Source organism: Anopheles stephensi, chromosome 2 (assembly GCF_013141755.1).
Source record: "Anopheles stephensi strain Indian chromosome 2, UCI_ANSTEP_V1.0, whole genome shotgun sequence".
Lineage (NCBI taxonomy): Eukaryota > Metazoa > Arthropoda > Insecta > Diptera > Culicidae > Anopheles > Anopheles stephensi.
Genome location: NC_050202.1, coordinates 5,880,301 through 6,024,479, shown reverse-complemented (window position 1 = coordinate 6,024,479; position 144,179 = coordinate 5,880,301). Strand labels below are relative to the sequence as shown.

The 144,179-nt window shown below is 44.5% G+C and overlaps 4 protein-coding genes across 4 annotated transcripts; 3 read left to right on the top strand and 1 right to left on the bottom strand.

Moving 5' to 3' along the window:
• The first annotated feature begins 51,029 nt into the window (after positions 1-51,029).
• On the top strand, positions 51,030-114,761 carry LOC118508242 (phospholipase A1 member A-like). The gene is made up of 4 exons (XM_036047856.1): positions 51,030-51,081; positions 113,044-113,360; positions 113,427-114,034; positions 114,120-114,761. The coding sequence occupies exons 2-4, from the start codon at positions 113,143-113,145 to the stop codon at positions 114,335-114,337; spliced, it is 1,044 nt and encodes a 347-aa protein (XP_035903749.1). The 5' UTR covers positions 51,030-51,081; positions 113,044-113,142; the 3' UTR covers positions 114,338-114,761.
• Positions 94,128-95,264, top strand: LOC118508243 (histidine-rich glycoprotein-like). The gene is made up of 2 exons (XM_036047857.1): positions 94,128-94,247; positions 94,326-95,264. The coding sequence occupies exons 1-2, from the start codon at positions 94,242-94,244 to the stop codon at positions 95,175-95,177; spliced, it is 858 nt and encodes a 285-aa protein (XP_035903750.1). The 5' UTR covers positions 94,128-94,241; the 3' UTR covers positions 95,178-95,264.
• A 4,812-nt stretch (positions 114,762-119,573) lies between the features above and the next one.
• LOC118508240 (perlucin-like) lies at positions 119,574-120,136 on the bottom strand. Its single transcript, XM_036047854.1, has one exon. The coding sequence runs from the start codon at positions 120,087-120,089 to the stop codon at positions 119,634-119,636; it is 456 nt and encodes a 151-aa protein (XP_035903747.1). The 5' UTR covers positions 120,090-120,136; the 3' UTR covers positions 119,574-119,633.
• A 94-nt stretch (positions 120,137-120,230) lies between these two features.
• Positions 120,231-120,999, top strand: LOC118508241 (perlucin-like protein). Its single transcript, XM_036047855.1, has 2 exons — positions 120,231-120,375; positions 120,445-120,999. Exons 1-2 carry the CDS (start codon positions 120,315-120,317, stop codon positions 120,825-120,827), a joined length of 444 nt encoding a protein of 147 aa, XP_035903748.1. The 5' UTR covers positions 120,231-120,314; the 3' UTR covers positions 120,828-120,999.
• Positions 121,000-144,179: the final 23,180 nt, after the last annotated feature.

The following is a 144,179-nucleotide window of genomic DNA, read 5'->3' as shown; positions in this document are numbered from 1 at the left end:
CTGTTTGCAATCAGCACAGATTCCTGTCTCGTTTGACTTTAGTTCAGCACCACAAAAAAAGCACTCAACGCGATTTAGCGAATTAATGTTTATGGCATTGTTTGTCATTACTTTCGCACTAGTGTGCAGAATAAATTGTTCCATAAAAACATTTAATCAATTAAATAAATTTGCTTTTTTGCCACCATGAACAATGGGAACGGTTGGCGGGGACATGGCGAGACGCATTCTTTCACTCATCACAGCCCCGGAACTCGTCACGTACCATGGAGGAAGTTATTTATTCTATTAGATGGAAAATATTAGCTTCCCCCAGGCTTCCCGTTTCACCCGGGCTAATTCCATTGCAGCAAACGACGACCCCGCATAGAAGAAGGGAAATGATCGTTTACGGATTCGGCAGAGCAGCACCATAAAATTAAGTCCAGACCGAATGGGATGGCGAAGACTGCGTCCCATTAAGTGAACGCGTTTTTCTCCCCCCCATCCTGTACAGGGCTGGCTTTTGTCGCCCTGGCAAATTCGGTTTTTCTAAAACGCTAAGAAAATACCCTCAGCTAGGTTGAGGGAGAGGACAACAAAAAAAGAAAACTAGGGTGCAAGTGGATAAAATGTTTTGATAAAAACGCAAACGTGTTTCAGGGATATAGAGGAAATGCTTTCTTACGGTCGCCCGCACACTTTCTCTTTCCCGTCTGGTCTGTTTCCGAGTGGTTTCGTCCTGTTTTCCCTTGTTCCTAGTTTTCCATTCGACTTTGCACACTGGGCATTTAATGTGGTCAAATTTTAGTGTCTCTAAAAAGTGCTACAGATCATCTCTGTATTATTTTCGTGAGTTAGGGTTTAGTGATGTAGCAGATTTTTTTTTTAAGTTTTATTAAGTTTTGTTGGAAATATGCATCGGAATAATGAAATTTTTCCGAGTTAGAGTTGCTACGGAAGGTAAATTTCGATTTAAACATCGATTTTTTTTATTCACAGCAATATTTAATTTAATGAGAAGTTGTAAATAATTACAAATTTGTCAAAAAAGGAGTACAAATATAAAAAAATGAAAATAATTTGGGTTTTTGGTTTATGTCAAAATAATACATTCGAGAAATGTAACTCAGCAAAAAAAAACATCAATGAATATTTTGAAAGGGTTTTCAGGATTCCTATTACACATTTTATCGAAAACAATTTTTAAAAACTCAACCAAAGTACAAACCAGTCAAGGTACAGAAAATATTAAAAATCAAATATTTACAAACTCTTACTATTTTTCTTTCATTGGGTAAAGTATTATTTTCTCTGATATTTTGAACTAGAATATTTAATTAATTATTTGCTCATTAATCGGTTTCGGTTATAATAAAAAAATTCAAAGAAGTCCAGCAATCCACTGACAAAATATTTTTTTTCCTAAAGCTGTCTCGAAGTAGGCAAGCGCCCACTGTGCATCGGAAAAGGAAGGCAGAACGATGTCGGTCCTTTCCCCCTCTTAAGAACTTCTTCTTCTTCTTCTATTTCACCGTTCACCGTCCACTGAAGATGGACAATTTTGATAAATTTTATAACATCATTTTCCATTTTGCTGAGAAAACGGAAAAACTTTGCAACAAAAGAGGCTCTTGCATGCGTACAGCGGGGAAAGGTGGGCGTGCCGTGGAAGGAAAAACATTTTCCGGAATGCAAACACTGCCTCCGACACCCTGGCCGCTCAGGGTTCGGTACGGGCCGCCCGTAAAATTGGTTAAAATATATACGTATCGAATGCTTTTCTTTTTGCCCGTGTGCTGAAGAAAGTGTCGTGCTTTGAGACGGAATTTTGAAGCATAATAAAACATGGAACGAATTTGTCTTGATATTTATACGCTTTTCGTGAAGCTTTTTGACATGTGTAACGTTCCGGTTGAATGGGAATTAAATTTGAATTAATTTGTATTTTATTATTAGAAAATGTTTGAGGAAATAAGTTTTCTGTGGATACTTAAATTCCTGACACGGAATTTGAGCATCATCTCCCAGGAAGAATAGGAGCTTTAATAAGGGACCCACCCAGCGAATCTCCGGACGCCCATACATTGCGGACGCCCACGGAGAAGCGTAATAACGAAAATTATCACGTATAGGCAAAATTTGAATTTGATTCTGGCAAAGTTGCGCCCTGCCCCGTGTCGAAAGTTTTTCCCGCCTGCCAAAGCCGAAACATCGTACACTTTGACACTTTCCGCCTAAAGTCTTTGCGAGAGCCACTTTTCATTGCCTTTCCTTCAGTTCGGTGCTTTCAACGCACACGGAAGCCATCACTTGATGACCGTGGCCATCATTAAAAACCACGTTCCACGAGAGACCGAGAGACGCGAGTCTCATTTTCAACGAATTTTTAATGTGCCCAGGCGCTATAAACAAGCCATCGGGGGTGGGTTTTGCAGCGGAGATGGCGAACACAGTGGAGGAGGATCGAAATCGAGTCAAGAAGTTTGCAGGCGAACGGAACAATCTGCACGTCGTCAGCATACTGATGCGGGATGGCTTTTGCGTGTAGTTCCTGAGGAACTCTCTCTCTCTCTCTAGCCCAACATCTTGCCAGCTGGAAAGGTGGATTTGCGTGCCCCAGCAAGTGGGGGGGCGAAACAGTAATTAATGTTAAATCAGTTTCGAATAAACAGCGCCTAAGGTTCTGTGCCATCCAATCGACTCCCTGAACAGGTCCAGTTCCGGTGAGGGATAGTATCTCCATCGAGCAACACGGCCCCGGAAAACAATAAGCCATCGGGGATATGTAAATCGGACATCTAAATCGATGAAATGCCGATAAAACTGACCCGTCATCGTCTTGTCAACAGCAATAAAATCGTATCCCGGAGATTCGAGCCCCGCAGAGTACCGATCCCGGGTCTGACAGTCGATTATCGAAATAATCCAGCGCGCCTACGCAAACGAGACCGCCCCGACGGACGATCAAGGTGGTGGTGACAATCGTTGAGCGCGAGACACTGCGCAAGAACTCGATGATGGCTTGATCCATCAAACCGACGGGCGGATGAGCGTCGTGTGACAAAGCTGACAGGAACGACTTTCGATCGAGCGATATTCCCGCCCGAAGGCGTAGATCTGATCCGGCGATCTGAGAGGTGTGTTGGGAATTTGAGATAAATCTGATCGCCCGGAATGTCTTCCCCTCCGTCTCTCCGACCCTACCTCGACGGTCGAAAGCCGTTTTCTGGGACTTTGTTTTAAAAGAACAGCGACGACGACCTTTTCTCCCGGCTGATGCTCTTTATTTGACCGCCAATAAATCAATCAATCGGTCCCCGAGGTCTCGGGGATAATGGAGTAACCCACACAGTTGTTGACTAGGGCTAGGTGGTGTCTAGTTTATGGCCAGCCAGTGTGAACCGGGGACTGGACTGGGCCCGTTTGCCACTCTCTACCTATTGACATTAATGGTTTATAATGATTTCGTATCGATTTCGTATCGGTTGGTCCGCCGTGCAGGTTGGCTGGCTGGCTGGTTGGCTGGGTTGCATTCTTGAAACTCGATCGCGCGATCCTTGGCGCGCGAGTTGGGGTGTGACCAATCTCGGGGAGCTAAAGTTGCGTGTCAATTTACGGTCCATCAGCGTCGGATGTGATTGTGTGTGGGATGGGTGCGTGTGTGAAATGATGATCGTGTGTACGCTTCTCGAATTGATGAAAGCTCGTTACGGTACATTGTTTCTTGGGAATGAATCATCCGGATGGTTATATTACTAAGAAGAAATATTTTATATTCCATTCAATGATTATTCAATTGAAAATATAATACAGCGAGGATTGACTAGGTAGACGCATCACGGAGAAAATCATTCCCTGAAATACCTTCCTTTTATCGACTTGTTCCTATAAATTCTTGGAGATGTATGAAATAGAATCGTTCCCTCTAGAGGCATGGTCGCTCAAAGAGACTTGTCTTCAAGGGCCTTGGTCCAGCTAGTTATGTCACCTAAGATCCTGTTCATCCACGAGTTCCCCAGACCCCGATGTCCTACTCTGGGTCATCAAACGATTGTCTATCGTTAAGCGGAAGGTATGGCTAAAAGGTTCAAGCCTACTTAAGAGCCATAACTCCCTCTTAGAACCTTGTCGTGCAAGAGGTCCCGAGACCCCGATTTCCGTAGTACGATATTGGCGAAAGGTTCCATGTATGTTCCATATCTTCCCCAATCCCTTCGAACACAAAATATCTCTTTTCTGCAGAATTCCCATGAGACACAACAATAGTCCGCAGAGGTGAGAGAATAATGAACGGACCTAACTTTTATAGCCATCCGAAGTGTTTACCAACAAATAAATTTAATCAAATCGCGCTGAATTGTTGGCTTTATTAACCAATTCCCACACGCACACACACTGGCTCGAATCCAAATCGAACTGACAGTCAATAAAAACCAAAAAAAAACACTAAAACCCGTCAAATGCACACACAAACGCACTCCTTTTATCAGCAAAATCACTTAATTTGTTTTCTCTAACCGAAGCGTGGACAGATCGCTCGTTGTCTCGCCCGTTTGGAGCAACGGTCCCACCGTGGGTTGGCGGAGTCTCACCGCTCCGATGAGGCCCATCGGTGGGGAATCGAAAACGAGATCACACAAAATTAAAATTTATTCAAATCGAAAGCAATAAAATCAAACCTAAGCAGAGAACAATAAATTATCTCCCCGCTCTCACCAGCAAATCCTGGAGTCCGGCGCTCGGAACGCCGATCGCAAGAATGCAGGCGCTGACCAGCAGTGTGCCACCACCGTTCATTGGGTGCTGTGAAATCGAGCATAAATTGTTTATTTATCGGCCAGTGCTTCAGTTTCCACCACCAGTGCAACACAGATATGGACATTGGGCATGGGCATAAAAATCGCCATAAAAATTAGCTCCACGGCAAAGCTCACGTGTTGTGCTCGAAGGGATGGATGATGTGGTCCATCACGTTGATCCACACCGTGTCGACCGGGGAGAACGTTATATCCCCTACGGGACAGGTTATTAGACAGCCTTTCGTGACCCGTAAGCCCCCTAGCCCCTAGGTTTGCCAACGTTTTCTGGCCGCACCTCGGGTTCTTTCTGATCTGCCCTCCCTCCCTCCCCGCCCAGTTTCCGGCTCGTTAGCAGTGGAGTTCTTCTTTTGTGAAATGAAGCTAGCGAAACCGTTTTGCTTTGATGGAGGCACTCGGAGTCCACGGCCAAGCGTCACTGCTCTCGCAGTAGCTCTCGGTGACAGGGGCCATCCTGTGGCTTCCTTTTCTGCGGTTGTGTCATCATCGGCAGATGGGTTACACAGCAGCAGCAGCAGCAGCAGCAGCATAAACGCCATACCACATAAAAGTGATGCCCTTTGTTCCATGTTCCTCTGTGCTGCTGCTGGAGGCGTTTGCTGTTGCGCCAACAGCAGCGGATCAGCTACAAATAGAACGGGCGGATGGGCACGAGAAGAAGAAAAAATGCGACTCACAATCCCCGGTAGAGAGAGAAAATATGTTTCGTCTGCTAATTAGTTTAATCTCCCTGTCTGATCTGTGGTCGGGTGAGCGTCGGTGTGCGTGTGCATGTTTGAACTTTTCGAATTTCCACCAGTCGTTGTCGTTGGGTTTTTGTTCTAGGGGTTTGGAGCATTGTTTGGAGCACATGGGGTAATGCAGTGGCACACGCCTTGGTAGGAGAAAAAAGTAACAAAAGCATCGAAGGGATTGTGTGACGTAGTCGGCAGCTTGGGCTGTAATGGCATACCAGTTCATGCGAAGGGATGCATGCGTAGGGTTTCGTGATGACACAATATTACACAGCAATCAGACACTCAGAATGTTTGGCTTGCGTCGACGAATATGAAATAATGATATTTGATAATGTATGGTGAGGAGGTCTCATGCTCAAGTTGATCTGCTTTGTGATCTCCGTGAACATCCTATCAAGTTTATCCAACACTATTGTCTGGAAATGACATTCAGTACGCAGCTGCTAGAGATAGAACTAGAGCTCTTCAGCCTCATAGTTAGAGCAGGTATTATCACTATTCCTTGAGTTGACCAAGATTGACTATCTGCATCAATATCTGAAGGGCTTCAGAACCACTAGACATTGTTGCCAAGTATCAGGACATTAAATTCTGAAGCATGATAGCTCAAAATATCTGTCCGGGTTTATTATCTTTAGATTTCAAACAAAAAGTAGAAACTGCGCATCACTTCAAATTCGAAACACGAATAGACATGGAAGATCTATCATTAAAGGATCTCTTTAAAGTCTCGTTCTAGGTTTGCTTCATCTATCATCCTTCATTAGGTATAATTGATCGTCTGTTTGAAGGACCAATCACCAATTTAAAAAATGCGACCCAGAATCCTAAGCCCTAGAAAAAGTCGTGGCAATAGTTGTAATCGTCCCATTCACGTGTACATCGTCGCCCTAAATAGGTCGCGTGCCGGTGCATCCCTCATCGTTTTGTGGACATGAAAGAATTTTACTTTAAACACCCCCGAGGGATTAAACTCCACCTCCAGCACCTCCAGTTCCTAGTCTTGGGCGAAACGTTCGACCCAGAACACTGAAACCCACAGTTCATTAACCGCAGTTGGAAAGCCCCCGAAAACGCTTCGCTAACGAGACGCAAACTAATAATTTATCGAAACCCAAAATACAGCACTGTGTCTGTGGCCGGAACGCGTTGCGCGTCTGCCATCGATTATGACCACCAGCGTCACACTCCGTCCGCCTATCCCTCAACCGATGGCGGGTCGAGAATAAACAGCCCGAAATTCTTCCACCAAACCACCGAGAGCGAAAGGGACATCGGTTTTTGGCGTTTGTCCGATGGTAATTTTATGCAAATTATCGGCAAACAAAACATCAGCTCAAATATTTATTCGATAAATTCCTATCGTCGGTTATCTTAAACGGTGTCTTTAGTCTTTCGCGTCGGATCAGATCGGGTCGGATCGGTGTTAGCCGGCGCACAAACCGCAACAGCAACCAACCCCCGGGCAAAAGGATGCCTTCGCACGTTCTTCGCGCTGGAACATCTCACACCTTTCGGTCATACCGGTCGTTTGCCGGATTTGCTGGCAGTTTGCCGCGCACGGTGGGAAGAAGATGGATGGCGCACATTCTACCGGGTACATAATTTAGCCGAAAGGCGGAAATATCTATTGCCATTCGGCGGGAGATTTATGAACCCCTTCTGCCGGTAGGATTTGCGTGTACATATTCGGTGGTCAGCATGACCAGGTTTCTAATTAATGTTTCAAAAATGGTTCTTGCGAGAGAGTACAACAGAGCTCAAGATCAGTGCTCCAAACGAAACTCTCCGAAGGTGTTAAAAACTGTCAAAAAAGCTTCATGAAAAGCATCAAGAATCCGGGCGAGTAGAGATTGATCTAAAACCAGTTCCGGGCCGTGTTTATTCGAGGTTTATTAAGCTGTCTCGCCGACAGATCTCCACCACCAGAGCACACCATCCATCCGCCAGGGCAGCATTCCGGTCTAGCGTTGGGACGATGGGATAATCCAACATTTGTCAAAATGTTTATAGCTCGCTTCGCAAATTTGCCCAACAAACGCTCAAACGCGAGAAGGAGAAGTTTGTGGCGTATCCTCCACACCCGTTGTAAAAGCACCGACAATCCCCTCCCGAGAGAGCCGAAGGAGCTTATAGTTGCTAAGTACATTTAGCATAAAGCGAGCGAACCCTATCTGCTGCACGCTTTGCTGCGGGAGTAATTGCTTTGCCCTTTTTATTAGCACACACACACGTGGCTAGCACACATACACAAGAGATATTATTGGTGGCGCTTGTCCTCCTCTTCCTTCTCCATCAAGCCGGCAAACAGTAATGGAACATTAGCTTCCAGGATGTCAAGATAAGTGAAGCAATTTCCCAATGCCCCCCTCCCCATCTTCCCGAGCTACATCCCGATCCACCTACGGCTACGGTTCCGTGCGCATAAGAGCGGAAAACTTTTTGCCCTGATCCGTGGAATAAACACACGGTGGAATCTTCACGGTGGAAAGCTGTTGTGATAAGCTCAGACCAAAGCAAAACAATGTAGCAACAGCACACAAACACCGAGAAAGACAATCAACTTACTATAATTGATCCAATTTAATGCTAGGAGTTGCTTAAAACTGCGGTTAAACACGGTTTCATAATATGAACCGATGATGATTGGCCTCAATCGTTCCAGGAGTTTGTGGAGCTGTTGGGAACGATGTTCATTTGAGTTCATTTACGTATGAAGTGTCATTTCATTTTTTCAATCAGAATGCAACGTTAACTCTTTGGCTTCAAATGTCTCTGATCCTCCTGTTAGTCGTCCTGAAAGATCTAGAGAGCTTCTAATATTTTATTACCTTTCTCAAATTGAGTAGCATTTTGAAGGAAAAAACGAACCTCAATCGACAATGAACACCAATGAACACCGCTGACCAGTACTCCAAATGATCCAGAAGCATTGGAATCCATTCGGAATACGTTCCAAAACTGCATTAAACGTACATCAGTCCATCAAGTTTGTTTTATCCCCCATTTTCCATGAAAAACTAACGCTGGTGCTTTATAACTTTCTCTCCCACTTTAAAGCCTTTCTTTACACTCCGTTACAAAGCGAGCTGCTGTTTTACCTACAAAGCATTCCTCTAATCAACACAAGAAGTTGCAAAGTTTGCATACACACGGTCTGGTGTGGTGTGTGCTGTAAAATCGTGAAGCCGGGAGTGAATTTAGATTAAATCTGAAGTTCATTTACGAGCAATATGTTTGCGCACCGGGATACCTTCCCCGGGAGCGTGTATGCAAAATATCCTCCGGAACACGAGGTAGCTCCAGGTAGCAAGAGGTAACTTTTTGCCGCACCTGAGTGTGAGCGGGAGAGAGAGAGAGTGTGTGTGTTGCTTGCTGACGATGTGTAGTTGACGATGCAGACGTTTGCTAGTTTCCTTGCCCGGGCTCACTGCCAACACTTTCCCGTAGGTTCTACCGTTGGGAAAACGTTGCTACAAAGTCAACTCTTGTACCGCGTACCGACTGGTAAACGAGTTAGGTGGTGCCAACCGACGCTGAAGACATAGCGCCCACCTAATAAGTGCAGTAATTATGGTCCCGTGCACACCGACCGAGTCAGGCGTGCACATGTGTGTCTGGTGCTGTTTTTCGTGGGTTGCAGCAAGAACCTACGAACGTTTTTGGGTGGTACTGTGGAAACCTCCTCCCATATAGTGATATGGTACGTTATGGTTGTGGAGTACGGGTTTTTTTTTCCTCTCCTTGTGCCTCGGAGTTGAGGAAAATTTAACGCTGGCTTTATGAAAACTGCTTGGGTGGAAAATTGATACGCGCTGCTGCTCCAGCAGATTCCCTAGCGGACTGGCGGACGACGTTGCAAGCATATGCGTTGGTTTAGGATGGTGGCGTACAGCTACTGTTTTTGAGGAGCAATTATTAATGGTTATCATTGCGGTAATTACGATACAAGCAAGCGGTACTAACCTCGGGAACCATGTTTGATGCAGTGCAGCCTGTCAGAAAGAGGTACACAAAGCGATCATTATGTCAGGTACGGCAGCAAGAGATTTGAAGAAAGGAGCAAGTTTTGGGTTTCTTATTAATTCTTAAAGGTTATGAAGTTTTAAATCGGCTCTTTAATAACAATCAAGGAGCAAAGATTTGCTGAGTAAAATTGAGCTTCACTGCTCTTTAAATGCATCTCTCCATTTTGTTCGTGAAAAATAAAAACACACTCACACACACTCCTCGCCATAATGACTAAATCATGTCCGCGTCACTGTTTATTGACAGGTTTTAGGGCTCCGGTTGCCAAGTCACTCCGAAGCGAATCTCGAACTCGAACGGATTGAAAACCATTCTGCTGGGACAGGGTGGTAATAGGAGAATAAAAAACTAGTCTTCAGCTCGAAAAGGCCTAACTGTCCACGAAATGTTTGCCCGAAAACCTCTGGTTGCGGGAGTCAGCGGCATCAGGTCAGTGCACAGCGGGAAACTGATGGAGAGAAAATTGCAAAATGAAATTGGGAAAAAATATTTTTTTGGTTGTTGCAAAGGATTGTGGTGTGCTTTCTAAATTTTGTCCACCAGAAATGTATGTAACTGTTAAAACTTTTGACCGGGACCATAAGTCAAAATTATTTGTCATATTACTCAGAGAGCTAGAAAAGATTCGGACAGGTTTTTTGAAAGGCTTTTTTTTAGTAATTATTTGCATTAATCAATGTTTACATAACAACTCGGAAATCTATATTTCCAAGTTGTTCTACTAAAATTAAAAATTCATTTTTTAATTTTTAAATTTATAGACAGAAAATGTTCTTCATATTTTTATAATTAAAAATATACACCATTTATAAAGTTATTCATTTTAACTTCCCGTCCAATCTCACTTGGATTGTAGGTCTGCCTTAAATAATTATCACTTTATTCCCAGCGTTTGTTCGAAATTTTCTCACTGTGCAACGGTGCAACAAAACCATCGGTGACATATACAAATATTTACGGTCATACGGACAACGGGAAAAGTGTGGGTTGGTAGTGCGGAGAAAGGGGTACGAGCGCTCGTAAAACGCTCTAGTTTTACAACTAGGAAAATATGTAATAAAAGCATAAAACTTTTAATGACATCCAGTTGAACGACCACCACCACCACCACGTGCAGCCAACCTGCCAACCAACTCGACAAAGGTAAGCTACGGAGATGGAGCACACACGGCTAGAATTGCAGGACAGTTACAAAACAAAAAAAAATCCCAACCAAAAACTACTCCAAGCATAGTAACGTTTTGAGGCCCACCGACCGACCGAAAAAGGGTAGCGCTTTTTTTTATTAGTTTTATTATTTTTAGCATTTTACCCAGGCTGTGTGTGGCTATTTACCGAAACGGGCCGCAGCCGAAAAACTGATTCCGAAAAGTAATAGTTTTACATCCCGAGCGAGTTATTTTATTCAGTTGCGCAGTCATAGTAGTTTGGTCAGCATGAAAACAAGACTCGGTAAGGAGAAAAAAAAACTTAACTCCGGTAGCGGCATCTCAAAAAACCAGAAGAAAAAACGCATAAAAGCTCAGCTCGTCGTAGCTGGGTCGGTTTACGAGCTGTTTAATTTGATATGAGATGGATTTAATATTTGTTCAACCCGTCCCCGAATGAGCTATTACATCAGATTTACCGGACCGCGTGCTGCTGCTGCTGCTGGTGGTGGTGGTGGTGGTGATGGCTATTCCTTGAAACTGGACGGCAAATTACCATTGGCTGTTTGGTTTGGTGAGTGGAAAATATGGTCAGTCTAACGAGCGGTTACACTCTTTGATGCTTGGAGACATTCATAAAGTTCGCCCTGCGCTCACATCCGCACAGCACTCATTTGATGTTGGGGTTCGAGTTCTTAGAAACAGGTACATTTTATAGTTGTCAATGCGTGTTGCTCCGGTGGTTTAATGGATTGAAAAGCTGTGCTCTATGGCACGGAAACGTATTACGAAATAGTTGAAATCATGACGAGTGCACACTGATAACCGTTTCCACAGGGTTGTGTGCTTCCAAGGAAAATGGTCGAAAACAAGGTGGACAAGGCGATTAGTTTAGCTCAATTTAGAAAGTTTTGTGAAACTTGGTTACATTTACGTGGAAAGTAGAGAGTGAAAAAAATAATGTTGAGAAGAGTTCCTAGTAAATGTGCAACTCATTATCCTAGTCGTTTGGATGATAAATCGAGCGCAATTTAGCTAATTGACATAAGTGGCAGATTGTGAGGAGCGTTTAAAATGTTGGATTTAGTTCTTGTTAAAACTTGCTGAAGCATCGTTGCTTGCATATGCCTCTGTCCAGTTCATTACCCATCTTGTTTCAAGAGATTACAACCTTGGGACGCCTCAAAGATTCCTGCCTTCTTAGTACGATTCCATCGTTTCTAAACTCTGCTCAAATTAAAACTGTTCGTGTAACAAGTCAACAATCAACCGAGACTTATCATGCTCCAACTACAACTCCTACCGATACTTGAAGATTAACGCCCCGGTCTCGTGAAGGACGTTTTGTCCGTCGGCCGATTTATTTTTATCGCCACAAACGGCAGAACATGTGCTGCCGTGATAAGTCCTGCCCTAAGATGGTTGTTGCATGATTACTTTCCAAATCTCCCCGAAACATGACTGCGTTCTTTTTCCATCTTCCCACTTCCAAAAGTCTCCTCAAATTTCAAACATGTTTCCTCACTTATCTTCACAAGTCCGCTTTTTCTTCGTTCCTCACCATTGTAGGTACGTGTCCACGCGATGTCACACGACCGGAGAAAGTCCAGTCAAACAGTCGGCGAGGTCGGTCTGTGTTTTCAGCCCCCGCAATGGTATTAGTGTCACTTACAGACGCTTCCAGCGATTGACAGCGAACGTACCGAGCGCAACTCGAAGCCGGAGACTCTGGACGGATGCGATCCAGGTGGGTGATTAATTATAGATATGAAATTATTGGAAGGACCGATGTATCTCGGAACGGGAATTGTCACCACATGGGATAGTGTGACACACACACACATCCGCCACAGTTTGGCGTATTAATTACTGAAAGATTGATTGATCTCTAACGCCGGCGAAACACTGACGTGTCGCCGCGGCTGTAAACTGTTTTGTCAGTTGCGCCTCGAAGGCGTTCGCGGATGAGCTTAGCACGCTATCATCGGATGAGCATCTTATCCCGATATAAGACGCTTCTCATCAGCTTCAACTAAAATCCGCTTGTAGTACCACTCTGTCCCCCCTCCGAATCGAAACTGACACAGAACAAAACCCACGAATAATCCTCCAATACACAATCGTGACTCGAAAAAGTCCCATCCGACGCATATGTTGCTGGCGCTGTGCTGCACAAGACATTATGGTTGGCCGATGTCTTCAGAACGAGCTTAACGTTCGCTCGCGCCGTGTCCGTGTGCACATCACCTGTGTGCATATCACACTCGGGCTGGCTTAGCGTTAGCAGCCAATTTTTCCAATTCTATTTCGCCGCGTAAAACGCGTGTGAGCGATGGCCACCGTGGGTATCATTTTTCAAGCTCAAGCTTTGGCGGCGAATGGGATTCTTACGTATTTTTATTTTTCAGGTTTTAGGTGTCCGCACTGCTGCCGTCGTCGTCGTCTGTTGTCGGATAATTTAAATTGATGCTAATGGTGTGCTTAAAGGGGTTAAGCAGCTAAACGTACGGCCGCCATGGGCACCAAGGTGTGACATTTGCCCATGAGACTTTGTTTATCGGCACTTGCAGGAAAACCACATCTTGGATGCTGTTCCGACCGATGTTCGGTTGGAAAGCAGTGGTAGGAAAATTAATTTTAAACAAGGAGATATATGAGTTCTGGCCATTGCGGGGTGATGTACGAACCCGTGTGACCTACATTTAGCACGAGCTTTTAAGGCCTATGAGTGTTGAAGTGAACAATAAAGTTTGAAGAACACCGTTAACGACTTCCTGTAGTCACCTGCAATGTGGAAAGTCCTCGCAAAGTTTTTGAATAATTTTCCTGAAATTGGATATGTTGTATGCAGGAAGCTTTTACCTAATGAGTTCCAATTTTTCTTTAATATCTGTGAACCTCTGTGAATCTCAAAAACTTCGTCTAAAAGCTAGGAACTGGTGACTAAACAAAGACGTGACGTTATGTCAAAACAGACCCATTCTTCAGCATCCATCCATCTCAGAAATCCATCCCCCAAATAATCGCTCATTCATCTTGCTCCGCTCGCGTGTGACGCGTTTCGATTTCAAAATATCGTTCGCGACACATCCGCTGGCAGCAATTTTTAATCGATTAGCGTCAGTCGATTCTGGGACAGATTAGCACCAGAACGAAGCACCAAAACCCCAGGCCGCTACCCTCCAAAAACCGGTCATTATTAATAAATTTATTACTTTCGCGTGTAAAGTTCGGAGCAAAGACAGACAAAGATTTCGGTCGGCCCAGATTTGGAGAGCAAAGACAGAGCCAGAGCCCGTCCCAAACGGTCCGGAAAAGCCGGGAACCTCTGCCACACATTCTCCCTAATTTGATTTCCTAGGAATAGGCCTTCGCTGTAGTTCGGCCCTGCCCAGCCATCCTAGGCACCGGATGCTAGTAACAAGAAAATCATTAGCTGCGTGGAGAACGAGAAATTACACTCTCGGCAGCACCGAAAATTGGGCAGAGGAGGCCTTCTCCCGTGCACGTCTAGAACGAGCTGTGGCGCACACACGCACACCGAACCGATCCGGAGAACGGAACGGAGAACTTAATTATGATTGTGTGTACAATTACAAAATTTAATAAACCCCGCCGTCCCCGTGGGCCCCCATATTCCTGTCGAGGTTCCCCGAGGTGGTGGAACCAAAGGAACGAAACTCGGCACACTTGGTCGGCAATTCGGGAGGCTTAAGGTTTTGCGTTGGGTTGGATAGCACACCCAAGGAATGCTTGTTAGTTTTGTCAAGCGAATGCCATCAGCCGTAAACGAGCATAAACTCCTCGCTCGTCAGTATTAACGACACACTTTTCGGGAGGAAGACGATGAGCTACACGTTAATCGCTCACTTCCTGGAGGGTACCGATTCTTGGGCTTTCCGAGGACAAGCAGCCGGTAGAAGTAGTTGCAGTAGTAGGTAGACGAGTAGAGTCACGGAGTGACGCGCCCACGTACGTCACAATAGTAGCGGCCTCGATCGGCCGCTGATACCTTCGACAGGGGGTAAAAAGGGATTCTTCTCTCCGGGCGCAAGTTTATTTGAGCTGTAATCTTCTGTCATCTTCACGGCGAATGTTTTGCCTCGGCAGATCCCACATCCCGGTGTATCATCATCCTTTCCTCGGGAGGAACTGCGGGAGGACCGTCGTAGTCGCAATTTGGCGCAGTGTTTCGCTTCGTTTGGTTGCTGCCGCTGTCGTTTTACTCCGATATAATCCCCGGGCCGGTGTCACGTGCAGAACACGCGCTAATGTTGCATCTACCTTCCCCATCTCCCGAGGTTTTGTGTTCGATCAAGGTGACGGGCCAGCAACAGTACCAGCAGTTTGATAGTTGCTGCAGATGCTGTCCGCTATGGCTAGCTACAAATTAAAGAGTTTTCAACCAAACGACGGGTTCCGCCGCCATTCGTTACTGTTGACAATTTAACGGTGGATTAGGACCGGGTCTCTTGTCCGGACAGTGCACTACAGACTAGGGAGAGAGAGTGGTTGAAAAAAGACACACATTTCGTGCGTCGGATTAGAGTAGCAAGGAGCAGCGAGTGTTTCGGAATCGGGAAATGTAACCCCCGCGTGTCGCAGCTTAAGATGGATGGTCCGCCGGCGCATCAGTTTACTGGAAGTAGAGGGAGGGTTTTTTTCGTTTGTTGGAAATTGACTAGCATGCTCAAATTTAAATAACTAGCACGGGATTTGGCTGGTTTATGGACGGCGTTCGTTAAGTGCGTCGTTAGCCGATGTTTGTTTGAAGTTGGATGCGCATTTTGTCGTCTAACACACTGTCAAACGCACGGCAGATACTATGGGTGACGATGTGGGAATTTGCATTTTGAACAGGCAGTGAAGGATGAAGCGTGATTTTGGCGGTGACGCCATCGCCGCAGTTTTGATTGGGCTTCTTTTTTGGGAAGGTGCAAATTTGTGGAATTGACACTTTGGAGTTAACACGTGCAGAATACGGCGAAATGCTATAATATGACAAATTTAAATTGATTTTAAGAAGTTTATTCCTGTGTATGCTTGAAATCCGTTCGTTCGGCGAACAGTTCGTTAGGCTTATCATATGGAATTACAGGTAATGGTACAATAATAAGACGTAGATTGTTAGGATGAGTCATCCGTTACTTGGAGGAGGAAACTTTGAGGACTATCTTCTGCAAATCAATCAATCAATACATAGGCATAATTGATTTGAGGTTCTAAACCTCGGATGGAAGATTTTTCTTTCTTCTTGGCACTACAACCTACAGGAGGTCTTCGCCTGCCATTTCTGGCTTTCTGAAACTTGATTTTACCCGTAGCAAAGTAGTCAGCCCTTTGAGATTTGATCTACGGCCCTGCCGTGTGAAGACTGGCGTCGTTATTGCTTCTGTCCCCGGACCGCCGACCCATGTCCAAAACTGACGAACACCTTTTAGCTGTGGCTCCGGATTACTTATTTATCCGGTGGAGGTACTGGACTCACTTAAATTTATTCTTATGACATTAACTTGCTTAGTAAGTAAGCTGTAAGTTAATTTCTATAGAATAAATTTAAGAGAGTCCAGAACTTCGGTTTTTCGCTATGAAATATTCCAGTAACTTGCCACCAGCAATTTTAGCTTGGTCCACGTAAACCATTTTCCAGATAATGCTTATTAATACGCTCGGTTGGCCGGGGGGAAATTTTCAATTTTAATGCGCACTGAAACAGCTTACTATTTTTCCTTTCAAGTACAAAAGAACACCTCCAGCAAAGCTCTTAAAACATCGAAAAGTACATCATCCGCCGTCGCCGCCGGAACAACAAGCAAACTTTCAATCCGTGATCCTGGCACCGAAAAAAAAACACCAGTTTCACCGGAGTGATGGGCTCCCCATTCATACTAGCCGGCTGTAAAAATAAGTAAGAATATTTACGTTTCATTTTACGCATGATAAACGACAGAACGAACGAACGGAAGTCGTCCGTTTTTGGACAGCTGGCAGCTGGAGCTAACGGCTAACGGCGACCGTCTGACAACGAACGAAAGATGCTGTGGGCGCTCGCGCTTCAACTAAGCCCGGGACAGAGAGTGAGCGAGAGAATGTTCGCAAAAATCTGCACGTGGAGCTGTGGACGTGCCAGGTCAGAAACGGAAATGTTTAATCTTGGCTTCAAAAACACGGCACGCGGCGTTGTATATGTTTGGACGGGAAGTGGTGGGCAAAAATGGCTAAGATAAGATGGCGATTGTTTCGATGGGCGTTATGACGACGATCTGCTGGAAGGACTCACCCCGCAGGTCTTTGTAGCAAGTGAAGTCAACCTTTGAAATTTAATGCTAGCTGAAATTGTTCTTTAATTTGACGGCAAAACTCATTGAACATGACAGACGTCTAAAGCCGACCGGGCTCAGGAGGAGGAAGGGAGGGACTGAAGTGAGGTGAAGATGGAGATGGCGAAGACTCGTCGTCGGTTGGTTGTTGTTTGATAAATCAAACAAGAGACCTTTGTTTGGCACGAAATGATTCGCTCTCTCTCCCTCTCGGTAATCGTAAACATCCGCCAAGGGGTGTCATTGTTGTGTGACGGAAGGACTTAAGCTTTATTTGTGTTACAAGAAAATGCAACAAATTGTAAAGAAAAGAACCTCTTCGAAACAATTAGGCTTTCCTTTGTTTGAAAGGGGTTAAACTTATACCTAACCTCATTAGGAACGGCAATGTGAGTCGTCAGGACTTCAGGGCTTCTCGGACGAAAATTTGTAGCAATGTCTTGTCAAGTCCTGGACTCATTTGAACTGAGCACCGGGCTTTGTTTTGACACACAAGCGAAACCTCGTTTTCCCGCATCATAAATTTGATGGAAAACCCTTCTTCCAATGCTCTCCGGAACACGGATCGGAGCAAGCAAAGGGGTGGAAACTCTCTTTCCACCACACAGCGTGTGGTTTCATTTCCTGTATCGATTTGTCGTTTTGTGTACGCAACCCTACCGAGAAGGAAACGATTCTGGAATGCTTTTTTCCCTCCCCTCTGTATGGAAAATTCTTCCCGAAGGGTGGTAGTTCGAGTGAGGTTCCCTTCTGTGAGTCCATTTTTTTGCTGCTTTTTTCCCTCGAAGACAACAACGAGCGTTAAACAGGCACTTTACACATTTCGGTCGGTCGATGAGGGAGAAAGCAGAGGAAAATCAAATTCAAAAATTTACACGCCCAAAAAAAGGGGTGCGTTTGTCCTTCACGGTTTTCTCGACGTCGACGGGGCAAGGGGAAAAAAACGGGTTGCCTTTTTTCGGCTGGGGTTTTGTAAGCTGGTAAAGAACATAACCAACGTACGTGCGTGATAGACATCTGCCTTTTCGCAGCCCTGGGCACTCGTCGAAATCGATCGCACGCAGCGTGCAGTAACACTCGTTGCAAAAGGGACACCTAGTTGCAGCATATGTAAGCGAATTACGCACATCGGGCAGGTCTCGGTCCCTTTTGGCGCCCAGCGTTCCTGACTGATTTAATTTCGCCATAAAAGATCTCTAATGAGATCAAAAATGTTCCGCGCTCGGTGATGATACCGAAGAGGAAATATGTGCTTGCCAACGTCCCCCTGAACTGTTTTTTTTTGCCCTTCGTTTAGGGATGCAATCGTAGATGAAAGAATCGTTCGATTGCGTTTCGCGTTCGTAGAACCGGTGCTGATTGCTTACACCGTACTATGTTTTGTAACAAATTTGTGTTGTGTGCATTTCGAGGTTTTGTTTTTGGGGGTGCTACAAAACAACTATCGATTGCTGGCTCGCCGGTGTAATTACGAGCTGCGCATGGGTTGTTCGATTTGGCTGATAAAAAGTAATTTATTTTGTTGTAACAAAAAACATCAAAGCGATTTTGCTTTTTTATGCCCACCGAGCGGAGAAGAACGACCCGCCCGGAAAAGAGTCAACATGTAAACAAATCGGGAAAGGTTTTCGTTTATGATTGTTTTTGCTAAATTTTATGCAAAATCTGATGGGAGTTGGAGCTTGCTTTTGTTTTATTTTCGGGGAAGTACCATAAGTGCACAATTTACTTTTAATCAAACTGTTTTGATTCCATTTATGATGTCCATTTTGTTTGTTGATGAAGTTTGCTGAATTAAATGCATTTTTCTTGGAAAATCTATCGCCGAGAGGAAAACTTGCTCTGGACGAAAAAAAGAGAAAATATCCGATAGTGGCATTGCTAAATATAAATTATTATTTTAATTTATTTTGATGCAAATAATATAAAATTATTTTAATTTATTTTTGATACTCTTTTTTCCAAAAACATTGACCGGATATTTATCCAAAATTTTTTCTCGTAAAAATGCATTCGAGGACTTCATGTTTATGGTACAGAAAGTACCTCGATATCCAGAATTCTCTCATCCTAAGGTTCGCTTACGTTCGTTCGCGTTCGGTTGGGGCGGTCCGGTGGCCGAGGCGATAACGGCGACGGTCTTCACACGGCAGGACCGGGGCTCAAATCCTATCCAGACCGCCTCCCCGTACGTAGGGCTGACTTCTTTACTACGGGTTAAATTAAGTCAGAGAAAGTCATAAATGGCAGGCCGAGACCGCTCGAGGTTTTAGTGTCAAGGAAGAAGAAGAAGAAGGTTCGCTGATGATCCTGCAAAGCTTGACCTCATTTAGCCAGCAGTAATAGCAACAACTACTTTATCCTTGGAATAGCGACAATGGAGATACATTTATCTAAAAGAGAGCTTCTAGGGCATCGCTGGCAAAAGGACGTTAATCACCAAAGTCCATCGATGGACTCAGAATTGTTGGAACTTGCTGTCAAAATGGGCATCATCAGGTAAAGTTCAGTTGGAGTAGAGTTCTACTCAAGGTAGCTCAAATTTTGGAGAATCTTTCCAAACTTTTTTTTTATCTTCCCCAAATATTCTTTGAATAACACAGACAAGTCTAAGTACCCATACAGTACCTGTCTTAGTGCCCTAAGTCGCCTCCATTCCCGGCCGGAAGCGTTCCAAACTCATCCAAACTATGCAAACAAACAAGCTACAGTTTCGCCAAAAGTCTTTCAGACCTCTTGAACATCATTTCCCCTCTTCAGACACTAACTACTTCCGCGTAAGACATCAAGAAAACACACACACACACAAACTCCCGGAACCTCATTCAGGACCAGGACTCTCCTCCAAAACCCATCAAACCGACGACAACCCCGTACATTGGGCCTATTATTAGGAGGCAAACAAGAGACGACATTTGTTTTATCATCTGCGGGCTCCTATGCGCGTGCATTATTTATGGATTTCCACGTTTAATATCAACCGCACCGTTAGCGGTCTTGCAAAGAAAACAGCGCCCTGCCCTGCGTCTCTATCGAGTGTTACGAGGCGTCACGGGGTAGAGTTGCGGTGTTTCGACGTAAAAAGAGTTATGTATGATTCCTTTTTTTTTCGCTTCCCCTCTTGGTTTACCCTGGGCGCAATAATCGTCCCGAGTTACGGTGGGCTTGGCCTGCTGCATGCCCTATCTGCCGAAAGTTTCGGGGACCTTATGTTTTGATTTATGACGGGTTCATGCTTTGATCATGGGCGCCCAGGGTACGGTGGAAGCGTGCGCTCACCGCCCAAGGCGAGTGCTGCTGCTGTTGCTTTAATAAAACGCTCGTACTCCACTTTTTACTGCTGCTGGCTGGCTGGGACCAAGTACAAAATCAAGCTTCGCCAACACGGCACGGCACGCGAAATACCCAGTTGCGTCTTTTCTGTGCAGCGAGAGGAATGTGAGATTTGACAGTGGTAGTGCATATGCGACAGGGCGTACGCTTCGGTCTCTACCAGTTGCAGCAGGAGTAGTAAAATTATCTCTCCAACAATGGGTCTGCAGGGTGGTGTGTTGGGTAAGGCTACCACCCGCTCGTATAGCTCCCGGCGGCAGTTCTGGGAGTGTGGCCAACAGTTGAACGGCGAACCTGGGCAGCAAACCGCAAAAGCCACATAATGAACCTATCCGTTTTTCGCCTACCTTCAGTAGCACCCGACAGCTACAACAGCCACACACATATGTTTGTAGTGGAACCGGTGAACCGAGGTGGTAGCTGCCGAGGTTCAAGTGTGGAAGCAATAGAATTGTTCCAAATCCAATCACCCGGTAGCAACACATCTTCCGGGAGGCGTGACCCCGGCAGATGCGTATGCTTTATGCGAGAAAGATAATTCTTCTGACAGTTGGTAGTGCCCGAGCCTGGAAGGAACGTTTTTTGAACGGGTTTTCACGGGTGGACCTGATGATTTACTTGATTTAGTTTACGATTTATCGTGGCTTTTTAGTTTTCCCAAGAGGATAAGTCTTGATCGGGGTTTGAGTTTGCGTGAGGAAATCAGGTTCAATTTGGTTTGTTTCATGTAACAATATTTTTCCTATAATTTGCATGAATTATAGCAAGTGAATTATAGCAATCTACTAAGCGAGCGTATAAAGCATCTACTCACAATGACAGGAAACTAATATTAAAAGTTTAGTTTTATTTCCTAGAAGTGAATATTTCTCAATTTATTTTAATAGTATGAAAGCCATAAAACAATTCTTGAGCTTTGTACAGCACAAAAAAAATCTTACATCCTCATGTTTTCTCACGCTGCAACCTCTGCCCTGGGCAAATTAATCTTTAATCGGTTCCGTTAACCTCCCAGAACACCGTCACTGAAGTGGATATATTTGTGAATAATTTATCCCTAAGTGAGACACAAGGGACAAAAGTCCTCCAAGAGTGGCCGGAAAGAATAGAAGTCCTTGTTGGCTGACTTCCTGGCACTAAACTATCGCAAAAGTGCTCGTCCGCTAGCTTCAACACTATGTCCCACTATTTCTCAATGCATCTCCCAGCTCTGTGTATGTGTTTATCATTAAGATTAACAAGATAGGAGCGTACCAGTGGACGGGCAGCCCAAGATAACTATTTGCCACACTATTGTCCCTCGGTTCGGTAAGCCCAGCCAGGCCAGCCAGCAGTTGTTTCCATCTGTGCCTGGGCGACAGCGTTTTTGACATTTATTCGCTCGCTCTCGCTTCCTGGTGCAAATGTTTACACAGCCCTCATGCTCGGAGATAACAAAGAGCACCACACACACAGAAAAAAGGGTACAAGAATGACGGGCTATAAAGAAACTAGCAGCATCTTGAAAACTGCGCGCCTGCCGCCTGGCCGAGTGAGCGATTCCACGGAAGTCCTTCAACCCGGCGGCACCGGGCTAAATGTTAGCACAGGCCCAGGGTGTAACGAACCACTTTGCCGCGACACACAAGCAGACGCACGGGTCGAAGGAGTTGTGGAAGCCCTTTGGGAGGGGCTGCTGGTTCGAGGAGCGGGTAATACGGTACACTTCATCAAAGGAATAGGTTTATTATAAAACACCGAGAAATCATGACTGGCAAAAGTTGGCCGGCGTGCGACGATGAAGATCTTGGGAAGTTGGTGAGTACCGAGCGGAAGGATGATGTTTGTTCACCATCAACCGACAAAGATGACAACGGATGTTAGTGGAACACTGTGCAGCGTCTGGTCTGTGTGTGTGTGTGCGCCTTCCGACTGGCGAAGAACAGCCAGTCTTGGTCCGAATCCTCCGTTCTATGGGACATTTAGTCGTAAGATGGTTGGCAAGAAAGTAAACGTCAAGGTTCTTTTTCCCTCCCCACTATCTCTCCATGCTATTCTCGCGGGCTCTCTGGATAACCCGGATGACAACTAACTGCTTGTAGCTGGCGAACCATGACCACCACTTGCCCAGCTGCGGCGTGTCCCATTAACCAAAAGCCACTATCAAAATATTTTTATCTTCTTGTTAGATTTAATTTGGCACCAGAATATAATGTGCGCGTGTTGCCCAACAACGATCGAGTTCTTTTCGGAGCTGAAGCTGGAAGGAAAATCCTGTGACCTTTCCGCCACCGGGAGTCGGACGATGAGTCAGGCGTTGCGGCAAAAGACAAACGCAAAACCCCAACCGAAGGCAAAAAACCGAGAGAAAAAAAGGCAACCGATGAGGCGACCGTGTTGAGCCAGATAGCGGTGATGATGGTCTTTAAATTAGCATTTGATGTTTGCGTTTATCATCTTAATCACCGCCGGCGCAACGGTTCATTTGCCTCTTTGGACGGTGTATCCTTAATGTTCCGACGATGATGGCCCAGGAATGGCTCATCCCGCGATGAGTAATTTGGTGAAAAGCAGTACATTTGTTAAACAGTTGAATTGAGTGCATTATTTTCTCGAGCACTTTATCGGACGAGATAATATGCTTGCAAAACAAAGCAATAAGCACGCTTATCAGACCGACGGTTGGCAATAGTGTTGGCGATGTTATGCAGCCATAACTTTTGACCCTATCGGTATCATGTAATCGGGATGGGGTCTCAGTTAGTATCGCACAAACATCGTAACGAGTTTCCCAGCGTCTGCTATCTGATCACGGTGTTGTGAAGATGGGAAAAAAATTATACAATCGATTCCGGCGAATCGAAAAAGGATTCGAGACCAACAAACAACAGAGTTCATTACTGGGGGTTGGGTGTCCTGCGTACAGTAGGATGACGTTTGCACAGTGAGTGGTCAATTTTTGATGTCTTGGGTCTTGCTTGAGCAAACATACAAGTAAAATGTCTTAGATATGTTCATTACAATTTTATAGCAAATTTGAGTTGAAATTTATTGTATCATAGTTAAATTAAATTATTTTAAAACATTTCTTACAAATTTTGCTATAATTCTATATCGGTTCGTCTTCAATAGTGCGAGACGGAAAGATTAATCATCGTAATTCATTGTGACCTAATTGTCAAAGCTTTTTGAACTCCAAAGACTCAGTTTTGTCCATCCACTTGTCCTGGTTCACTATTATAGCAACCATTTCGTCGAGCCCACGCCATCGCTTCATCCCTCAGCACCCGAAGCCCTAAGAAGGGCAAGTGCAATATTGTGACAATAAATTTGTTCACTCTCGTTCGTTCCCCGCCATCCCATCGGAAAATGCTAATGAAAGTCTGCGGGAGGTCTATCGGGCCCGAGGCCCCGGAGTGTTGGACCTCTTGCACCCGCCCACCCACCAACTCCGGCGGCCGTTCAACGTAATGAGACATCCTGCCAAGTAGTCAACCGGGTAGTAATGCGCACCTTCCGAACAGCAAGAGCAAGACCGAGCCGCGTAAGCGTCAGTAGCGAGCGGGCGCGCGAGACACTCTCCACTCGGTATCATTTGGTTTCATTTTATTTTATGGCATTGTTGGCTCCGGCCCTCTGCCTACCACCCTGAAACCCCGGAAGAGTCGAAAGAAAACCGAAGCAAAAATGGTACCAAAGCGAAAGCTTATTAGCCTCACCCGATCGACACCCCTGCGGCGTACAAAAGGCAGGCTGGCTGGCTGGCTGGCAGGGCGGGAGTTGATGCTAAATGAAAATAAATAAAATGCGAAGGAAGATTGTTTCTTGTAAATGAAATTACTTAATACACTCCTCGTACACAGAGAAGAATGCGAGCCAGCCGCCAGTGTTAAACGGTTTGTCCTCTGGCCGTGCCACCATCAGGCATCAGATTACGGCCAGCAAAATGAGCTCCAACGTTATTATCAGATAATGGAAATCATTCCGATTCCGGTTAGAATCAGTGCGCCGGTAGTAACCATGGTAATGGTGCTACGGTATGCTCTGCGGTGTTTTCTTGGCCTGGCCAGTTTAGCTTCTCAGCTGGAAAGCGTAAAAAAAAAATTCGGCGGAACTTGGAAGTCTCGCGCGACAACGCGATTGACTAGGCCGTACAGGACCACACGGACGCGGACGCGTGGTGTGCGTGAGAGTGATTTTAGGATGATTAGGCTGGTGTCTTCTTTAATCATGACATTAGGCTGCTCCTGATCGCTACCTTTGGGCGGTTAGCAGATTATGTTTCCCGAGCCAAACCGAACAGCAATCTGTGCGTGTTCGTAATGGGACATTCTGGCTGGGCGGCAGCAAGTTATTAACAATTTGCTATTAAGAAACAAAATTGTGGACATCTGCAAAAGTCTTTGTTGCCTTGTGCTTTCTAATACAACTCGCTTTGTATCAAGAAGAGAAATTGTGATATTTATATCCTCCGCGTACGTGCTTTTACAAGTGAACAAGGTTCAACTCAAACTCATACTGCCACTGGCAACAACCATAACAAAAATCAACTGTTTTATAGTGCACCTGTGGCCGCCTCTTCTTGTATCTTTTTATTTCACTTTTTTTTTTACTGTTTGCAACACTGTTTGCTGCCACTGTGCCCGGTAGCCGGTCGAACGAACCAACACTCGAACGTGACAATAGAGCGAGCGATTCAAGACAACAAACAAATCCCGCTGTCCTTCGGGTTCCGTGAGCAAACAAATTTATTCCTGAACATAAAACCAACAAACAACGAAACGCCATGATTTACACACAACCCGGGAGGAAGTCCGAGCCGTGCGGGATCGTGTCAAGGCCAGTGCAAGTGGGACGTGAACGTGTCCAGGAAGTACCGTACGCGATGTTGTACCACCCAAGAGAGGTCCTGTGCTTGATCCTTGGGCTTCTTGGGCACAGGATAAAGAGATCGGATGCACTTTCGGGTTGTCTGTCTGCGTTCATCCCAAAGTCACACATGCATGAATTTGTAAATAAATATTTCCTCCTGCTCGAGTGCAGCACGTACAGGCTGACCTTCTTCCTTTTTTTTTTGCCCCCGAGTTCTGCTCAAGGATGAACATGAAAAATAGGCTTATTAATTCTTTAATCCTTAAACATTGAGCCGGCAAACGAGCGGGTGGATGTGCTGCCGGCTAAGGTTTCCAGCCGGTTTTGCCCGCCTGCCCCTTTTTGGGGTGCTATTTTCGGTGCTACCTCGGTTCCGCTTGATAAACAGCCAGGACACGGCGGAAGAAGATCAAATTCTCAAAGTGGGTGTCCTTAGAGCTGTTTGCTGTGGGAAAGCCGAAAGCCTTTTGCCTGTTGTGTGGTGGGAAACTGATGCTACAAACATCGATTCTTATTGCAGAGAAAATGTTGTGTTTAAAATAGAGGTTGGATATTAAAATAAGGATGGTATAAGAGCTTAAGAGCCCAATGTTTGGTAGATCTGCAGTTTTTGATGTGCTGTTCGATAACTTTAGATAATTTATGGAAGTGATCTCATCCGATTTGCTTATAGTTTTTACTTGCATGGCACTTGATATCCTAGATTGATCGTTGACGTTTCCATTTTCCTTACTTTGATGACTGGGTTCATCTGAAGATCATATCAATCGTTAATCTAACAGAGACATCCATTGAGTCTAACGCTACTTTTGAGCTCTGTCTAAACATTGGCCTTGTTGGCATGGTCTAAATCTAAGCTTGCCGAATATTTTAATTGGCGTCACAAAACTATTGATCCTAAACTTACTCGACTATTTAACTTGAGCGGTCAAAAATATTGAGATATTGATCAATATCCTAGAGATTCCAACAACTATCCTTCCGACATCTTGAAGTTCATGATGGCAATTACTCTTCCACTTATATCCCTATATCCGAGGTTTGAATCAATTTTGAATGATAACACCATTCGGATTTCTTTTTGTTGTCTGTTTAGGAATTTATTGTTGGAATCATGAAAACTTTCTCTAAATATGTGTGTCATACTACGAAACAAAATACTTTAATCTTCCTTTGCCCAAACTACCGGAAACCATTCCGTCAACAATCCGGGCTCCAACAACATTTTTCCAAGTCTTCGGCCACCATCCCAACCGCCGATCGTGTGGTAACGCCGTGTGTGGCGTTACGGGAGCGCATTGCTGGCGTTCGTAAGCATTTGCTGCTAATTTAAATGTAAATGTTTATCCAGCGGGGCTGAATTGCTACTACATCTGTCTTGGTGGCCGGTCGAGTTCCCCCGCAGAACAAACGAAACACTCAATCTCGCGTCCCTTTTGCCGGTTGTGAGCCTTCGCTGTTTGACGTTCAAGTGGATCCCAACGCACACACACACGCATGCCACACACCGGTAAGCTCACTTGAGAATCTCACCAGTTACGCCACGAACACCCCTTCACTCGGCACCACTGGTGGCCCGGGGTCGGCGGCGAGACCCAGCAGTTCTTGAGCAGCCTCCCTACATCCTGTCCGCAGAGGCACCTCAGCAGCTTCACCTCACTCACACCAGCTGGAAGCGAAAGATCAAACCTTGCAGGGGACAAAAAGGGGAGAAAGAAAAGTTGTCGAATTCATCATTAAGTTATTTTAATAGCCGTGAAATTATTTCAAGACGCTACCAGGACGCTGCAGGACGTCCCTGCGAATGAGCCAAGGATCATCGACTGGTGTCTGGGCGGGGTAGCAACAGCACAGAAGCGACGATTGGAATGTTTCGCGTTTGTGCGGTGGGCCTCCTGCGGACAAGCGGCGAATGTCGCGAGCGCGCGCGCCCGGTCCCGATATCGCATCGCAAACCAACCACCTACCGGCCATTAACCGGGTAGGGCGTCGTGGCTACCCGTGTTTCTGTTCGCGCTCGTACGATGCAACATCATGTTTCGCTCGGTCACTTGCTCGTTTTTCAACGTGTTCTTTTTCACCCTGGAGGCACACACACACACACACACACGGGCGGGTACGCACAGAGGAAACGCGTATCGTGATGCTGTGTTACGCGAGTGGCAATAAGTGAAATACCTAAACATGTTTAATTATCTCAGGCTCGATGCTGTGTCTCGCTCGCCCGTCGAGTGGTAGTTCGGGCGTAGTTTTGGATTGCCAATCGCAAACTGTAGATCGAGATCGCGCAGCTCATCGCGTAACACGGTAACAGGCGGCCAAAGGTTCCGGTTCCTCGGTGCAGAGGAAGAACAAGCAATAACTGTACGGTTTTTAAATCGTCGGAGGGAAAAGGCATGAAATCACGTCTAAAATATGATTGTTTGTCTTGTAATGATAAACCCAAAAACTAAGTTTAAATAGTGAGCTTAATTGTAAAAGAAGGGGACAAATTATGTTCCTTCCGGCCATGCGAATAGGTGGATAGGGCGGCCATCATCCGTTATCACCGACAAGGCGTGGCATATGGTGGGTGAATCACGCGTCGACCTCAAACGCGCTCGGCTGTCTGCTGGGCAAGATCGCTTTCGCAACAACCATCCAACCGACCGAAACCTCGCCAGGCCTCGCAGAGAGTAGATTAAGCCCGATTCACCGTGACCCGGCCCGCCGACAAGGCACGCGGTGCGGTTTGAGGTTTTGTCTCGCGGTCGTTAAAATCTAAAATCGCCCGGGCGTGGGGGTACCGTGTCCTGCCTGTCTTCAAGATGTCACCTTTCGCCGTGAGCCCTTGGTCGGTGATATCGGTGCAGTTTAATCGCGGATCTTCCAGCCAAACCGTTCCACGGCTTATTGTTTATCCGCGCCCCTTAATTGAGCGTTGAGGCTGTGTCGGCTGATGGCCAGGAGAAGCGCATCGTCGCCAGCCGACCGAAAACCCCAATCAAGGGACGGGCAATAGCTTCACGTCGGTGGAAATGAAATCCTGCAGGAAAATTAATCCAAAGGGTTGCTCCCTGGGCTTCGATCGATGGATGGTATGTGTGTGTGTGGGAGACTTGTCGAAATATGTGGAATTCAATTAGTTAAATAAGTCCCAGTGTCACCATTAAGCAGCATTTTGTTACCGTCAGCATCGCTGACGCTTCGGCTCGGCCATCCCATAAATTAAACATCCGCGCCAAGCAGCAAGAACGTGAGCCGATAAAAGCGGGGGAGCCCGGATCAGAAGAAAAAGAAAACGTTCGCCAACATACACACCGAGACACAGCCCGGGACGAGAACGAGGGCAGTTGTTGACGCGAAACAACGATGACGTTAATTTATTTGCTTTGACTCGCTTGTTCCATCAACCCCGACAGTTGTGTCCGGAGATGTCCGAGATGTGTGTGTGTGGCAAAAGTAAGACGCTAAGGTGGAGCAGCGCCTTGAGCGAGACAGGGTCAAATCAAGTACGAAGAATCAGGATAATGGGCTGATTGATACTTGGGGATGGGATTGGAAAGCGAGCGAGAGAGAAAAAACGAAAACAACATTTGCATCACGTTCGGTTAACTTCCTTTTTGTGTGAAATGCGATGGACGAATCCTCGGGTAACACATGAGAAGATTCCTATAAATGGGTGACGCTACGCTCATAAATATGTTTGGTGCTTCGTACGATTTATGAGCCTCATCCACCACCATTGCGAATGTTTGTTATGGTAATAAAAGAATACACTTGGTTGTGTTCATTATTTTTAAACAGATATGCGAACATTTTTATGCTGCTTTTATCTGATTCTTTCCGTGCTTCGCTTTGCAGCTTTTTATTTTAAGATAAAAAGGGCTTTTTGCATTCTCAACTTTAGTTTTTATTCTTTTATTATTTTTTATTAATCTATTTTTTGCTTTAACAAGTTTTAAAATTCTATTTATACTTAAATCGTCTTTTAGTAATTATATTAATTGTTTTTTATCTTTTGTTTGCTCTTTTGTGTTTTTTATTTTATTTTTTCAAATGTATTTTTTTTAATTTTCATCACTCAGATATGTTTAAATCAATGTTTATTAAACTTACAACGTAGCTTTTATTTATTTTCTTAAGCCCTTTTTTCTTTTTTTTTAGTTCAGTAACCCGATGAAAAAGACAATTATTAGTCTGAACAAGTCCACAACTCGATAAGGCTGTCAATTATACCTTCGAAATCCCTGTGTTTTGGAATTAATTACCATTTTTTTAAAGTTCTTCTCCTTAGCGGACTTATCCCTGTGTTATCCCTGTTTATCCCTAAGTGTTAAACTATTTTTTATATTTTTTAATTATTATACTAACGTAAACGTTGTTTGAATTAATTTTCATTCGAATTCTTGACTTTAACTTACACAGAACAGCTCCACGCCATACGTTAAGAGCAGATCGTGTGCTTAATGGACTGCATCCGAAAGTGAAATCTGCAGCACCATGCTCGGAATTGTCGTGTGCACTAGCCAAACCATAGTGAATGTTTATCTTTACCACAGCTGACAGCGAAGGAAAAAAACCTCCTCCCCAGGTTCATCGTCAGGGAGGATATATCTTTCACGCACAATCTACTGCATAAATCACCCGAGCTAGCAATGCACGGCTGTGTTGGTAGTGTTCCATTCGGTTGCAGTAGATCGCAGACTTCTTGAGCCTGCTAGCCACTCATCACCATGTCACACGACATCATGGCAGAATGAAGATCAGCACGAAATAACAAATGCATACGTTGACGTGTCTCTTACAGTCTGAGCGTTTGGAAAATATAATCGTGGTAAATTATATTAGGAAAATGTTTTCCTACGTAGAAAATGGCGTCCGACGCTGGCAGAAATTCATTACGCAGCCGAGAATATGTATTCCAGCGAATAATGAGTTGCTCTTGCGTTGTGCTGGGAAGCTGCTCCGGATCACGTACGTTCGACCGCTAGACATAGGCTTCGACTTTGCTATGCACCACCGGAAAGCAATGATCCAATCTGTTTGTCTATAAATCAATCAAAATATTTGTTAGAAAAACATCTCCATAAACTCGTGAGAATTGATGCGGGTGAATCTGCAGTGATCCAGGAATCGAACCGGCTGGAAACGGTAGCCCTGGGAATGGGAAGCGAACGCATCAGACGCATGTTGTTTTTGTTAGCTCCGTTCAAATGCCGTTCGCCAAAGAAAAACAATACCGTGTCCGGAACGTTCTGGTGTCCGGATGGGCGATCCTGCTCGACGATTGCACTCACTTCGGGCCCGCCCGTGTAGCTGGGAATTAATAAATTGGTAATATTAATAATTGCGGCAGCCAATTTATGCACATACATTAGCATCTCGACATTGGGCCCGTGGGCTGGCACCGTAAGGCGGCCACTCGAACCGGTGGCCACTCTCGTCCAAAGCGCGTCCCGATAGCGTACCGTTTTCGTCTATTTCCCAGACGCGTTGTGGCGTGGAGTGGACTGTTGAACGACCATAAGCTGCGTAATGTATGCACACGTTCGCTGCTCGCGCGCGTTCCGGAAGGTTAGAGATCATTTACTCGACGATTAAGAGATGCGAGAGTGAGCGAGACCCTCCGCGTGCTGCGAAGCCGGAACATTTGGCTACGAGCCGCACTAAATTGGCGGCAATATTTATTCAGCCCGCCAGATTCAATTGACCTCCAAGCTGTGTGGCTGCCAGTTACGGATGGTGCTGCTGCTGCTACGTGCTTAGCTCACGGCGAAAGGATTTCTAGCGTTCACAGCCGAGGGATATAGCAAGGGAAAGAGGGAAAAAAAATCTTTTACGGGATGACAGCAAAATGTATCACATTATAATAGACCGGGAGGGGTGTTGGGATGGGTTGTGTGAGTGTATGCAAATTAATGGGTACGCTTGCGTCAGGAACATCTGCCCATCCGGGGTATGCCAATTGAAACGGCACACTATGCAACTATCCTGGCCAAAGGATAACAATCGTCGTCCACGGCAGTCGAGTCCTGTGCCGAGTGGTGGGATAGCTTTTTTAACAGTCGGTAGGCACGTACCCATATTTATCTAGCCCAGATGCTCAATTTTTCCAATCAATTGCGGCTGCATGATTTTTCAACCACAGCTGTACAGTAACAGGAGCAGTAACGCTTTTTTACGAACTGTCATTTCGTTTGTAATTAAATATCTTTCTAATTAAAAAAAAGGATACTATCTAAATTTCATGCGTCGAATATGTATCTATGTCTGTTCCACACTAAATCAGGATAGGCGACTATACTATCGCCCTGGTTAAGGTCAGACCGATCCTCCATTAGGACCACCGACGTCAACTCAGTAAAGATATCCTCCAATAAAGATGATCTCATTTCTATGAGTAAAACATTTTTGTCAAAGTGCTTGATCTTCGTTGGTTGAACATAGATTTAGTGGTTTTGCAAAGAACTTCTCGAGAGAAATTCCAAGTTCTTCAAAATAATCCTTAAAATTTGAAGTGATTTGAAGTTATTGGAGCATTTTGAAGAGGTTCTGATTAGCTATAATAGTAGGGAAAACAATCTAATACACTACCAATCACTAATAGCTAGACCTTTCTGCGGTTATTCTGAGCAATTCTAAGCTTTCCAGTGCACCGGAGTGTACTTCCATCGGGTGTGGATCAATTATCCTCTCAACGTTGGTTGATTCATTCCGAGGTAGACCAGACTATGCTTAGAATTCTAGACTAATTCCGAGTAAGAATTGGTGAAGTCACTCCAGATTTCCCAGAACTACTCTGTTAGCTCAGGACTTGACTTATAACTAACGTAGCCAACTTTGTTGATAAACTGCACTCTCTCTAGCTCTCGTTAAATATAATAAATGAATCGCTAACAACCTTACCATGTCTCATCTAGCCAACTCGAGCCCCAAATTCCGCGCATGAGTGAGGCCCCAAAAATTTCCTGTTTTTTCCTTCCCCATTCAACTTCATTTCAATATGAGTCTTTATCAATTAATCACACCCCGTCATGGGCACCGTAAATGAGTTCCCGCGACTTGCATCCCCATGCTTACGCATCTCCCCCCAAAAACTCACTCCAATTAGCAAAGCCTTCGAGCTGGAAGAAGAAAAAAAAACAGAATCAACCAAAAAAATCACGACACATTTCAGCGGGCGGCTATTCTGCCCATATTCAAACCACCACCCGTTCGCCCGTCGACCGCCCCGGGAGACCAGCTTTGATGTTCACGAACAATTTCCTGAATTTTATTGCATTCAATTAATTTCTGTCATTACGACCCCGGCATTAGCTAAATGGGTCTGCTCTCGCGCGCACCATGGCAGACTTCCGAGAAGAGGTTTCGGCACTCTAATGCGCCGCTCCGAAGATGTCCTCCTCCGTCGCTCTATCACGCATACACGGGGCGACACATTTCGGAGTCCGCTAAGCCGCTGAGCTGACCGGAGCCACATTATAGCACAATATCTCTGCAACCGGGTTGTGTGGTTTGTTCAGCGAGGTGGGGAAAGTCCAGGTCCAGGCCGTTTGTCATTACCACCGGCGATGGTCAGAATCAGAGCAGATCGTGAATCATCCGCGCATCCACACACCGTGGCGATCGCGACAACGATTCTTCCCCCGACGGAATGCTCGATCACGATCACGGTGCTCGGGTGCTCTAAAAAAGCGATTAATAAAAATTAATTTCGGTTTTCATCTGTGCGTGTGTGTGTGTGTAACCTCAGCCCGATGAACTGGCCAGCGATGGGCCGTTGGCGATGGGATTTCAACTTGTTTTTTAATTTTATAATTTTAATGCCCAGCTAAAAGGCTACAGCCTCGCCGAGAGTAATAAAATTGAATATGCGAGCTGAATCCGTTCGTTATTATTAATATTGTTTTTCCCGCTCGAGCCAGATCTTAGGGGAGCGCCCGGCAGGCCATGACCACGACGAGTCAGTGTCGATCGTTATCGGGTGGATAAAAATGTCGGCAAATTATCGCAACACTAAGTTATGCACTCGTGAATAATTTTGATCCTCTTAGGGATGTGTTCAGGATTTCGTACAAAAATTGCTATAATTTTGCTATAAAATTCGATTTTTATAATTTTAATCTTATAAAATGATTTATCCCTTCGCAGAACAGGCAGAACGAAGCAACGCACCTCTCTAGGTGAATTTATTGAGCACAATTATTTTATTGCATCCAGTGCAGCCCATTATCGACAACGTTTAGCCGTGCACACCACTCCAGGCAGGACAGGGAAACAAATCGAATCGAACGGCACTCTTCTTGAAGGGGGTCGACGTCGTGTACGTCTCGTCGAAAACAGTAAGGAATCGTGCACGAAGGGCGGACGGTTCGGCTGCACGATTTTCAAACCCCCGTTTGACGGATTCGTAACGACAGTTTTATATCCGATAAAAATAACAAAATCGAAAACCCCGCTCCAGCCAAGGATATTTAAGGCGAGTGCTGGGCGACGAGCGAAGATCAGCCCCGAAATGCAATGATTAATTTTCTGCGGCCTGCACAATCAAAACAGCCTGCAGCCTAACGGTGCCGAACTGCAGCAACACTGATGCACCACGCGGGCACTTTATATGTCAGTGCCGGGCCGGATTTTATTGCGGGCCCCCTTTCGCTCGCTGCGTTGCGTTTTGTTTTCAGAAACAATTTACGGCGAAATGCCTTGCGGAAGAGTAATTCCAATCAATTTTATTTCCGAGGTCCTGCGTTTGATCGCGGGTTCGGCTCGGGCGGCTAACGGAGGGCGTGGCCCGCCCTCTGTGGTGACTTTGATTGGGAAAGCATGAAAATCGCCCAGCATAACTCAAATGCTGCTCCAAAACCAACGGCACCACTGCATTCGGTTGAAATTTAATCTTTTTGGCCCGAAGTAACGAAGTCTGGGGTTATTTTTTTGTAGTGTTTTACAACTACCCTCTCTCCGTGCGACTGATTGATTTTTCTTCTCCAGATTGAATTATTGATGAAGCAAACACGAGTGGAACTGGGGAGAGTTTTTGTTTATTTCAGAGAATTAAAGCAGAGGTAATAAAATACAAAGAAATTCACTAAAACTGCAAGCAACAGAGGGAATTTAATCCAGGACAAAATGCTATAAAATGCTTTTGGAATAATAATTCAGCTTGCTATAAATTAATCAACCATAAGTAATCAAGGTGAAATTTTAGTAGATGTGTTGTTTATACTAGCTATTTTTATTGCCATTAAACAATAAAAAGACGATAACAATTATTCTATGGTATGCTATATTTTTTTCTGTAGTGTACTGTAATTTAAACATATCCTTTTAGAGCAACTTTGTATAATTGAAATAGAATCTCATGACGCTATAAATTACAACAGTTATAGCAACATATGCGATTAAATCCACTAAGCATAAGTAAAGTTCAATTTACGCCAGGAATGATTGAAACTCAATAAAGGACCGAACCACCATTATGCTTCTACTTGGCTTATCTTCGATCCACAGCACCACAATGTCCTTGCCGGTAGCAATCAACCCGAATCATGTCGCCTTATGTTCCATTTTCCGCCATTCATTTCCACCAAATTACCACCACCACCACCACAACAGTCTCTAATCTCAAAGTTACTGATTATTTATCAACTCGCCAAAAACCTCCGACAGCCTCCATAGACATTAGCAAACGGCCGGTCTAATAAAGCAGCATTCGTACGAATCTGCTGGTAGGTAGCCCATGTACACTATCCTAGCCAAACCGGAAAAGATGACCATTATTCGATAAGACCGGGGCCGGGGAACGAGAATTGAGTGGATTTGAATAAAATGGGTCGCAGCCGAAGCCTGAGGTGGGCCGGTGGGATTGGCTTGAAGTGTGTCCCTCAAGGATCGGGATCCCGCTTCGTCGACCATAAATTATACGCCCTATCTGCACTGTATCACGGGTACAGTACTGGAAGCAGTGGCAGCAGTAGCATCAGTATCCCGAAAAATCCGGCAAACAACTGTTGACGGTCATTTAAAAGATTATCACTAATCTCAAGTGCCCTGTAGCACCGTGACCAGTTTTTCGCCCTCTTCCGGTGTACGAGCAGCGACCTTTAGCATCTCGGAATTTGCTGCCAAAGGGACAAACAAAAATTAGTCAAGCAGATTTATGCCATCGCGGAGAGATTCGAGTTCCGAGAGAGAGGGCCGGTCCCCGGCTTCGGTAATTGATGACCGTAAACAACAAATCCTGGACGATTCCACGTGTTTGCCACTTTCTCGCCAGAGGAACTCCGGGAACGCTGGGAAGTTGATAAGGGAGCGAGCATTGTACGGTGGTAGGATTAGTTGCGCTAAAACCCTATGTTGCGAGCGTAGGTCCCCTGACTGATGTGGTGCAGTTCATAAACGTTAATGCTGATCGCCGTTGAATCTCTCCAGCTCGACAACAAAGTGAAAATGATGTTAAAATGGAATGAAAGCATTGTTTTTAAAAGTGGCACAATGCTCCAAGCACCATGCACACACTGGCGAGGAATCGTGAGCACGTTGGATCCAGCGATGGCTTCATTTCTTTTCCGCGTGTGCCGAAAGAGAAGCCACCGTCTTTGCCCATTTCCCGGCTTCGCACGTCCCTCGAATGAGTCAATTAGTGTAAATGGTCAGATCAATAAAAAGTAACTACACTCGCCACACATACGCGCGCGCTCGCTCATGGAAATGGAGCCCGGGCGGGTGTACCATTTTCTCAATATCAAGAACTCATGAAAATGATATTTCCCGTTAAGCGCAGCAAATGGGAGCTCTAAGCAGCAAACTTAAACCGAGCCGGGGAAAAACTTTTTCCCGATTGTTTTTTTTGTACCTTCAACGAGCGAGCGGGAAAAATCATAACACGTACCCGGTCGCTGGTTTGGCGCTAAGAATCGTCCGCCCGATGCGAAAGGCGAGCGAGGGAAGGCGATCCCAGAAGTGATCGTTTTTAATGTGTCTGGCAGGTTTTTAAGTGCCTTTGCCAGGTGACGTGCTGGCGAACGTACTTTGTGGAACAGTACGATTTTCCCGAGGGGTGGGCAAGCGTTGAGAAGGAAACTTATTTTACACCACTCGTTCGGCGTATTCAATGCATTGGAAAATGGGATAGTGCAAGGCGCAGGACGCACGTCCACAACTTAGGACAAATCGTTCCATCTTTCGCCCGATGGTCACCACTTCGCAGGACAGTGGTGGGAAGTGGCAGCCGAGAGCGAATATTAAAAAAGTATATCCTTTATTGATTTCCTCATTCCCGAAACACACTCACACACTCGCACACCAGGCGCTAATGTACCATGGCTAATTCAATTATGCAAATCCTTCCAAGGATGTACCGTAGCCGGCCAACGCTCGGAAGCCAATCCGAACGTCCGATAATACACGTTCGCTTTTCCCAGTAGCGGCAGCAATTTTCAGCGTCCGTGAGCGCGCGACCCCATGGGATAGTAATTTTTCATTTTCCACGCGTTTTCCGCAGTTGGTTTGGGAAATGGGCGAAGGAGGATTCCTCTTTTTTTTGCCATGACTGTTTTATTGCAAAAGTTTTATTGCTTCTTATGAATCGTTCCGCGTTGGCGTCCGTCCGTTTGCCGAGCCCCACTTATTCGGTAAGCAATTTTCCGTTCCGGGTTGAAGTGGGTTTGGATGGTTCTGTAGCACGGTGCAGACGGTTGGTCTGTAATTTACGGTAAGATTGTATTGATTTGTAAATCGAGCAGATATTATGAGATGATGCATATTTTAAGCTTTCTGAAGTTGTTTTTCTGTACTATAAGCATACGATCGATTACGATTTTTGTTTCAATCCGCGAGAGAGAGAGAGAGTTCGTAGTCTTCGAGTACGAGCGTTGCTATTCAGTCGAAATAACTCCTTTGTAGTTATAAGAGTCGGTAGTTGTTAAGGGTGGATCGATAGGAGACAATGGCGCTGGTCTTCCCATCCAGACCGTTCATCCTTAATGAGGACCAACTGTCCAACTGCGTGGTATCATTAAGTCTAGTAAGCCACAATAGGCAGGCACGACCTAAGAGGTTGTAAGGCCAAAGAAGAAGAAGAAGAACTCTTCGATAGTGATTTCAAGAAATGTCAGATTCAGCAGGTTCGAATAAGTCCTCGATGTCTTGATGGTGAAGGTCTAAGGATAGAGCTTAGCGATGTTTTTAAATCGTTCCATGAGGACATCTTCCCTTCAAGAAGCCTAGACATGTCCACATCCACTTAAAACATTAGTCCGTTCCTTAAATATAAAGTTCTCTCAATATCAATCAATAGTGGCCGCTGTAATGTCCTTTGGTTGACTTCAAAATCCCATATGGTAAGGTCCACCGCCGCCGCACACTAACTAATCCGCCTCCTCACCGATGAACTAATAACTGTCGACTGTCCGTGTCCGTGTGTGTGTGCACGCTCGGATGTAATTGACAAGGAAAAGCTCTTTTCACTTTACTCTTATTAGCCAGATCCTTCAGGATGGGTTGATAGAAATCATCATCCTCTCAAACATATCGTCGACTCCGCGCTCGGTTGGGAAAGATCTGCACGATCTTACACTACGAAATTGGGCCCCTCCCAAACATCTGTTCCGGTGTGCGAGCGCAAAAGCGGAAAGTTATTTAAAACGAGCCAAAGAAGTGGTGACCCATTTCTTGCCAAACGATCTTCCAATTAAATGAATTAATTTAATCCTTTTCAATCCGGCCGCTCCCCGTTTGCGATTCCTCGCCATGGCCGGCTGCTGTTTCCCGTAAGCCAAACGATAAGGTTTTCCCCGGTAAGCTTATCGTACTGTCGCATGTCCATAGCATTGCGCGCAGTTCCGGAATGTAATGAAAGGAAAGAAAGCTGACGCTGGCTGACGGTGGCCTGCACCGTCGTAAGACTTTGTTCCATTTCGTGGCTTATCGTCAATAATTGAGATGGGAAGTAGAGCAATGCGGATGAGAGCGGTATGTACGTAGTGACAGCACTGTCCTCCCGCTCAGCGCTTACAAGACGTTAGGAAGCGTTGCGGTGCTAAGCAAATGATGGCCGCGTGCTGCTCGTTGCGAGAAAACTGAAGCAAACTATTTTGTACTTAAAAAGCAGGGCTGAGAGGCTGCAGGAAACCGGGGAAAAGGAGCAAGGCAACATGGTATCGGATTTGTGGTGGTGGTTAGTTTTCCAAGTGTACCGTTTACTTTCTCGAGACCATTGAGAAGATAATTTTACTGTAGCTACACGATATCCTTTCGTTACCGAGCCGGCGTCGGAAAATACGGAAAAGTCCATCCCGTCGATATGGATACCGCTCTTACGCTTCGGTGAAGTTTTTGCGTGCGTGAAAGGGTGAAGGTGGTGTTGGTTGGTGGCCTAGTTTGCGGACCGAGTCCTCACCGGCTCCTGGGACCGTCCACCGCCGATGAGCGGGTTTGATGGAAATTTAATATCACTTTCAGTTTAATGAAATTGTGTTAATGGGTTTCTCTGTTCGTAACGATCGACGGAGACGTCTCTATAACTATAACTTAAATTTCTTCCCCAAGTGCCGGCACACACACACACACAGGGATACTTTGCGACTGAAGCTTGCTTCGGGTCCTGTGACAAAGTTTTGCCCGAGACATTGGTTTGAAGAAAGCGCTGATTATGATAGCCCCGGAGAAAGATATTTGCACTTGAAGGCGAACAGACGACCGCACTTTCCAACCCGCCCCAAGTGTCCCAGGACGTACAGAAGTATGTCCGGGGGTTTTGCACGTTCGCCAAACGACAACCATCAAACGGCTGCTCGTTCATTTGTGGAGCCGTCGAGCGATTACCGATGGGTTCTGTCCGTTGGTTAGGCGCCGCCAGCGTTACGGATTGTAAGCGATGTAACCGTAAAAAAGATTAAACTGACAGCAGAAGGACACAAGCGGACTGATTTGAGGATGATTATGAGTGGTCTTAATTGCGTTATCACAATTATAGGCTCCACTGGGGAGATGCTTTTGATGAGCGAACCGACAGTAAATTGTTTTAAACGTATCGACACTTGAGCGAGAGAGTGCGAGTGTTACTAAGTAGCAAGATATTGATAGTAAATTTTGATTTTAAAGAGGGGCTGGAAGTTGTGTTTTGCTACATGGCTTAGGAGGTTATGTCGAGTTAGGGGCTTAGTTGTTATGGTTCCATAAACGACAAGTTCCGAGTGAAGCAAACCCTCGCTTACTTTTCTTAGTGATGTCCATATTTTTCAGGGAAAATCATTTGAAATTCCACAACCGTCCCGGTGCGGGCATGACGTCGACGTAGTAACATGGAAGCGAATGTATGCAATCTGCCTGCATGCAGAATGATGTCTTCCAAGGAAAAGGTTGCAATATTTTCGCTTACATTCCATTCCATGTGAGCACACGTACGAGGCACGCCAACTGCTTCGCGAAATGTCATTTTTGCTCGAAGTCGACAGACATACACAAAGTGGCCCACAATGTTCTCCTGTATAGCTTGAAGGCATGGTAAACGCTTTGTTAGGGCGTTTTTTTTTCTCAACTCGAGGATATGTTCCTTTTTTTCCTTGACGTTAAGAGTTGCCAGATGAGGAGTAAAGGCATGCGAGATATATAAAGTAGTTCTCAACAAACGCTTCTTCATTGGCTACAAATGACTTCGAAGAAAAAGTTCTGAAAGTTGTAGTTCACAATTGATTTTCAAAGAATTTTGGTTGCGTGAAGCTGGTCTAAAAAGTGAGATTCAACGACTGTACTTATCAAGGTATATACAGAGCGATCTCCTCTTTCTTGAGACTGTTTGGTCAGTGAGCTAAGGGACTCATGGATTAGCTAGACCCAATAATTCTTTTTATTCTAAAAGCTCTTGCTTCGTGTGTGTGTGTGTTGAAGAGCATGGCTGTTAGCAAGCATCTTGGAGGAATGTATGTCCGGGCAGTATTTAATATTTTATTCGCTTCCTTAAAGGCATCTTATCTACCCTGTTCACTGAGACAGCTCAGAAGTAATACACAAGTATGAAGTGATGTTCACTCAGAGTCTTTTCGCTGGCTACTATCAGGACGTAAATCTATAAAATCTTGTAATAATTGGTGTCCTTCAAGCTTCTTACCTTCAACTTCTTATGTTTAATTCAATATCCCAACTTGTCACTAGGCTCATGTTGTCAGGCCTAGTTTTGGTCAAAATTATTTCTTCCTCAGACAGTAAAGAGAATTTAATGCCCATAATCACAATTTCGCTTCTTATCACTCAAAACAATTCTCACGAGATTTTGATCATTAAGTAAAATTATGAATAAATGCACAAACTTATCCCCCAACCGCTAATGAATATCTCATCTTCCAACAATCACTTGTTACCACCTTCCAGCTCTGACAGCTACATGTCGCGAATTAGATTTTTCCTGATTTTTCGTCGAGCTGTTGTCACCGTTGTCTCCACCGAAAAGCCGTTGCGAGCGTGCATCCAAGAACCGCTGTCACCTTGCGCCTGTGTAGAATGGAGGGAATATAGAGCATAGAAACTGGCCCTCCCCAAAACAAAATTAGCCGTTTGAATATTTTCACCATTCATCATACTTGTTTTTTCTTTTCACTCTCGCCAGTGTTTCTTTTTATTTGCTTTTTCGGTGCTTTCCTGCAAAGTCATGGTCCCGGTGGTGTGAATTTGGGAAAGCCGAAGAGGATCCATTTGCATGGTGTGTGAGTGTCTGCATGGCGTAGCAGGAAACGGCAACTGAAGGTTGGCTTTTAATTAAAATGTCACTCCAAGAGACAGGAAATGAAACGGTTTTTCGGGCAAATAGAAACTGGCCAGTTCCGAATTTGACGGGTGAGGCAGAGATCGAGGAATTGTTGGTGGGTCTAAAACTCCCGTCGCCGCACACATCCCAACCAAAGAAGCAAATTAATTCAAAACCAAAGAAATAATTTTTTATTCTTCAACGTGCCACAACTCTGTGGAATGAGCATTTCGCCTTGGAAGTGGTTGCCCCGGAGAGTTACATGCCTTACCTTGGAACGGGGAGTGCTCCCATGCTCGTGGCGGGAAAACAAATCTGACCAGATCAGTTTAGGTACTTTCAATATTTCCTCGCCGTTTTTCTATTCGCCTTTGTTGGCCGTGTTCGCTTTCCCTCTTCGCCGTTCGACAGGCCGGCCGGTCGCTGTGGGGCTTGAAAAATGAAAAACGATGCCTCTAAATTGATTGCATTGTTGCTCGCCTTTATGTGCCGGGAATCGGTTTCAATGCAAAAGGAAGCAAGCCAAAAAAAAACAGAGCAACAAATAAGAGCAGAAGACAAACATGGAGTAAAATTAACATCAGATGAGCAGAGCTAACACACGAGTGGGTTAGCGAAGCGCGCGGTCATAAATAAGAAAGTAGCCCCGGCGCTTTAATTATTTGCTCACGCTGCGCCCGTGCAGGCCCTGAAGGCGCGCTGCCATAGCGAAAGAGTGCGGCGAGAGAGTGAGTTCATTTTCAAGTTCTTCGATTCTTGACGGATGGGTGCTGTTACGGTCGTCGGTTTTTTGTTTTGTTTTGTTTGTTTGTTGCTTCCCCAACGCCATGTTTTGTCTTGTGAGACGAGGAATCCGGAAAACGGGCAACTGCAACCAACAGTGGGCGAGGATTAACACCACGACCAGAGGTCCACCCCATTGATGTCATTCCGATGGGTTCAAAAATCGCTCTTGCTTTCCTCTCGGTCTGCGCACCTGGAGGTCAGCAGGAGGTTGGCCGTTTGATTGTTTCCATTTCGTTTCGATTCATATTTCATTTGCGCCTTTAACGGACCCGGACGACTTTGGACAGGAACTGCGCCCAGCGAGCTGCCTCCAGCCGGAGGTAACTTTGTTGCGACTCGGTTGATGGCTTTATTTTTACTGCTTCGCCTTTTTATGTCTTGTGTAAGGTTAGATGTTTGGGGAATGTCTCCATTTTTATGGGGCCATGTTTAGATGTAGTGAAGAAAGCTTTAATACAGTTGAGTGGGAAGGATTCTTTAATAGATTTAAAATGTTGTAATTTTTTTTAAATTGCTTAGTATAGCAAATATTGATTTTATGGCAACTTAATTGTAAGACTTTATAGCAACCCTATGACAACCACTAGCTACTTAAAAATGAACACTAGGATGAACACACAAAAAGATCAGACAGAAGCAACCAACAAGGCAACTGATCAAGCTTCAGCTAAAGAGCAAGTATCCTTAGTTCTCATCTCTCGTCCGGTCACAGGAATCCTCCAGCACAGGATCTTAATCGCCGTAAATTGCATCCTCAACACTCATGCATTTGACATGCCGCACTAAAAGCTCCGTCCAAGCGAATGTCCATGCAGTTTTAATAACTAACAAATGATGCACCATCACTCGTCTCGACTGCGGGGGACTCTTGGACGACAATGTATAGCCAACGCCGCACCCGAACCGAAACTCCGAAAGGCGGAACCGAACTGGTGACCGCATGCGACCGGCTGTGGGTGAAGCAGCGTCTGGCATCATAAATCTATCACACATTTCAAGAAACACCACATATTGATCGATGACTCCCGCTGGCCATTAATTTCCGGCTACTTTCGATGATAGGCCAGTACGGGCCAGTATAACGGCCCTCGTTCCATTGCGAAAGGTCAAGTCCCCCCACCCATATGTACACGGTGCATGACGCTTTTAGAACTTGGATCCCCAGGACAAATGACAACGATTTGTGAGGCTCGTTTTTGCTGAGCTCAGCCAAAAACGGCCTGGACAGTTGCCGTTCGCCAGACGAGGAAGACAAATAGAAACATTATTGTTTACGTAAACACTTTTACTGTGATGGGTGAGTGTGTTTGTGTGGCTGGATTTTGGGTGGTTGGTTGGCAATGATTTTTCGAGGGAGTTCAGTGTCAGCAAACACACAATGGAAGCAGTTGGCTCCATACCCTTTTAAAGCCCACCAGTCAGTACTCACTTATTAAGGAAGTAATTTGCTCACACTCGCTCAGATTCACCCTGTTTCTAGACCAACGCTCCACGTGTGTACTCGTCCACTGTACTCGGTGTAATTGGCCACCGGAACACTGGCAGGATTCGTCGGCCCAAAAAACCCCAAACTTTAGGGTCCTGAGTATTAATTTAGTGTGCGGTTAGGATGGCCAACCCCTTCGGCCGAACGGTCCATGGCCGGGATACGGTTGTGTCTGCGCAGATACAAGTGATGTGTTTATGGGCATTGTGTAATTGTAAGCTCTTACCGCAACATGTTTTATGATTATTTGGCCGTTTTTCCCCCTTTTTGGCCCTTGGTTGAGGGCGACTTCTCAACGGGCAAAGAGGTGTATCCTAAAACCATCGTCATCATCACCATGATGTGCAGTTCGGAACGTTGAGCGTCTCTTGAACGGTCTTCAAGCTTCCCGAGTACCATCTCAACAGGCTCGCTCTCTCTGCCGAGTTTGAAATCGATATCCAGCTAGTCCAGCTGTGGCTAGAGCTGAGAGTTCCGAGAGTTCCCGGCAAACTTACACCAGGCGCAGGTTATTTATGTCAGTGTTGAGTATTTTCGTACCAATAAATTAACCAAAATTTATTACAATAAAATGTTCTGCCCGTCTGTATATTGGGCCGTCATTTGCATTCCTAGCACCGGGTGTGGGTGTCTCAAGTTTGGCCATTTTGAGGTTCGCCACTGTGGGGCATCAGTGACATCAGCATCTAAACGCACGGCGCTGTGACATGGAGAATTAAACATGAAGCCATTGGCTGTATGTGATGATGCGAGTTGCGGATATCATTATCGGACGAAAATCGAGGTACTTTGTGATGCATTTTATAGCAAACCCATTCCTGACCCGGACAACATTGGACCATTGCACCAATAGATGGGGCCATACCTGTCTGTGTACGACACTACACTGTTATTGATTACCGAGCATTCAGCCAGCCATCAGCACCTCCACAATACAATAGCTTCTACATGCCAAAGGGTAAAAGATTTTATCGGCAATTTCCTCCCAGGATGTGTAAGCCCTCGTCTCGTTGCTCCTGCAGCGCAACCTCGGCTTGTGCCTCCTCCAGGGTTGATTTCATTTCCCGCAACTTAATCTTTGAAAAAGTCACTATCTTTATGAATGATCGCTCTTCATGTGTGCAACAGACAGCGGCCGTACCGATATCCGTCGGGGCCCATCGTACGGGAGTTGGTACATGTGGGTCTACCATCGGTCGGATAGAATCTGACCTACTAAACTCCACCGAAACACTGTCCGTGCCCGTATGACGTGAGGCAAACCCCGGCACCGGCTTCGGGCGATCGGAAGTGAAGTAATGACTGTTCAAAAGTTATGGGCCATTCGAAAGCCACACCACCCATCTCGATGTGATGTACCGGAGCAGCACTCGAAAAATGAGCCTGCTCACCGTCCATAGAGCCGACATTTTGGGGCCTCCGTGCTAGCGAGCGATCGAACGAGCCGAGCGCACTTGTTGACTAACTTTTTGATTTATATTTCTGCTCGCCCATGGACGACAGCGAACCCGCGTTTCCCTTCTCCGTGAGCGCATGATGTAATCGATCGATAATTTATTCCCGCATCGAAAAGCCCATATGCAAATATTGTGCCGGATTCGCACGGGGAGTTTAGAGGGGTTTTTTGTGCGTGGAATGGTTTTATTTTATAGTCCATGAAAACGGAACAAAGCGTTTCGAATAGGGGGTTGGGAAGGCGATGGGAAAATCCCCGGCGGAAGTATCAAGTGGCGTGTGGAAGCTTTATTCCTCGATTAGTTTGACCTCGAGGGTGCAATTGGCCCGTTGGGGAAGTGTGCCATAGGAAGATCAAATCAGAAGAGTGCTCAAGAAGGGTATAATTTAATATCTCCATGCTATGAGCAATTTGCTTCAAAATAGTAAAAATATGAGTCAAGTTGCGACATTATGAAAGTGTTTCACCTGCACTAATAAATCTTGAACCAATTCGAGTAACTTCATCTAAGCGTTCTATCCCTTCCTCTGTAAGAGTACTTCAAGAAGTGCTCGAGATTGGTCTCCACAGCAAAAAACAACACCCAACCAATCCCCAGTAACGTGACAACAAGCTACGACAGTACCGACGACAACCCCCACTACAAAACCGTCGTCGTGCGGTGTAATAGAAGGTTCGTGTTCAGTTTTCAATTAACAAGGGAAAACGGTCATAAAGCTTCCACTGCCGGGTGCGCGCGAGAGCCGTGGAAATTGCCGAGCAAAATTTGATTGAAGCTGCCAACCCGCGGGGAGCGAGAAAACTTACAAATAAGGTGAAAAGTAAACAATAATTCGACTGTTATTGTGATTGTATGTTTATGAATGCAGACATATTTTCATAACGTGACGGTAGATTTATGGTAACTTGGCACGGCACGGTACCGCCGTCGTCGTCGAGGAGTCGCTAGCCAGCGTTACCGAGCTGGTGTGCCGTTCGAGTGCAGGAGCTCTAACAACAGGTCCTCGACTGGTGGAGGCACAATTGCTCCTTTTGTAATTTTGATGCGGGCGTGTAGACGATGAGGACGACGTCGACTAACAGCGGCTTTCTTAACGGTGGTCGTTTGGCGCTACAAAATGAAGGATCTGCGATTTCTCCGAATGACTACAATTCATTACCCGGTCGGTCGGTCGGTGATTGGTCTGGTAGTGTAAATCAGGTTTTAATTGCTCTCGATTGTTCGCGCTGATGTGGGACAAAGTTTAAGTGAAAATGTAATTCGCACTGCGTGTTTTTACTAAATCAGTGACTGGTGGCGTTGGCACGGGATAGAATTGTATGAGAGATGGAGGACTGTTATGGGAAGCTGATGATGTCAAATTCATGTGAAGTTCTAATGGTAGCAGTTTAAGTACTTCCTGGGAAGTGGATAGGAGGTTAACTAATTGTTTTGCGAAGACCTCTTAATTGTATGTTTTTATGATCTGTTATTGTTCTTTTCTAAATATAATTTAATTTATGCCCTTATAAACAGACACCGCATAATCAGACTATTGATTGCTATTGATAATACTGTTGAACGAAACGGCCTCAAGATTTAATACATGAATGTGATTAGTAGCAACTTTAGTCTACATACCATACCATCCGAGGCTTTCCTGAAGAATGATGAGAACTTCAGATGGAGACAGGTCCAGGCTTGATCTCTTGAAACGCAGGACCAACAGTTTGGCGAAACTTGGGCAAATCTGAGAGCTTTGTGGCTTTATCGTTACACTTTTAAGAGAATTCGAGGTCTCTTAATAGGTTTTCTTGAGCATCGGCTCTAATCGCGTTCATCCTCGTTTATTCTACGCTACGCAGTAGAATGGGTTGCAGTTCCTGGATTTACAGAAACGAACGTCAGGAATAGAGAGCGCATTAATTCAACCCTTGGCTAAAACTGGACTTCATCTTCTTTCTTGGCCTTACGACCTCTTAGGTCATGCCTGATATTTCTGGTTTAATAGACGTATTGATAAGGGCCATCCCTTATGGGACTTGAACTACGATCCTACTGTTTGAAGACCGGCGTCGTTGTCGCATCCACCCCCAGGCCGCCTCAAAATTAACTTACTCGAGAGAAATATTCGATCAAGACATCCTGGTATGGATACTTCATGTGAGACATTCGACAACAATTTGGTAGCAAAAGATCAGCTGATCGCCAAGGCCCCGAAAAAGTTTGAATGATCTGAAGTGTGTTGTCTGTTTGCTGTTGAACTTATCCAAACCTTTTTGCCACTCTACGTTATTTGGTGCGTGCGACGATAGAGTTCATTCAACTTTGCAACGTTAGCCAACCCAATCCTGCAGCTTCTTGCTGCTCCAAAAATTGATTCTCTCCAATAAACAACCGTTAAAACCAAAAGTTATTCTTATTGAATAAATAAACGATTAGTGGAATAAGCTGATCGCAAGCAATTTGCCAGCGCCACGACCACAAGACGACGCGCTATAAACCTGGCCGGTTTATAGCTGGCACTGCTGACCGCAACTGGCAAGCGGGAACGTGAACAGACAGAGACACTTTCGGCCACAAACATGATTCTCTTCTGGTTGAGAAAGGTAGCCGTAAGAAACATAAAAATAAATTAAAAGTATCATCATTTCATCGCGATTATTCTTGCAAACCGAACTCCCAAACTCCCGAGCAATCGCATCAATCGTCGTTTACCGCGACCAAAATTCAGTTTTGTGGGCTCCAGGGTTAGAACAGCCCGAAAAAAGGCTTGCAAAGTCGAACAGAAACTGTCGTTAAAGTATGATTGTTATGATGCATAACGAATGAGATTAAGAGCGAGAGTGAGAGCGAGTGATCAGTTTTATAGCAAAAAAAGCCCGGCCCGCTTGTCTGTGGACAGTTTTGACTCGATATTTTTGGTACGTGTTTTTGCATAACAAATCAATTAGATTTCTTTTTCGACCAGTTTTAGAGATGTATTTTAGCTGTATGGTACAACAAAAAGGAAATTGAAATCTCCCTTTTAAATTTAGCTTTCCAACGAACAAATCCATCTTCCGTACTGACCACGTACCTTTCCGGTGCAAAACCACTGTCAATGTAACATTTTTCCATTTCCTCAACCACACACCATGAGCGCACTTGCCCACCCACACCCACAATGTCCCACTACCGACGACTACCGGGGGACGATTTTGATTAAATTAAGCTCGAAATTAAATCACGCGACTACACGGACACGTTTCCTATGCGCGCACCCGGAACCATTCTGTTGCTACTGCTGCTGCTGCTGCTTTCGCTGGTTTTCTGCAGGTGTTTTCACGCTTTTATTTCGCTTAATGGACAAACTTTTTCTATGGAAAATTAAAGAGAGAGCTAAAAAACACCCCCTCCCCCCACTCCGCCATCCCGTTGTATGGAGCGAGAAAACCCATAAAAGCATTGCCAGAAAAGTTCAATTGAAACTTCTTCCCGGTTGGAGTTGGGTTTAGAGATTTGTGAGCTGTGATGGGGACCGGGAATGGACGGTTTCTTTGTGTGTGTGTGTGTGTGTGTGTGTGTGTGTGTGTGTGTGTTATGAATAAGTAAATCATAACCAGCGGCGATGTGGACATGCTGTGACGATTGCTAGGGAAGGGACGCGTAGAAAACATTATTGAATGGAATTGAGTGTTTTGAAGTTTTGGGTTACGGCGCGGCATACTTGTTTGTTAAATTATTTAATAGCTGTTATTTGATGGATGTTGGAAATTCTAAACATCAATATCTGGACTCGGGCGTCAGCGGGAGGCCCTTTAATCAACAATCGTTCTTTGTTCAGTTTTCTCAGAATCCTTGTCGGACACATTTGCTTCATTATTTTATCCGAATATTGAGTATATCCCCGAGGTCAGTCTGAAAGATGTAATGGATTCAACCTCATTACCCGACGAGCTTTCTGGAGCTGAGTTCAATGAGCAGTCCATGCAGAGCATCCAGAAGCTTGTCACTGTAGTGATTTTAGAGAAAATTAAAGAACTAACTTGCATGTCAGAGCTCAAGCCGAGAGCTATGAAACACCTTCTCAGAGTTGGAGTCAGCTATTTAGTTATTATATTGTATATTTCAATTCAAACTCTAGAACTGAGGTCCCTCCAAAGCTCTTGGATTGTGCTCTGACAGGAAAGTTCATATGACAGCAACAAGCCAAGTAAGCCTAGTCATCACAACAAGCCTAATAAGCTTGGAGATTCCAAAGGACCTTATAGAGTACAGTAGCTCTGGACATCATTATATTAGATCATGCCTTCAACAGGATATCTAACGAAGTAAAGATCCGGTCAATGGTTGATCTATCTGATTCCATCCTTTCTGATCCCATAATAAAATAATCTTCTTTTTGGTCTAATCACCTCTGAGGTCATGCCAGCCATTTCTGGCCTACTAGACTCAATTATGCAACGCATTTGGGTGGTCAGTCCTCACATTGGATGTTTCAGGATGTTTCAGAGAGGATTTGAACACCAGGCCTGCCGCGTGAAGCCCATCAGTCCACCCCATATTAAAGTAGCATCTCTCTTGCTCAGCTGATAGTTTTCAGTGTTGAGAGATGCAGTGATCGGTTGTCCTAGACGAACTAAAAAACTCCAGATCAAACATTATCCCACAATCAATCACAGTTAAAACTGGAACCATCATACGATTTCCAGATTCCGTATTCTCTATCTTGACTTCCTGCCGCCCCTTAAATATTGCTCTCATTAAGAAACATGCCGCGAAAAGAACTCCCCTGGGAAACTAGCCCGGAAAACTAATGATAATAGTTCACTTCGGGTGCGGACATACTGAACACTCATCAATTTCGATGATTTCCCTATCCAAGCTGTCGATAGCCGCAACCCCGGCTAGCTCCCTTGTTCCGTCCGTAACAAACAAACAAAATCGTTAACGCTTCTCCCTCGCGCCGCCGCTTTTTTCAAAAACCACCGGGGAAAACTTCCTCGCACAGGAAACGGACGGAAAAATAGAAACAACGAGTCAGAAAACAGAAACCGAAAAACAAAATACAAGTTACCAGGAGAAGAGGAAAGAATCTCCAAATGTTTTCCACCACCAACAGCTGGCTTTCTAATTATCATCATCATTATCGTCTTCTCGGTGTGCCGCCGTCCAAAGTGTCATAACGAACGATCGAGTGACAACCTTCGCGCGCGAGTCCATTTCGGGACTCGGGAGAACTCATTAGAAACACTTCCAATAATGCCGCCGATGCCGTTGCTGCATAACGCTCCTCGGGGACGCGCGATGTTCGTGCGGGAGTGCCGCCATTCTTGAAGTCATTTAAATTTTTGATGACTCAAGAAACCTCGCCGACGCGATATCGATGGCTGGGTGGAAATGAAATACCCCTACCCGATGTTGTTTTCGAATAAAAAAAATGGCGTGGAAATCTACCACGTTGGAAGATACTTTTTCCACAAACAAATTGTTGTTTTGATTGAAACCAAGTGGGAATTCACCGCGAGAGGACGTTCGAAAGCGAACAATAATTGTGAGGATGGTTTAAGTTACTGCTGCGACGAGCCGATTCACAAGCCCTGGGACTGTTAAATGATCTCTTCCCTTAAGCAGCAGTAATGATAATCTGGGGGCTCGACTTTAAATAACGCCATCTCGGGGTAGTAAACAGCCTGCCAAATAATGTGCCATTTGCGAGATAAATGCTTTCCACGTATGGGACGCGCGTATAATGAAGCGTATTTACACAACGAAACAGTTCCATCCGCATGTCTGGCCCTCGGTCGCTTTCAAGCAAAGACCAAGCAAAAAAAAAAAATTGGTTATTTGTTTAAGGATTCACCGACCCAAACCCTCGACCCAAATTAAATCACATTCCACTTAAGGCGCTCACGTACGCGCACGGTAAGATTTCTTGCTCAAAAACGACGACAGCTGTCCGGCATGTTTTTACCTCGCGCGTAAAACCTTTCTCGACAAGAAAATTAGACCCCTGGAGCAGTCGGCGCAAACTGCATTCAAAGAAACACACAAGGTAATTGATTAAGCACCACCAACAATCAGCAGCAGCAGCAGCAGCAGCAGCGGAAGAAAAATTGGTCCAAGAGCCCAAAAAGGATACACCATCCGGACGTCGGACGATGGTCTACCTGCGCGGTGCACAAAACAAACATGCCGAAAAAACACACATACACATCCGTCTACCGGCGGCCCGGCTATTGCCCACGAATCCGAATGACAGCGACGCAACGCAAAACCCCAAAATTAATGGTTCAGCGAGCCAACTGACACTTTTCCTTGCATTTCAGGCGCATCTTTAAAATCGTCCGTCTACGTTCGCTTCGGGAGGTCGGACAAGGACAACCTTGGATGGCCACAGGATGTTGCGTCGGCGCCAGTCCTCGGCTAACAGAATGCGGGCCCCGAAAGGTTTGTTTTGCCCTGAGTCCTTTGCGAGAGACCGAAAATTATTATAATTCCAAAATCATGATTAACATTTAGATTAGTTAGCTTGTTTTGCTAGAGCGGCACCGGCCCACCGTTTTCCATCGGGCCTCTCGTTTTAAACGGCATGTTCTGATGGGTCGCCGTCGCTGAAGGGCCGGAATGTGGCGATCGTAGTCCTTCGAAGCGGATCGTTAGCTGCCTCGTTGGGCTGGAAGGCTTTTCATTAGACGATCTGCATCTTGCTCTTTGTCTTTGCTCGCTTTTCTCACCTGGTTTCTGGTGGGGCAGAGAAAGGAAAAAGCAACCCCGGTCAATGGTACAAATTAACATTAGCCCAGCGTCGGCTCTCGTTCGTAAAGCAAACAGCGGAAACCGTTCGCTCGTAAATCACTATTAATCATCCTAGATCGTTAAGCCAAGCCTGCTTCAAAACGTGTGGAACCGTTTCGCTGTGTCAGGTTGAGCTTAGTCGGTTTAGATTAGATTGATTCGGAGCCGGAGAGATTCTTGTGCTTGCGCAACAGAGCAAGGGCGAAAAGAGATGTTTAAATAAGTCGTTAAATCTACCAAGCGGATTATCTTTTAATCTGTATTTAATATGAATATTCTCACACATTTGAAGCGGGGTTTTTGCCCCCTTTCTTAGCTTCCTGTTAAAAGTCAATTACAAAATCAGGGACTTCATTTGTGAAGCAACAAAATGGCAGCCAAAAAGTGCAACACTCATTTCCGCCCACGAAATTATTGCGCGGCAACCGATAACAATCAACACAACAATAATAATCATAAATTGTGTGGACTTTCAGCTTGTTTTTTTGGTTTTGTTTGCTTGACCAAACTGCAACTGCAAGATATCGCCGCTGCCAAACTTGATGGCGAACAAAATGGCCACCACAAATTGCAAACGGAAGAAGAGTTTCTGCTGATATCTGCTTGCCTGGGTGCAACTATTCCCGTGGGTTTTTTTTTTCTCCCCCTGCCCGTAATGTTAAATCAATGCTCAATGGTGGACATGTTTGCCAACGAAATGGGAGAAAGAAAAAATCGGGTTGGTCTAAATTACAGTGCAGCAATTGTTGCTGGTCGGTCCGGACCAAACCATACCGGCGTGATTCCGGAATTGGAAAAAGATGCTTCCATATTGTTTTTCTTTTTCTTTTTCTTTGCTGTTGTTTGGTTTCTTCTGGCGGTGCAATTCGTTTGGCGCACGGCCAAGAAAACTTTGTTGTGCAGGAAATGTTCTGGGAAGTGATACTAGGTTTTGCAGTGGCGCAGGGCGCCCGGACGATGATGACGTTCAGCATCTGCAAGGCAAGTGATTTCGTTTTATTAAATTGAACTTAGTTTTGAAAAATTATGAGTCATTTTTGGGGAGAGTAAGAAAATGTATGGTTGGACATCAAGTAGAAGTGGTTCACTGTGTTGTGCCAAGAACAGTGACATGTGGGTGCTAGTGAGCTAGCATGACAGAACAAGGAGATCCGATAAGAGTGCACTGCAGGGAGTGTAATAGAACTGAAGGAAAGATCTGACCACTTTATGGTACGTTGAGTAACCACGCATTTCTACAGCAGATAAACTCCACATTATCCTGAAGTCTCGTTCACATGGCTTAAAAAAATGGCGATTTATTCTTAGGAGGTCTAATCTCATGTCCCAATCGAAATGCAGGGATATGCATAGCAGGGATAATCCTCTTTCCTTAATAGTCTGGAATAGCCTAAGGAATTTTATTAATTGATAAGATGAACTTCAACTCTCCAATACACTCTAAAAAGTTCTCTCTTTTACTGATATTTATTATAATATTTTTTATATTTAAAGCATAGCGCCTAAGACAGGTAGTACATGAAGACTGATAAGTTACATACATTACATGTCCTCTAATTCTCTTTTCGGCATCTTCTTCTCCTGCTCCTTTGGCACTACAACCTCGACAGGTTTTGGCCTGCCATTTCTGGCTCCCTGTGCCTTGATTTTAACCACTTCTGGATAAGTTTTGAACTCCAGTCTTTCCGTGGGAAGACCGATGCCGTCTCAGTCCCCAAACCGCCCCAAGGTATTTTAGTAAATGATAAAATATAGTTGAAGTCTCCATTAAACTCTAAAAAATTGTGGGATATAGATATTTGTTTTACTAACATTTATTCTAAGACATTCTGACATCAAGACTGATTGTTTATGCTGGACATACAATGGCTTACTGGCCTTAGTCCTAAGAAATCTTCTATTTATTCTATTCCTCGGGGCTAGATTAGGACTCCATACCAATCTTATCATATTCAGAGCAGGCAAAGTCACAATTTTCACACCGTTCACCATACTGTTCATGTCATTTTAATACCGCATGTACGATGTACGACATTATAACTCCATAGCCCAGCCTAAACCTGTTCTAATAATTTGCCACGATTCAACAAATCCTTTCACCCGTTGATTTACGATGCGCCCATCGTATGGCGAGCATTCCTTTTAATTAACGCTTCAAATAGCTATTCCAGCTTGATTATCCAGCACCAACCAGCCAGCCCCGTTCCGGCCTCTGGTTCAATTGTTTCATTGCTCATTCCCTCTATTCGATTAACCGGCGATTATAATTAATCCTCTTCGATGTCTAGATTTTCACATAAACATTTACAGTAACATTTGCACCATACTTTCTGATCTTCACACACACACACGCACAAAGGGTGAGCTTTATTTGTGCCGCTCCTTTTTGACATAGAATTATCGCATCATAATCCAATTACATTAACCCGCTCCAATTATATATTTCAAACCTGGTGGTGTCCATTGCCTCGATCGACGACCGATCGACACAGAGAGGAGAGAACGAAAAGCGCATTATTTGCGTTTGCGGTGCCGGTTCTGGTGGCCGATGGATGAATTAAATATAAATTAATTACGACACAAAATTGAAAATGTAAATGCAATTACATCACAGCGAAAATATGCGTGTTGCGGCTGTTTGTTATTTGCATTGCATTTGTGCGGCTGTTTTTTTTTTCCCGGACGCTTTTGTTCTGTGTTGGGACTTTTTCCTCTCTCTCTCTCTCGTCCTTTATTCTTTTTCGCTCAGCACATCCCAAATAAAAACCCTGATCAGGATGACCTGCGACAGGTTAACAAGCATGTGTGACATTCCACATGCCCGGTGAACGGCCGATAAAACATCAGCCGCTCAATATGGTGCCGGAACCGAATTAACGATCGGCAAAATTGGTTATTGGTCATAAGGCTTTAATTATGGATGGGTAGTAGTAGTAGTAGTAGTAGTAACAGCGACACTGCACCATACGTTCCGACATGGCGCATTACATCACTGCACCAGGCTTACGCAAACCCAATTCCCAAGCAGGATTTTTTTTGCTTCCGACCATACTCCATCCATACGACATTGTTTCCGTTAAATATTGTTTAATCTTCTTCATGTGGCGTGATGGCGAATACGTCCACAGGGTTTTTTTTCATTGTGCTATAATTTTTATAGCAAAACTGTTCACTCGCAAAAGCATAAAACATTAAAGACATAATCTCCCATCGTTTGTGTTTCGACGCGATTTTTTTCGTGTGCCAATAAATTGGAAATCGATTGTACACATTTTAATCGAACGATCACCGCTTATTACTCATTTCCTTTTGGGCGTATTTTAAAAAAAAGCCGGCACTTCATTTTTGTCTCAAACTCGCACGGGTTTCCGCTTAAACTAATTAAACCCACAATATGGATGCGGGATGAGTTCAAAATGTGATTATCAAGCCAAAGGGGGGTTTTCCCACGTACCATTTTCACGTATGGGCCTGTAACGTATGCCCGTAAGTGGTGCGCACCGACCGACCCATGACACACCCAAATCGTTTTTGGGAATGAAAAACAGAGGGATTTTATTTCCCGTTCGACCAGTGGAAAGTTTGCCAGTGCAATGGAAAATATGCTATAAATTACACCATGAGCAAATCGTGCTTGGCACGCGCCCAAACACTTCACCCGTACACCCGTATTCACATAAAGGCAAACAAATAAACAAGCAGCAAAACAAAATCTACAATCGGAATAGGTACTCTCGAAATGGGCTGAAGCTTATTCATAGCAAGAAGGCGGCTTCTCCTCGAACCCTCGCATGAATTTGAATTAGTCACAGAGTATAAATTTTAATTTCGAACTATTTTGCTGGCAGCTTTACAAAACCCGCAAAATTTGGGTTGGATTTTGTGGGAATTTTATTTAAAATGCATGTCCCTTAACAGTGGTATAATTTTGATGCATTTTTATAGCAAAATAACTTTCACCAAGTGCTTGTTAAGTTGGGGGCACTTGGAAGAGTGATTGAAACTGTTTCTAACAGTTTTTTTTTTTTCGTTTCATTCATCTCTATGGACAGACAGTTGCGACTTCATCGTAACATTGCTTAAAAATTCGCACACTGACGCCGTGCGAGGGTGTACACGGGACCATCCTTAAAATTATGTCATACACTCTGAATCCGACATGCACGACACGTGACTGGGTGTTAAAAAGGACACAAAGCTCGGATTCGTGTCGCACCACCGCACCCTTGCCCACCCGGCCTAGGTGGAGCGATGTTTTCACATGAATAATTAATGGTTCATTCACGCATCCGAGTGTGAAATTCCATCCCACTGTCAACCCCAGCCCCAACAGCAGGTTTACAGCACACACACACACACCGGCCCGACAACACGGGAGACAAGAAAAAGGAAAAACACCAACCCGTGGACTGCAAATGACAGAATTCGGTGCGATAGATTCGTCATCGCGCCCAAAGTATATCCTTCGGGGCCCGTGTACGGCCCGTGCAAAGGAAATGACCAACGACAACGCCGACGACGACGACGCTGACGAGGACTACAATTTGCGAGTGCACAATAAGAAGTGCTGCGTGGAGGGGGGGAGGGTGGGCGTCGAAGCAAATTGAAACCAGTATGGCCCCGAAACGGCCACTCTGATGACACTATTCACACTGTCCAGCGAAGTGGTGATGTTGTAGCCGGTGCCGCTGTAAAACATTACTTCGTCCTGGGCGAACCCCGACCGAACGAACAATGCCAGTCATAAGCAGATTTCGACATGAAATGATAAATTGCGATGTCAAGCGGAACGATGGACGACACGGCGCGCGCGCGCTCACGGTACCAACCGCCACCGGACTTGAATGATGGCTGCCAACTGACTCCGGCGACGTGCGAACCGAGATATGGCCACACGCTAGGTGGGCCCGCCTAGGTACAGGCGGGAAAACTTTTGTGTGAATCAAGGGCGAGGGCGAAAACCGGCTGCATGCCAGGGGCAGTGTCCGATGTAGTTTTTAGGTGACAGCGGCAGATGCACTGCTGTGACTTTAATCATCGTATCAGTGAACTCGGTGGTGAATGGTTGTTTTTCCAACGATAATTACTAATATTGTGGATGGGAATTTCGGAACGAATTGTTGGAATTGATGGTGACATATTTTTTGAATTTATGTTAGTTTCAGTTTGAAATTCTTGTTCAATACTTTAAATGGAACATGTATTGAATGAACTGATGTTTAGTGGCATGTAAATTTATAGCAAAATGAAGACAATGAACCAACGAATTAATGTCTTTTTAATAATTTTTCGATAAGCAATGTCTAGTAGCTAGTTGTGATTAGTAAACTGAAAAAGTATAACAGTTTCTCAACTTAAAACATGTTGGCAATTTTCACTTTTTATTTGAAATTTGATATGCTATAATGAAACATTGAATGCTGTTAAATAAATTAATTTATAACAAAGTTAGGATAAACCCATTCACTAACACGAGGCTATAGAAGAGCCTTAAAATGAACTAAAATTGAACAGAAAAAAATCATGGTAATGAATTTTATTTAGTTTATTAAAAAATTATGTATAGTCAGTTGCAATCAGTGACAACAAATCAAATCACTAATAATACTATCCCAACAGTCCTAGTTTATCGAGTAAATATTCACCAGAACTTCCAGAACTGACAAAGTTCACCATTTTTGTTCATCTAAAACGAGCATCCTGACGATTGCCAACAGTTTCAAAACCACAACAAAACGGTCAAAAGGTTGCAAGGAACCAAATTCTTCAACTCAAGCAACTCTAATTAGAATGATGTTTTTCGTTCGAACCATTTTACGATTGTGCACCCCCGAACGAAGAACCATCATCACTGCAAGCTATAAATATTTTCCTTCGGCTTTTATTAGCATGAACGGAGTGAACCACTGACAGCCTTAAAATAATTTCGCATTCGCCAGCCACCACCGTTTCCTAATGAATCGAACCATTCCTATCTATCGAAGTGTGTGTGTGTGTGAGTGTATGCGAATATTTTATTTCACTGAAATCGTTCGAAATTCCTTCGGTGAGTGGAGGAACGGAACTGACCCAACCTCGAGATGCAGCGAGCCGCGCCCGGTGGTCGTTCTTTCCCTCGTTCGCTCGATCGGACGGAAACGGAACGCTTGGTGGCCTGATTTCGTGCCATCAATCTGGCCAGTCCGCGATCTGAACGATTTATGATTATGTGCCTATAATTTTATTATTTATAATGTTTGTGCATTTTGCCATTCTGCCAATGTTTCCGTGCCCAGTGCACAGCACACACCTGAAACATGGTGGGGTCGAACGTTACATTTATCGATGGTATGATGGTGCGTTGGTGAGTGAGTGATGAAATGTGGGTGCTTTTACGAACAGAATGCAAATATTTGTGGATCGAGCCGGGCCGGTGCTCGACAACCGAGGAGGAGTTTAATTTTGTAAAGGCCAGTTTTTTGCTGTAGCGGTAGCAAACATATTTCCATCCTATATTTAAGACTTGCTATTAAAACTGGAATTCATCCTGACGGTGTATCGGATCGCTGAGTGGTGGCATAAAATAGATTGATTGGCAGAAGGGTTTCGCTTCTTTGTTGCCAGGAAGGTTGTATTTAATTTCATAATAACCTTTTTTATAAGTATTCTGAGCTACTGCTACACATAGTTGCTAAAGGAGGGAACAGTCATAGCATTACAGTCATTAAAGATGATAATAAATGCCATGATACGGCTGGGTAAAGGCTGTCAAAGCAGATTGAATAATTGAACGTTTATAAACGCTCTCTTTGTGGCATTCTCCATTCCAGTCCATTCAAATTTATTGTTGACACTTACATTAAACCTAAGAGTAAAATACTTTAAATAACATTCGAGCAGCTGCTAGAAAGAGATGAGATCGTAAGTGACCGCTCGCATCTGACAGACACTGACAGCATTTTTTGACAGCAAGTGAATATTTTGATTCTCTTGGTCTTCACGAATGAATTAGTAAGAGCTGTCCTATTTTGAACCAATTTAGTATTATACTTTTCTTATCGTAAAGCAACAGTCAAATTAAATTCTATACAGAATAATCCATCATTTGCCAACTAGCTCACAATATTCTCGGCTCATTCCACAACAATATTTTAATCGTTTATTTATACAGGCTTTGGTGTTCGGAAACCTCATTCGTCTCATAACATTCCTCTACATGAATTCCAGCTGCTATCTTCTACAGAAAAGGACCCTACTCTAGAAGCCAATTTATATTTGAAACTGTTACCATATTTGTGGAATCAATCTTTTACTGCCCTTTCTGCCCTAGCAAACAAAAACCGGGAACACTCCAAAGAGCGTCCTCGTAAAATTCATCCCATTCATCAGCCATTATTTTCAGTATTTTATCAAACCATACACCCTGCGAAAGTAAAAGCATCACTAGCATCACCACCCTCTGTGTTCGCATTGTGGTTCGTCTGTCACATTCAATTAGTAGATTGTTTTTGTCAGTTTTCCACGTTACGCCATCGCCCAGGCAAGGCAGTCGCCCTTCTTTGCTCACAGACTCCATTCCTCCCTGTTTTTATACTTTCAATTGATTTATTTTACGATCGCAATCCTTGTGACAGTTTTCACTTACTTTCCCGAAGATGACGGAATGCAGCGTGCCGGGTAGGGAAAAACCGCCTCCCAGCCAGCGATTGGTTTCCATCGATCTCTGTGTTTTTTTCTGGGGGGGGGGAAAACACGTCGCCAAAACCAGTGACACGAAAAACTGAACCTCACGAGCGCAGGAGAGACACTTCCGTGCTTATCAGTACCGGCGCGCCAATTTCGAGGAGTGCCTCACGCTTTCCATACGGAAAATGGGTGTTCATTCGGTCGTGCACACACTCACACGTGGCGCCACCTACGACGGTTGGCTCATCGTCGAATGATAAATTATCCCTCTTGCAGCCAGCGAGACAGTGCTCGGGCTCCATCAAACCAATACTCCTCCACCGGAAATGGCGTGTGTCTTCACAAACGCAATGGGAAATGGCTTCTCGGGCTCGTCTACGGTCGCCACCGGGTTGATGGGTTGAATTTTTCCCCGCCACTCGAGTTTTTCTTTTCACCAGCAGCGAGAGATGGCAGACGTACGGGAGTGATGTGCAAAAGAAACAAGCACAGCAGAGCGGTTTTGTGCGGCACGACACAATAGTGGAAGCACTTGGCCAACAACCATTGAAAGTTGAATGTTTGAAAAGAGAATCGGAACGCGGCTGAAGCACGCACGGGACCGCCGTGGTAGGAAATTCGAACAACTTTATCGCCGGAGTATAGAAAATGAATCAGCAACAACACTTTGAACACTTCCACAGTCTCACCGTGGCAAGCGGCTGAACTTTTTCTCATCCGTCTTCGTTTTGCTTCGTTTTTTTTCCGACGACACACGAGCCGGAAAAAGCGAAGGAAAAGCCTTCTGTGTAACGCGGGACAAAAAAGGCGGGTGCCACTGAGCAAGGATAATCCTGCGACATCCCTGTAGGCATCTTGTCTCGCTTCCTTCCTCGAACATCCTTTCGACCGGTGGCAAAAGGGATCCGTCCACCGACCGACCGACCGACCGACCGAGATAAGACCGAAACTTCCTGGCCTCAAACTGTAACTATCTTTCAGATTTTTTTTGTCGCTTTTCTTGCCATTTGTTCTCCTCAACTTCATCGGTCACCAAGACGACCATCAGTGCAGGGGTTTTTTTTTCCCACCTCCGGTCAGACAATAACAATGAACCATAAGGACACGAGTTCCGAACTCCGGACGCGCACGGCGTGTGGTTCAGAAGCAACATAATCATTCGGGATAAATATTAATCATCGAGATATTGCCACTCGAGCGGATGCGATAAGAAGCGTAAAAGGAAGGGTGGTGAGAAAAAAGAAAAAAGCATAGAATGTCTATGTCCCATGATTCCGAAATGCCATTAGTAGTAATAAGTAAACCCATCTCGAGCTAATTAAAGCGATGGAGATTCATTAGATCAGTTTTATAGCAAAATTAAATTCATCTGTTGGGGTAAACAGGTTCATTTTGAAAACGAAGAACTTCAACTACATTCCATTTCCTCTTTCCGGAACTCTTAGCTGATAAGGGACTAACGTTTTTTTTTTGTGGCGTTGTCCTTTGTAGCGTTAGCGAAATGTCGCGTGAAACATGAGCCGCTGCCTTTAACCCTTAAATCCGAATCGGACCGGATGTGTATCGGCCTTGGTGCCATCTTGACAGGATCTTGACGAATGAATTTAAATCATATTAATGAAGAAAACGTGCACGATATACAGAATTTCGAGCTCGAATTCATAACCTATCTCCAAAAAATCGCGCTCTGAGTCCTGAGCAATTCGCGCGTTAGCAAGAACTTAGCGATCCAAGCGCCTTCAACCATTTATCCGGGGCTCCTTTGCTCTCTCGCCCCCCAAAAAGGATAACTTCCGGTGATTTTCGAGGAAAGGGTTTCGCTCGGCTAGAAGCATTGCTACGCGCACAACCATCACGTCACGTGGATGTGTGCATCGGACGCAGCGAGGCAGTCGCCAAGCCAAACAACGCGCCCAACCCGGACCGGACCGGAGGATGGAATTTTCAATTACAAAACGGATATGGAACAAACAGATATTCCCGGACAAATGGTAAACGTCTGCACCGCACCGGACAGATGGAGAAAGTTTTTTGATTTGGCAAACTCGTTGCACACCCTTGGTTTGTTTGGCGGTGGCTGGGCTGTGTCGGGGAACAGCCACGGACGGCATCGGGACGGATGAACTAACTTATCGTTTCGTGATGAAGCATCCTGCACAGGCAGTCAGCCAACCGAAACCGAAGCTCTCGTTCTCTCCGTGTGTGCACTTTGGTTCTTCTGTTGGTCACAACTCGAGCTGCTGCTGCAATCCCCATTGTTGATCGAGCACAGCCAGCTTGACTGTGTGTCCTGTGGGTGCGTATTTGGGCGTGTGTTTGTGTTTGTGCCTGGCGCAGCATCACATCCTGGCACTTGTGAGCGGTTTTATCGAACTAAAATCTAGTTCTGCTCGTGGTGCAAATCCTCGGCGGTGGCCCCTGTTTGGTTCATAAAGTGGTTAAAATGATAACTGAATCGGCGGGCGAGCTTGTGACACGGAATGGATGCTGATACGGGAGCGGTCCGTGGTCTGATTACGTCCACAAATCGTATTTGAAAAGTTACGCCATCTTACGCAGCTGACGCGTGGTGATGGAACAAGCTGCTATTAATTATTACGTCTGAAGGAGTTATATTGTACGAACATTTGTTCTGTTTGTTAAAGTCACCAGTTTTTAAAAATTCTACTTCAATGGAAAAATTGTGGCTTCAAGACCTGAAGAGATCTTGGCCTAGCCATTTCTGGCTTCCTAGACTCGATAATAATCGTAGCTCAATATTCTGGCCTTATATGTCGAATAACTGGACTGATTATGCAGCTTCGGCTTCTTTGAAGCAAGGAAGTCAGAAATGACCGCTCAAGGACTCTCTCTCAAGAAGAAGAACTAATGTCAGTAAGTGATCCAGTAAAAATAAAAAAGATTCTTTTTGTAGAATAACGCGTTCTTACTCAAAGATTACTCCGATATATCCTAGGACATGAAGTTGCTCAAAGACTCCAGACGCTTTGCTAATATAAACCACCTCGATAGCTGACTTAGAGTCTTCTTATCACAAAACACGTCCTTCTTTCGCATACGTTATTTGTGTTTTTGAATATATTGTAGGCATCATACCGCCAACAAATATCATACCATACGTTGCTCTCAGTTACATCTTAACCAATAAGACAAAAATTGATCACATTACAGCCAAACGATCTGACTACATAATATTTGTGCACAAAAAAAAAGCCCCACCATCAGGACTTCCCGCCAACGACTTCCCGCTGCTTCGGTAAGCACAATATCGGAAAAATTTAAATAAATATTTCACCTAAGCACATGAACCGGTTCCTACCGATTTGCTCACATGCTCCACAAATGGTGTATCTATTGCAACATATATTCACACACAAACGATCTGCAAATTCCGCAGGAAGCAACCGGGAGTAGAGAGAACAGAAAAGGAATATGCCAAAGAAAAGGGATGAAAAATTTGTCTGTTCCGGGACTTTGCCGTTTTATCGTCGTCATGTAATCGGTTTCCCGATATCATTTTACACAACACACACACATAAAAGAAAGCTTCTCTCTCCCTCTCCGGGTTCGCATCCGGGAAAAATGTCAGAGAAATCCTTTCCCCGTAGCATGTTTGCACGGACGCTGAAGTGACACGAGCGTTTGTTCGTTGAACGGTTCCCCACCGGAGTGCGGATGTCACAACGTCAAACACGACAGCCAACAGCAGGGAGTCCTTGCGTCCTTCCGAGCAATCGATTGCGACTAAACAGGACGGGCGCCCAGCAGCCATCACGACGAGGAAACCGGCCGCATTGTTCCGCCTGTTTCGCAGTCTTCGCAGAAGCTGGGATGATGACTAGAAAGCATCACGATTTGACACAAGCATCGCATTTGATTTGAAAGAAGGGTGCCCCTTTTTATGCTCTGTGTGTGTGTGTGTATTTGCACAATCGAACAACATAATTTCGACATATTACACACCCTTGGAAAATGGTCCCGGTTGATGGTGGGACAAGATACGCAATTTTGACTCGCTCGCATTAGAGAAAATTAAAGAAAGAATGAAAAAACCCGGCCTGTCACATGAATCATCCACCAACAAATGACATGCCAACTGGTTATGCGTTCTTCCTTAGTAATCGGGTTGGTGTGGGTACTGTGGGTGAATATGGAAACTACACTCGCTACGGAGGGTGTCGTGGATGAATGAAATTACCGAAAGAAAGTGTCTGCCGGGATAACGCAACTGTCTGGCCCGGGGTGGACGGTTTATTGTGATCGGCGTTATGATAAATTATGTTATTGAAGTAAATTAAAATAAATCTATTTGAGTAGATAATTTTGAACGCTATTCTCGATTGTGTACACTCATCAGCTTGCTGAATTTAAATTGAACCTAACCGAAACTAACTCATTTAATTATGTACAATTGGTGCAACTTTGGCATAATAAATGCATTACTCAATCTTTGCGCATACATTTTGCATAACAAGGGTGAAAGTAATGTATATCACACATTATTACTATTCACAACCGTATGTGTCATTTACCTAATGGAGATATCCAATACAACGCTAGCAGGGCAGCAGAGAAAAAAAAAGTTCCATTCGTCCCCCATATCGAATGGCCCCTACGATTTTCCGGTCCCTCAAACATCCCTTTTTTGCCTGTCCTGCAGGCAGGCACTATATATACTTTTCTTCCCCGGAAACCTAAGGACCCACCGACCGACCAATGTTTGCTGTACGCCAATCGAACAAAGTGCTCCATTTATGCATACAAACAGCAGCAAAAGAGCAACGCACCTTATTTACATATCACAAGAAGACAATTTTGATTTATCGTTCTGGAATTGCTTCATTCGGAACGGTTATCGGTTTCCGTATCCAAGACGGTAGGCCCCGTTTTTTTTTCCCCTGCACGACCTGTGAGCCGCATAGAGTTGTGGTAAGATGATTGAATGTCACCCTCGTTGTTTTGATTTGTTAGCTAAGGAAAGGTACCGGTTCGGATGGGTCGCTCTGCTGGTATTAAATCAATGGGACCTGCCGTATACGTTACGGGCGAAGAAAGCTGTTAGTTTGTGTTAGCCTTTGGTAAGAGTTGAGGTAATTATAGGAACAGTTTGTCTTGTGGCACACGGGTCGAGCTTGCCACACTGCTCACAGAAATAAGTAGCTAATATTTGGCTATTTTTAAGAGACGAAAAGGAAATCCTTCTTTTCGAATGATGTCCTGAACAAATTTGCATCAGTTATGAATGAAGTAATGATAAATAGCTCCAGTGAGTTATGCTTCGTTAGATTCATCAATCATCGCATGAGAAAACTAGTTAGACAAACGAAATGTGACGCAAAACAAGGCATCTCACACATAAAACCCCTAAGATGCCTCATACTCGTCGACCTTAGCAGAGTCCTATTAGACTTTGCTAGCATTAGATTATTCCTGGTGACTAACACCTCACATAATTATGCCTGAACAGCTCTTTGTTGTGGAATCACTGGCTAGGACTCTTATTGAACTCGAGGTGCATTCCGTCTATTCCGTCAGCGAAATTTTCTCAATAGAAGATGTTTGAAATACTGCACTCTTGTGCATCTTTGAGATCGTCGTTGAAGTCGATTACTTGATTCTCTGTTTATGATTCCAGGTCAGTCATGATCTGAGCATCCTTTTTATTCACTTGTGTCGTTCTCATGCTCGATCTCATTCTTGAAGCCTTGGTATCAGAGTTTAAGGACAAAGGGACTGAGCGGTCTCGTACTCGAAACGGATGCTCAGTGCAACTTCAACTTCCATTCCGCTAAGGGGCCTCCAGGGTTCTAAATATGCCACTGTTTGGTATACTTTAATAGGATAGCTGCAGACATCATTGCGATGCTATCAAAATCCAACTCGAAGTGCCTCTGGTAACATCAGCCAACATTGGACCTCCCAAAGCCTCTATAAATAAACGAAAAAAAAAGCCAACATTGGAATAAAACTCGAGTCTAGTATTAACTGTATTGAGTTCAATGAACAGATATATATCGACTAATCGGTGCAAAAGATGTGCAATATACTGAAGATTTAATCTGGACTAGATTTTCCTCCAACAAAACCATCTTGATAGTTACTCAGGAATGTTTAGCTGGAAGGGATTTCTCATGCTATGAAGATTCCAATCAGTCAATCAAACCAAACGCAGCCATTACATATGAGGGCTCAGATGAACTAGCTCAGGAGCTTTTAAGCTCAACACTTGGTAAAATCTCCATTAAAACAACTCTGTCGAGGATACGTCAAATACCATCCTTCTTGCAGCCAGATTTCACTGCTTATTTGCACTCAAACAGCCATTTAATTACCGCTCATTCTAAACACGAGCCTACCTCGGCCCATTCCTGCGCGTCTGGGCAAATGCAATCTCGCCACCGACACGCTCACCACTCGTACCGGCCCCAACCCTGGTTTAATGACGATTTAAATCCCGACCCTCAAACCATCAACCAACCATTTCTGCTTAATCGTGCGTACGTGCTTAAGCATTAATAATAAAAATCAAATTAATTACAATTAAAGCATTAACACCTACGCTTGCTTGCTGGCCCGGGGTTGGGCTGAGGAACGTTTGGTCCAGAAATTCCCTTATCCCTCTCCCAAAAGCCCCAGACGGCCGTCCGTCTCGAACGGTCCACGAATGGGGTTTTCCGCGAAACAAAAACGGCCAGTTTTATTTGGCCAATGATTCAACGCATTTATGTGCTATGGTACTCTCTTTTCGACTCCCCGACACGGGGAAATCGAAAAGTTACACCACGCCCGGAAAATACGCACCGAGAAATGGGTTTGGAGCAATCCGTTAGCTATTAAGCATGGGTGTGCACAGGGGTTTAATTGCGAAGCGAGAGGGAAACTGTTTCAAAGCGGTTTACACGGCTATGGCTCGAATAAAAACACACTTTCACTATCGATCTGTGGCGGTGTGACTAATATACCAATAAATTACCAACCGCTTGATAAATTGATTTACATTTGTTGTGTTTTCAATCAAATTTTAACTTAAGTTTCTTGCCTGTGTCGTAACAGAATATTCCTAAAGCGAGGCAATTATTACCAGACTGTGCAAACGTGTTTGGTTTTTCTTTCCGGCTACAATTTGTATTTTTTTTTCTTCTGAGTTTTATTCAACTCTAGAGACCATTTTTGACCATCATGTCAGACCAGTAAATTCTGCCATTATAAAAAAAAACTGACAAGAACAAACCAACAGACTGTGACCGCTTGGCTGCTGGGAGATGGCACCCACGGTGGGATGGTTTATAAAAATGCTATAAAAATAATAAAAAAAAACACAACGCCGAAACGAAAATTCGCTTATTATGTTTATGGCAGGCAGCTTCATCTTATCGTCAGCGTTTTGGTCCACCAGCGTTGGTTGTTTTGTGTTGCCTTCGGGCGCAACATTACATTACTTTTTACTACCCAACCGCGCGTCTGTTGGGCCAGCTTATGCCATCCAAGTACCAGTATGTGGCGTTCGGTACTAGGCTTATTTTTGTTTTGTTTGTTTGCTCGTGGGCCTTACCACGCGCGCCCGCAGTGCTTTTGTGTCCTTTTATTGTCTTTCGCGCATGAATCAATAGAGCACGCGGGACACACAATAACGATATAACAGTACCGAGTACGAACATGTGTTGCCGCCAGGTTTTCCATTTGGCGAGTGTTATGGTTTAATAACTTTATGCTAATTGATGATGATCGCTTTAGGAGATGGCGGTGGCTGCGAGATGACGGTGACAGTTTTCCCTGCTCGGAGTCTCGGAGCTGGGATGCTGTCCCCCGCAAGGCAGAAGAGACACACACACACATCCAGAGGCGAGCCAGTTTAAACGATTCACTCATAAACTCGTGTTATGTATTGAGCATGCAATTGGCAATTTGCCTTTTACCCCGCGCCAACAGTCCTTCGCGTTGGAACGTGCAGCAGAAGGAACAATTTCTTCAGTGACTGTTTGAATGCCCTCCAGGCCGTTGAAGGTACTGGAAGGATTCCGATGAGATACACGGCCGGCTCCACCACCACCATCATCTCGAACGTCACGTGCCAGAAGATTGTTACACTTCGCACCGGTGTGTACGATAAAAGCGTTCCACGTCTGAATGGTTTCTACCACCAATTTGTTCTTCATCAAATCATCACCACCGTTGCGCCGTGTGTAACGGCAGATAGCGCTCTGCTCTGTGCTGCAGGTGTTAATAGGCGGGTGAGAAGATTTCAAGCAGTGTGTGTTCAAAAACTCCACCCGACGTTTTGCTGAATAGTTACACAGTTACGCAACAAGTGAATGCATCGGCTCGGGATGATGGTGCGTGGTGGAAATCACCCATAGGACGGATGCATTTATTCCCAATCGATCGTGTTGCTTCCTGGATTGCCTGAAGGGGTTTTATTCATGCTGAATGTGATTGGTTTTGGGGGGTAAGGCAAAGGTAAAGGCGAAGGAAGGGGTTTGTGAGGGGAAATCCTTTTGTAGCAATCACGAATAATGACAGCATGCGCTCGTGCAATAGGCGATGGATTATGTAGAAAAATATTTAAATGCTCTGCTTCAGATATGAAGTATTTCGCATTATGCTAAATGCTGTCGTAAGTACTTAGAAATATGAAAACTAAAATCATTAACGTCAGTAATATAATTCAATGGGCCGTGGGGTGGTTCGGGGGCCGAGGCGACAGTGGCGTCGGTCTTCACACGGCAGGGTCGGGGTCAAATCCCATCCAGACCGCGTCCACGTGCGTAGGGCTGACTACTTCACTAACGGTATAATTAAGTCACAGAAAGCCAAAAATAGCAGGCCCGAGACCTCTCGAGGTTGTAGTTCCAAGGAAGAAGATGATGAATATAATTCAATAGCATGCAGTATTGGAATATATTAAATAAGTCATGTTTATAACAAGGAGTACAGCCTTGAATATCATCAATTCTCAAGAAAACTTTGAGAGCTATAGATTACTGCAAAGCAATAAGAGTAAGTAAAAATAAATTTGACTGAAGCACTAAAATAATGAAGAAAAGCCACTCAATATGCGAAGAAGAAAGAAGATATTGAAGTCCATCTTCAGGAGCACAAACTCCAACCTCGAATCGCAGTCTTCGTTCGCTTTGCGGTCTTGGTCTACAGCAGAAGTCCTCAATAGCGCACACGGTCGCTGAGCGTTTCCCGACACACGCATCAATTCCATACTTATTTGGCCCTATCACGACTCCTCTGTCCTTGTGAAAGGCCTAGAAGGACTTTACAGGCATGGTAGTTCGGTGCCTTTCTCATGGCATGACTAACCCACCGAAGCTTGGCTCTAATTCACTGCACAATGGTACATAGAACTTACAGCTCATATAAGCACCATATGACTTAGCTTATGACTTTTCTATTGTCGTTCAAACTAGACGTCACCAAAAATCCTACTGAGCATCTTCTCAGAGGCATCTATGTCCATTTCACAGAAGGCATACACAGCGTGTGTGCTATTTTTTATTCTTTCGCTATACAACCTACAGAAGTCTTGGCCTGCTGTTGCTATTGGCATCCTTGACTAAGATCATTCGGAACTGAACTGTCAGTCTTTCCTAAAAATCCGGCTGTTCTTAGTACATAATAAAATAAAATATTTATAGCAAAAGTGAGGCACACCATTATGGCACTCATATTTCAATTAAGCGAATGAACTTCTAAACACTAATTAGCGATCACTGGTTTTTGCTTTCCTTCTTACTTTATAGCTAATTCATGAGCTGCTTTCATTCCTCCAAACACGCACTCCCCAACCTCAACTTTCTTATCCTTTTGTACCCTAATTGAATTGGGCTTTAATTCCGCATTTCTTCGAAAAAGAAAAAAAACATAATTTTCCACCAGCCATCAGCTGCCCTTCTCCCACCTGCAATTACTTTCCATTTTGGGATAGAAATAATTTACACGAAAATATACTGCTTTCAATTAGCAGCATCGCAGATTTAGCTCCTCATGCTGCTGCAGAATATTGAGTGGGGCGATAATCTTCTAATGTTTATCGTCCTTCCACTCTGCCACTGAAATCTCAATTTTTTTCCACCCTCCCAGCAGAATGGCTAAAATTGTGAAGTAAGAAAATTACCATCCAGCTGGCAACACACATGGCAGCAGCAGCAGGTTGATGGTGCGCGAAATTATTTCCGCTCGCCTTGGGCCATTAGCGCGCGAGATGGAGTGATGCCAGCAGGGTGCGCTGCGTACTAGCACATTCTGGTGCAGTATCGATGCTAAACGATGTTCATTTTACCGGCGCCTGACAATTATCACGGCGAAAGTCACTCCCAAGCCAACGTCCCGCGAGTGCGAGTGATGCGTATCGTGCGATGCACCATTGCGTGCGTACGATTGTGATCGACTGCATCCAAGCCGAGCCTGACATATGAATGTCGATAGAGACCCACTCATAAACCTCCACCCCCGGTTTTTTTCGCCGAGTAGTCATCATCGTCACCAGTCATAAGTTAATTAAGTCTCGAAAGATGATTTGCATCCCGGGCCAGGCCTAACACAACACTTGCCCGGGTTGGAATAGCGCAATAATGCCTGCCAACGCACCTATAAATATCTCGGCATACTTTTGCGGTGGGAAAAAGCCTGTGAGGGAAAGAAATTAATTCCAGCCCGCGTGTGTGTGTGTGTGGGTTGGTCGTATGATATGGACTGCGAAATTGTGTTCCTAATTAGTACGGATCAGTTTGAAACACACAGAAGACAATGCTCGGTACGGGTTGGTAGCATATTTGCATATATTATCATTCATTCGTATCGAACAATGGTGTTCCCATTGGCAATTTCCGTTGCGCTCGGTGTTGGATCGTATTTGACATTCCGTGGTTTTATTTTTCATTACGCACACGCCTTTTGCTTGTCCGTGGGCTGTCAACATTTTAAAATGTTTCGCATTTTCTAATCAGAAGACGGAATCAAGAAAGGGAAAGATTTTATAGCAGATGCAATATTTAAATTTAAACGCGTAAATTGCATTTTTAGTATTGTCTACTTAACTTAGCTATAAAAAATCTAAATCCGTAGTATTCATTTGCAATTTCCTATAATTTACCAATGGCTCAGACAGATATTCCCTCGTCTCATCCCTAAAATATTCTTACGTCTCGATTACTTACTAAATAGGAGGTGTTTTCCAAGGCCCCAGCCACCTTCTTGCGTTTGCTATAAAAAAAATCGAATAAGTACTGCTCCTTAGCACAGTTTTCTTCAGTAATGCATCTTGCTCACTCTTTGTGTTCCATTTTGCACACTTCAACAAACAACATAATGAATCCAGTAATAAACCATCGGGTTCGGGTACAAACAAAAAAACAAGCAAAAAACCCACCCGAATGGGTGTGGAACTTAAAGTGGAAAACTTCAACCCAATATCAGCACGGCACGTAATACAATGAAGACATTCTTGCTAGGACTTCTTCGAACCGAAAGGGGTGTTCTTAGGGTGATGATGCCAAAGTCGCATGATAGCACCAACAACTGAAGGAAGCAAAAAAAACTAAACCCCTGCTCCAAGAAAAGATAATAACGCGAAAAGTTGCACAATAATGATTTATTGTTTATTAAACAATCAAGGATGAGTTTGGGAAGTGAAACTTTTTTTGTTGGCGCTGTGTGTTCCTTCTGCTCTCGAGCTCGCTGCACCGAGGGGGATCGAAGGTATCACTGTTACATTTTCCGGATTTTCCAAGCTACTTTCCGCTCCGAAGAAAAAAGGGTTTCTATGGCACTACTTGCGGTGGGGAAGCACAGGATAAATGGGCTGGAAGTTGAGGGTAGAAGGGAAGAGAAAGTAACTTAAGTACATCCGAGACAATATCGGTAAGGCGAGACAATCTTGGAAAACAACTTATTCTTCCCCAACCCCACCCGATTGTGCCAGGAGGACGTGAAATTTCAAAAATGCAAGAAGCGAAGCTCAATTGAAAGTTTGTTCCAGGCGCTCATCCTGCCCGAGATGAATGACACAAAGGGGGCAAGCACACTTGCTGCGTTGACTGTATTTTTCAATTCTCTACATATCCCACACCACCAGGACTAGAGGGCGTTTCGGTGGAGTGACAGTGAAACCCTGGAATCAACTAAACAAAAATTCCTACTCTGCTGGAACACAAGTTTGGCGAGGCAGGTCCCACAAACAACCATGGCAAAGTATGTCGAACAGGAAACCCTTCAATTTTTTACCACATACTTCTCGACGATGGCGCTTTACACATGACGGTGACGTGTGTACGAAAGCCACTTTCGCCCACCAGCAACCGGCCCGATGCGTTCCGAGCTTTCACATGTCACAACTCTGGTGCAAGAATTCTTCGCATTCGCAGCTTTGCCCGACTGTTCCGACACACGGTACAAGCTCAACTCACTTTCCCCCGACCGGTACGCTTTTCCGTCCCCGTCAATGGAAGGAATGTATTGGCATTTTCCAACCGGGTCGCTATTGTAAAGGGATTAAACAATAGCCACAACCGCCCGGTAGTGCTTTTCCATTTTTCCAAACGTGTTTCAAATCGATGTATCGAAGGTTTTCCCGCTTTGTTTTGCACTTTTCACTGTGCTGACTTTTTAACCGCAAATAGCTGAAAACGGCGAGGAAAACCCTCCCAACGCTCGACTTACCCATTGACCATTTCGGGGGAAAAATATATCGAAATAATATTGCTTCAAGATAGAATTTCCCGCCAGCCCCAAAACGGGGGGGGGGGGGGGGATAGCAATCCATCGAAAACAAAAACACAATAACGAAACTTGAGCCACCACCGAAGTACACCGGACTGGTTTCCCGCCAGTTGATAGTGGGAAAGCAATTTTTCATATTTTTCACTTTCTGCTCTGTGAGAGGTTCTCTTTTCTTCCCCCCTCCCGAAAGCTGGCTGACAAAAGCTTGACGCAATCGGTTCACTTCCTTTTTTTCCCAATCACTCGGGAATGCTCTGTTCGGGGGCTTGGTTTTTCCTCTCGAACAGGAGCTTCGGCTCTTTATTTGCAGCACTCGCCAAAGACACATCAAAATTGGAAAAGTTCCAATCCCGTTGAGGTCAATTGCTTTTGGAATAATTTAACTGAACCGGTTAGTGAAACTTGAGTCAGCAAGCGCAGTGACAGAAAATGAAAATGAAAATATCCGCTAAAGCTGGTTGTCAGTCGGAAGAACTACGATGTTATGCTGTATCATAGTGATGGATTAAAATCAATGTGTGTGTTAATTTGAGTCGCATAATTTTGTGCATCAATTAAATCCTTAGCCGCCAAGTCACGATAGGAGGATATTAGTTTGCTGAACAGGTCCAACAAGGACATTCAATCAATCATTTTTTGGTTAACCACATCGTAAATATGATTAAACCGCTCATAAGATATGGAATGGTGTCCATTAGTCTTCAGAATTTTCTAGCCAGTGCTGATTCTGAGGTCCACTTGACCTCCTCCAACAATTCTCGATGTCGCTCACGATCTAGCGCCAATGTCCGCCATTCCTGTATCCTCGTGGTTCTCAGCCTGTATCCAGGCTCATTAACTCCATTAAAGCCCTCCTCTGTCCATGTAAACGGCCTTAAAGGAGTTTACGGACTGACTCGTCCGGTGCCATTCTCATGACATGACAACCCTACCAATTCTGATGCGCTGCACGATGGTGTGATCTCGTGTTTGTAACTGCCCATCCATTGTCCTTCCACACATACGAGGTCAAAAAATCCTTCTGAACATCTTCCTCTCGAAGCAGCTGACATTGTTTTGTCAGTTTGGACAGTCGACAGGTATTTTGAGTGGAGAAGATTCCTGAGACTGTAGTATGACCGGTAGTGTAGTTTGACCCCAGATAGGTGAAGCTTTGGACAACTTCAAAGGTGCAGTCACCTATCTATACATCACCAACACTTTGATATACGCCTCGTTTACCTTCAACCCGAGGATAAGTGCCGCTTGCTCTGCCCTCTGATAAGCTTCTGCGCCATAGGAGAGCCTCATACCAATGATGTCTATGTCATTAGAATATACCAGAAGTCCCCAAAGTTTTCATCTCCAGGTCACGGATAGCTCTCTCGAGCGTCAGATTGAAATGAAGACAGGTGAACCCACCTCCCTGGCGCAACCCTGAGAGTTATCCATCCACCTTCACCAGTCATTGTCATTCATTGTCATTATTACAAGCCTGGTAAGTTTGGTCTTGATTGCTGGAAAATAAAATCCTTGTGCGGGAAAACCCATTCAGGACAATTATAAATATCAATTAAAGTCCCTCTAACTAGCACACATCATCTTCACCAACTATTGAATTGTGTTGTTGCATACTCACTGGCATCTTCCGGCCACTGGGATGTACGACGGCTGCCCATTACCTTTACGATGAATTAAACCCGATCTACAAGCTACCCGTTAATTGATTACAGCTTATAAATCGTCTCCTTGCACACGGCAAAACGAGGACCTACCGGCGCGCGTTACTCACGGCGCGGAAATTTTACGCCACGTCAAATTAAGAACCGAAACACGATAATGATAATTTACTGTTCCTGCAAACGGTAAGCAGCGGCCGAACCGATCCATACATACATGCACCGAGGGCCGAGTCCTGTGTGCGTGTGTTTGTGTCCAGTGTGTCCGCAGCGAAAGTAACACGCTGGCTTATAAATTATTTTAATTTATTTGATTATGCAAAACAACTTACCGAACAGGAGGAAGCATTCGCCTGCTCGGCGATGCCCGGTGCTGGAGCGGATCGGCATGAAGCGAAGACCGGGCGTCTCGATGTACAAAACCCACGCCAGAAGAAGCGCTTCTTCGGTCGGTGAAAGCAGGCGATGCACGGTGCCGTGCATGTGCAGTCTAGGTACGGCTGGCCACCGGCGCACCGTGCGATCTTCGCGATGGCTCGCTAATATAAATGTATATCGCCATCATTTCTGTCAAGCGCTCACAATGGATGGCCACTGTACGGGAGGCGGTGGGCCGAGCAGAAGGAAGCCTAAGGAACGCAAGCATTAACGTGGACACGGCGATGGAGCGAAAGCCGACACGATGCACAAATTCCCGACCCAGCTGATTTATAATCGCCGCCCGGCCTTGCCTGCCCGCATTCTAAGGCAACAGGGGTTTGAATCCTTTCCACCCCGGGGGAGGACATTGCACAGTTTGGAGAGGAAGATGAATATCGGTGTCCTCGAGATGCCAGGAACAAAGGACAATATTTTTTTCTTCGCTTAATGCATACCTTCTGCTACTGACGGTTCGTCTTCCAGGTCACTTGATCTAAATTCCGCCGTTGCATCTTGCTCGTCCACCATATCTACCTCGGGGTAACTTAGAGCCTCCAAGGTTCCTGAGCTCCAGTGCTCCACCACATACCTAAAAACCCATCGAAAGTCATGTGAATTCTGGGTGTGAGTGGCGTTGGGGAGTTGCTGCCGAAACCCGAAATGAATGCATCAAATATTCATCGCTCGGCTCGGCTCGCGAAGAATTCGTGCCTGGGACGCGAGGGATCGCTTCAGTTGCCACCAGCTTTTTGAAGGTTTTCCCTGAGGTGCGGGTTTTCGCGGAACTTGATTGTAAGGTATTCCTCACCGTATCTCCCGGGCGTGTCAACCTATGCTTTTCTGTCTTCGTAGGCTCATATCCCTATTAATGCTTGAGTTTTTTTAATTCTGGTATACTAAAGCTGATAAGCAAAAGTAGTAGTGATGACTTCTCCTCAACTAATTCTACCAACTTCAAATCCCAAACATCTGCTCATTACAGTACTCTTTCTCCGCCACACCGTAACGTTAAAGTCATCGGTTCAATTTCACGAGACACTACTCATCAGCTAACCACACCAACCGGCAAACACGGGCACACTCGGTGTATTTATTCCATGCACGCGAAAGCGTTCCACTCCCAGGGAAGCAGGTCTCACCGCGGGTCTCTCGAAAGGACCCCACTCGCTGCTGATGCTGATTTTGGTCGCCAGGGCCACGACCACGGTACCGGGAGCACCAACGTTGGCGTGAACGTTACTACCCGTGTGCACTTCGTATTTCCTCATTATAATAATAAATTTGTCATATCAAAGTTTCATATCTTTGCTACACCGTTTTTCCACCGCTCTCTCAAGGAATCGACCCGACGTCATCCGAAAGCAGGGCGCAACAGCCAACCAAAAAAACGTATTCCATCCATCGAACCCGGTATCCTTCGGTATAAAACTCTTCCATCCGTTGGAGGATGCTGGCTGGTGACGGAGTTTTCGCTCCTTTTCGGTCTTGGTCGTAGTCTTTTCCATCTGACTTCGGCCCACTGGTCTGTTCCGCCGTCCACCAACCTCCTTACATTAATTCAATATTAACAATGTCATTATTAATCGGGCGGATGTCTCCACCACCTCCATGTTTTTTTTTTCTTTCTTTCGCTCATTTCCATTTTTCTTTCTGCAACATCATTATTATGGTTTCGGGAAGCAAAAATCCGTGCTGCTGCTTCCTCCACACACACACACAGCAAACTGCCAGCCGAGTATGTGTGGAAGAAGAATGCCTATCACGATGGTGGACCGATCCTGGGGATGAATGGGAAAATGATGACGCGTGATAAAAGGCTAAAAACCGTGTACAAACCATGTCTCCTCCGTCATCGGTGTCTCGCGATGCCCGGGCGAGAGCACACGGGCACCCGGGTGTCCTATCGTGCGACCATCAATCGTCAACCGGAGTGTACTGTGTTTGGTTTGGCGCGCTGCCTGCCCCCGAAGTCCTCGTCGTCCGCGTCATCCGAGATCCGAACAGTGGCAGAAGAACGTCTTCATTGCATGCGATGCCATGTGCATCTCGGTCGGTTCATCATCCCCCCACCCGACCCCCGGACCCCTAGAAGCTCGCAAGACAAAAGGTTGTCATGACTCTCAATGGTAATGCACTGCCCTCCGGACCAGTACCCTAGCCGAACCCGTACCACTTCATAATCATCATCCGTCCTGTCGTGTTTTTCACCCGTTTTTTCCTTCGTTTCCACGTTGCTTTCAATGTTGCGTTTTTATTCCGTACACTCGGTACACTCGGTACTCGATTCTGGCCAGCAAGTCCCCCGGAAGAGAGCATGCCCGGCGAAGTGCTACCATCCGAAACCCGTCGCATTTTGCCACGATCGACTCGTGCCGGGTTTTAAGGTTTGCAGAACGTGCGCCGAATGCACGCGGGCGAAACGTGTCGCCCGGGCAAATGGAACGACTGCACTGCCGTGTTCGCGCTGAGTGTCTGTGACCTAACCAGGTTACAACCGGCACTCTTTAAGCAAATGACACAGAAAGCACCGAGAGTGGCCGGGCTTTGTATCTCTTCCACGCCATCATCTTCATCATCATCATTGCGAGACGCTTTAGCATGCAATGGTTGGCGTTTGCCTTTGTTGCGCAGCTCGGTCGGAGCCGGAGCGATGCGATGGAAGTTGATGAATTTATTAGCAGGCAATCCTGCGCTTAAGATGTCAGCACTTTTACTAACTACTTGTTTTTGCATAAAATAGTTAGAAACGTGGAGTGAAATGTGCACGAACGATCGAGATGTGAAAGTGACAGCACTGACAGCATTTGATCGTTTTGAGCGGATCTTAGAAACATGGGTTCGAGTTTGAGGTATTCCGGAAATGAACTATTCATATCTTGCGAGCATGTGTTTCTGCAAGATTTTATTAGGTTGAAAAATTGAAGCCCATATTATCTGTCCCAACAGTCTCAGAAAGAGCAAGAAAAGCTGGAATGCAGCAAGTTGTCAAGATATGCTTGTCATTTTCGTGGAAGAGATATCAGGGATCTAGTAGAGAGGTTCCAAAATGGACTCCTGACCAGTTCTCCGCCATTTTTCCACTCTTGAAATGGAAGGCAAAATTGAAGCTCTATTCCTACTACCTCTTGAAGTACTGAACTCCATAGGTTTCTTTGGTACTCTGACCAAGCTTACCAGAAGGAATGAAGATTCCTGGAGAACTCTCAAGACCCTCTGGAACCTCACAGTATAGATCGACATCATAATCTTGAAGATGGGATCTCTCGAAACCATCTCAATTCTTAAATGGAAATCGGTTTTTAGACGTTTCAGGCCATGTGGACGGCCTGATAGCTTTGATACCCTCAATGGAGGTGAAGAGTCTTAAAAGTTTTAAACCCATTGAACCGAATGTTGTCAGCTCAACCAGATTTATCGTGACACACTAAGCACAGATAATATAGGGAACAAGCATAACGATTGTAAATAGAAGCATCAGTCAGAGTTTACATAGCTTCCAACAACTGTACATGATAGGTTACATGATAGATACAGCATTCCTACAGAGACAATATAAAATTTCAACCATTTCCACCGGGATGCCCTAGAACTGCCATCTCAATGCACTGACCCATTATCAATTAAACTCTCGCCACCACCACCACTAGAACTCCTCCACCAAAACCCACACAAAGGCGCAGAACAACGTGCACAATTAATATTTGATGCGAAACTATAAAGCACGTGCTGCAACAGTACCGGGCAACGCGGTTCGCCCATCATTTCCTACTGATCCGTATAATCCGTCAGGACGAGCTGCCCTGTGCTGCTAATTTTTTAATCACAACACCACCATTTGACACGGTCCACCGTACACAGCGCGCTGCAGCAAAGGACCCGTGCAGACGCCCAACCGCAGGCAGGTAATTTGCGAATGTTTATTCACCCTACGGCCCATTAACGAATGCACCCTAGCCTGCCTGGGGGCCCGCGAGGTCACGAGGCACACCCGGACGCCCCGGTAATGTTCCGCGGTTCCGTGGCCGCCAGCTGACCACAAAATTTTAGTTGAACATATTGTGTTCTCGCGAAAATAGTGCATGCCTGTGGTTGTTGTCTGTGTGTGTGTGTGTGTGTGTGGGTATGGGTGAATCTCATTTCGCTCGTTAGCGCCCTCCCAACAGGGTGCCAGGGTACTCTGCCGAAAATGGAGGGAAAAAAGTACACCTCCAACACCGGCCGGGCTTTGTCAGGGTTGTCACTGGCCATTTACAGGATGTGTCCCCGACCCCCGGTGGAGTCCGGCGCGTAAACACGTGACAACAATGCTGCATTCCTAACCGCACATCCGACCCACGAAAGCTCATGATCTCGGGCAGCTGGGTAGTGCAACTGGTCCGACCGAAACACAATCACCCTGTCATGTTTATTCAATGCTCCCGCCGCCCCATTCGCAAAGCAAATCCGGAAAAACCACTTTTCATATGGGATGCAAATTAAATGCTGCCCAATCCGCTGGCCACAACCATTACGCCCCCGGTTCCATCCATCCTGCTTGCTGGACGCTCGTTAGCAACACGCTCGTTGGTGTAATCACACGGAGGAGCAAACAAAAAATAAGCATCCCATAATTGTTATTTAGCTAAAAACACAAATAAAAGTGAGTGAGTGGAAAACGGAGGTAGGATTTCGGGGGATGGGAGATGTGTGTGCGTGTAATAAACTTTCGATAAACATCGTTCATCTCGCTGTTGCTAACAACCTGGTACGTACATGGGTGACCCTACATAGCTCTATCGTTCGCACCGTGGCGGTTGGTGGGATTTAGATTAAATAATTGACATTATTAACATCCGAACTGTGTTGGAAGAAAAGTATCAGACCTATGGATTGGGTTTTTGAAACATCAAACGAAAACCGCAGAGAGTAGCGTTGGATCACAGAGATCAATGTTATGTATTTGAAAGTGTTTTAAGGTGAAAAGGAAAGAAAAATATAATATTTTCCCTTGTAAGTTTACAATTCATCCTTACAATTAACTAGCTATAATTTATCTGATCTAGTTCTTCTGATGGTAGTAGGTAGAATGTAATATGGACGTTCATTTGAGTTTTATCAAAGCAATCAAGAATGAAAACAAATCTGGGAATTTTATAAATTTGTTGGTGTTGGGATGAACGTAAAATTGTTGCTTCAACAAAATTTCGACGCTTTTCCTAGTATAAAGCAATTAACGAGAATTGATTAAATCCTTGCTGGAATCATTATGAAATTGTTATTTTGTTTGTTTTGCATTTAACCCATGAATTTTTAAATAAACTGCCAGGACCTTTACAGCGTGCACTCACATTTAGGGCTTAGTATATCGGAAAATGATTGAGTTTGTGAATGAATGAAATAAAATTAGTATTTATAGCTTGATATGAAGTAAGTAGATGAGGACTGAACCACTTTGCTATAATGAATTAATTCATGAACTTCAAATAAATCATTTATGACTAAAAGGACAAACCACTCGATCTCTTCTAAAGGATAAACACTCAAAATCAGGGATCAAAAGTATTGATCTCCAGTACTATCACAGTGTTTCTAATTCACATTTTGAATTATTATAAAATTTTTTTTTACTCTTTTCCTAGTGACATGCAGTGCTAATAAAAAGCTTCGGTCTGTTTTCGCTGTGCATATGGTGTGTGTGATATACCGAGCAATTATTATTAAAGAGCTTCACTTGCCAATACTTCAATTATCTATCTCAATTGTTTACCCGATCCTTTACCTGTCTTTTTAAATGTTTTGTATTGAAGTCCTACAATTAATGTGCTATAATTCATTTTCAATTAACGAGTTTTTATGTTTACGCTATCCACTTTAAGCGTTGTCAATAACGCCCCCAAATTGATAAAAAAGCATTTAACATAAACTTTGTGTTTTTCTACATCGTTTTTATTAAAAAAAGCAATATTATATAGAGTATTCACGAAACCAAATCTTCTTTCATCTGGTACATCAAAAGCAAGTTTTAGGCAATTTTTACTGTATCAGAATAAATTCTCTGCTTTAAATGAACTGTTCGAAAAGGCCTTTCGAAATTCCAGTTAATTTCATTGCAAAGGTTCTCATTCTCCCACAGAGCCGACCATCCCTGACTGACTGAAGATTGTTTTGCGTGGAAAAAAATCCCCAGCATATGAACCTGTCCAGCGAAAACAAAAAACAAACCCCACACTGATTGCTGGCCCATCATCCTTTATCGGCTTAAAAACGAAATTGATATTTCATCCGTGAAACAACAACAGCATCTGCCCCATTCGATCGAACCGTTGATTGTGATACCCATTTGCTTTGCTGTGTTTCGTCCGTCCACGCTCGACCATAACTCAATTTTCTTTTTGCGGAGGCCACACGCACGCCAACCGACTGCACCGTCTCGGCTGCAGCTGCAATTATTTTGCAATCGCACATTTCCCACTCCGGGACGCCAAAACGCCAAAAGTCACTGGCCGAGCTGGGACCGGCGCTAACTTCGGTGATTGTTCGAGCACGTTTCTCGTATTTATCAAAAGCAGTTTAATTTTGACATTATCAACAAGCAGCTCAGAAACTGTCGGGTCGAAGAAAACTGGAGCAACATCAACCTTCTGCACCATCAAAAGCATTCCCCGGGACACACGAACGTACGGACGGAGCACACTTTCCTTCTGCATCGTTGACGATGAGCGCAAGATGCTCGATAGGATATTTCCTTTTTCATGATGCCGGGCGTTCTTGCCAGGTTGCCTTCGCCACGAAACTATGCTCGCTCGCTCCTCTCCACAGCAAAACGAAGCAAAAATTTATTATTACTCGGCAAGTACAAATCACAGCGAGCCATCAAACAGCAGACCACTGCTTGCTGTTTGTTTTTTTTTTTTTGCTCTCCCTTGAAGCCAAGAATTTTCCTTCACATTTGCCGCAAGCACAATAACAAATGGACACGATCTGTCCGTCCGGAGCGAGTCCGATAGCTTTGCCATGCTTCACCGATCGTCGTCGCACGATGCAAAACGTGAAGAAAATTTACTTAAACATTCAATGCTCGTCGGGGTCGGGGCACTACGGGGCACAGGAGGGCTCGTTACAGGCTCGTTGCATGAGTAATACTACACCCAGGATGGGAGTTGCACGAAGCAACAGGCCGTGGTAATACGAGAACGTGTGGGAAATTGCGTCGAGCATAACTCAATGACGCGTGTACCGCGGTGACAATTGCATGTGTCCACCGGTAGCGGTTACATCTCGTGAGTGTGTCTCGGCTCGTCTAATTGAAACATTTCATTATTCCGGTGGGCAAAATATTATTTTTGCAGAGCTATTGGGTGAATTGAGGGATCTTCCGACGAAAGCGAATCTTTGTCCAATGAAAGCCGTTGGTGTGGAAACCCCAAATTTAAATCTGTTAACCGAATGAATATCGAACTCATCGTTAAATTCATTTTTAAACTTGAACTAAAATGAACTCAAGCGTTATTTATAGCAAATGAAGATGGTTTAAATTCAATACCAAACCTTCCTGCAAAATCAAACCAAAAACACTCATAAACTATTCCTCGAAAAGCTCCGCACCGTTAACCAACGTTCGTCCTTACTGGAAAGAAGCTTTCATTCCTTGTTATGTGCTGAGCTTAGCTGAGCTCACCGTTGATTCGTGGAGAACCACGACAGAAAGCACTGACGCAAAAGATCACACGAAACAAAAGCATCTTCCACCGAAAGAGTCCTTCCAAGGGACAATATAGTTCTCAAGATCCGTTTTTCTTTTTTCTTCTTCAAAGATATTTCCCCGAATCAAGACCAACCTTCGCCATCCTATCTGACTACCGGTATGGTAACATTTAGTTTGCTCCAAAATAATAAAAAAAAGTATGCAACCAACTGCAACACCGAAGAATGTAAAATGTGTCGAATGTTGTATTACAGTGGAAGCTCTACAAGGACTCATACTTCTCGTGCAAGAGTGTGTGCGTGTGTTGGTTAGAATTGCACAATGCACAAAGGGAGTGCTTCATGTGTTTCTTCCTCACCAGCTCCCCGATTTCTTCGAGCGTAACAAGCTAAACAACGGCAGATAACTTCATGTGGAAAATTGCCACAATACCTGGCTAATGTGTATCCTGCCGTGCGCTCGTAAAGGTTCGGTTGAATGGGTTGGTGTGTGTGTGTGTGTCCTGGTTACCGGTTCGCTTCGCTTACTGCACACATTCACTTCGAAACTGTTCCGACGATTCCGACGAATAGTTGTGGTGTGGTCGTCGTACAGGGCGGTTAACCCTCCATTCGGCTCCGGGCACCCGATGCCAATTGGGAAGCCGGGTGTGTCGTTTAACACAAGCGCCCGTTCGGTCTGGGTGTTGCCGGTTCTTTCAAATATGTTTATTAACTTGTCAGCCCACTACCGGAGGTCAGCAGCCAACCGAGGTCGACCTCCTCGTGTTGGCAAGATGCGAACGGGGCAAATTTTCCTTCCCAAGCGCAAACCGGCGAATCTGTCTCGGCACTTGTCACACACCTGGGCTAGGGAGGGTTAGGGGCTAAAAGTTTGCCCATGTTTTTGGCCGCACGATACAATCTCCGCTCAATGTCACCAATTGTATTAATTAGACCGTGGCGTGGCTGACACCTCTCCCGCCGAAAACACAAGTTAATCCGTTGCCTCATTAATTCCACCTGTGCGCGGGCGTGCGCGCGCGTGAGCTTCACATTATGGGTGTTGTTTACCGTGCATCGTGACACTTGTTACGCCCGATAACGATAATTAAACCCGATTCTCCGGCCCCCGAACAGCACGGATCCTGCCAGATGCTTTACACGGGACGCCTAAAACCACAGAAATGTCACGAAAAGTATGGTCGTTGTGTAATTGGGGAAAAGGCCCAGGGTATAAGTTATCCCATCGCACAATGGGCGTGTAGGGGAATTTAGTCTAACAAATTATTACGCATTGTGCAGGACCACTTAGGATACTGTTAGGCATCTTTAAAAACTGAAACTGATTGAAGTATATGAAGTTGTACTTGAAGCAGAATAGTTTTAGCCAGCCATTTGCTCGCAACATCCCACTGTCCATGTCTATATAGGGAAACACCTGTAAACGAAAACCCGGAACGTGTTGCGAAAATATCGACCAGCACCATCTTGCTATCCTGGAGAGAAAAATTAAAGACAGACAGTCCGACTCAGGATGCCCTCACACACCACCATCACCAAATGGAGTTTCTCATTAAATTCTAATAAATGCCTTCTGTCCCCCTCCACAAAGCCTTCGACTTCTTGCTGGTCCACACAACCCAAAAAGTCGCCATTTCCACACGGAAACACACTTTTCACACAATCGTCACGAACCATTCCACAAACGGCAAACGTGAAACGAATACATCCGGCCTTCGTTTTTTTAAGAAACCCGCGCCAAAATCTCCCAAACGTCCACCAAGGATGCCTGATACCGAACAAAAACCAGACCCTTAATTGCGTGTCTCAAGTGTTTCGGCCAGGCTTTTCACACCTCCAAGGCAGGCTGGCTGGCTGGACAATCGACCAGTTGAAAACACACAGGCTCGTTATGGTTTCGCTGCTATCAAAAAAGGAAGAAGCAAGAAAAACAGGCAGACTTCCTCACATTTATTGCTCCAGACAGCTTTTTTCTTTTTCAAAAAGTCTCCACACGCCACTTTTGTGGCCATCTTTTTGGCGAAAAACTACGACACTAAAGCGGAAGTGAAAATGATAGAATCCATTATGGGTGCCGCCGAACCGGATTATAACGCCGGCAAAGCCCTTCAAGTAGCTACTGAGCAGCTAACCGCAACGGGCGGGGCCCGCAAGCCCGAACCGAAAGGAACTGAAACCACTTGACGCAGTCTTGCTCGGCCTTTTTGCAGGGGTAGAAGGAAAACGCACCCCGAAAGTTAGTAGCTCCTACCCTCCTAGCTCTAGTGTCTCCTGCCTCCGAATAATATCCGCCTGTACGCCTGTCTCAGGACCCTCTTTTCGTTCGCCTTCAAGACCCTCTCCTATTGTTATTATTTAAAGATGAACCATGAAGGAATTCTTCGACGGGAGGAAAGTTTGCTGCGTGCTCAGGCAGCTCCGATCCGCTCCCGAAGGAGCACTTGCATGAGTGTCTTAAAGAGTGTTGAGTTGTGAATCCCGAATCGGTGGATGCTGCCGCAAAGTTGCCCCAATTGTCTGGCTTGCGAGCAAGGGGAGTCTGCCTGATTGTTTACCTACCGTGCAGCAGCGCAACGGATCCAGTTGAGCAAGTTATACTGTATTTGATTATAAATTGACTGCTTGGTGGTTGGTAACCTGAAGATTATGTGGTAGTTATGGGGTCGAAACGTAGACGCCGGTACTCGAGAAGGATCTTAGTCACCGGTCGGGTGACTTGCCGTTGACTATCGGTTTCGGGGAGGGTAAACATTATACCTGTTGTAGTTTGTCGAGCGAATGTTTTCGCAGCTTGACGAACCGAAACAGAAGCGGAATGCCTTTTTGAGCTTGAAGAAGTTTTAAATGATATTACATTACCTGCTCGCTTGTTGACTTGTTTCGGCAGCACTTGATTTGCCCAAGAATGCCCTTTGGTACTTGTTGGAGTGATTAACATTCTTTTAAGAGTCTACAGTGTATCAGGGTTAAATTACAATCACATCAAACTTTGTAGTGTGTAGAGACTCCCCCCCCCCCGATCAATGTTCCACTTTCCTATTTTGCCTAAACAAAAATTGTACTTCACCTCACCGTACGGAAATGGTGGAAGTAGCTACCGCAGCCAAGTACTTCTCCAGGCAAACGCGCCATTCACGGGAATCGTTTCATCAAAAGAAGTCATTATGTTAACACACCAGCGTCTCCTAAATAATTCAATTGCATTAAATCACTTTTCCGCATGATAAACAAACATCCTGGGTGCCTGGGTGCTTCCGGTTCTCTTCCTCCCTCCATCGCATGCGGAAATGCGCCATGAAAGCGAGAACGAGAACGAGTCCCCCCGACTCCGGAGCACTCGACAGCAACCGACACCCGAGGACGGCCTAAGGAAGTAGCTATCATGTCACCCATCAGCTGTGTGTCAATCGTCTCAATGGGACCCCCAATAAACAACGCCACCTCATCGCCCTCACCGGTCCCTTCCCTGTGCGCAGAATATCCCAAAGAGGCCTTGCCATTTCATGTTGACCGGTACGTATAGGCGGCAGGCACGAAGGCATACGGAAGCGTTGCCCGCTTTTCCAACGGTATTCCACGTGACCAGTAGTAGTAGGGTCGTCTTGGGAAAATGCGGAACTTTTCTCCACCCCGCCAAGCGAGCGAACCTTCCTTTGCCATTACTTATTCATAGCGAATTATTTGAACAACGGCCGAAACAAACGTCACGGAATCGAACGTTTTGTCGGAAAGGTTCGGCGGCGTCTGGAGTGCTGGTGAAATAAATAAATAAATTGTAACACACCATCTACACCACTTGCCAATACGGTCGATGATGCGATACATTTGCCCATTTTCCCGGCAACAAAAACGGTTCGAGAACAGTGGCGAGCGTATCACAACTATCGTTCAATAAATGGTTGCTATAAAGGGTTGAAAGTACGGAGGGAGATTTTTATAGAACTTATTGTTAAAAATTGTTGTAAAAATTTTCGTTAGCTAATTTACCCTGTTTAATATTAACCAAAAAAGGCTAAACATGAACTCAATGTGCTAAAAATTTATAATCAAACGAAACCTTCAGGCGCTTGCCCGAAAAATTCAAATAATCTCAATCGACTTCTTTTTTGACTCGCACTGTACGCACACATTTTCGCACAATCGTAAAGGCCATATTATGTGACGCATTTCCTCACCCTCCAAACCTCTTTCCCCAACCTTCCCCCTTCGATTCGCCAGCCAATGGATACACCATTCTAACAAGCAACCAGCAGAAATTGCCAATTCCAAGTGGGTGAGTACCATAACTTTTCCTTTCTTTGCTGGTTTTCGCCATCGATTCGATTTCTCGTCCGGACCACCGGCATCGTGCGCCCCCCGTCCCCCTCTACTGCTGCGAATTCTATCGGACCCTTCCCGTTCCCCACCGTCCGAAGGAAATAGGATCAAGTCAGTTGGAAAGGACTCAGAATCTTGCCTGGCTTGAAATGGAACAGTCGGGGAGAAGAAAAACCCCTCACACCACCCACTGTAAAGAGCCCAATTGGACGGGATGCGAGATGATACCCGCTGCCAGCCGATCATAATGATGATTGAAGCCGAAAGACATCGCATCGCGTGGAAATGCTCAAGAAAAGGGATAATCCCAAACATAATGCATGGGGTACTTTAATAAATTTGCCCCGCTGCTGTTCACTGTTTCTTCCTGCTCTTTTTTTTTTTTTTTGTTCGCCCAAATCCCTGGCCCTTCCGGCCGAGTTCCGTGCGGATCGCGCGCGCACACACTTCCGAAGGGTCAGATCCGATGGCGTCCGGCAGCGCGAAAGAGAGGCGTCGGTTTCGCTTCCCAGCGTTGCTCAGGCGTTGGGCGTAATAAAAACAGACAGATGTGAATTTATGAAAACATTCATCAAACATTCAACATCAATTATGATTATGGTGAGTGTTTTGATTTTTATTCCACCGTACACACCGGGACACACAATCGGTTCTGCCGACGGATGTGATCAATTTCTCGGACCCCGGTTCGCCGGGGGGTTGAAACCGATGTGAGCAGTGTAATACCACGGGATTTTGAGACAAGAGCAGCCAGATCGAACAACAACAAAAAAACAGATAGAGCGAGAAATGCGTTCAAACGATGCCGACCACTGTGAAGGATTACTGGTTGTTTGCTGTTGTGGGTTGATGTATGATACGCCTCCTGCATTACTTCTGATGACAGAGCGACTAAGCGCAAGATGATTTACAACGAACTACGGTTTGCTAAATGCTCTTTTGCGAGATCTGTTAAGTAGAAGGATTTTAAGTAGAATGAGCATTCTTGGCTCAGTGATCTAGATTTCCTGGGTATGAGCTCCAAGTAATATTTACTACTTTGTTCTGAAGTTAAACGCATGTACCCTTTTCTTAAGTGACCTCAAACTATTTTGATTTTTCGCCAGACCCGAGTTAAATATCATATCAAACCAATCGGCAGTAAAAAAGGTTGGGCCCTTCCAATTCAAGAACTACTATTTTTTTCCTAGCGATACAGAATTCCAAGAGATACTGGTATGTCCAGCATCATCCTCATCTAAAGCTTCTACTCGGAAAAGAACTTCTTCATACAGGGTGTCTAACAAGAACTTGAAGTTCAAGACATACTATTTTCACCTCATTGATCTAAAGTTCCAAGAGATACTTACTTCTCCAAAATTGCTACCATGCTCTGTGAATAATAAATTTATAATCTGATTAACAATGTTTATAGCATCTTGTTTCTTCCACGTCCAGGAAACCTCCTCACCATTGTTGCTCGCTTAATACCTGCCTTCCCTATAGCTCTTTGTCCACTGACCGCAAACCGTTCGTTACCAAAAATAGCAATAAAAAATCGAAACGTTGTTTATGGCTTTGCAGTGTAATTCCCCACGAGGACATCCTTTTCCTATCATGCGGTGATGTCCACGTCTTCCGGTTCGGGTTCACACACATACACAAAAAATACGAAAGTCAGATAAAAATATGATGTACGAGCAAGGGCTATGTTTATTTACATAATTTATGTTACAAACCACATACTCACACACACGCGTCAAGACGTTTTCCAAGAAAGTGTCTTTGACGCCCTTCGAGGCACCCTTATGGCCACTCTGATCCTCCATATTGCACATCCTAGTTCCTAGCTCAGGAAAGCGTTCTAATCCTTCGACCGCTGGAAAATGCTTTCTATTTCCGGTTTTATGCCCCAAATTTTCATCTCCCTTTAGAAACGACGCACGTACCACTGCTTGTGTGTGTGCTTGAGACATTCCACTTTGGAGCAATTCATTCCGGGCGGATCCTTACCAATCCGCCTTGCCATCCGTTTGTTTTGACGCGCTCGCGATGCTTTTATTTGTGTGGCATCGCGGGCCGTGCATTACCATCAACAGCATCAGACTAACCCATAATCAACTCAGACATTACCACTCACGCTACTACTACTGCTACTGCCACTACTTCTTCTCCCACCGCTCGATGGCGGCCGGTTCGGAACGGCATGTTCGCTTCCTTTCATGTTTCGCTCGGCAGGCGTCGCACGGAACCATCGCACGGCTCCGTTCATTTGACGCGTCTCGTGTGCGTTATACTCTCATTTTTATGTTTATTATGAATAAGGATTCAATAAGATAAAGTGCTGATGTGATCTGAATATTTCGCCAGCGCCTTCCCGCCCGCTGTCATACACAAGACTTAGCACGGTCCAGGACAAGACGTTTCGGAAATCACTGCGTATGTTTTCCACTCACACTTCCGCCGTTTCGGAGGGTGGGGAACATGTGGCAGACTGCGGATGGTTGTGGCACGGGCTGTAGTTGCCATCCCCATACGAACCGCCGGCGAGATACTTCTCCGTTTGACTTAACGCGTTTGGAATGCCAATTTTCTCGCTTGTATGTGAAACCTCGTCGATTTTCCTCACACTTGTCTTTGGTGGTACTCTGCTTTCTTCGTCCAGCACGGGTAGCAGCTCCGTCCGCGTTCGACGTTCGACTTCCGTTACGAGCTACACAGCATCGCCGCGTTCGGCAGAATGGAAAAAGATTTAGTATCCCGCATGCTAACGAGGCTTCCCGGGCATATGCGTTTTTATCTTTATCATCGTCATCGGTGGTACGCTGGCTGGCTGGCTCGCTGCCTGGGACAACAACACCCGGGCGTGCTTCAACCCGGGGATGTGCGATGATTCTTGAATGTTAAAATGGAGCTTAAATTGATTGAACAATCTCTGGGAAATATGATCAAACGATATGATACATTAAATATTCTTATTTTAGCACAAAAATAAGTGAGGCATTTGTTCAGCTTTTCTAAGATTTTTTTTATTTCATAGAGTGGTCACGTATTTGTACTGTTAGTAAACTTTGTTCAAACTGAAAAATTTATTATTGAAATGAAAACTTTTCTCATTAAATCTAGAAAAAGATTTCATTTTAAAGATTCACACGATAACAGTGATTATCATAATTATAGAACTATTTTTGTACAATTTAAAAAAAAATCCGGGAACTATAGATATTTTTTAAACATTAAAAATTAAAAAATGATTCAAATGTATTTTGCTGTTTGCAAAAATAAAAAAATGTTGGAGTATCTGCGAATTTTGGGCTGAATCAAGTGGGTTGATCTATCTTTCAGTTCATGCAAAGCTCATTGGAATTTTGAATATTTTTCAAATACCTTACTTATTGACATACATTAAAGAAAAAGGTTATTCAACTCTATCCTTGTAATTTAGAAGACTTTAGAGAGATGAATTCAATAATAGGATAATACTCTTTTCCGACATGCTTAAAATGTCTTAAGAATTTTAATTTAGAAAATGCTTGATTCTTCTCTAGTGATGAAATTGCCTGGAACTTAAAACAGAACTTCAAATATATTGCTGAGGTTTAGGCCACTTCCTAGGATTAAAGATCGTAGAAAAACATGGTTGTTAGCATGAAAAACATGGTTTAGTTTTAGTTTTTAGTTTTAGAACTTTTTGTTAGGAATATTTTAAACAAACATTCCGAGCACACTTATCTTTATAGAGCACACTGTGATTCATCGAGATCTCCAAGGATAACGTCTCGTTCACGAATCCCGAACAACCTTCCATTCTTTCCATTTCACTCTCAGTTTGATTACATTTTTATGGCCCCATCCGTGTACGTGTGCATACAATTAGCCTCGTCGAGCATTATCATAATGATTATAATTCAATTTTCAGTTAATCTCCAAATGAAATCATCCCGGTTGAATCATTATCTTCGCACGCTAGGCAACTGCCCACCGCTTTCCCATTAGGCCAAGATTTCGATTACATAAATTCCACCGGGCAATAGTCAAGGACCGAGAGTCCCTAACCCGGTAACCGAATCAACAGCTCAATAAATTAACCGCCCATCCCGGGAAAGATTGCACGCCGCGCACTGGCGGAAAACAGTAACTCGTTATCGGAGTTTCGGTACAAAACTTTCCTATAGACACCCACTCCCTTCCACCGCACCACGCTCACCAAAGTATCGCCAAATCTGATGCCAATTAGTACTGTCAATTAGCGCACACGCCGGTTTTTACGCGTCGCCTTTGGAGGTGTCCCACCTTTGAGCTTGCTTGGGGTTTCCCAAGAAGGAGTTCACAGCATCCCACGGGGAAGGCGAACCAACCAGACCCAACCAGAGGCAGCTTGGGTTGGGTGGTAGCTTAGCTAGAAAGTTTTCCCTGCGGGCGACAGACGGCAAACAGAGCGAGAGAGAGAGAGCGCACTAAAGTTTGCGCCACGAGAACGAAAAGTCGTCGCCGTGGATGCTGTGTTCCGGGGAAGAACGCGCTGTGGTGTGGTAGTGAAAGCGAAAAGCCAAGAAGTTTGACCACTGTGCCCGGGGAAAACTCACTTGTTCACTTGTTCATTTGCAAACAAAGCACGATAAACGATTATTTATTGCTGCGAGTAGTGGTCCGTCGTTGTGTGAACAGAATAGGGGAGGAAAATAGTGCATACACTGCACAATTGCACTACTTACCCTCGGTGCATTATTTGTTGTGCAGCAGCGAGGGTTGCATTAGGGATGATAAAAATAAACAAATCTGCTGACACGGATGGTGCACTCCGGTGTGAGGTGATTTAGCGAGCATGAAATCTACTAACTGCTGACGTACCAATGCTGGATAGCGAAGCACACAATTGAATTTCGGATTGGAGCACTTGATGAAGATGATCATTTGAATGAGTGTGCTGCCGTGCTTAACAGTCGTTTTCCTCGTAATTAAACTTTACATTGCATTGCTCACCCTACCCTGTCTATGGAAGGTACTGCACTTTTTATTGCGCTTAGTCGACAACTTTAATGCCTCGCACGTCTCCGAACCAAAACAAACAAACCTCTTTTTCGATTCTGTAACGTTAAATCACGGGGAAAATGTTATTCAGCAATCGAAAATATGATCACAACGAGCTGTAAAAACAAAGCGTCCAAACCCTTTGCGTCATATTTTCCACCGATCTCTGTGCTGTGCTGTGAAAATACACGAGACGAATCTGGTTTGGTTTGGATGGCACTGCTGCTGCACTGCAGCCTCATCATTTATTCATTTCCATTTCGAATCCAATATTGCGTTTGCTGTGCGCGCCCCCATTGGGAGTGCAATCGGGCGTGATTGGGCAAAAGCACGGTACGACCCAACGTCACTTAATTAACCAATATCGTACAGTTTGGACGGAATTCGTGACGCAGACGATATAGATTGGGATCGAGGAATATAAAAATTCTTCTCGAATACGCTGTATATAAAAATGAATAAAGAAAACATTGAAAAAATGCTGGAAATCAAATCACCAACTTCATGATATACGGAATCCAGCAATCTAGATGCAGCTGGACAAGGTTTCGCGAGGTTTTACTGCTACAGAAAACAGGATATAAACTGTACGAATATAATTCTTTATTCTTATTTATGGTGGCACGGTGGTTGAGGCGGTTTCACACAGCAGGACCGAGGACCAAAGCACATCAGGACCGTCCCTCCGAAGTGAAGACTGACTATCCATCCAGGTGGTGTCAATAACTCTTGTACACCAGAAATTTCAGACAAGAGCTAAGACTTCTTTAGGCCAAGAAGAGAGAGAGGGTGAGAGAGAGGGAGAGAGAGAGAGAGAAAGATATTTTATAACAGATGAACTTAAGAAGTCAGGAGCTATCGCTGAGCTACTAGTTCATGCGGATTATACTTGTCTGTTCGATCACGGATATTCTACAGAAGTTAAAGGCTCCTGCTGGGAAATGTCCAAGCAATCTCAAGAACAGCTCGAAGGTTAGCTTATCAGTACATCGCATGAATTCTAGCTCGTGAGCTAGCGCATTGGCAGCTTAGGCTACTTGATCACCTCACAGTCTCATGTAAAGTCTCATGGAAGCTGTGCTCCGCGCCTAAATGTATGCAATTCAATTATGTCACCAGTAGCTCAGGCAAATGTTAGCTAGCAGATAAAAACTAACAGCAAGTAGATAACTCCTGTAAGCATTTTTTCTAAATCTCAGAACCAGAAACACAATACAGCTGTTTAATTTAAGACAGACAATTTTAACATACTTCCTCAAATAGAAGGAGTTGATCCTTTGTACTAACTTCAGACAAACTGTTTAAAAAAACGAGTCCATACCTTTGAAGTGCAACGACCACCAATCAACTTCAAGCATTAATACATTTCCCGAAAATAATTTAAATCATTGCAAACGAAAACGGAAACAGCAGTTCGCTGGAAATCGAAACCATTTCAATCTCTGCCCTGAAACTGAAAGTCGCGCCGTAACGAACCGTACGGATTGGACGAGAGGAACCAAGCAAAGTCAGGTAACAACGTCAAACCCGAGAAGCTTGTACTTCGATCGACCGAAATCATTTACCCATTTCGGTTACCTCGGCGTCCCAGCCCGGCTTTGAGCGGGCTTCATCCCATTGGATGTGCACGCTGTGATTTGTTCTACTTCTGTCACAAACTTCACTAGATGAAGGTTACGCAAGGCTGTGTCGGCCCATTACGGTGAGGCCCTTGTATGATGTATTATTTTTTTTCTGTTAATGCCATGTTGTCCTCCGCTTCACAAGCTCCCAACATGAAAGAAAATTCGTGCGTAACCCAACGGCACAGTAAGGTAAACGGATGAAAGTCACATCGATTATTAACTGACGCGATGGCGAAGATGGCAGGTAATGAGGAATCGATACATAATTCGGCTCCGTTAAAGCAGCACACAAGACTTACGTTTTGTTGATGTGAGCAAATTTTGAAAACATTTTCATACCTTTCACCGTAATTTTTTTTTCGCTGATGAAATAATTATTATTTAACAGCTGTCTACCACCGAGCACTCTCTTTTTCGTGTGTGGATTTGTAACAGCAAAAAAACTTGTTAACTGACAGCATTTTTCCTTCCTTACGTTTGACACTTGACAAACGTCTCATTGCGCCGCGTACCGGCAGTTGCAGGAACCGACACACATTAAGCTAATCACGGGGCTCTTGGGTCTGTAGTCTGCGAATCTTTTTGATGCATGGCACGCTCGCCCAAAATTGTGATCCTTTCTCTTTCGATTGCCACCAGTGGGTTACTACTTGGGCGCCACAGTCCTCAAGAGCACGGCCCGGGCACCTAGCACCCCGTTTGGTGAACGGCAACGAAACGAAACTGTAACAGCCAGAATCTGCCAGAGTACTCTCACTTTTCGGAAGTGGAGCAAACCGAGTGGGCAAACCTAGCATTGTGCGGTAAATGCATTGTGCGCCGCTACCTAACCGACCATGGAGATCGCCATCGCATCTCCGAGCAGAAAGTGTCGCCCATTAAGTAATTCCAATGCCCTCTTTTCACCCCACGGGACTTGGACGGGACTGGATGCCGGGCTCGGATGACGTAACGATTATCGCTTCTACGTGGGGACCTCCGCCTGGTCGCCTCCCTTCCCGGCTCCCCCAAGGCTCGCGCCAACTTAGGCTCCGGGTCCGCAATTTGGGCAGAGCAAATTAGATTAAAGATTTGGTGCGCACAACAATGAGGCACTTCCCGAGTTTTGGAGTAATACTTACGTACGTACAAACGGAGTGTGGAGTGTGTGTTGCTTTGCTTTGATTTCTTTCACTTACCATTTGCTGAACCACGGATGAAAAGTAGGACAGCAAGGTGCAGGTGCGAGTGGGTAAAGAAGTTTAATCGGCGTGCAATCGCTTTCCAGCTCGGTCTGCAACTGGGGAAGGCTTCGGTGCCTTTGGGTTGGATAATCGGACAATGCCGCCCAGGTGGGGAAATTCCAAATTGAAGCCGATTACCATTAGCAGCAGCAGCCGACTGCGGTGCGGTGCGGTGGTGCAGTAACGAAGGCTGATGCAGCACTCTCTGCATCCAGTAGGGTCGGTAGCGAAAATGGCACGTGTAAGACATTGGAGTAAAAGCTCAGCCCAGGGAAGGGTGAAAGAAATTCGACACCTGTGCAACGAATTCGCATTTCGGTTGGCGAAGCGTCCTCTGGTGGTGGGGAAGTTTTACCCGGTTGTCTCTTCCCGATCGTGGTCGCGGTGGTTTGGTAGTATAAAACGATCCATTTCTTCGGAAGGAAGCATCAGTGATCTTTCGACAGCTCTTGCAACAACAACTAGCCACGAAACCACTAGCAATGAAGGTAAGCCACTGAGGAGCATCTCAACTCTAGATCGAGTGATCTGTTCTAACTCTCTAACATCGCTTCTCTTGCATCCAGGTATTCATCGTTCTAGCAGTGAGCATTGCCAGCATGGCTGGCAGCGGTTATGCCACAAAGGCAGCGACCGATAAGAAAAAGACAGTCGACAAACGAAGCCCCTGGCAGCTGGGGTCTTACTACAGCGGATTTGGAGACAGTTTAGCGCGATCGGACGATGCACATGGACACGGGGCAAGCTCCTCCTTCTCCGAGCAGCACTTTGGCGGCGGTGCTGGTGGATGGCATCAGGAGTACCAACCTCAAGCACAGCACTGGGGCCAATCGGGCGCATCCGAGCACGAACCAAAGTCACTCGGTCATCCGGTTCACGAATGGCACTCGGAACCCGCACCTCAGGCACACCACTTCGACGAGCATGTCCAACAGCAGCCGCAGTTCCACTACGGAGGATCTTCCTTCCAGCAGCCAAAGGTAGAACAATCGTACGGATGGCATCATCAGAATCTGCGCGATGAAGACTCCAAGGACTGGGGACTGCAGCATCAACAGCCTGCCCAGCTACACCAGTCCGGTGGTGGATCTTCCGGCGAGTGGCATCAGGATGAGTCAAAGGATAAGGATGCTGGACATGGTGATTGGGCACCGCTCTCTAGCGGTAGCTCCGACCTGCACAAGGAACACTCGGCCCAATCGGTTGCGACGGAGTCGAAAGAACATCACCACCAGGAATGGTCGCCAGTTGAAGCGAAGACTGAGGAGCACCACGATGGACATCATCACACGAAGATCATCAAGGTGCCGTACCCGGTGCACATCGAGAAGCCGTACCCCGTGTACATTGAGAAGCCGTTCATCGTGGAAAAGCCTGTGCCACTGAAGCTGTACATTAAGAAGAAGTCTCATCATTAAGCGTAACGCTAAAGAAAAGTCATGTAAGCTAGGTTAGGAAAAGTGAAACTCCTGTAACTAATAAAAGTGTAAATTGTTTCGTTTTATATGAAGATATTCTTTGTTGAGTTCTCTATGTCAGGCACAACTCTTTAATCTCCAGTATATTAAAGTTCGACATGCTTGACTCTCCAACGTTCCAGGGTTCCACATCCAGTACACCTTCACCGGAACACCTGCCCGAACCACAAAATCAATACATTAACGTATCTACCAACACATTCACCTCTAAACGCATCACCTCCGAAATAGCACGCCTCATGGCCAGAAATAAAATTCCATTCCAGCTTACGATCCTACGCTCTGGATGCTTTCCCCCCCCCCCCTCCCATTCACGGTTCACCGGAACAGGTAACAAACACAAACACATTGCGCCCCAATGCAAATAAATACCAGCCCACCCGGAAAACGGTTCGCACCAACAAACCCATCGGACGTCCTATTGTCGCCAAACGAGCAATGGTTTGTTTCCGCAAAAAAGGGGGGCAACACATTGAACAGAAAAACACTGTAACGGAAATGGTGTGGTCCAGCCGGCGAGCGCAAAGCATCCGGCAAAGATTGCCGACCCGATCGACCGACGACGACGACGGACGGGTCCATTGATCTAGGCAATTCGGGTGCAAGCAGCCGGAAGACCCGTCCAGTCGTGCGTGCGATTTCACTGCTTTCTCGTCAATATTACGACCGGTTCGGTTTACTCTCCGGAGCAGGAACCTGAACCACCAAGCACACTCAGAAGGATTCGAAGGATTCGGCCGGAAGCAATGTGGAGCGAAACTGAGCCGAAAGAAAAGAAAACTGAAGCTAAATTCCCCAAACTGCTGCTGGAAAAGCAATGGAAGCGATGGAGGGACCAAAAAAATCACGCACACACACCCAGAAACAAACCTTATCCTTGGACAAAAAAATGAAAACTCATAAATGGTGGACGACCACAACGCAAAAGAAAAACTCCTAGTTGGCCGCCACACGCGTTTAGCCACCCGAGGGGAGCGTTCGATAAAGGCAGGCTCCAGTTTTTCCAGCTTGTTTGTCCCTTTGTTACAGATAATTGAATATTCTTCGGTTCGACCTTTTGTGCGTCACTCGAACGCACTCGTCTTTGGTTCGTTTTTTTGTCCGAATTTCCTTCCCTTCCCCCTCTTTTGTGGCTCAATTCGAGAGCACTTTTCATGGCGTTTTATTTTTCCCTCAAATCCTCAATCAAACACGCATCGAGAAACGTACACAGGACATTGGGACGATGCGGGTGTCCAGACCTTGAGAAATCAATCAGAGCTCGCTGATGGAACGCATCGGGGCGAAGGTCATTATCAAGTGGCGGTGTTCCGACAAATGTTCGGTCTGTGTCGGTCGTACTGCGGTCGTGCTCGCCTGGAAGCCAATAATTTTCATTTCAACGCACAAATTTAATCACCATCGAGAAATGGCAAACGCTCGTTAGTTTTGAAACGCACTGCTGGGATGCGAGTGAGAGATGATAATGTACGCTGCTACACTCCCCCGAAATTCACAGTAAGCCACGGAACCACGTCAGACGAGAGGGCATTCCCTCAATCATCATAGCGAATCGCATCAACGGTTTGCCCTGGCCATCAAACGCTAGAGCACGTGCTAGTTTTGGGAAGGAAAAAAGCACACCGTACTGTGGAGAATGACAAATCACAGCCGAGCATCATGGGGTTTGCTCCCGGCGGTGTGATGGAAGCATAATTATGCAACAACAAGAGTAGAGTTTGTTGCGAAGGTGGTTTAGTGGTACTTTACGGGTATAATTAAATTAATAAGAGAGCTCGTGTTTCTCCCGTCCCGTCTGTTTGTGAGGTTCGTCAGTTAAAATGGAATCGATTTGACACCGTTCGGCGCGATGTTTTGGGCCACCGGTCAAAATAGATAGCCCGGTAGGTGTTTATTTAGTGACAAGGTCGACACTAATGCTTGTACATTAAAGCCGTCCTACGCAAACGAAGGAGTCACTATGCGTTTCGTTCGGAAGAGCTGGTCGGCAGAAGCCTGAATCGAAATAGTTTGCCAGTAATTGGTAGTTAAGCACTTTAGGCAACCTGGGATCCGATGTGGATTGGGATTTTTGAGTTGGTAGGTTAAGCATTTCTGACATAAGACTGGTGCGATCCGGTGGTCGAGGCGACAGTGGCGCCGATCTTCACTCGGCAGGACCGGGGCGTAAATCCGGACCGCATTGCCGTTCGCAGGGTCACTACAGGTAGTCACTATGGGAAAAAGCAAGTCACAGAAAGCCAGAAATGGCAGGCCTTTCGAGGTTGTCTTATTTGACCCAACGGCAGTATCCGGATGAGGTTTGAACCATGGTCCTGCCGTATGAAGACGGGCACCATCGATAACAACTCCTCGATAATTTTAAAGGGATTTACTTGAAATGATATCTTGCAGCTTGAACAGTCGGTTAAGTTAGTGGGGCTTTTTATGACTCCAGGAAGAAAGCTGATATTTTTAGCCGATGTCTGTCAAAACATCTAAGCTCATCCCATATTGAGGATAAAAACGTAACTGTGGCAGAAGGATCATTGAAGGCTCCTTCTTAAGGTAAGACATCATACACGCCAGTGAAGAGTTTCTCAAGGAGATCTCAATCATTGAATATGTTGTTAGAAGATAGGATTTAAATTTTAGCCGAGGATAACCGAGAATTCAATATAAGATTTCTTGAGCATCGTTCCGTGATTAAATCCTGGATCCCGACCACTTCAACTACTTTAAATTACAAATCAAGCCGTTATCTCCCACACGTAATGGATACACGCGTGTAGGCATCAAGCCACATTACCAACCAGAATATTCACAAAACATTCTCCATCGCTTACAATAAACGCTCAGATAAACAATCACACTGCGGTACAAGCCTCTCTTAGCCTTCTTTGCTTCCGACACAAGGTAAACGCATGCGACAAACGAGCCAAGATTAAGACGCGGTATCCAGGTCGCGGATCACGCAAAGCTCCCACACACACACACACACAACCCAGTTCGCAGCCCACTCTCGATGCTCTGGTTGCCGGCAGGCCAATTAAAACCTGCCAATCGCCGGCGGCACGCAATGCCAGCATCGCCACCCGCCACGCCCGCCGTTCGCTAATGCACTGCACCGGAATTGCAAATTGCTCAATTTACCCACCAAAGTGACCTTCCCTGTTTCTGTCTTAATCGTCAGCGAGCATCAAATTAAGTCACGAAACACAGCGCTCCACAGGCTCACCGGGAACGCAACACGCATTGCATCGCTTTTCTAGTGTAGGCTCGCTCCCAAGAAAATGGGACCACGAGGTCCGCGTGAGTGCGGTGACTCGCGGCGACACCTTTCGAAGAATGATTGCTTTCTGAGCAGCGCGAGCACCGCAGTTGGCCGGCCCGGCTGACCCAACGGTCAGCTCCACAGGGCACACCGAAATCGAAAATCCCACAGGTGCCCCCCCAGTCGGTACAAAACTCACTTTCTTTGGACGCGCTACCACCTGCAGGTACGTTTCGTGATTTTGTTTGAGCATCATCATCATCATCATCTTGACTTTCTTCGCCGCGTAAGGCATTCCGACACGAGAAATGTAAATCTAACAACAATAAACCCGAAACGCCAGTCGATGTGTGTGTGTGTTTGTGTTTGAAATTATAATTAACTTTTGAATCATAAATTTTGCTTCTCGACCGTATCTATTGATCCAAACTCCACCAGCAATCTTCCGTCCATCATTTCGGGGTGACCACCGAGGTGACCCATTTCTCAGGCCAAATCCCCAAAATTCAAAGCGCGTCGTGACGACGATGGCTTACGGATCGGGGTCGGTTCGTTATTTTGCTGCGATTGTTTCATCGCTGGCGGGCATCATTTTTCTCCTACACGTCATTTATTGGTTTGCTGTGTGAAGTGGTCGGCCAATTCGATTATCGATTGCACTACTCTCGGGGACAGGTGAGAGTTCTCACCGGCCGAGTGAGAAATCAATCGACCCGCGAACTTTGCACCAGCGTCCCCGGTCGTGGTCACGATTTTTGGTACCGTATGACATCTGCCCGGGTGCGCTCTAATTGGGCATGTTTGGTCGTTTGGAGGCACCATTCGAGGGAGAAGCTTCCCAGAAAAATAGGTCAGCTTGACGTAGCACGTTGAGTAAATAGAAGGCTTGTTGTGAATGAAATCGTACTTGAATTACTTCTGACAAAAAAGCGCGCTTTCCCTGAATATTTTAAGTAGTTTTAAGGATTCAAACTTAAAACTTACATCATTTTTCGATTCTTGTAGTAATATTCTGGTTAAAAACATCATCAGATAACAGAGTAATATTTACAATCTCAAGTAACATCAAATAGCATACCTTCAGGCTGATTAACTATTTAAGAACTGAATTTTAAAAGAGAGTCCCTGATTTTTTAAGGTAAATTCTCAGATTGTAAATGCAGTTAAAATAAGCTGGTTCTGGCTTGGTATAGCTCTGCTGATGCTTCAAAATTGAACCCTATATAACACGTAGCGTTAACTAAACAGAAGGATTGTTGTGAATGAAGTCACAGTTGAATTACTTTTGACAATGTATATAATCTGAAAATATTCGATTGCTCAAAATTTACATCATTTGAAGTAATATTCTTGCTGTAGACATCATCAGAATTCAGAATAATATTTTAGGAGCTAGAAGGTCTACTACTTCCCTTTAAACATCAAGAAATCTCACTTAACATCAAATTGCATACTTTCAGGCTGATTCAATTAAAACAAATCCTCGATTTTTAAGAATAAACTCTCGGATTTAAAATGCAGTGAACTACATACGAAAAAGAGCTGGTTGCGTGTTCTGGTTTCAAATTGAACCCTACATAACTCAATTTATCTCAAACTTGATACAGTCGTGCTCATCACAACCTTCTTCACAAGAACTCTAACGCGAGGAAGCCATGCCATCTCGCCGTCCCAATCCTGTTCCACTTAGTGTCATAACAAAACTCAGCCTTTTATTTACGCTGCACCAACCCTACATATACGTATCGGCATCACATCCGTAAATCGATCCCAGGATAGAGCGGAATACAAATTTTAGTCCACAAATCGAGCAACGAAACCCAAACCTTCGCCACAATGAATCTGCACACTCATCCCGCTAAGATATGCATCCCATCGCGCTCCCAACCTGCCCGGCAAAACGGTTTTGATTGATATGCCTTCAGAACGGAACCACCTCGTGCATGTCCGAATCTCCCCGGTAATGCCCGAAGCCCACGGGGCACCGCAACGAGATGCTGAAAATCGGAAAGATGAAATATCTTTATCATTATGGCGTAACCTCCTCGCCTCGCTCCTTTCGACCAGCACAGTGAAATAGAGTAATAAGAGAGCAGCGAACTAGCAGCAACAACAAAAAAAGGATAAGGCAAAAGCGATCAGGATATCGATAGCCGTCGGATGTACCGGGTAGCTGCCGGAACTGCTGCCAGCTGTTACCCCGATAAGAGCGGTGAAAAATTGACTTGAACTCATTTTTATCGCAACCTTTAACCAGACCCCATTGCTCACCTACCAGGCCAAGCTGTTTCGTTTCGGCGTCCGCAGCCTCCATCCACCGTCCCATCCTCCTTGACCACGTGGACTGTACGTGCTGGAGTGGAGTAGTGTAGGAGGCACGCAAGAACCAGAGCTCTTTATCGTTGGTCGATATCCAAGGATATACTCGAGCGTAGTGAACCCTCAGCCCAATAGCTGGCCGATTTAGCTCGAGAGTGTATAGAAGTGATTTTCTTATTTTTATCCCTTTTTTTTTTGGCTATCCGCCCTTTTCTTAACCGAATGTTAGCTCAAGCACCAGCAGTACAAAATGCTCTTATTTATCATCCATCGACTGACCGTGAAAGAATGTGCTGGCCACGAATCGACACCGACCTCCGGCGGGGGGGACTCGCTGTACGGAAGGATGACCAAATTTTCCAAAACCCCATCAGGCAGGTCCGGCTGCACCTGGGTGAGCGGGGGTCTGGGTGGGGGGAAAACCTTCCGGACGCAACCAATTTATCATAACGAGCGTTCAAACCCACACTTATGGTCCTGTGGCTGCGCCCAGATGGGAGGATGTGTGAAAATTGAAACGCAAACGCCACTCACTTTTACCACTTTGGGCCACGATCGGGACCACCACGGTGCGGTCGCCGCTAGGGGGCTAGCCAGCCAAAGAAGACAGCCAGGAGCCAGAAGCACCAGGTCTGTTTTCCCGTTTTTTTATGGTTGCATTAAAAAAACTGCACAAAAGCAACCGGCCAAGGCAGAGCAGCTGGCCGAGTGGCTTCCGGGTGCGGTTACGTGCATTCATTTATTAAGGTACGTAACCGATGGATGGATGGTCGGTCCATTTACTGCTCTCCGCTCTTACAATGTATCCTTTTTTTTTTTTTTGTTGGGCACGGAAAACGAACTGCTTTTTCATTCTAAATATTAAATGAAGTTTTTTTTTGGGTTGCACAGGGTGTGCTTTATTGTATAAGGTGAATAATATCAGGAGGATGGAGCCTTACGAACTCAAAGTGGTTCCGAGCTTTAGGCCAGTGGAGGCAGCCCGATCATGTCATGAGAATGGCACCGGACGACCATCCCGCAATGTTCTTTTAGACTGTCCACATTGGCAGAGGAGGTATGATAAGCCTAAACTGAGAAAGAGTGATGGCGTTGATGAGTCCGGGATAATGGATTGGTAGACGTTGGCTCTATACCGAGGACCTTTGTGGCAGGTCAAAACCTTGAAGCGAAAATTGCAGAATCGACCTTGCTGAAGTGACTTCAACTTCATCAGGAGAAGTTCACATTGAAATGTTGTACCCTTACTTTTATCCATCGTGTGTCTAAATGTAGGAAGATAACAGATTGGACCATCCACAAGAATTCAGACAGTCATGAGACGTGGAACATTTCTTCAATAAATTGTCCAAGTCTCTGGACCGTGGACTCAATGACTCTGAAAGACTCAGATTCACTTTAGCATCAAGAGCGCTAGTCTATCAGTAGTTAAAACTGTCTAAAACTCTAAATCTAGCTCAACAAACAAACTGGAAATTCCGTTTTTCTCAGGTCTACTACAATAAGCTGTTACTGTTATAGCTTTTCGAAGCCTCGAGTCATAAATATTTTAATGACAAATGCATTTTTTTTCTTATTGCAGACCTAATAATAAATCTTCTCACTCTACTCCCCACAACTTAATTATTGAATCATCTACTCCTCTCTCTCTCACTCTCAGCTCAGATTTGTCATCTCTTCCAAATGCATGCCTGCGGTTGCATCTGGCTGTATAATCTGATTCGTTCCGCGCCATTTAAATACCCCGGTATTGTTCGCAATCTAATTTTAATTCCCTTTCCAACCGCGCACCGCAAACACAAATGTTTTGTACAAATCCGTTTAATCGACAACTACAACCATGTTTATGTAATTGTTTTACGCACCATAAAACCCGTACGATTACCGACTAACAGACAAAAAAAACCATGCTCGAGAACGGAAAATCGCCCCCCCCCCCCCCCTTTATCCCCATGGTTGGAAAAACCAACCATTGACACCGGGGTAAGGTCATAAAGGTGCGCATCATATTTTCCACTGCTCTATCTTGTCCCCGGGACTGTTTTTATTAATCGCTTTTATTCCATTAGCGACCAACCAAAAACTAACAATAAATGCTACCACACACAAAAACAAAACAAATCACACACAATCACTCCGTCCGGACAACAATACGAGGCCGGATTTATCGGCTCGGAGTGGATCGGGGGCAGAAAAAAACAAACCTGCCGGATCAGAACGAAAGCTGTCCCCGGGATGCAGCTGGCACAAATAAATCCCTTTTACAAAATGGCCAATCAACCTCGGCCCGGTGGGCGATTCTGCAATTGCAATTCGGTGCAGCTGCACTGAGTAAACGGATTGTTCTGCCGGGGTTTTTTTTTTCCTGGTTGGTTGGGGTGAGGATTTTTCTGTATTTTTGTGTGTTTTCGATCCGTTGGAGCGATTGTGTTATTCCGATTGCGTTCACCCTTTCACCATTGAGCCTCAGTTCAATGCGTTTTCTTGCAGCAAATATTGGGGGAAAAAAAGCTGCAAATCCCACACACACACACACGCACACTCAGTCGCTCAATTACTGTGCCTGTGGATCGTGGATCACGCACTTGACCATCCGATGGTTCGGTTGCTGCCGAACAGATTTCGAACAATACGTCCGCATTCCATTAGAAGGAGGCCGTTTTTGGGGAGTGTTGATTTCCTGTCAATCCTGTGCCAAATCGGACGAGCCGAGCTGAGCGTGTGGCCACACGTGTTCGCCAATGGTCATAGAATGTATGTGGCTTGTTTTTTTTTTTGTTATTGGTATTGCTCATTGGCGGCAATCACATCTCCACGGCAGGAAAATGTCCAACAATGGGGTGAAATTGTATGAGCCAATCTCTCCCGCTATGGATGGAAATTCCCCATGGGGAGACTCCACTGAGAGAGAAAGCGGCCAGGGGACAAAGTTGATACGACGATGCTGGTATGTTTCGGGGGGCAGCTTGCCTCCATTACCATGGATAACCGACGTTGGACGGGGTTGACTCGCGCTTGCCTTGCTGGCACGTTGGCAACCCTTAATCCTTTAGCGGTAATCAAGCACAACTTCGCGACCACCGTGCGCACCAAAGGGATAGACGGATAGGCTATGTGAGTGATTTTTTCTGCTCTGTGTCCACTTTGATCGTCCCCGGAACCAGTTCGGCCCGGCGAACTAGCGCGATTCCGAAGCAGAGATATGAGCGCGCTCACTCAAATGGAATATTAGATTAAATTATTAACACAATACCCCGGGCCCTGTGGGCACATGCATGAGGCACCTCCTTTTTCGGTGGTGTACCTTCACTGCTTACACTTTTCATTCCATTCGTTGATAGAAGACGAGTCAAGGTCTTCTCGACACGAGGGTAAAACAACCCTTCTACATGGAAAAGCTGGGAATACATCAAAATAGAATTTCTGTAGCATAGTGGAGACCCTCCTTTTCATTCGTCATAAATGATCTAATCTTCTTGTTCTCCATCAAGATTATTACTTTTCTCTTTTTTATTATTCATCTCTGATAAATTTTCATCTGCTTCCTCTTCGGCCCTGTTGAGTTACCTTTTTTCTACATTGTTTTATTTCGTCTTTTATTTTTTTAAAGAATTTTCTATTTCTTATTTCTTGTTTTACCTTTTTTTTCTTCTTTTTTGTTTGTCGTTTCATAATGTTTCTTAAGTGGTTTATGTATATATACCAAATTTTTTGTTAACTTTTTTGTCCATTTGTTTTGGTTCCAGGTGCTTAGAGAGTGTTTTAATTAGTTTTAGATTTTATTCGTCAGTTACGGTCGAAATGTATTACTTCATGTTTGTTTTCACATTTACCCTTTTCTAATATAAACGAAATATTTGTTTAATATATTTTACATTTAAAGCTATCTTTATTGTTTTTATTTTCCTTTGTATTGTGTTTGTTTTGTTATACGAATTTCTTTATTATTATACTACTTTTATTTAATTCTGAATTGCTTCTTAGTCGTGTTCAATCTTGTTACTGTTTTCCTTGTTTTGTTTTTTTTTTTGTATTGTAGCTACGATTTTACTGGCTCATGTTTTGATGATTCAGAAAATCAATTTTCTGTTGAATATTTTTGTTAGATTTTTCTATCTTTGTATGGGAAAGTTTTTACATCCTTTTTCAATTCATTTCATGCATTTTAGCTTCTTTTTTGTAGTAATTTTGTTTTAGGATAGAATGTTTATGTTTTTAATTTTTTTCTCTATTTGTTTCCTTTTTTATCATCCATCAATCTTTATATTTTCGTGTTTTTTCATGACCTTCTAATTTTCCATAAATTATTTTCCCTTTTCTCCAAGTTTGTTGTACGTAGTTTTGCATTCCATTTTTACCTTTTCCGTATAAAATGATCCAAAACCATAAACTCGCTGTCCATAGCCACTATCGGGAGGGTTTATTGCCCCGGTGTTATGGTCCATTCAATCTACTCAGATAAGTCACCGTATCCTTTGAGCGAGTGGTACGGAATGCAGAGTAAAAAACAAATACACACACACACACACGTTAGAACACAATCCACAAATGCAGTTCGCTAGCCACCAAACGATGCGATAACTTCGTTGTGACATGCAAAACGAAACAGCGGGAAAAAAGGTGCCCCATCCATTGGAATTGAAATAAAAAGCTACCATTGTTTTAATCAATTTATTGTTTTTGTTATGCTTCGTTGACGAGTGGTTTTTCTTTCCCACCCCGTTGCCCAGCTGAAACTCACTGTAACATTTTTTTCTCATTTGGTTCATTTTTGTTTTTTGTTCTATTAATTTCTTCCACTTCCATTGCTAGTCCGCCATTGGTCCGTGCATCAGCCGGAGAAGGATACCGCACCGAACGGCTGGAAGGCTTGAACTTTATGCCGGAATGCAATACCGATGCGGTCGACGAGCAAATGATGGATGAAAATCGTTTCTGCCAGTCCGTGGCGGTCGCAGCATTTTAGCGTTTTTTGTTCGCCCATTGCCAGTGCAGTGGCCAGCGTGCCAGCGTTAGTGGTTAAAAACGTTTAAATAAAACATCAATTCAATGCCACGTTTCAGACACGCTTCCGATGAGGGTGTTAGAGGGGCGTTGAGGGAGAAAAGAGAGAGAGTCATGAGAGTCATGGAATGGAAAATAAAGGAAAAATATGGCACCACAATACAATTCAAGCATCCGGGCCATCCGATTCCCGGATCCCCAGGACCTCGGGAACGATTCAAGGACGATCCGGCACCGGGGGGAGGTTTCCGTTTCGCGTTTTACGCGACCATAATCGTGACAAATTGTCGAATATATTACGCCAATATTTATCACCTGCATTTGTCAATTTACCATCAATGAAACGAACAGTGTGGACCTTGGAGTTTTACCACTTACGGGGGGTGATTTCTTTGTCGAAGTACGATTTAAAGGAAGGGTTATTATTTTTATAACCTGAAAAAGACAAACAATTAGTTATTTGATCCGTTGTTGGAATTAAATTTGTTTTTCTCCTTAAAAATATTTTACATCACGGATACAATCAATTAAAAGTGCCTGCATTATTTTCAAAACAATTTCACCCAAACCCGGTCCAATTTGAAGTAAAATTAACCACTAGCACGCACCCCATTAACACCAACCGAGCGCAAGACGGATCTGGTATTTCGAGAGCCAGTTCCATTAGAAGCACCATCCGTACCTGAGTTATGACCGTTCGGAAAAGGGTAATGTGTCGTCATGCGGCTTGTGCCGAACGGCCCGTCGCTACTGACCGCTAAGCACGCTAATGTATTCATTCCATGATATGTCACCCGGCAGATAGTAGGTTGCCCTTTTCCCTACTTCCCTCCAAAAAGAAAAACCGAACGAAACATTCCAGCACCAGAACACAAGCAAAAAAACAAAAGGAAGGAAAAACGAACGAAAGAACATCGGTCGATTCGTTTGCTGGGGGGGAAAAATTATGAACGAACACCAGGAACGGAAACGTATCCCCGCGGGAGAACTTTACACGGAATACATTCTTTTCTTTTGCATAAAAACTGTCATGAAAGTCCTTACGTCACGTGCACGTCATTGGGGTGACGGAATAAATGTCAAGTAGGGGGAGGTCAAAAGGGCAGCTGTAAAGTGGCTCAGCAATTGATCTTGTTTTTGTTCTGGGGTTAGTTTATTCGAATGCTCATCAGGTCCTTTGTTCACCAGTTAAAATTTAGTTATGAGTGTTATATCTAGTTGACTTATATTAATAGTGCTTGTTTTGATTTTGCTATTTGCGAATAATAGCTCTAAAAAGACCTGTTAAACAGCATTTCTTCTGCTTCTTCTTCCTTGGCAAAACAACCTCGAGTGGTCTCTGCCTGCCGTTTTCGGATTTCTGTAACTTCCTGTCAGCCCTGCGTACGGGGAAATGGACTGGTTGGGATTTGAACCCCGGTCTTGCCGTGTGAGATCCGGCGTTGTTATCGCCTCGGCAACCGGACCCCTGCAGTTATTTTTTTACCATTTTTTAATTTTATATTATATTTCTCAATTCTTCTAAATTCTAATTTCGCATTGAATTTTTTATTACTTTTTAGTTTTGAGTTCTGAAGAAGCTGATTTTTTGAGAATCCTTTGAGCTCTTTTTTATCATTTCTATCTTCAGTTTAGCATTTCTTATCATGGGTTTTTTAAGTTCTGTACATTAACCCTTTTTATTATTTCATGCAGTTGGATGCAACCTTCTTTTTTATCTTATTTTTTAGATTTTTATTATTGTTTTCAATTTATGATATTGCTATCGACTTTGTCAAAAAAAATTTTGACATGTAGACACTTATTTTCTTTACTGAAATAAGCTATATTTGCCATCCTACTGGGAGTAATTCCTATGACGTGATTTTCCCAATAGATTACTTATAAACATCTCGGTTCAGGAAACTTGAGAGTTATTCTGTGAAATTTTCCTAATTGATTCCTGTTAGTAAGTGTGTGGTAGTAGGCAAATATGTTTTCACTATTTTCTACCCTCATCCGTGAAATGCCCATTTTCCGTTCAGTTTGTTGTAGGAATTTTCATACCCACCCCACTCACCACACTCACATCAAATCCCGGAAGCTCTATCCACATGCCGTCCAACGGAACGTTCGGACTGGCGCAATTTAAATCCCTCAACATGGCAGCTACTTGACCCTGTAGGAACTGTTAACATGACCCCATTAGGGCCGATGTTAGCAGTGGAAAAATACGCCCTCTCCTCCCTCCCTTCCAACCCACCTGTGCCGAAAGAATCCTTCCAGTCCTTCCGATTCCGAAACGATTGCTATCCAGAAGTATCCATTTGTGGCACGGCGTTTAACCATAAAACGATACACGCCACACCAACTACTGCATGGGTTCAGCTTGGTGTGTAAAGTGCTTAGCATGCAGGCATACCGCTCCTGGCTCACCTGGCTCACCCACTGTACCACCCCGGGATATTCGCTTTTCCGAGCGAAAAATAGAGAGGGAGCGAAAAAAAAATGAACCATGAAATGGTTTACCACCGGCGCCCACCGGGCCTTATGCAAACAGTTCCCTCGGAGCGTTGAGCTCGGGCTGGACAATAGGAGAAAAACGCACCTGGAAAACACACAGACACACACACATTTTCATACGGGGGGCGATTTGCGACCGCTGTAAGTTAAAGGGCGCGAGACCAAACAAAAAATGTGTCTATTAATTTTAAGCATTCCAATTCCGCAAACCAGCAGCCGGACACACATTTGCCGGACCTTTTAATCCAATTAATTTTCATTACAATTATTTAAGGCTTTTTTCTGCCGTTTTTACGCCCCCCCCCCCCCCCTCTCTAAAAAACATGTGCATAGATTTAAGTACATAAAAAACGTAGGCGGCAGACAGATGGGGGACTATTTGCATTTTTTTAATTTCATTTCATGTTTAGCACCGAAAGCAAATAGCAGACGAAGCGTTTGAGAACAAGGGACAGGAAAATGGGACCTGTTTTCCGCACTTTTTTGTTATCACAATTGTCCTGTTGAGTCCTTTTAAGGCGGCACAGTGGGATTTCGAGGACAAATATTGGGGTAAAATTAAAACTCATTGGAGAGATTTTTTTAGTGGAATAATTGTTTGTCTTACTATTTCTGCTCTATTTCACCAACAAAACCTTAGCTTTCAGTATCTAGTTGGAATTAGTTTTCCAGTGAGATGAGCTTGCCAGTCTTTTCTTTAATCGGGCACTAAAAAGGGCATGCAGGTTCTGTCATATACTGATGGCATTAGTTTGAGGCTCTCATTCGTTCCAGAAGCTCTGGTTGCATCTGCCCCACCATCAGCTCTGGTAGCAGGTTAACGAGACTAAAATCGCACCTTAGAAGCAGTTTAAAATTTTACAAATCTGGGGTCAAAAGTCAGCGTCAACAACTACATAGAGGCTGTCTAGCAACCGGGCACATTACAGCCTGAGGAAACTTCTCCTCTCACAATACCTGTTACGATGGCTAAGGCTGATACTGAGGAGCTGGGACTGTATAGACCATTTGTAGTACCAGTACTCATATAAGTCTCTGAGGCATAGACTGTCTTAAAATTGACGAAACCCTCTTCGAGTGCTCTCCTCTATCGGGCTACGAATCCGAATGTCCCAGCTCGAATAATCGTATTAAATCGTCCACATTAACAGAGGAGGCAAGATAGAATCAAATTGAGATCAAGTGATGACGTGGATGCTTCCGCCGGGATATTATACTGACAGACGACGGCACTCGCTCCTACGCGGTATTGAGGTCTTCTGAACCTTGACTTGAGCAGCGTCCGGGATTGGTTCAAACACTGCTATTTCATCCCGTAAACCTTGTCATGTTTTCATTTATTTTTAAGTAACATTTTTATATTCACCTTGAGTCCACAGTCGTCTGAAAACGTTGAAGAGATAAAAAATTGGAGGCTACTACTACACACTTATTGTAATAAAAATATAAATTCTTTTTTTTATTTAAACGCTAAAAAAAAGTAATTAAAATAAGAGTTTCTGTTTTCCTCCATTAATCCAAACGTATGCCCACTGTGCGATGGGGGCGGTCAAAACACCGCGTACACAGAGAAGGTTACAGTACAGCGAACCAGGAACACCGTGTTCCAGATGTTACACATGCTTTGTCATATAAATATATTAAACACCTTCATCTCTGTGTCTAGCATCCGGGTGGCACTAATTTCCCACCAAAAAAAGGAAAATCTTACCTATGGAGAAACCTAGGAGAAAAACTTTTCCACCCCGTATCTCCGCTAGCCGTATCCACTTTATCGAGTTGTTTTGCCTTTTTTTGCACCCAGGTTCGTCGGCAGCGTTTTTCGGTCAAAACAAAACCCCCGACTGCCGGTGTATCTATTTCACCCGGACGCTGGCTGATTACTCAAACCCGTAGCTAATTTTTGTTGTGCTACGAGCGAGTGGACGAAAAAACAAAACTTTAGCCACTCATCCCCCAGCTCAGCAAGGGCCAAGCGAAAAGCCCTCTCCCTTTTCTCATACGGGTGAAAATCCTGTCGGACGCAATCCTTACAGCTACACGGTTTTTCCTGCTCGCTCGTTTTTTGTGCTTCCATCTCACTGCATTTGTTTGCCGGTCGAGGTTTGGATTTTTCCTGTTTAATCTTTCGCTTTGTATTTTTTGTTTTCACCTCTTTTCTTTTTCTACTAACCAACCGGCGTGTGCATCAAAGCGTTACCATTGCGATGACGCCCGCCACCGTTGACTTCTCTGATCTCGACCACCCGGAAAGGTTTCCAAGGGGAGCAAAAATAGTAGCGCCTGGGTAGCCGTTTCGCCGAGGGAAAACACGGTTCGGAACAGTTTTCCGGAGGTAAAATTTAAGACTATCTTGTTTTTGTGCCTTGCTCGAGCTCATTCTCCCTTCCAGCTGCGAACTGTAAATGTAACTGGGCAAAATAGAAAAACAGAGTTCGCCCCGGTTCGTCCGTCCTATCGTATCCATCACTAAGATTTGATTGTGTAAGTCTTAAATGGTGGGGCTACCGTCGTCGGGTAGTACGCACCACCGCCATAGCAACGCAACCCTCGTTCGCCATGCAACTCAGTCCCGTACTGAACGCACAGGGCCCACAGGCAGGAAATTACTTTAACGTCCAAACGAGTCTATCCCCTTGAAGGACGGTGAACAACCATTTGGGGCAAAAGACGACCCAAACGCTCCCAAATGCTCGGTGTGCTTTAGGCTTAATTATCGATCGGCATGAATATCCTGGAATGGTACAAGCTCACTCACACCGCCACCGCCCAAGTGCGGAAGTCACCGTCTGTACTTCACGTACGCGAAAGCCACACAGCCCGTGTGGAGCAAGAAGTTTTCCCTACTGGCTGAGTTGGGGAAATAAAAAATTGTCCACCAACTGAGCTTCCACGGAGCAAAACGAAAGAGAAAACAAGGACGCGATAACAAATTGCATGCATATTAACGCAGACGTGACGATAGTATAAATTTTCACGCCTTCTCCCCCAGTGCAAGCGCGCGCGACGAAAGAAAAATTTGCTTCGAAAAGCGAAAGTGAATAAAAACGCGTGAATATTTCGTTTTCCTTCCTAACATATTTGTCCATTTTTCATCACGCGGTCGCCCACTCGGTGTGGGGCAGCCTCTGGCACCATATGCGGGAAATGCGTGGCGAGTTTCTCTTGCTTGGGAACGCAACTTTCCTCTTCCGGGTTAGGTGCGAAACTAACTGGTTCGTGAAGCACGGTGAAGCAAGTTTCATCCCGATTTAGGTGGATGAACTTTTCACGAAGGATGCGTGTTCATCCCGAGAGGATGGCAACGATGAGCAGCGATGAGTGGTGTGATTGGATTCACGCGAGTGAGAGATTGTAACGGTTGTGGGGTGCAATATTTCAAAAGGACTTAATTTATTTCCAAAACGGGGAAAAGCGTTCGTGAAAAGCTTTACAAAGGAGCTGAAGTTTTGAAATATTTCAATATTTTGATTACAGGGTTTTCCATATGATAGAACCCTGCCAGCGCGTACGACAACGACAAAAGCAGCGCGTGTAAAACAACGGCGGCACATGATAGCAGCAGGAATTTCACTGCACTAAGTTATTAAAGACGTGCACGTAAATGTCTATTGAAATAAATCCATTTCTTATGAATATTTTTTGGAACATTAGATGGATATTTTTGTTTATCTGTGTTTGTTCTTCATATTGAACCGGGCCTATGATTTTCAACACCCATTTAAAACAATTCTCATTCGGAATTAATTATTATATTTCTAATTTTTCGCATACCAAATGAATTTATCTACAGATTAACTAATTTTAACTCAAGCTTTACGCTAAAAAAAACTTTTTCATGTGTTTCAATATTTTTGCGGTGTTCAATATTTATTGAAAAAAATCAAAATGATGCCAACTTATAAAAAATCCTATGCCCAATTAATTATATTTCAATAGCTCGGTAAACGTAAGGCCATTGTTGAGCTTTAACACTGTTTTTTTTTTTTTGAACAATAAAACATTTATTTTTACTTTACTAAATCAGAATATCTTATATCTGAAAAAATAAACCAATGTTATATTAGTATTAACTGCATAGCAGTATTGCTATAAATGCTTGTTGTTTAGTCAATATTTGTTCTTAATAACTTTGGTTTATTCTGTTTACCAATGACTGATTGAGAGTAAAAGCAAATTTACAAACAAAATTAATAATTAAGCTACAACTCTGTTCATCTGAAACCCCAGCAAAAACCCTGTTGAGAACCATATTCCAATTAAAATTTCTAAAAGTGATAGGGTTTTCGTATAGAAATAAAATTAACCTGAAAACCCCTGTAATTCTAAGCTTCTTCTCTCTAAGAAAACTAAAAAGAAATTTAAAAGTATTATTAAATAAAAAAAAGTCATCATTTGTACTGTCCTGTCCATTTAATCGTCTAGATTCATTTAAAACACATAACACCACTTTCAAGTCCATCTTTACAACCAAAAAAAACACCAACTCAAATTAACACACCTTTTCGCACAACCAACTGCAATCAGTTTTTATTTGCTAAAAAGTTTGAATGAACTCTTTTTCTTTTGCAAGTCACATACGCACACACACACACACTAATTACATCATTTCCCATTCAAAGCGTACACAGCCCAACGTTTGTCATAACTGTTTTTATTTGCTATTAAATTACGACAACAAACAACAACTGTCTCTTCTTATAACACGCGTTGCGTCTTCACCTTCAGGGCAGCGCATTTGTCAGGCAGCAGTTCAACAACGGACGGCAACCGCGACCGAATTTAAATCTATTCCACTCGTTTCGTGACAGTGAACTGTGGGTCAACATGAAACCATCTTCTATCGTTGTTGGGGGCCTCATTTTTCTGACGACTTTAATTTCCCCCATCCAAACCCTACCAACGTTTGATATTCGTGAAATGCGCAGTGTGAAGCAGTTATCCAAATGTTGGGCACATAACCTCCAAAAGTACAACATTTCTTTAAAGGAAAAGGTTGAGTGGCGACCGATTTGGGAAGATGTTTCCATCTGGTGCTTCAACAGGTAACAACAATCGGTTTGCAAGCATTTCGATTCGTGTATATCATATTATTATTCATTTTCCCACAGGAAATCAGACAAATTCCGGCTAACCTTAAATGACTACGGTGACTTCGGTGAGGTATTGCAACGGAACCGCTCGACCGTACTGTTCGTGCACGGCTGGCTACAGAACAAGCTACAGTTTGCGGAAGGTGCGAAACGGCTCGCTTTAGCTGTGACCAGTCGCAACTATTGTGTGGTAGACTTTGAATCACTTGCCACGGTGGAATTGCGGCTGTTCATTAACCAAGTCTCGCTTCGCATTGCCACCTTTCTGGCCGGGTTTGTGCAAAGTCTCGGTGCAATCGACATTCCGCCGGAGCAAGTCACACTCGTCGGGGAAGGTGTTACCGCCCATCTGGTTGGACAGACGGGACAGCTACTGGCGGGACAACTTGGTTCCATTATCGGGCTGGATCCGTTGGGACCATTCTACACAGTAGGCCCGGCGATGCAGAGTCCTCGCGGCACCCTGGACCCAACCGATGCTCGGTTCGTGCAGGTGTGGTACAGTTCGATCGGTCAGCTAGGTTCACCCATGCCGTTGGGACATCAGAACATCTACCTTAACGGTGGACTGCATCCTCAGCCCGCCTGTTCCTGCTTCAGCAAGGCCTTTGGTACAACCAACCTGTGTAAGTGTAAAGCATAACAACCTGCTGGAACGGTTTTCTAAAATTAGCTGCTCTTTCTCACGTCCATTTCGATCTCCCGTACCAGTAACACAGCTCTGCAGCCATTACTTTGTGGTGGAAGTATTTAAAGCTACGCTCGATCCTTCCATTGACCTACTCGCTACGAAATGTCACAGCTACAAGCACTTTCTCGCGGGTCGCTGCAGAATCCGACCGTCGACGACACGCCGCGTCATCAGCAACGATGGAACCGAGCCGGGCAATTTCTATCTCCAAACTTCCCTTAAGCCACCGTACCTTTAATGTCCTTCTGGAACCATTCCTGGGTAGCATGGATGCGTCTTAAATACCTTCTCGCCAATGGAAGCTTTTGGCGAAACGCTAATGCCTGTCTGGGACGTGCTTGTGTCCCGCTTGACCTACGCGGGACCATGATGAATACAACTTCGCTTTCGGTGATCAATTTAAGTTAAGCAGCTTATCACGGGCTCGACCTGGTGGATGTATGGGAACGCGCCTTTAAGAGCTAACCGACGACGAAGGAATCCTTTTGAATAGTGTTAGTATCCTTTCGGAAGAACAAGACTGTCTGGGGTTTTCTGTTGAAAAATTGTAAATAATTGTATAAATAAGTTAGAGGTTTGGACGCCTCATTTAATTTAGCTTCAAGAGAGCTTCTGATAGGATAAAGGAATAAAAAAATTGAAGCTTTATATTGCGCCTGAAACTATGCAATCTACTAGCGAACTCTCGCTCTCTAATTACAGGTAATAGCAGTATTTACTGTCAAAGATTTAAGCGAATTTCTTCAACCCTCGATTTTCCTACGAACTCTCCCTTGAGCTACTAATGGACATCAAATATAAAAACCCCTAATAACTATCGTCTTCCTCAAGCTCAAGAATGTCCTGACACGACACAACAACACCAAGCGGAGATGCAATCCCTTGGCTAAGAACGTTTGGTGCATTCAGCAAGATGGCATTTTGTTTTCGGTCCTTCCCCAACTCCTTGCTCCCCTTAACCACAAAACTGTTTCAAAAATGGGAAAGTGAATCAACAGACCGACGAACGAGAGAGAGAGACCGCCGGCTGATGCAATTCACCCGGCAGCAGCTGAGCTGAGACTTTCTTCGGCACACAAAAACCGAAGTAACGATCCAACAGTGCAACTTGTGTCGGTTTCGAAAACTTTCCTTTAAACGTCCTCGCTGCATCGTCCACACACCGTCCAATCTCGTCCGTTTGGACGCAACATCCGTGGACGACACTTGCTCAGTGAGAACGTTCGGAGGTGGCTGTGGTTTCTTCCTACACACAGACCCCATTTCGGATGCAGACGGACATGACCAGAGAACAATCAGCTTCAAAAAGAGTTACATTGGAGCGACATGAAAAAACGGGAAAAGGGAAAACACACACACAGACTGAGTAAGGCAGGAAACACTTTGGCCCACACAGCCTGCGTCCTGCGACAACTTGGACGTAGCAGGAAACTTTTCTCTTAAAAAACTTTCCCTCTGCCGATGGTGGCAAGTTTTCTAACGCTTCAGAACTATTTTTCCCTCCCTCCCGTATCGTTGCTCGTAGGCTTCCTCTATTTTCCTTTTGGCATTGTTTTCACTTGACTCGGGAACGGTTTCACCCATTTGTGCTCCCTTCAGTGCAGTGTCTTCGGTTCGCTAACAGCTGCTACATCCTGTCCACCGTGGTAACGTTTTTTCACCGATTTCTGTAGGACGTCTTTAATGCAGTTTTGTGGATTATTCTTTCGGAGGATTGTTGGATGCATTGTTTTGCGCAAACACGCATGCAGAGCAAGCGATCGATCCAGAAAGTTTTAGATTCGAGTTACATATTTTCAATTTTATACTTTCTGGAAAGAAATTTGGGAAAATGCCTAGCAATAACATATATTTTTCAAGTATAAATATCCTTTAATTTCATTTTTTTTTAGCACCAAAACTGCTTAGAATTCCAAAAATTCATTTAAAAATTGACAAACAAACCTTCAACCAGCATTCTCCTTTACCAACTAGTGCGGATTGCATACAATACGTACCACAGTCTCAATATTGCATACCCTCTGGGCAGTATAGCTAGCGCCATCTACACGTCACATTTAGAAGCAATGCTAACGCGCCCTCGTTTTGAACACAACCCCAGTGGGAAAATTCAAACTTTCGCCACAATTTTCCGGGCGAAAGAAAATATCGTTTTCACCGAAATATTGGAACGAGCGAAACCGAAAACAAAACTTCCCCTATGTTAAGGGAGCTTACGTGGGGTGGAACTTTTGTTGATGTTTTGTTTCACTCGGCCTGATTTGCAGTGTTGCGTCTCATTCATACGATGAAGTTTCTCTTTCTCCCGGAACAGTGAGCAGTACGGCTTGATGATGATCATCAAATAAAGTATTTTGATGGTCGAGATAAACAAATAATTTTCTGTATTAAATTTTGTTATTTCAATCAATCCCTTGCTGGGATGTATTTATAAATATGACTCAACATACTTAATCCCCATTGCGAGTCTCTCAACAAAATCAATCGACGAACTAAGTTGTACATCAACAAACCATACCGTGCCCGCTCGTTCAATAGCCGATTATCGATCATTAATTTAAGCCATCGCCATCGCCGAACCAAGCGTATTACGCTTCCGACCGTGCGGGAGTTAATTTATTTAACGATCACCTTTCCTTAAGTGGTCCTAAATCATTGTCAAGCAGAAGCTTTCCGAAACGGTCCAACATTTGCCCCGTTCCCGTGCCTTTTTCGAAGAGAGTTCATCGAAACATCTTAAAATCACCGCAAACTCAAGACACCACACACACACCTCCCATCAACATGCCACAAAATGCCGCTACGGTGTGGTCGCAACAATGTTTGCCAAACCTGCCAAGCCAGAATTGCTTTCTGACGCTGTACAGTTCAGCTTGTCAGGAAGACTCCGCATCCGCAAAAGCCGCAAACAAACGGACGGATACGGGGGTGTCCCGCCGCAGCAGTTCCAACTAAAAATAAACCCACCCTCAGGCGGCTTTTACTTAATCTTAACCGGCCAAACCAACGGACAAAAGTCAGCTGACATACTTTTCAACTTTGTTTCGTCCAACCCCCACTGAAGTCACCCATCATACAGTCATTAGGAGCAGCAGCACAAACAACCCGGACCCGGACCTCTCGGACAACGGTCCGAAATTCTTCCGCCTCCGGCTTCCAAACATCATTTGTTTGCCATAATCTGGTGTAAGAAATCTTAACTATAAAGCCGCAATTGGAGACACCCTTTTTCGGCCTAGTGGTGGGATGTGTAACCGCTCGAAGAAAGTCCCAAGACAACTCACCCAAGCACATACCGGAAGGATGAAGGATGTGAACAGCCAGCTGACCCCTGACCGGGTGCTGATTGTTGTGTAATTGAACGTGACACCGAACCCGTGTCCTCCGCCTTCCCAGGGACGGCGTTACTTTCCCCCCCCCCCCAGAAGGAAGCGTTTGTTGTGAAAGTGAGCCTAATGGCTAGAACTTGTCAACGGGTGTAACGAGAGTAAGCTGAGTCGGAGATGTGTTTATGTGTGGAATGCACGTCAAGATAGTTGTCTTAACAAGTACACACAAGCTATGGTCTCTATAAATAGGGAATCTCGGGACGAGCATTACCATTGTCCGATAACGGTGCGTAATGAAGGTGTGTTGTCTTCATTTGCATAAAAAGGTGTTAACTAACCGGCACCTACATTATGTCTATGAATTATTAATGATTTATCGGTTCGTTGTCTTTAGCCGGAGTACACAGGTGGGGCAACTATTACCTCATTTAAACCTCGCCAGGTCGAAGGGTACCTTCAAAACCTGGGTCCAGTTTCTATAGAGCTCCTGTTGAGTAAAACTGAGATGTAAAACTCCGTAGCTTATCTCTGTATACTACCATTCTCAATGTATGCTATGATTACACTCTAAAATAGTCTAGAATATGTGTCTAAGCTAATCATAACCTAAGGCTACTAAGATTTAGAACAGCGGCTTTGAGGACATTTGTCTAGGCATCAGCAATAATACTTCAAAGCTGAACTACGATCCTGGAATTGCCTTCTCGTGGCAGAAATTCTAGTTTTCCTTTCAGGTTTAATAACTTGGAGGATCTCCAGGACATTCTCAAGACTAAGCGAAGCTATACCCAGTGAGTACAAGTAGTTTTGTTTTCTCTTGGTCCAAACTAGACTAACCAAATATTTTCCCTCGGCCAACTGTATTGCTATCACGAGCGAATATCCCAGAGCTAGTGAACCGATAGTAACGTGGTGCAAAACTTTATGACGTGTGAACAGTTTACATTTTAATGTACTTTCGTTCAACCACAACATCGAACAGTGTTGGGAGGGGAAGAAAATTCTAGAAATCCTGCAGTTTTTTTCTCCAATATTTCAATATCCCATGCTGATAGAGTATTGAGAGGCAGAGTGAGTAATATAGGATCACAGGACCAAGATCATATCATGTCACCTACCCCAAGATGTGCTCTCGGCGTGAAAACACTAAGCGGACGGAAGCAAATAAAGCTTCAAATATTTTCCATATGACTGATTCGCTGGAGCCTCGGTGAAAAACGCATCAAATTCAAACTGCCCTTCGGAAGTTTCTACGGCTGGGATTCGGTTCGGTTGAATTTTGGTGTATCGAAATTTACATACGGTTCCGGACGATAAGGCACCACTGTCTGTACTTTCGCTGTCGGTTCCGTTTATCTTGCTGCCCTTTCGAGCATCATTTCACCCTCGCTCGAGTTACATGTTTCTATCGCTGGCTGTCAACCCTTCCACGTGTTGTGGTGGTATCGACCCCGCTCGACCAATTTCGATGAAGACATTGTGAAGCAGCTACACTTTGAAATCGGGGAAAAAAGCGGAAGAAAAATCTTTTTCTTCATTGTGCCAGGGAAATGGCTTATAAATGGGTCGATAAGGGTTTGGATAGTTCTGCGTGCGAGCGCGTGTTGATTGACACGTTAATACTGTTGGACATTCAGGGTTTTTCCTTTTGCTGCAATGTACGTTCAACAAAGAAAATATTGAACGGTATGCAAACAGGACAATACTTTTGTGCAGAGTTAGAGGAAAATATTAAGGAAAATCAAAGTCATCCTCAGGCAAATAAAATGAATGCATAATGCAGCAGACTAAGCTTGAGCATATATTTATCCTTGTTCAGGGCTTGCCAAACTGTTTGGCCTCATTTTGTACTCTTTCTTTTCGTTAAGCATGCCTACCTCGGACTGCCTTCCAAGAAACGCATTTGGTCACGAAAATCGGTTGCAACACCACTGCAAACCCGTTTCACTTGATACAACATAAAATTCCTGGAATTTGGCCCGGTTTTCTACACGCTTGTTTGTACAGCGGGATGTTTATTGGCGCCGATTATACCTTTGTTTTGTTATAGCGAACTTATGAACGAATAGTGGAATTGTTTGCTCTCTATTTATCGGATGATGATTCATCATGATGAACCTCGAACAAGCTCAACTACATTATGGCTTATTTTTGGAAATTTTATTTCAAATTACCCATCCCAACGATAGCAACACATTGCCACATTTAAACATCATATTCACACACGAAAAAGCGTGGATCAGTGCAAACAACATCACTCCACTGTCCAGCCTTGGTGCCACCGATCAGCGCTAGACAGTGCTCCGGGCTGTTGCCGTTGTTCGGTTCCGTATCCATCCAGTTCGTCCATCCTCTGACGGAACCTACCCGTCGGTTGCGCGAAAACCAAAGCCACGATCCTTCCATACCGAGATCGGTGCCGGACGTCCACCAGGATTCGGTCGTTGGGCCAGCCTTTTTGATCGCCTTCCAGATCGCGGCCTGCTGGTAAGGAGTTTGAACTGCTGCCAGATGTCCGTTCAACTGAATGCACTGCGTCAAAGCGTTGAAGAACGTCACCTTGGTGTTGTGGATCGTGTAGCGTAGGGTAAGCACCGGCGGAGGTAGCACCACCATCAGCACCAGACCTATTGCTGCAACTGTCGCGAGCTTCGGATACATCGTGGATATATGCGCACTGTACTGCTATCAGACACGGTCGTCTGTGAGGCTGTGGTTCGGTTTTATACCCAAACTTCGATTCGCTCCTAAGACCAGCTGTGCAAATGCTGCAGTTCATGAGCACGTGTATATATAGGGTGCAGCCAGCAATCCATTCCTCACTCAGAACCTCACCGATACGGAGCTGGCGCGTAAGGAGAAAGACTCGGTTAGCGTCCTGTTACGATGAACCTTATGTTCCGTGCCACCGTTGTGGTCCTAGTGTCGCTTGCTGCCTTCGCCCATGGTAACTATTCCTTAAATTGATCAAAATCGCTCCTACTAATGTGCTTTACTGTCGTTGTCCTCGTGTCAGGTTTAAAAACGTTTGTCGCGTACAAGCGCGCCATCAATCCGTTGCAAGCGGTGCAAATTTGTAGCCAGCAGGGCGGACATCTAGCATCGATCGAGTCGCTTGAGGAGCATAATAAGGTGCTAGCTGCCATCGCCGCAACGGGATACCCGGTGGACCTAAACTACTGGTTCATCGGAGGATCCGATCTCGGCACCGAGGGCAAGTGGTTTTGGATGGGTGTGGACAAGGAGATGAAGTACAAAAACTTCCGCAGCGGCGAACCGAACAACTATCAAGACCAGCACTGTATGGCAATTATCGGCGTTGGGTCGTCGACGGAGTGGGATGACATTTGGTGTGACCATATTGGCACCGGTTTTGTGTGTGCGTATGAAGTTTCTTAGGCGGCAAATGCAATTGGCCCAGCACATCTCGTGAAGTTTTGGTAACAAACATTCCAAGCTGTTCCGGGTGGGGGACATATTTGAACTTCACGAAGGTAGCAACAGGAGTCAATAGGAGCGCATGTCCATAAGAGCAACTCGTTAAATATATCTATTTTATTTGTAAAACTTACTTCGCTTACCTCTACTTACAAGCATCCGTACCAGGAGAATTCTAGAACTCACCTAGTCGGTGATCAAGACCAATTCTCGTTGTTTAGCCAGTTTCTCATTTCATATTTTGCCTACCAAAATTTGTCTTCCAGCAATTATAGCGCAGACCGTCTGCTAGGCAAACTTATCTTGAAGGTCTATTATTGTAGATCTGTTAAGCACGCTCCCAATTCCGAAGCGCAGATCTGGCTCTAAATTGCCGAGCTGCTCAAAACAATTCCGTAGAATAATGGGCTCCACCTCAATGGCAAGCAGCTCGCAGCTAAGTAAAGACTGTGGTAGTGTGAAGCGCACTAAACGCCACTGTTTTTTTTTTGCCGAATTTTATCCCTCAGCAAACAAAAAAACCATTTGTTGACATTGGTGTCGTGTGGTTCAAACGCAAACTCAGATAACTCGAAATTGATCGACTTTCTTGGTTTTTTCGTACTTCTTGAGACTTTTTTTAAGTATTGCTTTAAGATTCAGTGCCTAACTAATAAACACAATTCATTGATACATTTACTAAGAAAATGAGCATACAAAGCCTCACCTCGAAATAGACCTCGAGTCTGGAAGGTATGCAAGAGACCTCACCACTCTTAAGCTTTCTGGAAGAGAAATTGACCACTACGAGACCTTGGTGCCTACGTAGCCTAGTCGTTTATCAAAGAAATACAAGTTGTATGCGTCATCCTCAGGGTCAGGCATCTCGGGACGCAGGTCCAAGAGATATCAGGAGCTCATATTACCGCAGTGCGAAGCCTGAAGAAGCTATGAAAGGTATAAATATTTTCTAACCAATTCCAACCACGAATTGACCACATCCTGACAGGTGTTCTTCAACCGGACTCTAGTTCTACTTTTTAGTCATCCACTTCGTCTAGAGCTGTGTCCGTAAATAGCTCGATCATAATCAGGTCAATTTGGAAACCCTGTAATGTAACTATAAACATGTCCGGATTTACGTATAGAGCACTGTACATCTCTTAAACTATTTGCATTAGCTTCTATAGCAATGGCCTGTAGACGTTCGCAGGTTGAGCCTAAATGTAGGCTTACCCACTCAATCCTGCTGCTCATAACACAGCGTTACTTTTGTTGAACGATGAGAAAAGTAATGTTTTCCAGTAAGCAAACTATCCTTTATTCACACTTTAAGAAATAATATGCAATTTTTTCTCATGCCTCCTCAACCTGGAAGCTGTGCAAACACCTGTTGAACAAATGCAAATCGTTTCTCCAAACACACAAATCAATGTAATTGCAAACTTTTCCCTGCACAGTAAGCTCACCATTCCTGTTCGCTCCCTACACTACGCTAAGGAAAACATATTTCTTCCCACCAAAAACTTAAACCCTTTGCTTTCAACAACAGCGCCAGCTCCCTCTCTCGATAAACCCTCACATGATGGAAAGGGACTTTAAATTCAATAACTTTGACCATTACCGAGCTCTCTGCCGTGAAATATTACGGTGTTTGCACCTGATCCCTTCTGAGCCTTCGGGCCTGGCCGGTCTGATTAGGGGCCACCGAGCGAAGAAAGGGGTGTTAGTTGCGTGGAACATGAAGCGCACGCATGAATTATGTGCGAAAGTTTGCAAACCTTTGCACCAGTTCGCACACTCTGGTCTGGTCACTCTGGTCGTTGACCACAGCACCCAAACAACACCCAAAAAAAAACAGCAACGAACTACGATAACCTTCTAGCCCGAGATACATCAGCACTAATAAGTATTAATTCGAAACGATTTACAAACCTGCCACTTCGAGTCCGGACTTTAACTTCAACCGCCCTCGAATGGAGTACTCGAGCCGAACGTACCGAAGGGCCCGGCTCTTTTTATGAACCAAATCCGTGGCGCATTAGGGGCTAAATCCTACACCCATCCCGGGCGTGGTAATCGGGCGTGAACCTCAACTCAAACTGGACAGCTGGTTATGATTTATTGCCCGAAACTGGACCCGTCCGGGCAGCTCCCAACAGCCAAAGACACATTCGAAGACCGTCGACAGGAGCCGAAACACTCACTGCATGCACTACATGCAGCAAGTTATTGGATAATTTTCAAATTTATATGATAATTGCCTGGATCAGGTCCGGTCGCTGGACAACGTATCCCAAAACCCAGACAACACCCGATGGAAACGTTCATAAATTGACCGGTTCGGTTATTGGCCGATAATCGTCATCATCATCATCAACGTTCGCTGAACAACGCAACAAGGGCAAGGACGAACCCCGCTCACATGGTGGTCGGATGTAGTTGTCCATATGTAACAAGATTTACACTACAAATCCCTTCCGTCCAGGCAGTCCGCCTACGCATCACCGGTACTGGTCGGGTCGACTTGAGCGAGAATTCCAACATCCTTTTTACCGGTTTATGGTGTGGTGTGAACCGGGTATGGCCCTTTCATCTAAAACACAAATCCTGCTAAAGAAGAGGATTTGTATCCTCAAAAAAACAGTCAACGCTCAACGGGGGTGACGATGGTAACAAAATATATTACGACGGTTCATTTTTTCGCTAATCATCGTAAAACATTTCGGGCCCCGCTGTTATTCGGGTGGATTTTGGTTTGCGAGGCCTCGATGGGTTGGTTGCTGGTCCGAATAATCCGTTCAACTAGTGCGCAATCAGCTTAGATTAGCTTTTTTTGATTGGCAATGGCCCGAGAGCGAGAGAATAAAATCACGAAAAAGCTACAACCGGTGAGAAATCCGTACGTCCTATCCAATTTTTCGGGGACAATTTGTTATAGTTTTAGTTTTATAGCTTACCGCACAGAAGCACTTACTGCAAAGTTGGTGTCATCTTGCGGTAAACATTAAGTTTAAGGAGATTGCTAACCAATTTCTACAAAATTTGCCTGACAAAATCATAAAAATGTCAAACTTGTGGATGTTTTTAAAACATCCTTTTATTTTTATAGTAAATCACTATAATATTCGTATAGAGCATGTTGCTTTAATCGTTTTGTCAAATTATATTAGTTTATTTAGCATGAGTGTTTTAGAAAATAAGAACCTTTACTTCCCACTCGCGACCTTTTGACACTATTATAAATCATTTTTGAATATTTTATCCTTTAAAAAATGATAATCGAATATATAACCTTAATAAATAGCATTTAATATTCGAATAGTTATCAGCAATTAGTGATTGCACTTACATTTCCTAACAAAAAAATACTAAGATCAATCTGTTGAATTATGCCAATTGGCTACCTACCACTTATTTAGAAAATTCACTCAGGGCTACTTCATTAGTAGCTGCCAGAAAATTTCGCAAGATAAAAGTTGTATAATCTTCCCAATACTACTAGTTTGCTATAAAGAATAAATAGTAGTAGATTGTTTTATAGCATTGATACTTATAGCAAATGGTTGTCCTTTTTTACGGTTGAAAACACTGTAATGCTTCTACTATAAATCTTGTTGGCCTCTTCTTGAGATTCGTTCTAATGAAGAACGTTCTAATGTTGGCATCCGGCTACGATCTTTCGATTTATAGCATTTCAATCAGAAGCACCTATAGCATCCTAAACTTAACAAATGATTCAACACTTAGCAACTTCATTTTCTTAAAATGCTGTGATTTCTCGACATAAAAATTGCTATAATTCTCCATCAAAAACTCCCGCATTCTTCGTCTATTGAAATCAAACACCCCGAAATCGATAGCTCCCCTCATCGGGGTTGACAATTATCACCGGAAAGAAATTAATAATAAATCATTGAGTGACTTTCCCTCGCATGCCATATGTTTGATTAATTTTCCTTTCCATCTCTGTTTTTTTCCACCACACTCCACAACTCTTTTAACCACACACACACACAAAAGCTTGGTCGCTTCCGAAAATATCCTGGAACAAACTGTGGGCCAACTTAGACGCGCCACTTATCAGTGACTTCCGAGTGTGTATCTAGTGTTTGTCTACCTGTCCGTGTCGCGTCCGATCATCCACCCCCCCCCCCCCCACCACCCCGACGTACACACGTGAGCACGCGCCTATCCTGGGCCATAAAATGATTTATGGCACTCGCCATGCTACTTAAACATGGGAACCTTGCGCATTATTATATTGGTGGGTTCTGCCCCCGCTGACGGGTGGCCAAACGGTGGCTTCCAGTGGATTGATATTATTACGATTATACGGGGGTGGGTTTTTTTTTTTCTTTTTGCAATTGCGTGCATCGGGTGAGCTGTAAATCAAACTATTTCTATTTGCCAGTCCCAGTTTTATGACTGTGTCTAGTTGGTGTTTGCTGATGCATATTAATTGTATTGCTCACACGCGGCTTCTGTCTGGAAGGAAACGAGGCTATTAAGTTAAGCGCTGTTTTCCGATTTTTTTTCCAACACTTTACACGGCTTCATACATTTGCGTACAAATACAACAATACTTTAAGTTTGCTATAAAATCCAGAGGATAGCGTGTAAAACAAAGCTTTCTCCCGCAGCTGGAACAAACTGGCAGCAAATGAATAGCTTTGCATGAAGTACACTAAGGCCACGATAAGCATACTCACTTCAGCATAGAAATGTGTCCGCACTCACTCTGTAAACTGAACCATGCACCATGTCGTGTTCCAGAGCTGCCACGCTAATTTACGATGTCAGCGCCGTGGTGTCGCTTGCCGTTAAGCTGTATTTACTGTTTTCCAATAATTCCAATGCAACCCAAACCCCTCGACCGTTGCGGCAGTACACACACACACACTGTTTATTTTTACCCACAAATCGTCAAACGATACCCGGTTCACCACCGTACCGAACGTGTGGCACCGTTTTGCAGTAAATTGTACACCCTTAATTCCCTTTTCCTAATGAAAGAGTTTAACAGTGATTGACAAAAATGGTGTGAACTGCACTCGGTCGTTGCACGGGCTTTTCTTCCCGAGTGCGTCCCGAACGACGGGTTCGGGAAAATATACTGTCCACCGGACCGGTAGGCGCATAGGCCGGCGTTAGTCCACTTTCCAAACCGGACGATTCACTGCTCAGCGTCGATGGGCGGCGGCCTTTTCGGTTCGGTGTGCTTTGTTGACAATTCACTCCACACACACACGGTTGGTGTGCCGGCCGGGTGGCACAAAACATGGGAGAAGAAAAAAAAACATTGCATGGAACATAAATTTGCTCACCCAGCAACAAATCGCTATGCAGAAAGTGCGAGTCAACTTAGCCTCAGTCAGGATTACCGTGGCCAATCTATCGTGGACGCGCGAACAGATAAGCCTTTGCGTAAACGGTTGAATCGACCCGTTGCTTCAAACGGCAGTATGCAACATTTCGGTTGCAGTTGACCACCGACTCACAAGCTATCAGAAGTATAAATTCGGAGTTTGGGATGTTTGGGAGCTTTTTTGAGAAGAAAAGCTTTTTTGTTGTTACCGAAGCACGAATCATTCTGAAAGTTTTTGCAATTAGTTAGTCTTCAGTAGACTTTACAAAGGACTTCCATTAATATTCACGCACTTATATTTTCTTTTAAGTCACTTTTCTAATAATTCCTTCTTGAAAGTACAAATTTTTGCTGATGACTAATTTTATATTTTCTCGTTTTTTGTGGCTCAAATCAATTATAATTTCTACCTGAATGCTTATAGTTTTATTCCCTTAAGCTAATCCTACTCAATATCGAAATACGCATTAGATCTTCACCAGCAATCGAGCACTGTTATGATTGCGCGACGCTTTGCGAAAGCGGGAGGAAAATTTAATTTCCAGCCTTCTTCAATTCACGCCATCATTTCCGTCCCTCAATAGCGCATCTTAACCGACGCATTTCAAACAAAAGCTGTTAAGTAGATCAAACCCATCGCTCCATGCCCAAACCTAACCATCCAACGGTAAGGAAACCAGGGGTTTCCGTTTAATTAAACTATACCGACCTAAACCTAAAATCCTTGAAACAGTCGTCCGTGCCCGGCAAACATTTTTCCGGTGACATTCCGCTGGAAAAATGCTTCCCTCCATCCGGTGTGAAAGAAAGGCGTTTTGTATTTGTTTTTCCCGCGCATCAACGAGAGATCTTCCTCGCGCACGGGCGTTTGAAGCAAAAGGGGTTCAAATTGGACATTTTCCCCCCGGTCAAGCCCTTTGTCAGCCCTCCCGGAGAAAGCAATAAAAAAGATATCATCAACATCAGTGCCATACCTCCCTGCCGATGGTTTTCCTCTCGGGGGAAAAACGTGAAATGGGACACCACTTTTTCGGACATTTTCTCGCACCTAGGTGAATGGGTTTTTTTTTTTCATTTTCGTGGGGAAAACTTTTTGTTTTTCCCTCCAGTTTAGAAAAGGCGATAGCGCGGACACACATTCTTCGAATTTTCACAGCGTGTTTTAATTATCCTGATTAACGTTAAAACGATTTACTGCCCAGCGAGCGGGTTGCGATCGGTGTGGGCGACCGCTAGCGAGTGAGAGAGATTAAGACGTCCGGTCCGGGGGTTTGGGGGTTAAACTTATGGCCAAGTGGTAAGGGTTGAATAACGACAAAAAAAAAACAGACAAGAAACACTACCAATTCCTTCGAGAGTTTCCCAACTCCTCGCTTCTGTAGTGTAGCGATTTTGATCCTGCTGTGCAAACAATGGTCAAAGCTATAACCAGCAAAGATGGCAACAGACCAGATATTAAACATTCTTCGTCCTTTTTACAATTTTTTTTTTTTTTGCTCTTCACTATGAGTTCCTTAATTCGTAAGCTGAACTTTGAATAAAAAAAACCCCACACACACATAGCGCAGCAAATGAACAACTCACCGAATCGTTTCGGCGGCTACAATCTTTATGGTAATTTCTTCATTACTTTTATGATCTCGACCCAACCAACCAACGGTCAACCCGGCCAAATGGCACAATTATTAGGCAAGATGAATAAAAGGAGCAACAAAAAACAGATCCCCAACTTAACATCTTCAGTTGAAATCGTTTCATTTTTTTCTCTTCATCTCTCTCTCTCTCTCTCTCTCTCTCTCTCTCTCTCTTTCGCATCTTTCCCCATTTGCCATATCATTGCATTATTAACATTTAGCACCTCGTTTTTACTGCATGAAGCAACACATAGTGATGAAGAAAGCAAAAACCCGAATACGACTTACGAAAACCTTGTTTTATCTTTATGTTCGTGGTGTTTCCCTTTTATTTTGGACAGTTGGCTTCAGTTGGGCGTATTTCATTTAGGATGATACACGGTGTGGTTGATTTATTCCCCAGTGCTTCCGGGTGAATTGGAAGGTGTTGAGTACGAGCTGGAAATGAGTCCGCGTGATCTGTGTAGGTTTGAAGTTTTTGTTCCACCAACGATTGCTGACTTCTGGCATCGCGAGAGTCCTATTGCCAAAATATCTTTCTCAAAGATTTGTTTCCCTGAAGACCTGAATGTATCATTGCTCTTCTTTCATAATACTCGGCATAGACTTTTAAAATTAATACTAGCCCTTAACCATAATGATTTGGATTGACTGTTACTTTGCTATAAAATTTATTCTCATAGAAGAACATCCCGATTTTACTTTGAAGCTCAGGGGCTTTTTCAATTTGTAAATATTGTTTTGCTACAACTTTTATATAGTTCGTAGCAATACTCGATGCGTTTGTTTCAAGAAAGGTGTAGGACTATAACAGCATTAGTACTTTATACCATTGCCAATCGAATAATAGTTTGCTATAAAACCTAAGTATACTTAAGCACACTACTCTTTGTGCTATAACCAGTTCAAGCAGGAGTTTTCATCCTCTTAAGCTTAATACTTTCTTATTAGAAGTGAATCGTGTTGAAAGTAAAGGATTAAAAGATACTCTCAAGTATTCCAAAATAATGATTAGCTTGCTATAAAATCTAGTATGATTAAAACACCCCCTTAAACATGTATGATTCTAGTTAGACATATTGTTTTATTTTAATGGTATTCTATGCTAACACCTACTAGACTAGGTATATAACTACTCTCAACAGCAACCCGGAAGTCTATAAATCACTTACACATCCCCCTTTGGACGGCAATAAAACGCACCATCAACATCCCTTCCGTGTGTTTGCCTCGGTGGCCTTTACAAACTCCCACTCCGGCACGCAATCCGTCGCAATTTCCGTGCAGGACGACACTCTTAAATTTTGCTACTACACCCCCTCCAGAACTCACACGCATACGCGCATAATCCAATAAAAATGCCACCACCGAAAAGTATTGCCTTTCGCAGATGAAATTCCGATCAACTGATGCGTCGCTACGCTACGGCACACCCCGCATTTAATGGGACCTTGTAAACGTGTTGACTTTAATCATTATTCCATCTTTACAAGCCACTTACACGCTTTCTTGGCCAACTTCCCTGAAGAAACGGCAAGGAATTAAGACACTAACAGAGCGGGCAAAAGACAACCTTTATGCTGCCTTTCTGCTCACATCAGCCCAACTGTACAAGGAAGTTGTCAACAGTCAACTCCTCGAATACTCTCCGGGCACAAAATCCCCCGTATAGCGATTACACTCGCTCGAACACATAAAACAAACAGGAGGAAGTGTTGTTTCGCCCTCGCCAAGTGGCAGAAAACCCCGCTTTTCCCCCGTCGGCTGGCAGCTGTTGATGGGAAAATCTCGGCCGTAATTCCGGCAGCCAGGGGTATGTAGCTGCTCACACACGCCCTTTATCGAGGATTTCCGTGGATCGGGATCGGGCAAAGCCCGGCCAGCAATTAATACGACCCGAGTACATGTGGTTAAGGATGAAATTTGCCTTAATTTTATGCTTTGTTGGTGCCATTTATCGGTGTTTTCGGGAGGTTTTTACTTAATTATGCCATTTCTGCGGCGTGGAGGGGGATGTCGTGATAGAATCTAATGGGCTCCCTGGTTTAATCCCCGGTGCGGCATGATGACGCGTTAGGCGTGCAGGCTTAACCGTTGTGGGGATCGTTCCAGCGTGTCGGTGTATGTGGTAAATTGTAGCTAATACAACGCTTATTATGGCTAAGAAAGGATTTATGGTAAAGGACTCGGCTTCGCGGTTGGAATATGTAATGCCGATCGGGGACTCGTGCAGGCATGGGTGTGCTTTATTGGATTAAAATTGAATGTTGACTGAATGTTTATTGGGGCCCCCTTTTTATGGTAGAAACTGTAGCACTTAAACGTTGATGTTTCGCTTTAAGTATTTTTATAGCATATTTATACCAAACACTTCAGACTGTGTCCTGTGACTTCTAAAGTCTGTAGCAAAACACATGTTACAAGGGGATTAACTTTTACCCGCGCAAGCCGATCCCACTGACACGGTTAATAGGATTGATTTCCGACCGAACCCTTTTTGGCTGAAGGAATGCACCACTCTAATGTCCTCGCAGCTGAGCCCGGCAAACACGACGGCACAACAGCAAGCAGCCTGTGCACTCTGGCACTACAAATGATTATCAAAGTGCAATTACCTACAACTGATACAAATCGGTTCCCATTTATTTTCGGTCGTAACTCTTTCTACTCGGCAGCATGAGCATTAGTGTACTCTCCAGCCCGAATCTCTCTCGCCGGTTCCGGTTTTACTGTGACAGCTTTCGTCGTCGAAACCCTTTCCGTGGCGAGAGCTACAACGCAACAACAACAACAACACCGACGACCAAACAACCAAATTACCTAATCAATTTCACTTTTAATACTGAAAAATGACGGCATTTTGGGGGCATGGTGGTGGAAATGGAAAACATGCCAGCCAGCCAACCTGCCAACCCATCGCCAGGGAGTACTGGAACCGTGGTACAGCGCGCGTTTGCAAATGTGTGCGTAATTATGCTGTTGTATTAAATAAATTAGGTGTAGAATTTGTGTCGTAACGATCACACAATTAAACGCTCTAATTAAATACTAGAAAAACCACTGCAACCCTGACAGTTGGCGTTTTGACTTGTTAGCAGGAGGGAGGCGATACAGAGTGGGTTTGGATGGGTGAAGTTTTTCCCCCTTTTTTATGCGCAACCGTAAAGTTTACCTTTGCACGACAGCACCATCCACCGAAACGGGGCACAAACGATACACAGTTGCAAATGTTGATGCTGAAAACCAGGCCGTGCAATTATGCTCCTGGTAAATAGGGGGGGTTTTGTCCTTTTGGCATTCCATATTGGACACTTGTTTTATTAAATTGCATATTTCTGTTACGATTCAAACGAGTTTAATTTCTTGATATAGAAACGACAATGTTTAAAATAATTGAACTAAATTAGAACAGTGTAATCCACTAAAAATACTCTACTAACGCCTCTAAGACTTTATGTAAGAAAAGCTATTGATCGAGGACTTTTGGTTACTTTTAGTAAAGAAAAGAAAATCTCCGCTTCTACCAGCTGCTATCTGCATTTCAAGACCAACTGGTTCAATAAATAGCTAGCTGAAGCAAATAGGTAAATTATTTGACATGAGAATTTAGAGTAGAGCCATGTAGCCAATTTTTCGGTAAAATGCAGTCGGTTTTTGACACATTTCCAACTCACAGATTTTTTTTAGCCCAATCGTACTTTCGCTTCGTCTGGTCCGATTTTTCATCAGATTTTATTATTTATTATCTACAAATACCACAAAACACACAAAAGCAAATCCACCTCGTGGCGAAAGTTTTAGCCCTAAATTCCCTCCGATACGCCCGCTGTGCACTGTGACAGTGATGCTGACACAAATTTGCAATTATTTTATCATTTATAAAAACTAAAATGATTTTGTAATCCTAAGGAACGAAACGAAAGACTTGCGAAAGTAGAGATAAATGATTTTTTTATGCTAACATTATCAGGAGCGTAAAACCACACGAGGGACACACAGAAGAAAAAACAGAAACATATTATGACATGTGTACTGTTGATCCTGTAAGCTCATCTCGAGGTATTATTTGCTGGGGAGTGTTGTATTCAATTAGACTTTTATTTCAGTATGGGATTCAATGTAACAAAAATATTTTAAAATAAAAACACACAGATTTCCTTATTAGTTTTTTTTCTTATCTTAAATTCCTTTTTAATAAGCGAGCTATCTTCGTTTCGTTTTCTTTTCTCACAACGGACGAAACCCCGCCTTGTTCACAACTAAACAAACACACGATTTTTTATCGATTCGACCGTTATTAAATTATCGAGGATTACAAGTGAAATCCTCTCGAAAAACCCCTAGAAATAGACAAAACAAACCATTACAAACACACTGGGCTGTCGTAAAAGTTTACACTAGGGATCGGATCGGAAACCCTTGTCCGATATTCGCTATCGACACAGCACAATAGCAAACAAACTCATATTACAGTTACGTTGAAAAGCGTACAGCAAAAAACGGAACACCAGAACGGATTTGCGGAACACCTGATCGCATTCGCAATACTTAACCCTCGTCGGATTTAAACGACTAACGAGGGACAAAAGGGCATCTAATGTGTCTGAGAAAATCTCAACCATCTTCCCCCGAATAGATAAACAAATTTTGTATTATTTGAATATTGCATATTTTGCGTTTACTTTTTCACTTGTTACTTTCAAAAAAGTTTTAATGCAAACCTCAACACATTCTTTAAATAACTTACGCGCATCGATGCTTCCAATTAGCAGGTACACACCGAAAACAGACCTTCAAAATAGCTGCCACCGTCTGCGCTGCTGCGACACCCGTTGGGGGTGATTTGAATTTGTGATTGCTGTTATGTTTACCCTCTCATCACCACTGTAACACGGCAGTGTCAGTCACCGCGCCTAAACGAGCACTGATAGCACGCGTACAGCTGCGCCACCACACCAAGGTACAGCGTTGTCCTGTAACGAGCTCATTTCTGTTTGACAAACTCACTCATTTGCAAGCGAGAGTGATAGGGTGGTCCGTTCTATGTTCCATGGTGCTGTGTCGTCGGTGTTTAATTGTGCTCGCATCTAAACACCACACCGAAAGGAAACATTTATTCACGCCAGTACCAGCAAACCGGACCAATTTAATGCAAACGCTTAGAGAGAGAGAGCAAGTATTTAGAAAAATTGAACGTTATTTGTTACGATTTTAAACCAGGAGCACCTCTCTAATGAGATACACTGCGTGTGACATGTCTTCCAAATCAAATCCTTACATCGCCACTCCTCCTGGTAATGGGATCACTTTCGCTGACAATCTGTTGACGAAGACTTGCAGCATGGCTTTATTAATTTCCCACTCCAGCTCGGCAGCGCTCTGTCTCAGCAACATTAGATACCTTCGCCCCCCCGAAACGGAAAGTTTTCTCATACTAAAACCCGGTGACACTTGGTGACGAGATTAGAAAGGAAGCAGAAAGTTTATCTCCGTGTCATGCTGCTCATGCTCATCGCGTACGTGTTTCGTTCGCCAGTTGCTTGATCCATCAATTCAACCACTTGCAGATTAACAATATCGAAGTTATTGCAGCCAGACACACACGCGCGCGTAAGGCGAGATGATACGTGTGTCGTCCATCGTAACAACAGAATCATCAACTGCAGTTATGGGCGTTGGGACTATGGGTTTGGAAAAGAAATTAGATGGTCAAAAAGGTTTTGTATTGCGATAAAAAGTTATATTTGTGATTAAAGCTCACAAGCCAGGCCGTCTAGCTCAGATAAGCTTGTTGATCTGATGTCACTTTGTTGGAAACTTTGTAGGGCTCCCAACGATCTGTCAGTTGGAAAGCAATGAACAGGAGAAAGAAGAAACAAGAAAGATCGGAAAAAGGGAGGTCGCGCCTACCCGACGGGAATCAGCAGGATCAGTCAAGAACCGAAGTTGAAACCAAGTGTACTAATTTTTTGATTTCTGCCATGAAAGATTTCTAAAGAATTCAACCGCGTTTCAACACACTTATATCACATATCATCATATTTCAATTGAGCAACTCACGAGCTAGGCTTTTGTCCACTACTTCTTCTTCTTCCTTGGCACTACAACCTCGAAAGGTCTCGGCCTGCCATTTCTGGCCTCCTGTGACTTTATTTTGTGAGCCCTATGAACGAGGAGGTGCTCTGGGTGGGATTTGAACCGCGATCCTGCCCCATATTAATACCATATTAAAACCTTTTTTCACAACTATTTTTCGACCTGTGGTTGATAAACTAAGTCATAAGCTCCAGATGCCCCCATTTAATCCGATTTTTATAGCATGTATTGGCTTACTTCTTGTGGTTAAAATTGACTTTATTTTTAATTTATATTGTGAGATGTGAGATATTGTATTTATGCGTAACTTAGTAGCTAAAAAAAAGTTTGGTGTAATTTTGAACTAAATCCAGATATTTATTTATTTTACGTGTATAGTATAATAGTATAATAATATTCAAATTCTGAAACGGTTTGACCATTCTTTTTGACTAACAACCTGTGTTCTCCTCGAGAAACAATTATTACCTTCCTCAATCCCATAGTGCTAGTACACCGAACTGAACCAAACACAACGTGCATCCTTTTATGCAACACACTTCCTTCATGTTGTTGGCTCGTATTTTCCCAAACGACCATGGCATTAGATAAGTTTACATCCTCGCTTCCATCCTTTGCAGTCCAAAAACACCCAACCAGACGACGTACGAAGTTGGTAGTGGTGGTGGCGGTGATGATGATGATGTGATGCTGAAAAGTTGCCAATCTCATTCGGGTAACAGTTGGTCTCTCGGCCACCGGATCATTTATCACCCGGTCCGAAACATGCTGACTTGCCACCGTGGTATGGTGTTCATATTGCGAAAACTGCGAGCCGGGGCCAGTGTTTTTGCAAAAGTTTATCAAATAACTTGCCCGTTGGTAACAATTGGCAAGGTGGAGATGGAGTGTTACCTTTCCCGGTTGGAGACGTGGCAACTCTTCTTGCTGCTCTTCTGCATCACGATAAAATCATGTCAAATGACTCCAGTTTCGGGAAGTCACATTAGGAGCCGCGGTTCTTTCGGACGTTTGTGATGGCTGGAAGAAATATGCCGCACATGTATTAATTCGCTCCAAACAAAGAACCTTCAAGGACGCAGAGCAAACGAGACGTATCACCTGACCAACCGCACCGGAAGAACGGGCGAAATCGCTACCCACTCACACCGGAAGAAAGCCGACTTCATCCACCAAAACCAGCTCCCATCCATCATGGCTACTATAGTTATTACTTCCATTATTTATTTTATTAATAACTACCGACCTGGTTCCTGGCGTGCGCGGGCCACACTCCACACCGTGCGTAATAAATATGATTTAATTACAATATAAATTGTGATTTCATGGATGTGTACCATACGCGTAGTGCGCTTCCGACCTTTCGGGCGAAGACTGCGAAGACACGGTGACTTATTCGCTTGATAACTGAACTAATCCGCCGACAGCGGGCCACTCCCGGTGAGCGTAACGTACTTGCCGAGGGTGTAACACTTCGTTCGCTTGCAAAAGCAATGACACGGGCATTTTGCGAATGTACGGATGGCGCACATCTTGCTCGGAGGCGGAAATACATTCGAGCCCGGCATTATTGAACGCAAGTTGTGGTTCAAACGGTTATTGATGTGTGTAACGATTTGATGATTGTGGATAAATTCCATTATAATCGATATTTATTGATTACTGCCTATTACGTCTTTCGATCAATTGCTTATTATGGTGTTTACGGCTTCAACGTGTAGCTGGGGAGTGATTTGACTTCATTTTAATATTAAAGGCTAAGTTTCTGAATCCGAAAGTTCATTCTACGTATTTGGTATAAAATTCATTCGTTAGTAGATAGTGGCTAATTGTGCTATAAATTCTACCAAAATAGTAAATACTATAAAAATACAAAAAATCAGCTTAAATATTTATCAAAAATCCCTATCAATATTTTCTATGGACAACCACCGATTCATTCCTGTGAAATTTCATACCAATTTAAACAATCTTCAATCAGACACATCTTAGTAAATTGGACATGGCACTATAGTTCCACCTTAACCGCACAGAAATTCCACTGCACACTGTGAATTCCATCGCGATAATTTCCTACCGCCTCCAGGGGCCCGAGAACATACAAACCCAAAATTGAAATCTCCCTAGGCCAAAATCCCCCCGAAAGGGGGCCAACACGATTTCCACGATGTTTGGCCATCATCGCACGCTGCGATCTCGGCTCTCCTTGCTCGGGAGCAACATTCTTCCCGACCTGGAAAAAGGGGTTTTTTGTGCGGCAAAAATATTTCACACATGATTAAGCCCCACATAAAGTATAATTGTTACTGGATGTGTTTGCTCGGTTCGCTTGGAGTCGCGCACAGCACCACCGGGCGCATTTTCGGCACCATGCTGACACGGACCGGGCTGATAGGATTTTCTCGGCCCAGCATCCACCAAACCACCATAAGTCTCCTGCCGGTTTGTGCGAATTTAATTTAATAATAAAAATGTACATAAACATGACTATTAAAGGGCGAAAACGAGAGCTGGAGAGAGCGAGAGAGACTCACCGAGAACTGCCGCCCAACTCGTTCGTTGAACACGCGTTCCCTGGAGTTGTAATAATTTCCCGCAAAAACCGCCACAAGCCTGCCCGATGATGAAGTTGTCCTTGCATGCACGGTAATGCCACGTTTCGCCTTGCTGCGGGGTGACATTTTTGGGGCGCTATTGCGGTACATTCCGCCGGAGTCATGGCAAAAAGTTATGCTACTGAAATCATGACAACCCGAAGGTGTGTTAAATGAAATTATGTTTTATTATTTTGCAAGATTTATACAGTGCGTGGTGTTTTACCTCATCCCTGCGACTGCTCACATGTTGGTTATGCTGGGGTGAATTTATTTATTACACTCCGTAGTGGGAACCTTGATTCAAATGCGGTAACGAGGAAAGAGTTGCTAATATTAGTTTCAGTTCGGTTTTTTTTTTATGCTCTGTATTTGCTATAATCACTTTAATGCTTCAATTCCACCTTTATACGATCATTTTCGTGTCATTCTCATTTCAAACCATAATTCATCCTCGTGTCAGCTATATGTGAAATGAACAGTTAAACGCTTCGATTGAATAAAAGTTTTATTCCTAAAATGCCATAAAAAGTTTTAAAAGAATAATATATTTACCTTCACAAGATGTTTTCTCTGAAGAAACAATTCTATCCCACTCACAACAACTCTCGGGCAAGAGATAAGATTTAATATCATCGTCACTTCGACCTCCCCCACGCCCAATGCTTCCCATCTGTAACGAAGCAATTTTACATGTCAACGAGCTTCCGCCGCCGTTATCACTCACCGTTTAATCAGCTTCTAATTACACAAAGCGAAAAAATGCTTAATGAAGTACGGCTTCAAAAGAAAAATCTGTCCCATCTCTCCGGCCCGTACTCACACAACAAGATGCTCCCGTCACTTCAATCACCCGTCTGAAGGACGCCAACGCCGCCGACTTTAGAGCTTAAATTTATATTAATTTTTCGGAATTTAATTTAATCAAACCATTTACGCCCTTGCGGGCCCGGTCCAGTGCTGCGACCAACACCAGTGCACCGATTCCGAGGCATTAAAACGATATCAGAATCACTCATTACCGCATCGCCGCTCGGCAACGACCACCCAGCCAGAGCGATATTTTGGACTACTACTATCTGTCCTATCGAGTGCGGTTTGTTTAACAGGCACAGGCCCCGCACCGAGCACATTGCAAAATGTCGTCGAACATTAAAATCCCTCTCGTTAGAACAACAATCAAGCTCTAGGACTCACCCTCCATTCGGGAGGGTTGCAGAAGTGGTTGTGAAAAAATTCAGCCGAGGGACAGCGATAATAACTGACACGGCGGTGCTCCCTTAAGCGAAGAAAAAACTCATAAAAATCCCTTGAAAAATAACTCCATAATACTTGCCCATAATCTTATCATTTATACAACGGCCCCTTTGATAGGTCTTGATAGCGGATGGCTCTAGGACGGGCAGTGGTTTTTCCCGCAGCAAAGAATGAATCCCTCCGGAAGCGCTCTGTCTTTCAACACCCTTCAAACAATCGAGACAGGACACGATAAACCACTGGAACAGGGAGCAGAAGGCGAACGAACGCCCAAGAAGGTTGCTCATTTGCACTAAATTGGGGAAAAGAAACGCTTGATGAGGGCCAATGTGCAAACAGTCGTCATTAGATTTTGGAGTTTCTTTTCTGTTTTCGCCACTAGCGTCAGGTAATAAATGTGAATAATATTAAACTGATAAGTGGCCATCATAACGGCGCAATTCAAAGGGAAATGACAGATCTTGTCCGCGTCGTGTAATGTACCAACATCAGGGAGTTGAGGACAGTGCTGGTGTGATCGAAATATTAGTTTCTTTGCTGTCTCTATAAAATCATTTAAACTTGGATTCGATCGTTTCACTGTTCATTTATTCATACGTCGTGTTCATTTTTGTTCATTTTCTTCACAAAGGAATTCTGTACATACATTGACGGTTGATGCCTGGATCGGCCAGAAGCTAGTTTAAAGCCACCTCTACTTCACCATTTCTTGCTGCATTTTACTGCTTCACCTTTCAAAATTGGTATCACCTTCAATCAAACAACATCTGCCCCTGTTCTTTTCCTTTCCGACGCATTCACCCGTCATATACGGTGTGAAGGCAATTTTTCTCATTACCATTCGGTAACACATCCGCGATAGGCAAATTCGTATCACCCATTGTTCCACCGGTCCCGGAACGGCCAGTCCAGTGTTTGAGTTGCATACATACACGCTTGCAAACAATAGTCGATTTAAATATTTAAACACTCCCCCCCCCCCCCGTACCGAGCGCCGACTATGCCAGGTTTCACCTTTTTGGCAAATGATCGTACTGATGCGTACGCAGCTCGTTTGTTGCACTTTCTTCGTGTAAGATTGTCTTGCTGTTGAGGCGTGCAGAAGCAGAGCGGAATTATGGTACGATGAGCAGCGGGCACTGTTGGAAAATCAATCGAAGGAAATCCGCCGATGCCGGTGATCCGCATTATGGACACGGAGATTCATATGACATCACAAAACAACAAAACCCAATTATCGCCAACGGGGAAGATTTGGCTGCATTTGTGTCCGATTACATCACAAATGATGTACAAATGTCAAGAGGACATAAGAATGCTCCATATCGCAATGTTAGCAGATTTTCATTATCATGTGCGACGATTGTGATATCATCTGGTTTGTAATGAAAAAAAACATTTCATGCTCTGTTTATGGAAATTTTTCTTAAAAATAATTGCAACTACACCTTCCAAAATTTGCCACTACATCGCTCACTCCCACTGTGCCTTGCGGGACGTCATATATCGATCAAAAGTATGTATACCCCCGCGAAACCAAATGATATGCAACTAGATCGCACCGGCACGATAGCACTGTTTGCCATTTTCTATGCACTGTCAACTGCAGAGGTCACCTGCAAAACCGATCGGATCGATCGCAACTTCCCGACCAGCCCAAGCCTAAACACTGCTAAATGGTTGCATAAATCAGCCACCCTCGGCAAGCGCACGACACGAGGCTTCCGTGGCCTCGGCGGTGTCATTCATCAATCAAACCGCTCAGTCAGTTGCCATTTGTTTGTGTACCTGCTCCCCCTTCGCGCTGCCACCGAAGCCACCCTTCGGGCAAGAATGTCCGAGCCGGTTGGTACGTAAATGTGACAGTCGTCAAGTCGCGCCGAACCGAGGGAGTGAATGGTTGCCGGATGGTGAGAATCTCCCCAGTTCCACGATGCGACGGAGTTGCATTAGCATAAATGAATACCCGGCCTGCCCGAATTGGTCGAACGGTCAAGGAAAGGCGACCGCGTGTGCCATTTTCCACCGGGAAGCGTGAGCGGTGCAGCGGCAGAAACAAGAGGCTTTGATGTGTCAAAGCTCCACCACGAGCGCGAGATGACAATGTTGATAACAGTTTTGCTTCATTCTTCCTTCATAAAATTGTATGCGCTATTTGTCGGCACATCCTGATGCTGATGCTGATGCTGCTGCTGCTGCTACGGTCGACCTTCGGACAGCACCCTTACGCTCAAGTGTTTGCCAGTAGCTAAAACCCCTGTCAGTAGGCAACCTTGTTTGAGGTTTTTTGCATGAATTTGTCAAGCCGTTAAGATGATGGTGGATTGTAGTGTACAACATTCCGTTCCGCAGGGACAACACTTCACATTTCATCTCTAGAAAATACAAGCTTTTTTTACTTAGAGAGTTAGATAAGACTTCGTTACAAAGCGTGTTGAGACGATCATGCTGATGCTTTGAAGATAGTTGCTCAGTTCATCCTAGGCAAGTTGTACACGTGGACATCTCAGATTTTTTTTTGGAAGTTACACCCAATTGTTTATGGGACATGGTGCTTCCAAGTTTAACTCGAACGCATGGTTCTCATCCATTAGGCTGAGCCGATGTACCTCGAATGGTCAGATAGACAAGAAACTTCAGAGCAGGTTCTCTAGGAACACTGGAGATATACTTAATTGGAAGGATTGCCGATGCAATGAGAACTATCATGGATCGTGACTAGTATAAATAAGTACTGTTTTAGACCCTACATCACTCGTCTATTCCCCTATTTGTAATTTAGTTATCTTTGACTCTAAAACTCTTGTAGATATCGCAGGAGCTTGAGGTCTCGACTTCCATAAACAAAGAATTCGCTCCAATAATGGAAGACACCAGAATTGTAGCATATGCTCACTTTTGTTTAACTTTAAAGTCCCTCCAGTTCTCAATCCTCACCACTAGTTGAGCAATCACTCGCCAAAATTATCGCTTCCCACCCATCCCATCAACTACGATTATCTACTTGTAAGCTGACTTGGAAAAATTAGATCACATGTGTTAAACCCTTGGTCCCGTTTCGGATAACGTTCCTCGCTAATCCTCGATACGAGTTATTTGTTTACAAATTGCCCAATTTAAAATTTCGCTACCTAGCTATATCCCTTTACGTTCGGCCAAACAAAAACGGTGGCCAACCTTACCGCTCATTGAACAGTTCTCAAATTCCACCCCCGGAAGAACTACTGTAACTTATCTCCATCTCACATATGTAATATGTTTCCTGCTCGCAAGGGACCCTTTTCCAACCATGAGCATGATGCGCTATGCTTGGCTGGCTGGCTACATCGTACCAGAAGCTAAGAGCCTTCGTGTTGGTGTTTGCTTTAAAATCCTTTACTCCCAGCAGGTTGGACCTACTTATCAAGCAAGGCCCAGGCTGGTCTTGCCTATCTCGAAGCCCACTCGAAGTGCACGACCTCAATTTTAAAGCCAGACTCAACCTTCGATTACAAAATCGTTTATCGCTTTCGGTATTTTGCATAAATTGCTTCCGCTTCCGCTACCGAACGGCCCGACAGAACCCCAGCCACATGTGCCGTTCGAGAGGTTTGGCAGCTGCCCTTGCACGCGTCTTCCCGTCTTATGCCTGCCGTATTTTGCAATATATCTCCACCACCGAACCCTGGAGTAACAGGCTTAGAATTTGGCTAAAGCACGGAACCGATACGTTGGGGGAAGGCTGCGTTACCAGTGCTGAGGGAAGTTATTTATATGCCTTGCTGATTGCAACGATATTTAAAAACCGGCCGCTACCGGATCATCGCAGCACGGGCATCAAAGCAGATTTGCACACGCCAGATTTATGAACGGAACGAGGCATGTGAATGAAGCTGGCAGTGAAGTGCAGTGCGGGCAAAACAGAGAAGGAGCAACAACAAAAAAATCTAATTTCACCTCACAGTAAACGTACGCACATGCTTTCATGCAAGGACGACCATAAAAAGAATTACAATGTCTTACGAGGCCTCGAAGCTTACTCACCTCATCCAATTTGTTTTCTGCTCCAAAAACAAGCGTTTAAGTGTGTGATGGCACGTGTATGTTTATATGAGGAATTTGCTCAGATTTAAGGAGCTATAAATGCGATTCAACTCGGTAATCCAACCACATGTGAATGCAATTTGCATATTGGCATTTGTATAGAAAATGGGATCTACTATGTAATAGACCAATAATTACAGACATCTTCAAATATCCTTCAGATGATATTACAAACTCAGTATTGTGGCATCATATGGACATCACAGCTTCGACGTAGTCTAGCCATATCAACTAACAATATAGACCTCTTAAGATACCTTGGCCTGCCATTTCTGGCTTCTTTCCCTTAATTTTACCAGTGGCTAGTTAGTCAGCCGGTTAGGGCGATCCAATAGCCGAGGCTATATAGGCGCCGGTCTTCACGGGGCAGGACCGAGATTCAAATCCCATCCAAGACTACCTTCCCGTACGTAGGACTGACAACTTCACTACCGGTATAATTAAGTCACAGAAAGCCAGAAATGGCAGGCCAAGACCTATCGAGGTGACTAGTGCCAAGGAAGAAGAAGAAGAAGTTAAGTCAGCCCTGCGAACGGGAAAACTTTTCGGACAAAGTTTGATAGCTGGATGCAGGAATCAAATCCCACATAAAAAGTCAATGACGCTCCAAATCCCAGCCTTAAGACTTCATGTTACCGTAGTAAAAATGAGAAGATTTGGTTAGTTATAACTCAGCATTAGTATTAAAAGTAATCCATGTTTAATCAATTTTTGTTAAAAAAAATTATATCGACATTCCACCAGACTTCAAGCTGTAAAAATCCTCTAAATCAAGCTGTCCATTCGGGCCCATCTGCCCAAATACGCTCAACTCACATAGCCACCACGTGGCCGTTACATTCACTCGCCCAGGCATGGTGTAAATTTGGAATTAATTTAATTGGAATTATCATAATTTCAGCATTTAAATTAATTTCACCCAAAAATGGCCACACACTCACGTATACTCTTTATTTGTTCGCACGCCCTTTTCCGGCACGTAATCACCACCGGCGAGGTTGATTTTTCACTCCCATGCACACTTGGCACGTACAGACGGACACGCGGTTGCATCCAATTGCATCGGTAAAACGGCTCACCGGCCACTCGCCCCGCTCACCATTACAACGGTAAATTGGAAATTCAGAGCAGAGCCACCAAACATTGTATGGTTCACGCTGTTCACGCGTGCGTTTTTATTCTCTTTTTCCGGCTCAGACACACACACACACACCAAACGTACAGTTATGGTCCGTACAGCCCACAACCGAACGGGACTGAATTCGGTTTACAGTCAAATTTTGAACAGGTACGAACGAGCCCGAGCCTCAAATCCTCTGACAAGAAAATAAATCTTGTCTTCACGTTAATCCGCGAACAGCGGACTCGCAAACCGGACTCGGCTTCGCGCGGCCAGGAGATGAATGGGAGATTAAAAATGGTAGCTCGACGCTACACGCTCGACAGGGTGCATTCTAGTGTGACTATATCCTTTTGAGCTCCCGAACCCCGTGCAGGACATGTTGACATTGACGTCTTACGGTGGAGAACCCTTGATGGCAACTCAAGCAAAGAAGTACTTGACGGGTTTGTGGTACTCATCTTGATGTTTTTTTTTCTCTCTCTCTCTCTCTCTCTCTCTCTCTCTCTCTCTCTCTCTATTTGAGCTGCAATTCTAAAACTCCTATCCTAAACTGTTCCCAACATTCCCTCGATTGTTCGATTTGCACTGGTAGTCAACACCCTTTTGCCAGGCCGAGAGATTTCGCGCCGACACAGGATCCATGTGTTTTCCGCCCTGTGTCCCGGTGTGACGCACGCACAAATGTTAAAGAAATATTAACATAAAACTTTGCATAATGTATTTAAATTCAATACGATGTTCAACAACTTTGGAAACACTTCGGTTGCTCGATTTCAGCGCTTTTTTTTAGTGCCCGACCCCACCCTCCTTCTCCACCATTCTCGACCCTCTTGAGTTGTGGGTGAAACACTTCGACAGCCTTCGAACACCGTGCCATTCGCAGGCATGGAACCCCGGTTTTTCTGTAAATCGGAAAACTGACACTCTCCCGACCATATATCCTTGTGCGACTGGAACACTTGGCAGTATTTCTGCTGCTGCTGCGGTACACTATGTACAGTGTAGCTAATCGCGCCCTCTGCTCACCACGTTTCATCACTATTGAATGCAAATTTCCACGCCGCACTCGCGAAAAACAATTTAATCCGCGGACACATTTCCCTCGCTGCGCGCATCACCAGACCATGGACTGCGTATTTCTGGTGCGAACACTTACGCGACCTACCGCTTCTTCACAAA

Excerpts from the sequence above, each read along its gene's own strand:
- LOC118508242 (XM_036047856.1), top strand. The coding sequence starts at position 113,143 with ATGAAACCATCTTCTATCGTTGTTGGGGGCCTCATTTTTCTGACGACT. Across the intron at positions 113,361-113,426 it reads TCCATCTGGTGCTTCAACAG|GAAATCAGACAAATTCCGGC; the intron begins GTAACAACAATC and ends ATTTTCCCACAG. Across the intron at positions 114,035-114,119 it reads CTTTGGTACAACCAACCTGT|TAACACAGCTCTGCAGCCAT; the intron begins GTAAGTGTAAAG and ends CTCCCGTACCAG.
- LOC118508240 (XM_036047854.1), bottom strand. The coding sequence starts at position 120,089 with ATGTATCCGAAGCTCGCGACAGTTGCAGCAATAGGTCTGGTGCTGATG.
- LOC118508241 (XM_036047855.1), top strand. The coding sequence starts at position 120,315 with ATGAACCTTATGTTCCGTGCCACCGTTGTGGTCCTAGTGTCGCTTGCT. Across the intron at positions 120,376-120,444 it reads GCTTGCTGCCTTCGCCCATG|GTTTAAAAACGTTTGTCGCG; the intron begins GTAACTATTCCT and ends TCCTCGTGTCAG.